This window comes from Vidua chalybeata, chromosome 2 (assembly GCF_026979565.1).
Source record: "Vidua chalybeata isolate OUT-0048 chromosome 2, bVidCha1 merged haplotype, whole genome shotgun sequence".
NCBI lineage: Eukaryota > Metazoa > Chordata > Aves > Passeriformes > Viduidae > Vidua > Vidua chalybeata.
Genome location: NC_071531.1, coordinates 8,356,587 through 8,485,661, shown reverse-complemented (window position 1 = coordinate 8,485,661; position 129,075 = coordinate 8,356,587). Strand labels below are relative to the sequence as shown.

At 43.7% G+C, this 129,075-nt stretch overlaps 1 protein-coding gene and 1 long non-coding RNA gene across 3 annotated transcripts; one reads left to right on the top strand and one right to left on the bottom strand.

The window, feature by feature from the left end:
• Positions 1 to 41,305: 41,305 nt before the first annotated feature.
• Positions 41,306 to 126,639, top strand: TSPAN7 (tetraspanin 7). Its single transcript, XM_053934813.1, has 8 exons — positions 41,306 to 41,476; positions 108,360 to 108,548; positions 111,064 to 111,138; positions 112,633 to 112,728; positions 114,479 to 114,634; positions 118,873 to 118,956; positions 125,091 to 125,163; positions 125,508 to 126,639. The coding sequence occupies exons 1-7, from the start codon at positions 41,396 to 41,398 to the stop codon at positions 125,157 to 125,159; spliced, it is 750 nt and encodes a 249-aa protein (XP_053790788.1). The 5' UTR covers positions 41,306 to 41,395; the 3' UTR covers positions 125,160 to 125,163; positions 125,508 to 126,639.
• LOC128783768 (uncharacterized) lies at positions 70,405 to 75,179 on the bottom strand. Of its 2 annotated transcripts, XR_008429236.1 has the most exons (3): positions 72,867 to 75,179; positions 72,276 to 72,374; positions 70,405 to 71,940 (listed from the first exon to the last, which is right to left on the bottom strand). It is a non-coding gene; the product is annotated as an uncharacterized LOC128783768 (long non-coding RNA). The 2 variants fall into 2 exon arrangements; XR_008429235.1 differs by having other exon boundaries at positions 72,276 to 75,179.
• Positions 126,640 to 129,075: the final 2,436 nt, after the last annotated feature.

Here is a 129,075-nt window from a genome sequence, read left to right as displayed (position 1 = left end):
GTGCTCAAAGTCCAGGTGCAGATCCAAAGTTAGCACTAAATCTGGCTCTGATCCTAGCTGAGGCCATGGGGACCACAGGGCCCCAGAGGTATTTAATGTCATTTTAGACAGCTGGGAGTCTTGGATCCACACAGATCCAGCAGGACCAATGGGGCACTGAGGGCAGAAACTAGTGGCCAGCAAGGACATCCTACAGCACCTCATATGGCCCCAAATCCAGTGCTTTGGCAACCATTCCCTCATTATATTCATGGCCTGTAGAGGATTACTCCTATTCTATGCCTAGGAAGAAAAGTGCAGGATTGCTTATTAGCAGTTCACAGACTCTGTAAATACTTGTAATACTTGTAAATACTCTGCAGCACATTAACAGCAGTGGAGGGATTCTCTGATTATCTGTGTGTGATCTTCCAAAAGTGAGCTAACATTAACTAGAGATTTAGTAGACAAAGAGGGGCAGAAATCTTCTTTATAATTTTCTCAAGGAGGAAGAACAGCATTTCTTCCTGTGTACTACAAGGAAGAGAGCACAGTAACCACAGCAGGTATGAGGCCCACAGAAAGAATTTGCAAATGATTAGTGTAACTTAGGAAAGACTGAGTGGGGAGCCTGGACAACCAGGAGAGAGCAAAGCAAAAATTCTCAAACATAATTAAATATTTTATTTGAGCCAGCTTACATCAGGAATGACACCACGTACAGCAGATTTACTCATTGTCTGGTAGCGGAAGCAGTCGCCTGTGAAAGTCTGAGCTGCTAAAAGGGAAATACAAGAATAACTAAATAGCAAGGAAGCACCAAGGTTTGGTTGCCTGAAGTCCTCTAGAACTCCTGAATTAATGTTTGCCTCTCATAAGAAAGGGCTGTAAGTAATCCATAATTCTCTTGCTGCCTTTCAAATTTTGTGAGAGAAGGAACAAGAGCTGCACAAAGGTCTGAGCAGTGCAGTGAACTGATCATTCAGTCTGGGGAAAGATTTCATGGCTGAGCTGAGATATACTGAGCTTAGTTTTGTTTTCCAGGAATGTGTAATACTGGTAGAAAGTCTGAAAAACAGATTTCACAAAAAGAGAAAGGTTTCTTCTTTCTTCTGTGTCTCCCATTTCTCAGTTAATCACTTGGTTAATCGAGAAAATAAACTCTGCTTTTTTGATTATTTTGCCATGGCTATTTAGCCAGCTGCCTTTCAAATACAGAGCCCAGAATTTTTGGGTCTTGCCCAAGGTTATGTGTACAGAGACACTTCATAAGCCACAATCAACATTTAATTCAGCCCAGCATTTGTTCTCATGACTAATGGGATACAGCTATTTGCAAGGTTATTTGATTCTTGCTCAATCTTGTTACCAGCTTTTTGAAGAAATCCCAAACCTTTGTGGCCTCTGTAAAGGCTGATGATCTTTTCCATGTGTATGTGTGTAGAGGATTTTTCTCTAGGGGCAGGAAATCTGGGGTGCCTCCATTCAGACAACAAATCCTTCACAATCACAGTCAAAGCATTGCCTGCCCTTGCCAAATCCCTTGGAAAGTTCCTTGTGGTCTGCATTATATGCTAGAGGATTAATGAACGCTGTTGCTCTTTAATGGGCCTATTTTCAGGGGATTGGCACTCATGCAAAGTAGGCTCCAACACAAGCATATTATATCTAGAAAGAAGGATGAGCACCAAGATCCTCAATCTTTGCTGATCAAAGTTTACTTAGTTGAGCCAAAACTCAATTCCAGCTCTAAGGAACAGCAGTGATAGCTGGAGAAGTGTACTGAAGAGTTGGCAGGGCAAATGCAGGTCATGCCTAGTGACTTAAGTGCAAAATAATATTAATTGAAGGGAGAAAGACAAATCACACAGGTTATAGAATCACAGAGTCACAGAATGGTTTGGGTTGGAAGGGACCTTAAAAGTCCTCTTGTTCCAACCATCCTGCCTCAGGCAGGGACACCTTCCACTAGGCCAGGCTGTTCAAGGCCTGATCCAACCTGGCCATGAACTCTCCCAGGGATGGGGCACCCACAAGTCCCCTGGACAACCTTTTCCAGTGCCCCAGGACCCCTGAAGTCATGAGACTTCACCGGTCCCTCTCCATCTCACAGGCAGCAGGTTCAATGCACCTGACTGACTTCTGTCTGTCCAGCAGCCTCACCTGATCTGCCCACCCACCATCTGTAGGTGAGGTGAATGCTCTCCCTGCTCCCACTCCTGGCCAGTTTGGACTCATGGAGGAGGAGCACTCCATGGCTCCCCGCTGCTCACGTGGCCAATTCCCTGCTGGTGGCAGCAGGGTGTGGGGTGGCTGCGTCCCAGCCCCGAGAGGTGGGAACCCCACCATGCCCCCAGGCTTGGCCCATATGATCCACAGCCCCTCTGCAGTGTAGGACACCTGTTTCAGAAGGTGAAGATGAGACTCAGCACAGCAATGCCAACTCAGTGGTGTTAAAACACCTGTTTTGGGTGATGCAAACCGAATTCTGTTTGCGGCCCAAAATTGGGGCCAACTTTCCCATCCTGTTCCCAATTCTGTGCCCAGGTGAACTTGGCCTGGGTGTCACTGTGCCAAAGGCTTGTGTTTGACACACTGCCAGCCACTGCTGCCTGGGTTCTCTGCCACACACAGTGCTTGTGGCTGGTTGCTCTTGTTTGGGTAACAAAGAAAGAAAACCTTGAGCACCTGAAATAAGAAACGCTGTAGTGCACACACTGAACTGAGTACAAGAACAGGCAGCTGCACAGAATCCTTGGCTTAGGATAGAAATGAGGGTGTGAGAGTGCTCTCCTGACATGTCCCTACTATCAGGGCAGCCTGCTGTGCTCTCTGGTGGTGTAAGGATGGGATCTGCACTGCTCTGGTTGCCCTGGAGGCTCTCCTGCATGTCCTGGGGTGTGCTCTCCCCATGGATGGGCTCCAGCCACAGCAGAGCCCTTGGGTTTTCTGCAAGACACTGTCCCACTGATGGTTGATCACATCCTGTGACCTCCTGCCCTGCTGGGCTGCCCCAGGAGCCCCTGCCCTGTGCCATGGGGCTGAACTGCCACCCCAGGGCAGCCTCAGTGGGGCAGGTTCTTCCCTGCAAACCCCAAGAATAGAGCCCCACAGATGGTGCACTGTTCTTGTCCTGAGGCAGACTGAAATGTTTGTAATTGGTATCACTTGAAATATATCTGCTTACTTTGGGAATTGAACTAATTGAAAAGAAATGTCTGCCAGCACCACAGGATCCCTGCATGATTCACCAGCAGGCTTATGAGACCCACTCCACAGCTCAGATTTCTGACTTCAGTCCCAGAGCAGGTTTGGGGGATTCCTGAGGACAGGGTGCTAGAGGGGAAATGGCACAAGCACCTCTCCAGGGCATTTCCCTTGTGCAGAGCAGCCCTGTGGTCTCCTCTGGGGCACTGCCACCTGTGACAGGACACAGCCACCTCTGAAGGGAGCAGAGGCAGGATGTCTAAAACATTTCAAACTCAGACTGACTTCAAGCAATAAAATGGCTTAATCCCCATCCAACAATTACAGAACATACCTCATGCGGTGATCTATGCATATGCCTTATAGGCATATAATCCTATAATGGAGAGCTATTGATAACATGGTCTACAGAGAAAGAAGAGAGAGCTTTCAGATCCCCCTGTCTTAATCCTCTGTGCTGTGACACAGCGGGTCTTTCTTAAGTCCATTTGTAACCCTGAATTTCCTGTATTTTGTGTAATTTCAATGCCCCATCTTTTCCTTTAAATTTCTCACACATTCTTGCAATGGGAAGAACTTTTAAAAGTGTAGCTAAATAACTTGATTTTGAGAAGCACTGCAGAGGAGATAGGGGAAGATGTATATAATTTGTCTCCTACCAGCTTTATGAATGTATCTCTCTCAGGAAAGGTAACAATTCCATCCAGAAATAATTCCATTAGACGTGAAATATCAGAGCTGTGAATCACTGGGCATTACAGAGCATCTTCCCAGCAGGAGAGAATCTGAAAACTGCACCAGAGAGAGAAGTTTAATTCTTATTGTAACACTAGGGAGGACAGTGCAATCAAAAACAGCTATAGGAAGTTGCACTACAGCTGAACTATCTATTTCACTAGTTGTCTTCCTGGGAAAAGGAAACCAGGGGATTATAGTTATTCTCCCAGTAATACAGTTGTTTTGCTCAGGGTAGTAACTAGAATTCACAAGACTGCAATTAAGGACTCAGGAAAGCATGTTAAATAAATTCCTCTGAAAGACTATTGTAGTGACTATGCACAAATTGCTTCTAGGTGTCCATGCAGCAGGAATAACTGGGTCTGCCAAGGAAAAGCTTTTCTGATGTTCTGAGAGGGCAGTATGTCCAACCTGTATCAGAGGTTTTTAAAGGCAGGATGGATCCTGAATTGTGGGGGCAGTCAGTTATTGCCACTTGGAGGGGTTTAGCTCTGACTGTATGAAAAAGGCACCAGTTCCTTGTTCTTGTCCCTGCAGCTCCACAGAACTCCACTGTTGCACTGTGGATGACTATGGGAGCATCCCTCCCACAGAGGTGGCCCTCTGAGATCATCATAAGTAGGCAGAACATTTGTTTCACCTGTAACTTTTAGGACTTGCCCCATTCTGCAAAGGGACAAAGCTGTTTCCCAGGGCTCGCTGCTGATGCTCAGGACCACAGTGCGTTTTCCTACTCTTCCCCGTTGCTGACGTGGGCAGAAGAAGGATCACAAACATGTTTATTCTGAACATTGTGTATTGCAAGTAACAATAATCGGGGTCCTGCTGACTTGCAAGGTTAATTTATAGACATGGGACCTAAGCTTTGGGAGAAATAAATTCACAGAAATTGCATGGACCTTAAGCACTCAGCATCTCTGAATGCAAGCCCATACTGCCTGTCTCAAGATTACTGCTGCCTGTGAGAAACAGGTGTCAAAGACACAAAAAAAAAAAAAAAAAAAAGGAAGTCCTTGTAGGTTGTTCGCTAGGCAGCTAAAAAGGTAATCTGCAGAGTGTTTGCCTTACATGGCTTAACTGGATTAGCCTCTACATATTAAATGTCTGGACTGTCTCCAAAAGAGGTAGCAAGTGCCTTTCCTTGCAGCAGTCCTCTTTTTCAACCAGTTATTGGAGAGCCATTGCTCACAGATTGCCTGGTTGTCTGATAGCAGGATGAAGATAAAGAACTTGTATTACAAGGGCTGCTTGCAGAAGCAAACACAGGACATGCTTAAGCAAATGCTTGAGCAGGAGAACACTCTTTGCAGCAAAACCTCTGCAAAAACTGGGGGCAGTATTTCCAGCTGCAGTATCAGTATCAGCTTCCAGTGACAGTATCAAAACACTTTGTCATGCCAGTTTTTCACAGTAGAGCTCAGGTTTTTTCAGGAAATTTTACTCTGACTTTTTCCAGCAGGCTACTGAAGAGAATATGTATCTTTTAACCCAAGTGTTTACCTGGTGAGAGGCCCAAGTGCCTACCAGCTTTGGGGACCCTCCTATCCCAAACCTCTGAGTCCATGGCTGCCTGAAAACCTGGGCTCATGATCTGAATACCCTGGAGCCACTTCCAGTGTTTGGCACTCAGGTGCTTGGCAGGTGACTGCCCTGTAGCCAGGATCTTCATTCTGTTTTTCAGAGACTTTCAGCACAGTCAGAATTATCCAATTCATTTGCCCATTCCCTTCTGTCAGTCCTAGAACCCCCAATGCATCTCCCAGCTTACCAGGATGCAGGAACGTAAGACAGTGAGGAGCAAAGGCCTGAAATGAGATTTTTTTTTACAAAGAAACACCCCAACTCCTAAATAACGAATGCAATGTGATGCTCCATTTATGTCATATATTGTCTGTAACCACAAAAATAAGAGTAAAGCAATCCTACATTTGTCTGAGAGGAAAAATTCTGGGACAGGATGAGAGCTGCCAGAGAAGTCTGGATCTGTAGAGAAATGCCTGCACAGCAAAGGGGTAGATGTCCAGTGTGGCAGAAGACCTTGCTGAAATAATTTATGATGTATTTCCTGCATCTGCCTTGAACTGTCAGGAGGCCTTCAATGTGTCCTTCGTAATTTCCCAGCCTTTTTCTTCTTAAACTTCAGTCTCTGCATCCCCAATGGCATTGTGATCTCATGTGAAATACAAGGGTAATACCCTTCTGGGCTCTGAATGCCATTTTGCATTAAACTGGGTGCTGGCCATCAGCAAGTGAGATGAGCCACTCCACACATTGATTTAAACATTCTTGTGCACTAATCCACACAAAGTCATCAGCAGAGTGATTTATCATGTGTGTGCATAAGTGTAGGAAAAAAAAAAAAAAAAAAGGGGGACAGTCTTGAAAACTGTGCTGAGATGATCTATGTCCTAGCTAGAAATATGTTAAGTTGGTAAGGGCTGGGCAAAAATAAATAGGAGGGGGATGATTCACTGGTTCTCACCTGCCTTCTACCAAATAAATCACAAAGGCTGGCTATGCCTCCCTTGAGATTATTTTTTTTCCTTCTCTTCCCCCAGCCACAATGAAAGGGGCTTTTCTTCCACTTGAACTGACCTTTGGCAAATATTTCTCTTCAAATTAATATCTGAAATGTCCTTGTGGACTGCTGTTTCTGGAGACAGCAGGGAGGTGGCTCTGAAGCCACTCATGCAAGAGTCAGGGCAGAGAATAATTACCTGAATTCATAAGGTTAATTCCAGTCTAAATGAAGGCAGAGAGAAGTTAACTAGAGGTCTTCTTTGGAGAACAATATGTTTGTTTTTCTGGACTCTCTGGTCTCCCTGTGCTGGCTGCTATCTATACGCTGTGATTATTTCTCTTATGGACTGCTGAGCAATTACTGAGCACTGGGCTCACTGTCCTCATGTCATTATCAGTTTTATAGCCCAGTGTGAGCCTCCCAGGAATGAGGCTTTGACTGGGGCTTGACCTGGTTCACTGGACTAAATGGAAAGACAGCAGACTGGGCGGAGGTGTTTGGCAGCTGCTGCCTGACTAAACCAAAGAAATTTTATTAAAAACATTCATCAAAATCTTGCTGCATGCAAGTTTACAGGTAAAGCCTAGAATGACTTGATATATAGTCTCATTAAAAAGGACCAGGATAACTAGAAGAGGTAAAAGAAAAACATCAGATTAATGACTGCAGGAAATTCAAGGGTTGCACTGAACATTTTCTTGTCCAGACCAAGTTCTCTGGATTTTGTATTTATTGCAGGCAAATTACTGGCTAGAGACTATGTGATGTGCTGTGAAACACTTGGGTTTTCATGGTACAATTATCCGGGTTTCATGGCACTGCCATGTCAAGCCACTGGTGTTAACACTGTCAGGATGGATGAAGGACATGATGTAAGGTTGGTCAGTGAAAAGAGGTAAGATCCTTCAAGACAAAGTTTTTGCCACACAACTAAAGTTCTCTCATGTGCTCTCAGGCAAGGGTAAGTGAAATGGGATGAACAGTGGTCCACTGCTTGTGCAGTTTTTGGTGGGTGGCACATACACCGTTGTTGATCCCTTCTTTCCCAGCTAGTCCATATCGTTAGGTCATAAGCCTCCTTACTGGCTTAGGTGACATCAGTTTTATCCCCTTGCTGAAACCTTTTCTTTCTGTGGCTTTGGCAGTCCTGTGCCTCCTAAGACCTCTTTTTACTTCTCTGTTTATTCCTTTAATGCTTCTCATCAATGGCTTCCTCTATTCTCCTTGCTTCCTTTGAAACGAGAACCTCACAATACATTGCTCATCCTCTCTGTATTCCACCCACATACCCTGATAAGTTTATAAGAGCCATTCATTAACCTGGAAGTAATCTTTCTAGGCTAAAACATCAACATCCTTTGCATCTTCCTTCCCTTCCCTTCATCATCACCATTCTTCTTGACCTTGGAAGTCTCTCATTGACCATTCTCCCTGTCTTTCAGGTCCACTAGAAGATGAATTTTCACAGCCTGAGTTACTTGCTGTGCCCAACATGGTATTTGTAATAGTCCACTATGAGGGGAATATATGAATCCTTTCACTCTTGGCTTTCCTAGTATGAAATCCATTAAATCTAATGCACGTGCATTGATAAAGCAATTTCTTTCCCTACTCTATCCCTTTCTGCTTCTGTCTTCCCTATAAATATATCAAACACAAATATTCTCTTTTCCCGTTCCTAACTTCTGTCCATTTATTTGCTTTGATGCCCTGTTGATTTCCATCCTCTGCAATGCCAGAAATCCCAGCCCCATTTGCCTGGATATCCAGTTTCCCACTGAGTGCACACATGCTTTCCTCCTCGGGGAAGGGGGGTCCTTCTCATACCAGTCTTTAAAATCTGCATTTTGAGGGCGTTTTCACCGTGCTGCCTACGCAGCAGTGCCAATTAAGCATGATGGCACAGGCGGGCAAGGAGATGAAAAGGCCTATTCTGTGTGGTGTTTTGCCCCCACATTTACATGTGTGTGGCTGAGCTGTTCATAGGCATGACGTGATCTCCTTAAATGGGACCGAGTATGTGAGGAGGAGGCAGTGTGAAAGTGCGTGAAGGGCTGGCCTGTCACTGGGGTTTTGATGCCAGCTCTGTCCCCGCTTTGGCATGCGCTGACAAGTCACCTGCTCATGCCTCTTTTCGCCACCTTTGAAACAGGGATAATTTTGCTTACCATGTTTTCCAAGCTTTGAGACCGAGGGATAAAATATGCTATGCAATAACCACACACTGTTGTTTTTCCCTTCCCATTCTTTCTCATTATGTGTCACTCCAACTGGTTTCATCTGTGGCTAAATTAGTCCGTGGGCATCTGAAGGAATCCCACATTTTTCATTTTTCACAGCATGATGGCAGAGGCATTGCAGTGCTCTCTAACTTGCAGGTACTAATGCAGCACAAATAAAAATTATAATAACAGCACCTCTCCTGGATCTGTGGACAGTGCTACAAAAGGGAATGCTAAGTCTCTGCACTCAATAAAGGGGATCTAAAGTGACTTCTTGTGACATTTTCTAGTCGGACGGTTGCCTGACAAAGATCCCATCTGGCATGTAAATTGCATGTGTTGCTACCATATGCTTGGGGAAGAGAGATCCGTTTGTTCTGTTAGAAGAGAGGAGCCTGCTGAATCCAAAGCAGAAGTCAGGTACACATCGTCTTCATCCCAGCTTGTGTTAGAGCTGTAGCAGTTTTTTATTCTTTTTCTTTTGAGTGCTGCACAGAGCTCAGTTTGGTGAGGCTGAGCTTCTGTCACAGGGAATTGGTTTATTACTTCTGAAGGGATGTATCATATCCTGGTTGTAAACTGTATTTTCACTCCTAGGGAAAAAAAAAAAAAAAAACAAATGAGCTCCCCCATTTAACACAGGAAGCCAAATTCAGGCATAAGCCTGACTCCATGAATTTCCTGACTTTATGAGTGTTCCAGTCATTTAAATGAGGGCTGATTTTGGCCTGAGATGCACATTAGGACACTGGATTGCTATTTAAAAACTAAGAAGTTTCTCTTTAATCTTTTCAAGATTCTTATATGCCAGGAAAGATAAGTAGAATGGGTAAGGAGTGTTGTCTGAATTTTCTCTATCCTCTATTTCTCTGTCCTGACACCTTATAATGTTTTAGGGATTCTTGTTTCTTATTTAAGACCTGTAACAGTTTTATGGCTATATATGAATACAGGAAACAATAACTTGGAAGACACAGAAACTGCCAGACTGAACACCTCCATTAGGTGCTGATCTTACCTATCCCTTTCTGTAATTCTAAAAACAAGGCAATTTTTGATTAAGGAATTATGTTTTGAAAGGAACAGCACCATGGTTGAGGCTCTTAACAGTATCTGTGATTTTCTAATAGCACATTTCTCACTTGCTTTTTTTTTTTTTTTTAATTTGACTCTGATATTCAAGAATCTTGAAGCAGCATGATCCTGAGTCGATATTTTCCCTTAGGAAAAAAAAATCCAGGCTGTTAGATCTAATTTTTTTTACGAGATCCGTGCACAAGATCACAAGAAAATGGTTTTGCTTCCAATACACCCGTTGTACAGGTGTCCCCTGAGGTTAGGGGGTTTGCAACCACTCAGCAGCTGCATCAAACAAGATGCTGCAGGGCAGGTGCTGCAGCTTCTCACCTAACTCCAGGCCCTGCACTGCTGATAGCTGGGCATGGGTGAGCCACGTTGGCTCCCCATGTAGGCTGGGGGTAGAAATGGCATTTCTGAGAGCTGCATTTTGAACATTCAAAGCAGTCCAAGAGGTAAATATCTTTAGCCCAGCCACTGCTTTCTCCTGGCTGTAAATAGGGGATTTGTGACCAGCCCACATACGGACATCTCCAGTGAGAGAAATTCCTCTCACACTGTTTCAATTTGGTCTCCTGAAGTTAATGGCTGCTTTGAAAACGTGTAAATTGCTTTCCTTGGGTCACAAAGTAAAATCTGCACCACATCCCTCGGTGAGGCTTCAGATGACTCATTCCTACACCGGTCACATCCCAGTCTCTGCCTCTCTCTGCCGTGTTCCCATCTCTTTCTCATTGCTTATTTTTTGATAATATGTCCAAATGAACACTTTCACTGTGGACATTTGAAAGAGACACTCACTGTCTTTCATTTACATGCTCATAAAAGTCATATGCCATGAAATAGCTTAGTCATATATCATCCATGTTTCCACCTTCCTGCAGGGATTCAAGAAAGTTTCCCAGGAAGAAATTGTAGGCAGTTTAGCCATCCCTAGGCAAGGGCAAAGCATCTCTGCTCATTCTTTAACCTACATATGGGCTGCCAACAGAGAGCATCACACTCACCAAACCATTTAAGAGAGACAAAAAGAAAAATCAAGACGAGACTGTGAAAAAAGGCCCTGGAAGAGAAAAAGAGAGAAAAATACAAGGGAAAAAGCCCCACCAACAGTAAATAAAAAAAGAAAAAAACAACTAAAATGAGTTAAAAAGAAGTTTTCCAAGGATGCTGCTGAATGAAGCTTTTGTGGCACTTGGATGCTGTGGTACAGAGCAGAAAGCTCAGGCCATGTCATGTGCTGCACCCCTTCAGTCCCATTTCTGTGCCATGATCAGACCAGAACTAGGGGTAGCCAGAAATCAGAAATCCCATCCTAGAGGAAAGCTGCAGGATTTCAAAATTTGGTTTCATTCTGAATCATAAATTAAAGTGATTTGCACTGATTTTTTTTTTTTTTTTCATGAGGGCACATTCAAGCACTAAAGTCAAAGAGTTTCCTTTGGGCTCATTAAATTATACTTAATTTTGCATTTATGTAAAATAACAGCATAATAGAAAAGCTGTAGCAAAAAGGTAGAATGGAATATTTCAACATATTTTGTAAATATTTTAATGAAAGCCATACGTACCAGTAAAAAAATTCAGTTTTGTCAAACCAGAATTTCCCACCTGAAGAAAAAGAATCCCTCTAATATATCTCTGCTTTGTCTTTCCAGTGCATTCACCTGTTGCTTAAAACTAAGTGTTAAACAATCAAAAATATGTATCTGTGGCGTTCCTCTTTCGATTTCCTTTCTGGAAGGAAGAAGGCTGTCCAGTGATTTATGGAGGCCTATGAACACCAGTAGAATTTTTTTTATGGAGACCAGCCTGAAGATTTTTCATCTCTGTGTCATGCCAGGATTTAGGCTTCAGAGGCAAAAAAAGAAAGTTGGTGGGAGAGGAAGAAGGGAGGTACCATAAACCAGCTGTGCTGGATGGTTGTAGATGAGTAAAGGTTGACTCCACTATTTAAAACCAGGCCAAGATAAATGTCAGGAATTTATAACATCATTGCTTGTCATCATTCTCTTATCAATATGTTGTGGGACTTAGGGCCCAGGCATCCTTTGCATTCACACATGAGAGAAGCAGCACCACAGGCAGTAAGCAAGTGAAACACCAGATCATTCAGGAATGTAAATATTTTTCTGTCCCTCTATGGGTCGTTTACCTTCTCCTTGGTGGTCTTTTCAGGTCAGTATAGTAGAATAATGCATGTGACTGAACATTTATGAAACTCCAATAACTTGCTTAGGCCAGAAAATGAGGTTGTGCATTGTTTGATACTCCAGCAATTACTATTGATCCTGCTAGTTTCCTTTGGGAAGAAACAATGCATTTCAGAGAGTCACTGCATGAACAAAGCAGTCAAAATGCATTTATGAAGTGGATAACATTTTATAAGTAGTTCTGTAAAGATATCCCTGGGCAAGGAGATTCAAATCAAGACTTAAACTAGGGAACACATCCTTTTATGAAAAAAATATGCTCCTAAGAAGAGTTGAGCCATTTGCTGAGATAAATCAGATGCTATGCTCCACTTTTATGGGTTGCTAAACCCCAGAAATATATGGTATGTCTAGGATCTGTTGGCTGCATTCTTGTGCTGTGAACACAGATATTATAGTCCACTAACAAAGAAAAATGATGGACCCAGCAGGCAACTGCAAATATCTTCTTTTCTCATTCTTACTGATTAGAGCTGAGAGGAAATGCTCTGGTGCAACCTCTGGAGATCTCTGACTTTTCCTATATTAGGCATGAGCTGAAAGCAGCCTGGGTCTCCTATTGCCACTTTTACCTCTAGGAAGGGAAGTAAAGAAAATATCACAAACCTTTTTTTTTAAGGTAGAGCATTTTAACGCTCACTAGCTGTTACAAATACCTGGAAAGAATAATGGATTGTTAGGAATGCTGTCTCAAGAGACAGTCTTAGAGACCACTAAGTCCCTCATGTCTCCAGCATCTCCAAGTTTATGATAAACACACCTTCTATTCTGGACACTGTCAATTTATTTAAAGGGAAACTAAATTACTTATATTAACAATGATCAATGGGTTGCAAAAGCAACAACAGAGGAAATATATTACATGGTCTTTCCTCCTCCCCTCCCATGCAGGATGGGTTTTCTCCACAAAAGCATTTCTTACAAACAATTGCAGCTGAAGACTTTTAGCCAGGTAAGCCAGGGAGCCATGGGGACACAACCTGTTTGTAGGTAGAAATGATCAAGGATGAGGATGATGTGAGCAAAAAACCACAGGTATAAATTAATAAATACAGAAAGCAGATCTCAAAATACATGTGAGGCATTTCAAGTCTGTAATGAGGAGGCATCACAAAAGGGTAACAACAGCACGATAACAACAGCTTTGCTGCTTTGCAACATCAGTTCAGGAGGCAGAGAAAGGTCCACTTCCAAGCAACCCCAAAAAAGATGGGATGTGAATGATTTGCCCAGTTACATCTTGTCTCATTTTCCTGAAGCTTGTGTTTGTATTTCTTGGGTGTGGTGGCTGCAAAAGTAAGGGACAGACTGTTGTACTCCAGACACTTAATTGGCTGCCAGTGAGATGCACAGAGTTTTCTTATGGAGATGTTGTGTTTTCTCCCTCTATTGTTCTGCTTAGTCTGTGTTGCTATTTATGTTACAGTTGTTCTTCTGCTAATCAGTAAATGTCTTTGAAAATCTCCCAGTTGAATTATCAGCCAAAACTCAAAGTGTTGCCTTTGTTGGCATCTAAGAGAGACATCACAACATTGCATCACTCAGAAGTGTTTAGCCTTCTATTCCCACTCTTTTTTTTCCCCTTCACTTTTCTTTGGCCTGGATAGAAAGCAATGGTAAATATGTTATTAGCACTTATTGGAAAATATTTCAATTGTGAAGTCTCCAGGACATATTCTATTAAATTTGTAATTTCACTTCTGAATTTTCAGGCTAATTCTCTTAGCAATTCCTCTGGCTCAGCCTCATAAGGAAGGGAATTTGTCTGCATTTTTTTCTAAAGCCATTTTAGCCAGTTAACTATACACATATTTAAAAAGAAATTTGTTTCTTCCTTCCCTTCCCATTCTGCTTCAGCACTGACACTGCTGTAGCCTTTTGCTGTGGAAATGTGCACTTTCCTGGGAAGTGATTTAATGGAAGGTACCACAGGGAAGCTCCAACACACCTGCAGTGAGAAAACGCCTTCCTCCATTTTTTGCCAAACACAGAAAAATCACATTTTTAACTAATGACATTTTGGGGTGGCTTAGGGGTGCTTTTAAAAGTAGTGCCAATTAAGTTAGATAAAAATCCTGCAGTTATAGAACTCTCTGTCTGGAAGCTTGTGTTGGAGTCATTAGGGTAATTAAAGTTTTCAGAGAATATCCCGGTGCTTATGGCACCACGTAAGGTAAGTGTGGACCTGCCTGTTCCTGTGCAGGCCAAGAGACAAGGTGGAATGCATACAACAAACAGCATAAGGAAGATAAATTCACACCTCTCTATTCATATAATTTCTTTCCTCCACCCACTTGACCCCACTCTTACAAACCAGCACAGATATATCTTCTTCCACCCCTTTTTGCATCTTGCACATTGAGTTATGCTGATAGCTAAGAAAAGCATTTCTAAAGGCCAGAGAAGTGGTGTTTTTTTTTCCACTTACTGGAAAAAGGAAACTTGAAAAACACCATAGTGATCAATATTAACAGCAGCAAAGAGTAATAGGAACAAACTGTGTGCTCCAAAGAAAGATCAGGGCAAGGGGTGTGCTTTGAAGTGTGTATAAAAGAGAAGAAAAGGAGCATTTTGTTGTGGTCATTACAGAAAAGATATTTTTTCAAAAGTCTCTGAAACCAGGGAAGGGAAGATCCCCACACCCTTCCCACAGTTCCTCCTTCTAGACTGGAAAGAAAGCAGCATTTGACACAACTCTGAGGATGCAATGTGTGCAGTTGTTCTCACATGGGTACAGCAACACCACCAAAAAGCCTGTAGCAGATGACAGCACGTGGGATTGCAGAGTTTCCAGGAGTAACAAGGGAGAGCACTGGTTATTAGAATCATAAATGTGCAGGGACATGGCTTGACCCCTGTTTAGCCCCCTTTGCTGCACAAGCCTATGAGACACAAACACTCTGGAGGGGTGTCAGCCAGTGGGAGGAGTGTGCTGGGACAGCAATACTCTGAGATGATTAATAGCAGCATGGTGAGAGTTGCCATTTATATTTATTCTTCTCCTCTGTGTTATGAATCATCTGACACACCAGAAATTGGGAACAGATTGTGCAGAGTTTGAAGTGCTCATGACAGGGTGCTGCTCAGGTAGCACAGGCCATGCTGGCCCTGGTGCTGAGCCCTGCAGGCCTGCTCTCTCCCCTCTTTTTTCAAAAAGAAGGACAGGGAGAGTGTGTCACTGCTCCTTCTCTGGACAGCTCATGCAAGCTTTTGGAAGGTGGAGACAGGGGGCTGACAAATATCCAAGTCGTGATTCAGCCTCAGGTCTGGAAGTGGGAAGAAGGCACACACACACACATCTAGAAGCTGGGGAATACCCCTGGATCCCACAGAAGAGGCATGAATCTGAATCTGAAATTAGCAAACAGATTGGTGAACCAGTCCAGACAGTTTTTGAAAAGCCAGTGTTCTTCAGGAGCCTACTTTCCCACCAGTACCTTCATCAGAAACCTGTAGCACAGAGCAGCTTGGGATGCTCTGCAGAGCCTGCTGGAGAAAGATGCATTTGGGGCAAAAGAGTGGCCTGCAGCCAGTCTAGCAAAAGGGGCATGGAACCACATTACTGCCTCTTTCTGCATTCACATTGTTGAGATATTTTTGCATGAGCATAAAAACAGAGGCATCACACAGAGACCAGGAGTTGTATCAGAGGTAATTATCTGGTGGAACAACTGGCAAGGAGATCATGTTGAGAACCTAATTCCATTTTATCCTCGTTTTTCTTTCCTCAATGTCTAAAGTATCTCATATGGGGACAGTAGGCAGTGTCAGTGTCATTCTGTCACTAGAGCCAGCGGGAGGTAGTCAGAGACAAAGACCCAAAGAATGGGATCACAGCTCTGCATACAACATTCAGTGTTGTTGCACACACCCATGTTCAGATATCCACCCCTGAAAATAACACTGAACATGAAGAGGAAGGTTAATCCAAGTATGTGCCAGCTCCCAGTGATGTGAGGCCACTCAGGACAGGATCTGCACTGCAAGGCCCTGGCTTTTCAGGACATGGGGCTCAGGGTAGGCTACCCTTATCCTGGAGCACAGAGTCATGTTCTGTAACATGAAATATACTTTTTTTTTTTTTACTTGCAGCACTTTTGCTAGATGAACTCCCACTTAGTACTGCAAATTCCTAACACCAGGAATTTGTCTGTTAACAAGTATTGGAGAAAGGCAGCTCTGAGCCCCCACAGGCACACTGCTTCTGATGATGCCATTTCAGAAGATCCAGGGATATGTGCAGTATGCAGAACATTATTCCAGGAATGTCGACAGCATCAGGGCCAAGAGGTCTCCTGAAACCACTTAGAAGAAAACAAAGGCAATCATTCATTTCCTCTCAGTGCTCATACCTAGGTTATATAACACGTCTTGGTCACTATTATTTTTGTCTTCCCATCCTATCCCCGTGGCAGATGGTTCACCTTGTGTTAATTTGATTCATAAGATTTCTGGGATAGAGAATGTATCTCACTGTGCTTGCAGTGCGTACATCTGGCATTTCCTGGCTTTCAGGTGCTTGACTATGCAGCCTAAATGAATACAATGTTTGTACAGAGATATTTGTAATACATTTGAATTGCTATGTTTATATTAATAATGTATCATTAAACATAGGAGGAAAGTAATTTGAAATGCAAAATGAAGAGAGAGGTGGATACGAAAAAATTATAGTGCTGTAAAATGTGGAAAAATGCAATATATTCACAAGGTAACTGAATTAGGCTTTGCAGAATGACTTCTGCATACAGAACTTTTAATTTTCAAGTATCTGACTTTGCAACTTGTTTCCTAACATAATTTTTTGCATACTTCTGTTTTTAAATGTAATTCTCATTTTTTTCCTCTGCAGTAGAAAATGATGAAGAACAAATTATATGTAACTGTAGCAACGTGCTGTCGTCATGAGAAGGACCTGAACTCCAGACACAGAGGATGGGACTTGCCTCCAGACCCAGACACCAAAATTTGGGTGTTGCTGGAATAGCTGTCTACACGTGAAACTCTTACCTATCCTGCCACTATAGTCATTGGGGTCTACAGGACTCCCCTATAATGGGATGTCTGGTGAATTCACAGCTCTCTAGGTCCCACTAAAGGCTCTCCAGCGACAGTAACAGGAGCTGAGACATTCACTCCACCTGCAGGTACCTGTAGTGGGGATAGGTGTGTTTAAGTGTCTAAAAGTGGAGATAAAGAGGAGCTTTATCTGAATCTGTTCCCTAATCAGTATTAGGGAACACTGTATTACACACTCTAGGGAACCCCATTTACTCTCCAGCCACCTCTCCAGAAGATTGTGGGTCTCCTGCTTTTCCTTCAGCCTCAAAGAAATCTGCAGGAGAGAAGAGGGTGACTGAAATAGCACAGGCTGTCTTTGGACAGCAGAACTGAGTCCTGAGTGTCCCCTCCAGGCTGGGGAATGGGTACACCCAGCACTCCTTGGTCACCTTCTGGAGACAGGAGGGCCCTGCAGTGTGGGGAGGGAGGAGCTGGAGGGAGGAGAGGGAATTCTGCTGTTTAACGTGGTGCCCCAGAAAAGAAGGTATTCTGCTGCTGTGTACAGGGTTCAGAATATTGTGTGATTGTACAGGGAGAGGGAAGGCCCCTGGCTTGTCTCTCTTCTCATCACTGACTGCTTCAGCAGAGATACTGAGGCCTCCCAAGAGGAGTAAGATCAGTGGTTTTGCTACAGCCACAGCCTATCCTCAGAAAGCTGATGGCTGGCAAGGAAGCAAGTCTTTCCCAAAGATTAAAATTAAGGGTGATATTTTGGGGACAATATACTTCTTCACAAAAACCTAGCAAGAATTTCACTCTTTCAGCTAAAAGGCTTTGCTGCTGATGAAAATCCAGCTCCCCTCATCCCGTGGCAAAACACTGAATATGTGAAAGTTTCTGGTGAAACGTCATGATGGTCTTTTGTAATGGAAAGCATTCAGCAATGTAAAATGACAGGGCCCTTATCCATTCCTCCTGAATTAATCAGAAAGTGGTTTAGGCTTTTAAGAGAGGATAATGAGGATAGAGTTGCTTATCACAGACACAATGCCATTTTCATGGGTGCCTGAAAGGCAAATCATCTTGGAAGTGGTGAGTATTGCTGTGCCAAGCCCCTGCGCTGGTTTGTGTGATCCCCACCGAGCCTGGAATGCACAATCAGCTGCTCTGATGGAAACCACAACTCTGTGAACTATTTTCAGAAGACACTAATGAGATTTTCCTTTGTGTTTATCAGTACAAAATGGAAAGCCCAAAGAAGATAGAAGAGACAATTGCTGTCTTGCAAAAATATAGCTACATCCACATAAACCAGAAGTGCGGGTTTACCAAGAACTAAAAAATTGGTTAAAAAATATTTTAAATGGGGCATCACATGATTTGATACAAGTCTGGCCCTGTCCTGAATTAGAATGTGCCAAGTTTGTCTATGGACATCCCTTCTTAGTCATGCTACAGGCATGTCTACAGCATCACATGTTGATGTTCTGTCACGTGCCCTCTTGGCTGACAAAGACCTGCTGCCACACTCCCAAAATGTGCACAGCTGACAGGTGGTCACTTCCATGACTGTGCCATCCAGGAACATATTCTGACACAGAGTCTTGCTTGTGTCCTGTTTAACTGCAGATGACATGCTCACCTAGTTATGTTCAGCCTGGAGATGAGACTGCAGTGAGATGTCACACCCTCTCTATTAATGGCATCCTCAGCCACATGTCACCCCAGCAGCTGAAAGCCTGACTTGTTCTGAAAGGGGATATTAGAACACAGGCTTTGCTTTCTCCCAGGGTGCTAGGACTTGATCCCAGCTTCCTGCAATCAGAGGTTTTGTGTTTCCCTATGCTGCTTCCCAACTGCTGTGTTTAAGTGCTGCTAATGATAGCTTTTGGTAGCCTTGTTGCTGGGCATTTGCACCAGCAGCTGTGCAGGAGCTGGAACAGGCTCGTGGCTCTGCCATGGCAGGGGCAGAGCAGCCAGAGTCAGAGGGCTTGTCTTCCAAGCTTCCTCAGCGTGCCAGCTATGAATGGCTTTATTTTTCTTCATGTGTAGCCTCTACATGCTCAGGGCTAGAAAGCAGTTCAGAGGTGTCTGCAAAGTGGGCTGGACAGTGTGCTCCAGCTGGAGTGACCCATGAATCCATCTCTGTGTGGTGCTGAACTCAGCTGGGGCTGAGGCCAAACAGTGACCGAGTCCACTCAGGCACCAGCATGAAGCTGAAGCAATAACCACTGCACGTTTCTGCCTGTGTTACAAATAATTAATGTATGACCCCTCAAAAAGTCTCTGGGAAAGTCCCTGTTGTTGTCTACCTTTCTATTTCTCAGCTGCCATATTTCAGGCTTTGGAAGATGAGGCCATATTATAATGGACCAACTTGTTATACTGCCTATTAGCAAAAGGACACTGTGACCTCTGCAGAAAACTATTGGAATGCTATAAAAATTCAATAAACTTAGCCATAAAATATGAATGGGTTAAAAATTCACAGTTCTTTGTTTAAATATTTTGTTTTCAGCAGAGTACAGAGTTGTCCATAGTGTGCTATTAAAATACAGTTAGGCAGAATATTATATACTGATGGAAAACCATAACAGCAAGAGAAGAGGAGCTGTGGTATGGAACCAAATCAAACCATGTATTTTGTAACAGCTCAAATGCACCCTGACTCTAACTGATTACTACATTACTGCTGTAGCTGCTGTGTGGACATGCTGGGAATGTATAAAGAGTCGCTCTCACTGTTACTCAAACCCTTTTCTCTGTGGAATGACAATTTCCCATTTTTCAATCTCCAGCACTCCTTCCTTTCTGTTCAGATGTGCTTAATTATTCAGACCCATTTAACTATTTGTCCTACTGCAGTGTGATTCATACCTCAAGACTCAACATAGTAACTGTCATACCGAGAAAAAAATACTATGCCATCCAAGACACCCTCTTCTCAACTGGTCATCCCTTCATTTTCTAGTGGAAAACCCTTTTGCTTGGTTTTATCTTACCAGCAAGACAGAAGCTTTACTGTTTCAAAGTATTGTTTTTTTTTTTCTGTAGCTACTGGGTACAGTATACAGCTATTTTTGTCTCCTATTTTGTTCTTGTCTTTGCCATGCATTTCTCCTAACAAGCTTAGAGCCATACTGGCTGCCATCAGTTCTTTTCATTTTTGCTCCCATATAGCTGAAGGCTTTTCCTCTCCCCAGTCTTACCATTCTCAGCCTGCTCAGAACCACCCCTCTAGTGGAGAAAAGAAAGCCCTTTCCAGGTAATTTGGCTTTTCTAGAATGAAAAATATTGTACAGAATTTATTTTTTTTCCACATAAAAATAACTGACTTTTTGCTCTGTGCATAAACCAAGACAAGGGTGGAGCAATAGTCATTTGTCTGGGGCTGCCTCTCCAGCCTCTTCCTCGGGGACTAGGCCAGAGGAACTGGTCTTGGTTTCTGGTTTGATGGCTCTGTGCTGCTCCCTAACTTTCTACATTTATATTTTCTTCCTGCAGCTCCCCTGGAAAAACATACTGCCTGAGGCCATGGCTTTTTAGCATCCTGAATCGTGCCTCCCCTGAGGCAGGGGGATCTCAGGGGCAACAGCTGGGTTAGGAGAGAATCTGAGGAGACTCTTGGTCCTCCCTCAACTCTGGTACAAACACACTGGCCTCCTTTTCCTCAGATTCATTTGCAGCAGCTGTGCTATTTGGCTGGCAGAGGGTGGTCACTGAGCCTTTCAGATATTATCCAGTACTCCCTGAACAGAGTTAATGGCAGTGCACAGATTGCAGAATTTGAGAAATTATGGGCATTTCTTGAGTTAGCCTCTGTAGACACACCAAAATTGTCTGGAGAAGAGAAATATCCAGTACAGAAATTTATTACAATCTTTTGCTGTCTGAACATTGATCCTATCAGGTTTTAAAGACGAGCAGCTGAGCATGCAACTCTCATCTATTCCCCTAAATCCTCCCTATGACTTTTGGAGTATGAGGGATTTTTTTTTTTTTCTTTTAACTGGCTACAAATATTAGGAACCTGTTGTCCCTGTCTGCTGGATACATGGGAATGAGGTCCTTCTGAATCCTTCACAGATAAAGTGCTGCTCTTCTCTAGACCATGGAAACAACCAGCACACATCAGGCAGAGGATGTATGAGAATGACAATGGGGAATACAGCAAATACAGATCCCCATGGTCCCTGCAGCACAGGCACTGCTTTTTCTCCATGTTCCTGAGAGAGCAGGACAAAACTGGGAGAAGTGCAGCTTTCTGCCTCTTTCCATGAGCACACACACACACAAAATCCATGTCATAGGTGGGTGAAGACAGACACAGACCAAGCAACATCAATTCAGTGCAACCATGACTGACATATCTGACAATATACAAACCCTCTATTTGAGCCCTCCACACAGAGTTCAGCCAAATCCCCAAAGATTTTCAGTCATAAATCATTAAAAAAAAAAAAAAAAAAAAAAAAAGGATTTGTTTTTCTTAGCTTGGAAAGAAATTAAGAAATTGTCAAGAGTTTATGAAGGTAAGATTGGGGTCAGATTCATCTTAAGACCAAGCTGTTTGTAGACAGGCAGAACCTCCAGGTAGGTTTAATGTAGCAATGTGGGAAAACCACACCATTCAGTGCAAAGAAAGGAAGGGAGGAGACAGGAAGAAAGAAGGTGCAGCAGTGGGTATAGAGGATGGTGCAAACATTACTCTGTTTTCTAGGCATCCAGAAAGTCTCATATTTCTGTAACATCCAGCTTCAAGTAATAGATAACTTTTGCCATTAACACAGACTTTTGCAGACTGAAAGAAATAGATATGTTTTCTATATAGACTAAGAAACGAGTTTAAAAAAAACCCATAGTCAAATAATTCTGAAATTCAATAATTAAATGACACTTAGTACTTGCACCATACATTAATTTCAGAACCTGAACAGTAATTAATAGCCATCACAACAGCTGAAAGGCTGTATAAATATTATCTTTTGTTTATAATTTTGAGAAAAAGGGGAGGGACAAGAAGTGAAATGCCCAAGGCTACTGAGGACTTATAGGAGAAGCAAGATGAGAAAGTGGCTATCTTTGAACATCATCTCCAGTGGTGAGCAAAATGGGCTGTTCTTCCCTCCTTTGGAAGGTGAGCACAGACTACCACCAGTGGGGAATGGGGGAATATTCCACTACTGCTGGCTGCTTTAAACAGCTGCAGGAATGGTGGGCAATGACACAGCGAATTTTTTGCCCCCCAGTCCCAGGGTCAGATAATAATATCCCCATGCATCACCCCTCTGCAAAGGAAGTATGGTTCAGTTACCAGCAACTGAGGGCAGAGCTGGAATCAATTAGCTCTACATTAACAACTACTTTTGTTAGGAAAAAAATCTATGTTAAACATTAATACTGGGAAGTAAGTTAACTATTACTCAAGAGCAGAGCATAGTACAAAAGGACTTTATACACACGGGCAAGTTTGTGAACATAAAGTAAATCCAGGTCCCACTGAAGTCAGTGGGATCAAGACTTTATCTACTTGGCTTTAATGAATTTAGTAATTTGTCCACAGATTCTTAGCCTGTAGAGGACACCATATGGCTCACCACTCTCGTTATTAAAGCACAGGGACAAGGAAAATGATGGAGGGCTTCCATTTCCTAGGATAGGTTAGTAATAACACAATACTTCCATCACCCTGCAAGGAGGTGACATAAGTGCTTCACTAGCCATCCCTACTAAACCACATATTTCTCCTTCAGCACTGCTCTCAGAACTGTTATGGCAGTATTTATACTGTGTCAGAATCACTTCTCTGTGAGTAAAATATGGTTATAGAAACAGACAGCACAGCAGCTACATGTAGCTGTGTGCTCCTCTTCACGTGCACACCCAATATTTGGTTTTCAAAGGCTGGCCATGGGGCATCTCTGGCAGGTTTCTGCCCTCACATGAACAGGCTGGTAGCCCCAACCACCAAAGCAGAAGCTGTGCAGACAGAGCCTAGCTGTAATTGGGTTTTCTAATTTTAAAGCCATGCTACATTACCACTGGTCAAATTCTTCAGGGCACTGAAATCAATCTCTGCAGTAAAGCTGCACCCACGGATGCTGCCCACGTGGCCCTGTTTAAATTGGAGCACCACAGAAAAGACAAACTATTGTGATTTCTTTTATTCTGCTCTCTACAACAGAGATTTTCCAGCCTGGTGGGTTGATAGGTGAGAAAAGCAGAATAATCCTTGACTCTCCTAACTGTGTCAGCAGAAGCCTCTGGTGCAGATCCAGCTACACTGGCAAGGGTTCGTGTTTTCTGGGATAGTGTGGCTTGCTCATAAAATATAGCTTTGCTTTCTTTAGGAACACAAAGAGCAGAAAGGGTGCTACAGCTACACACCCAACAAACTGTGTTGTTCAAATCACTGTACCTGCACTACTGTGCAAGAAAAGTCCTTCTAGGGCCAGCACAGCTTCCGACTGCCTCGCATGAACTTTGAGAAACTTGAGCAACTGCTTTAATGTGTGACCAGATCCAGCTGTCACTCACTCCCAGCTGCAAAGGTTATCGCCCCCTTAGCAATGTGAGGTGAAGGAAATGTCACCTCTTCTTTGGTGGCTCCAAATTTTGATCCACAGCCTTAGTTGAAGGCCTTAATGTGCAGGATTGGGAATGGGAGCAGATGTAGGTGGGCGCACATCTCCTTCTGCTGGCTCTTAAAAGGTTGTGACTTTGAACAGAGGGACAGAGCACACAGCTGGAGGCAATAACATCTTAAACTGCTACAGCAAGGGTTCTACCATCTGACAAAATCCTTTGTCATGAAAATGTATACATTGACTTGAGAAATACAGATGTTAATATCATCTGCTGAAGCGCAAAAAAATAGGGAGAATATGTGGTAAATTTCCTCTGTGGGCCAGCATTGCCCCAGGACTTCTGTGGCTAAAACCAGGAGTCAACCCTGGTGTTTTCCCTTTTCAGTCAGTCTCTAGCAAGGGAAGGGTGATGTTTTTTCAAGCTTTCCTGTGCTTGCTGTTAAAGGGATCTGCAGACCTGGGGCTTTTCTGGTGCTCACCTGTGTGAGTAGGAGCAGTACAACCCTGGGACCTGTTCTGATAGACACCTGAACAGAAAAAGAATGTCTCTGATTACCCTGACCAGTCTCTGGTTAGAAGGTGAGAGTGATGGAGCGAGAAGCAGAAGGGACAAGAGCAAAATTGCTCCAGTTAAGGGCAGACAGTGCCTTGTCCCAAAACAGCCTGAGTCCTTCTCAGTGACTACTTTTGTTATTACTGACATATTGCAGGGAACAGAGCCTCCTGCTGCTTCCCAGATGAGACTCAGACTCCCTCTTGCTAACTTTCCTGCTGAGCCCCATGAGCTTTGGGAGCTAGACCCCTTTAAGGATTGCAGAGAGATCCCGTGCCAACAGGAGGGACAGAGGATTCCTCTCACTCCCTCCCTGGCTCCCCTCCATGCTGAGGTTGGCATGCTCTCATATCAGACAAAACCAGATCTTCTTAGGCTGAGGAAAGCACAGAGCCAAAGCTGTTTTCATTCAAGGCACATTTTCCACCCCCTGGACTTATTATATGGTGAGATGGAAGATGAAGAAAAAGATGAGCTCAAAAGATGATGCCACTGCCTTTTCTTTAAAAAGCTGCTGATCCTCCTCAGAAAAGCAGTACCTCTGGTGGAATGAGTCATCCAGCATTTCCTACTCATTTCTTAAATTTTCAATGGAGAGAAAGGGAGATGCTCAATCAAAGATGCTGAATTAATATCTAGAAGCTTCTAGGGATGCCTTCTGCCCTCTCTAAATGGTAGAGAGAATTTTCTTTAGGAAGGCTGGAATAAATGTTTCTATACCATGGGCTAGAGAACTGAGAAGCAGGCTGCTGCTGACCTAAATTAGATAATAAAATCATAGAATATTTTGAGTTGGAAGAGACCTACAAGGATCATCCAAATCCAGCTCCTGACCCCACACAGGACAGCTCCAAGAATCCCACCATGTGCCTGACAGCACTGTCCAAACACTTCTTGAGCTCTGTCAGGCTCGGAGCTTTGACCACTACCCTGGGGAGCCTGTGCCAGTGCCCAGCCAGGCTCTGGATGAAGAACCTGATATCTGGGTGCTCGTTTATGCTTGGACCATGCCCACTCTGGAAGTCCCAGTGTAGGAGTACATCCATGGTGCTCCAGCCACTGACTGAGCCCCAGCTCATGGGACCAGCCCAGGGCAGACTCAATGTCCTGTAGTAAGGGTGAGGAATTCTGGCTGCCAGAAGACCACCCCTCTGTTTCCAGGTTCTGCCTCTGCTACTCCTCCTCACAGGCTGATGTGAACAAAGCCTAAATGAGGTGGCAATTATCAGGCAGTTTGCTGCCTTCCCTTGTGGCTCATCCTCCCTTTCTCCCTTCTCTCTTACCACTGTTTTCCTTCTTGCTCTTCCACTCAGCAAGCTGCTTGCTTTCCAAGGATAGCTTTGCCCCAAGGTCAGAGCTGCTGCTAGCAGCTGTTTTATTTCTTATTAGTATTTGAGGAGTTCCCTCCCTGCCTCCCAGGTCTGCCTGCAATCCCTGCAATGACATATTTATAAAATATCTGCACCTCCAGTCTAACGACACAAACTAGATTTCAAGGCTAGTGAAATAACAGGGTATCTTAGCAACAAATATTTATTTTAATAACAGTATTCCCAGCCATGTTAAACAAGCACCTACTTCAATAGTCAGAACACCCTAGAACATTTTATTTTGTACCACAACCCACCTTCCTTGGCTCATCTTCACTTTAAAGAGTTACTAAAGTCAATGCCATTGTCCCAGAGAGGTTGTCCTCAGTGACTTCCCAACATTTTAGAACAATATCCAAAAGAGGCAGGTCACTGCACTCCTGCTAACCACCCACACAGATCTGATCTGGGGGCTTTCCTCTCACTGTCTGCTTGTTTCTGGTGTTGATCTGCTCAGAGGAGTTGTTGAACTGATTTTTTGCATTGTTTGTTTACTGCACATCTGAAGACTGCAACACTCCAGCAAGGACCACCAGGCTGATGCCTGCTCTGGTCACAGTCAATCCTTGACTCACATCCTCTCCTTGAAGCTGTCAGGAAGCAACAAGTGACATCCCAGAAAAGTTCCCTGCTACTGCTTGTTCATGCTGCTCACCCAACTTGCCATGAGAGGCTTCACCATCCATTTCCTCTGGCCCTTATTAGGATTCCAGGAAAGATTTTTCTTTAAAAGAAATTTCCAATTTCCTCTCGAAAATTAGCTGTAGTGGAAACATTCACACATCAGAAATAATGGCTAACATAACCACCTAGCTTTACTGTTTTATTGTCATTGTACATTTTGCAATTACCTTTTCCTCTCCCCTGGTAGCTAAGCCAAGAGACTGACTGTGACATCAAACCATAATTTGTATGGTCATCGTTATAAATTTATGAAAGCAAGTAATAGTTTGTCTTATGGAATAAAATAACACAGCATGAAATTAGAGTAGCTTATCTTCATGTTCCTTGGACAGCACGTTGTTGCTCCCTGATGGGTTGAAAGCTCTTTCTTTTGATAAACTCACTAGTATCTGCCTTTGTACTCTCCTAGTGAGATATTTTACTGACAGAAACATCCAGAAACGTTTTCTCAGCATCGCCCTATGGAGAATAAATCCAGTCCTTCTTGTTCCCAGAACTCACTGGGGTTCAGTTTTGTTTCAGGAAGGGAATACCATGGTCATCAGAAAACACAGCCTCTCCTAGTGCACATTTACCTGGGGATTGTTGAGCAATATGCTCTCCAGTTCTCTCTGTTTTTCCATATTGCCTCCTGTTAATTTGTGTGTCAGCAGCAGTGAATCAAGTGGCATCTGAGCAGTTCTAGTCCAGGGATTCAGCACGATCCAGCCTGGGCCAGTGGGCACTTTCCTGGCTCCTGGGGATCGTCCAGCACAGGCCAGAGTGCACTTGCTCAGCTCCCAGACACAGCTGCAGGCTCCTCACTGAATTGCTCCACTTCCAGGTTGACTTTAGTCCATGTATTTTCTCTCTTCCACTTGCCACCTTCCTCCACCAGTTACAAATGAATGTTTGTGTACAGCTCAAGGAGAAACACCTTTCACAGCTTCATAAAAATAAATGATGTCAGCCTGCTGCTGAGTTATTCAGGAAGTTCTGCTGAGGACAAAAGCTGTTCTGAAACTGCCATCATGCAGCATTTAGCAATCCCACCTGTGCTAGAGGGTGGACCTACTATCCCACAAACTGTGTGCAAGGACAGGGGAACTGGTAATGACACCCATCTCCCTGAAACAGCCACAGGGCTTTAAAAAAATGTTATGGCAATAATCAGTGTTTACTCCTGGACAGCTGAGCACTACTTACGTTGAAAGAGGAATATTGCTCACCTCTCTCATTCTTGCTTGGTAAGGGTTGAAGTCAAGACCAAAGAGGTGGTGTGACCTGAGCTGCTCCCCAGACAAGTGAAAGGAGTGTTCTGGGTTGGATGCCAGACACTTGTGGTCTGAAAACAACTCTTCTTCTGATTCTCTTAGCATAACTTCATTAGTGACAAGGGCTGAGAGTGAAAGTGACAGCCTCATCATTTGATTTGATTGCTTATTGTGTTAATTTGGTATGGAAGCACTTTGAAGCTATTAATCTATTGATTCATTTTTACGTAAGAACATAATTTGATTACTGTATTTTTTGCATTTCTATTAGCTTTGTAAATAAACCAAGTGGCATGCTTGCTTTCAATTTATGTTTGCTCTATTATTCAGTTTGATAAATTATATGAAAAAGGCCACTGAGCTGGTTAGGTTAGACCATTCCAAAGACAAGCCTGCCTAACTTGGCAAAGGCAAGTCTATCCATGTAGCTCTTCTTCCACATTATCCATATACAACATTTACAGCTTTACTCTGTCTAGCAGCACAACCCACTCCCCTATTCATAAAGCACAGCTGGCTCCTCCAAATGCACCACAGTTCTATTTTCTGATGTGTGAGCCACATTTTTTGCAGCTGCATTAATCAACCTTTGCCAATGTCCCTCTAAGCCAGTACCAGCCCAAAAACACACTCCAGTGTTTCTAGGTGGAGTTCTCCCCATTCACCCACTGTAGCTGCTCATATATATGCACATACAGCCTTATAAATTAGGGCAACCTGAATGCATAAAAGCAGGGAAGCTGTTAGTGTTTTGGGCTGTCTTTAGCATTGCTGCTCAGCTGAAGCAGGAAAAATGGATGTAGGCTAGGCATTTAACTTGTTGCTCTCCAAAAAAAAAAGCACTTTTCACCATTGCCAAGGTGTTCACTTCCAATCTCAGATTCTAACAGAATCTGACACCTGTTGTAAGGCAACACCTTGTGCAATAAATTTGCTTTTTATGGGTCTCAAAAGAGGAGATGCAATGAAAGCTATGGTGTTGAGTGCTGCTTCATGAAATGGCCTAAATCTTGGTTTTGTTATTTACAGCTAGAGCAGCAATGCATTTCAAAGCACTGGTTGGATTGTAGCTAGGAAATTGATAAGAGATCTGACCTTTAAAAATGTGTCTTCTTTGTCTAATGAAAGATAGCCACCTATTCTTCCTTCCTCCTGTGAAGGCCAACCTTCACCTTCTGGGCTTTGCAACATCATCACCCTCAGTGTGGCCTGTGAGAATGAAATAAACTTCCCTTTAGAGACTGTCAGTGTTTCTTGATCATGGCCACTGCCAGTGAGTCATCAATTAGATAATCAGTTAAGTATAAAGCTGGAAATTAGCTGGGAAAATTATGGAGAAAGATCCCATCAAATATTTGTGTCTAAGCAGACAGAGATCCTGCTCAGCCAGGCTTAAATCCATTTGTGTTCAAGTAAACATTTAAAAGGCCACTGTTTGTTCACAGGGAAATGTGGAGAGGGGATGTTCATCAGTGCTTGTACACGGACAAATCCACACTGCAGGAATTGGTACCAACATGGTTTAACCCTCACTGTGTGGGCAGGGAGTGCTTAGGAGAGTGTGAGGAAGCACAGAGAGATCAGAGAACAAAGCAGGCAACACTTTCAGTCCAGACCCACGTGATGGATGCCTGGTGGTGATGAGGAAGAGGAGGAATCCTTGAGAACTGGTGAAGTCCTTGACCAGAATCAAGGTGCTTGTGGTCCTGAGCGGGAGCACAAGATGAGATGCCTGAGCAGGAGCTGGGAGGGTGCAGCTAAGTAAAACTCTTTATGTGCACTACTCCACTCCAGCTTTGACCTTAAAGATCACTGAGATGGAGTTGTTTGGTTGGGAGAGGGAGACACTGATAACTATTTAGTACATGGTTCAAAGCCTGACTCCTGTCTGGATGAAATGGACAGCTACCAGCCCTGCTGTCCAGAGATAAGTGTGGAAAGAGAATTGGGTATCTTGGCAAGATTTCTGCTGGAGCTGAATTCAAACTGCAAAGTAATTCATCACTTGCAACTCTTCAATCCTTATTACCCTCTTTGCTATCTTGAATCAAAGTCCTCTGTCTTTTGGAGTTCAGTTCTTATTTTAACTGTGATATTTTTCCTGAAGAGCAACTCCCCAATTTAAGGGCAGGCAATAAATTAATAAAAAGATAGGTATAAATCATCACTCGTGACTTGGAATAGCTCTGCAATTATTCGGGTCTATAAGGCTTAGCTAATGTTTCTAATGTAATATTCTGCCATGAGATTTAATTTGCCTCATACGAGTCATTTAGTAACCTAAGCATAGATGTAGAACTGACAAATATCTATTAAACCACCATGTCCAGATACAATGGGGTGGATTTGTCCATCACTAGGTATTATGGCAACACTAAGCAGATGATTTTGGATAGATAGCCTCAGCTGTAAACTCTATTTAATTGCATGTTTGTTATTCTCTTATTGTTATCTGTCTTCCATTGAGCCATGTGCACCAAGAACTCTCTCACATGAGATTTCTGGGCACAAACAACTAATTTACATTAAGTGGTTTTTCTTAGTCATCTGCCTGTTATGTTCCCATCTGGATATAATTCCACACCATGGACTGGGCCTTTTTCTCTGCATTGGAAGTGGCTTGTCGTCACTCTGGGAGCTCATGACTGAGGTATAAGATACCACTGAGGTCACAAAAACCACAGAAGGTTATAGCAACAATTACCACACCTCCAGTTATTTTAATTGAATTGTTTGTGACAGTCCCAACACACCTCCATGTCCTGTTGTTTGAGTGTGCTAGAAATGATACTGCACTTTTCATAAGATAATAGCAATGAGCAGAACTGTGGTTGGTGGTTATTTCAGGCAGCATTGTCTCTGATGCTAGCCCTCAGTTTCCTTCACAGCAGTTGCCATGGTGGACCTGAACATGATATTCTTCTTGGTCACAAGGTCCTTGACTATAAAACTGGTTAAAACTGGCTTCAGTCCAAAGTAACTTGTCATTAAAAAAAAAGATCTTTCAAGCAAAATCAGTGGGAAAGCACCTACTGGTTAAAGAGAAAAATGTAAACAGAATTGAAAAGCAAAAGCTAAGAGGGGAGGGTATTCAGTCAAGACCTGACACTCTCTGTGCCTGATCTGTGCTTTTCTTCACGACATTTCTCTAGATAGGAAAAAGTGATGCACTTGCTGCACAACTTGCATGTTACCCAGGCAGATAAAATTCCTCAATAAAAAATGAAATGTGAGGCTTTCAGAGCTTTCAGAGCTAAGCCTCATTTTTAAAATTCAAACACCTCACATCTTCAGGCAAAATAGCATGCAGCATTTAATCTACAGACTTATTATTCTTATTATTCTTATTCCTGTGTGTTGAATTAATATTAACCATGAACAATTCTACTGGAAGAAAACACTGAACACCAGTGTTGCAGAATACACTCCTTGATGTTTACAGGTTTCTGAAGAGACTATCAGCATTTCCTGGTCTTGTTTTATTGTGCCTAACTAGAGGAAACTCCCAAAAAATCAGATAAGCCTGGCACCATTCAGCCCTAAAGTCCCCTTGTAATCTACCTTCCAGACTTAATTTCTCTCTGCCCTCTTTCTACTGCACTTTGGAATAAAACAGGGCTTTAATAAGTGTTGATTACAAAATGCCCTGATCCCATCCTGCTTAGATTGCATGAATGGCCTATTGCTAGACTGTTCCAAACTTGACGCTCACTCTGCATCCAAATTCAATGATACAGCCATTCATCAGCTTGATTTTGGCAGTGTTATACATGCCCTCTGAAACATTATTTTTGGCAGGCTCTCAAAGCACGAGTGACTTTCAGCATACAAATCTCATTTGCTGCATCATCTCCTTCGTGATCCTTGATCAGCAGGAGCTCAGGACCTCGGCTGACTACACAAAGCCAAAAATAGTGTGTTTGTCAGGGCAAGTCTGAATAACCATTAGTATGTAACCTCAGTGACAACAGTTGGTGTGTGCATCTGTGCTGCTGGTTGTTGGTATGTGCTCTGGGACTGCTCTTCTCCACCTGTGTCCATGTGAGCTGGTCAGCAGAAGGAAGGTGCCCTAAAAGCACTTGCATCTGGTCCCTAAATTAAGCAAATGTTACAGTGAGTTGATTTGTCCCACCAAGAACTGTCTGGAGATGGTAACTACAGAGAGCAGACCCCTCAATCAGGGACTTTTTTTTTTTTCTTTTTTTCTTTTTTCTTTTTTTGTGGCTAGAGAAGCAGTAGTAATGACTGCGTGTATTTTTAAGCTTTGGAAAATTTTAGAAGCATTTCTATTATTTTTCATGGCCTGGAGTTCAACATTAATTACCCCCATGCTACCAATGGGGAAATGGCAGCACAGGACATCCCTGGGAATCCTGGGGATCTCCCTGCCACTCAGATTTTCTTCTTGGAGGACCAGTTCTCAGGCTTTTTCTAGGATTTCTAGATCTCACCTCTTTAAGTTCTCAAAGACTCCAGCAGAAAGCACAAGGTGCCCTGGGATCCCTGTGTGAGAGGTGTGAGTGTCCCTGCAGCAGCTCTTTGGGAAAGCAGTAGGAAGTGTTTGATTGCTGCAGTGCCTTATGTAACCCAGCAATACCACACATCTGATCCCCCTGTACCTGAAGAAATGTTTTGGGGATCTGCTCAAGTCCACTAAGGCACAAGAGACACCACTGCACCCCAAACACCCCTCTTGAGACCCTCCTGCAGGGAAACAGCTGGAGGAGCTGCCTGGACACTGGCACTGTCCTTTACTCCCTCAGAAGGAAACCTCAGGACAAGAAGTGATTCAGCAGATGATGATGCAGTGCAGGAGTGATTTGCTTGGCAGAAACCCCACTGCAGGTCTAAAGCTGCTGCTCTACAGCACCTCTTTCACTGGAAGTGAGTAAAACCAAAACCTTGGCCTCTCACAGAAGGCAGATACTAAACATGAAGCCACCTTAGGTGATATCCCAACCTAGCAAGTAGGAGTCAGCCTCCATAGCAGTAGCCCACAGCTTTGTTCTTTCAGCCAGGCTGACTGGAGTGCTTGTGCTCCTCAGTGCTCTGAGAGCTGAGCCCAGCCCTTGCCAGAGGAGGTCTTTGTGCCCTTTTAATGACAGAAAAAACAAGCACTCAGACTGCAAGTGTGATTCTTCACTCAGTTGTGCATATTTCATGCCAGTAAATAACTGTAGTAAAATCTATGTTCTAAGCCAGTAAAATCTATTTTGTGATGATGAGGGATCAGGCTCAGTAAAACATATCCAGAAATTAAACAAGTAAAACAGAGCAAACAGCTCTGTCCTATCAAGGTAATTTATATCCTGTTAACCACAAGGAAAAAAAAACAACCCAACATGCACAAGAGACATCTGGAAATGAAAATTAACTAAAACCAGACTAACGACATAAACAAGGGAGAAATACAGCCTCCAGATCTGTGTAGCTGAGCCTGATGTATATCACAAACTAGATTGCTTGGGATTTTTGTTTTTAAAAGAACACAACAAATCAGGGAGGAAATTTTCAATTTAAAGCCATAACTTCTCAATTCAGACATTTGTGAGGGCATAAAAGACAGAAGCACGAGGGAAAAAACTCATCTGCCAAGAGCTCTACATGTATGTTGGTCCCAGAACTAACTGAATAACAATAACCATTATTTGAGAATCATTTTGGTTGCCAAAATTCACAAATAATATTATTTACAATCTGGCGTACGACCACCTTCAGAATCAACTGAATTTTAAAAATACATACTAGCACATACACACAAAAATTTGGAAAAAATAGTTTTAATTTTAACTTAAGAAATGACTGTTGAGCAAGCACATTGTTTCCCTGTTGCAATATCGTGTTACACTAAGGGCATTTGCTCCTCATTGTGAAAAAATTTCTGGGTTTGGTGCATTTCCTCTAAAGGTATGAGAAGGCTGTACATGCTACACAGCTGAAGAAAATCTGGGCATGGTTTTCACCTCATCACTGACCTTGACTATTCTCTTGCCTATTTAGCTATGAAATATTCATCCAAATTGCAGTAGGATCTGCCATCTGTTTGATTCCCCTGCAGATCTGGGCAGAGCAGTTTTATTACCTGTCTCCGTGTCTATAATAGAACTTTTATAAAGGTGGTGAATGCTACTACTTAAAACACTGGGGGGATATTGGCTTATTTTTTATTTTCAGTATTGGAAAAAGTATTATTATGGAGCTTTCATTTGCTCATATTGCCCCTAAGATCCCACCAAAACAAACATGTGCTAAAATAATGGTAATCTCAGCAAAGCAGAAAGGTTCAGGTTTTGAATTATACACCATTAGATCTTAAACAATACTGCTTGCCAAATCCAGACTCCACATAATTTTCAAGCATACAAGTAATTTTCAAATACCAGGCTAGTTTTGCAGTGCTGACAGACTAAAATGATCTCCTGCTTTACTTAGAAGTTGACCCAATTTGACATAAAAATCTTCAGGAGAAAGCAAATGTAGAATTTTGTATTTTACTTGATACTACTTTACCAACTACAGCAAAGCTCTGAAGGTCAGTAATGTTATCCAGGCACTAAATGCCAAATCCTGCATCAAAACACATCCCAGAAAGGTGTGCCTGGTTCTTTTACTCCTGCATGGAAGTGGGGAAGTCTTTCCTTATGGTAGCCCTTCCATGGGAGAGGAGAGGAGAGGAGAGGAGAGGAGAGGAGAGGAGAGGAGAGGAGAGGAGAGGAGAGGAGAGGAGAGGAGAGGAGAGGAGAGGAGAGGAGAGGAGAGGAGAGGAGAGGAGAGGAGAGGAGAGGAGAGGAGAGGAGAGGAGAGGAGAGGAGAGGAGAGGAGAGGAGAGGAGAGGAGAGGAGAGGAGAGGAGAGGAGAGGAGAGGAGAGGAGAGGAGAGGAGAGGAGAGGAGAGGAGAGGAGAGGAGAGGAGAGGAGAGGAGAGGAGAGGAGAGGAGAGGAGGTGCCTCTGAGTTATCCACCAGTGTCCATAAGGAGGATGGGGTAGCATGAAGCAAGATGTCCTGGTGCTTCCCTGTGCATTCCCTCACCCTGCTGCTCTTGACTCCCTTTGCCTTGGGCTCCTCCTTTCGCTCCAGCTGCTCGAGCGTGCGGTGCTTTGTTCCTAGTGCCGGGGAGGCTTTGTGAACAAGCTGCCTGTGCTCCTTGCATTCCTGGACCTGAGTCCATCTCGGGTGGGTGGCCAGCTGGAGCACAGGCATGGCCACAGGCACGGCTGCAATGTAGCTGTACATTATGAGGAGAGTGCCCAGCCTAAAAGCTCCTCCAGAGAGAAGGGCAGCCCTTCCATCTCCACCAAGGCTTCTCAAGCGTTTTCCCAAGGGTTTGATTCAAGATGGGACACCTGCACCCCTCACCTAAGCTGGCCCCAAGCCCAAGCAGTCCAGACCCCAGGAGGAGCAGGAGGGTGTGCTCAGGGTCAGACAGGCTGTGCTTGGCAGACTGACACAAATTGAGACACAACTGTGTCTTAGAGGAGCAGAGCTCCTCACCCAATGGCTTAGGGAATTGCTGGATGGCTGTGGAGGAAGCAAGGCTGCTCACTGAGGGAGTCTGACAGGGACAAGCAGTGGGTGTCTCCAGGGAACAGATTGCTCCTCCAGAAGGAAGGGATGTGGGCACAAAGCAAGAAAATCCTCCACAAGGGAAGAAGAGCTGCTCTTGTCCACCTCCCAGCTCATCCAAGAAACAAGCAGGGTCTGAGTGAGCAGTTCATGTCTGCTCCATTCCCCAGCATCACAGGGAAGGAATCTGCTCCACAATGAGCAGCTGGGCCTCTAAGCTGGAGCCAGAGCTTTTGTGTGCTCGTGTAAGAGATACTTGTATGCTACATGCTACAGGCTGTCCTTGAAAAACAAAAACTTTGCCTACAGTGGCACTGATGTAGGCACAAGATGTGCTTTAAGTATCAGTCTTGTTTCTTTGGTTGTTTTATGATGTCCTACACTTTACCTGTAATGAATTGTTTTTTAAATGTTATTGCTTGATACAGCATAATTCTATTTACTAAAACATGCTAATATTTTGTTGTCATTTTTTCTCTTTTCATCACTAGCAAATTCTTGTTAGATACATGTCAGCTTTAAAAATCAACCATCTCATTTTTTTGAAGAAGAGAAGCCATTGTTTAGAGTAGGAGAAGGAAAACTAGACACTTTATAGAGAGAAAACACATTGGATCAACATCCATGCAGTGTACCTCAAATTCCTTTCATTATGTACATGGTCTAATTTTGCCTTGAGCATGGCCATTTACTAAAGAGCTCTTGGTGTTCCCATAGCCTCTGTGGTGCTCTTCACATTGTCCTTGGAATATCCCATTCCACACCTTGACCTCCCTCAGCAGCACCCATGTTGCCCATGGTCCATCAGCTGTCTCACACCTCAGCTTTCCCCATCCCACTGTCCATAAGCTGAGGACATCCAGAATTCCCTTTCTGCTCAAATAGCTGCACAAGAATTAGGTTATGGTTTCCTTTCCTCTGGAACTAGACCTGAGATGCATAAAAGGAAAAGCAAGCCTCAGGGGAAAATGAAGTTTTCTCAAACCTGTTTCCAAACTGTAACTGGAGTAACTGGTCTCTGCTGAAAGGATGTGAACACTCTTGCTGCAGGGCTCTTATGGCTGACACCAAAAATCCAGAGTCTGCAGCTGGGGCAACAGGAGTAGGAGCACCCCAGGGAAGAGGTCAGGGTCCTCCCCCATGTGCCACCTGTGATTGCTGTCAGAGGCAAGGTCCAGGGCCTGCCAGGTCCTTGCAGGTGCCAGGCTGACCAGTGTCTTACCCAGCCCAGACAATACCACACAATATACAGACAGACATTTCCGTGTCAGCCAGGAGCCTGCATCTGTCCTGTTGGGGGATTGCTGCGGAACAGAAAATCTGGGATTTGCTCTCCTGCCCCTGTTTCTTATGCAAACTCTCACAGACCAGTGATGACAATGGGTAACTTCTGCCAGCGCTGGAGAAGAGGCCGAGTTCTGCCTGCTTTTGCTTCAGGGCAGACAAAAGAGAAATTTAGTGGAAACAAATCATGGCACAGTCAAGAAAGGAGAAGGAGAAAAATACAAACAGTCCTGAATACTTTGGTGTTCACAGTTTAACGTGCAGCCCAACCACACTCTTTGACAGAAGCTAAATAACAGAAAACCATGGTGGACGGGGACCTCAGATATTTCTTGGCCCCTCACATTGATCTTTCCAGAAGAAGAAATTATCTGATTCCTCCCAAGATTATTGCAAATTATCTACTGACCTTAAGAAAATGTTCAGGTATTCCAGGGACACACAGGAGAGAATCTGGTGTTGTTATTCATAACTACAAAGAAAAGAAAAAAAAAGAGAAAATACAGTGTGACAAACCAATTTGAGTGACTTGGCAAATGTGCAGGGTTAATTGTCACTTTATTCCTAAAGATGAAGAAAATAAAATTGTATGGCTCCATTCTTATTGCTGTGTATCAAAACTCCCATCATTTGGAGATGTAATAATGCTTCTCCTGAAATAACATAGATATTCTCTTTATGTATTTATATGCCCTTTGTGTGTTTTTCTGCTTTCTGACCTCTTATCTTTTTCAAGTCCTCCACCCTGCCTCTGTAAATGCTGATGATCTTAATTTATCCTGTTATGGTAGTTATGCCTAGTCACAAATGTATTTCTGTTCCATTCCCTTCAAGAGGACACTTCTCAAGGCTTTGGAATAATCAGGAAAGTCATCGCAGGCCATGAGAAGTACCTGCCTACAAACCAGCTATAAACTTTCCTTTTAAATCAAGGCATTTTCTGAGAAATAATGAAGAGTTATGAAAAGCTTATTGGTATCAAAGTTATTGATAAAAGACAGATATTTCATGCCCACTCTGAAGGGAAAGGGGATAAAGGACATCTCTTTTTGGCCTAACATAAGAGTATAATTCATTAAGCATGAGGTACTTCCTACAAAGCATCCTAAAGGCCTTCTCAAAAGGTTTAAAAAAGTTTCCTAACATTACTACTTCCTCAGCAAACAGGTACTGCTGCCCATCAGGGTCAGCACCACAATCTCAATACTGCAGAGCCATCCCATGAGCCCTTTATGTTGAATCTGGCTGAATATGAATTTCATCCTAACTTGTACCTGTTGCCAAACCGCTGAAGCTGATGTCTGTATGTGCTCCCTTATGCCCGTGCTGCAGGAGACTGGGCCTTTCTTTCCAAGTTGTGGTAAATGGAAATACCTTGGTTGACTTTGTCAACACTACATTCATCTCCTTATAGGCTCTTTTCTGGCAAATCATTCTCTGGCACTGGTTTTGAAACCCCACATCTCTTCCTTGGGGACCTATAAAGCCTGAGGCATCTCTAAAAGACACATTTTGGGGTCTGGGCCTGGCAGCTTGGTCCCACTGATGCATCTGCCAAAAGCATGAAGACATCAGCCATGTGACAAACTGGCTGCTGTGCGAGAGCTTTTTGCTTTTTTGAGCTGAATTTTGCATGATGCAGAGGTGTCAGTGGGCCTGAACTCACCTGTGACCCGTGAGTGCAGCAGAACTATCAGTATATATTACTGATAATCAGTATATATTACTGATATCAGTATATATTACTTTTCCTCCTGCTTCCTGCATTTTGCCACAAAGCTTGTGGTTACTCTGCAATGGAGTGATGCAGGCTGTGGGCTCTGCCAGCTGAGGACAGCCACTGGCAGGCCACATGGAGACAGGGGGAGTGGAAAAAGGACAAAAAACCCCTCAAACCTCTGCTCTCCAGGGAGGATGAAGTGAGTGTGGATTATAAGCCTGAATGCCCAATAAAGGATAGCAGAGGTTGCTGCCTTTACATTCAGCAGCACCATAGCAAACCTGTGAAAGGCCAGAATGGACATGAAGAGAACAAAGTACCACATTTCTCACCTGCTATAACTGCAGAAGGGTGTAAGACCTTTACATTTTTTCACCACTTCCCCCAGAGAGTTGCTATTTACCCGTCAAATAGCCAAGGTCAGCTTCAGATAAGGATGGAAGTCCTCATTTTCACTTTCAATGCTCTGCCAAGGGATGAAGGAGCTCCTTCTACACTGATGCTTTGCAAACAGACTTATTAAGACAGGATATTCCCTGTGCATTATGAAGAAATATGAGCTTACAGATTGTAGAAGAAACCCCTGCAAACTGCCAGTGTTTTAAAGAAATATTTTTCAAATGACACAGTTAGGCAAAAATGTCCTGTTTTGAATAACTACAAGAATGTTCTCTCTGTGGGGAGATGTGAAGAGCAATTATGTTCCCAACTTTGCAAATGTGGATTACAGAACTGAAAATGTATTTTGCTTTAGAAAGGCTCGCTTTGATTTTGTTCAAGTAATACTTGAGAATCTGCCCTCCCAAATCTGCAAAACTATGATAAAAATATTTTTAAAAGGTAGATGCGTTTCCAAGCCACACATAAAGACTAGCAATTTTTTGGTAATTCCATTTAAGCCTAAAATGTTTGATGGCTTGGTGCTCTTGTCATATTTTAATGGTATTTGCTGTAATCAGGCAGATTTTTGTTCAGCTCTGTTCAGACATTCTCATTTTTAATCCAAAATTTGCATCTATATCCAATAAAGTATATCCTCTTTGACTGTGTGCCAAAAAGCAACTCAGAGTTCCTCCAAAGACAGCCTGGTGAGAAGACTGTAGGTTCAGGTGGAGTCATCATGGAGCCTCTGTTTCTCAGTTCTCAGGACATCATCCCCTCCAGGGCCTGACGTTTGTGAAGAAAGGAGCTGTATTTCCTGATGTGGACTTCTCTTGCACCTCTGTTTTCTCTCTGGTTCCCTGGTGCAAAATCTTATGAGTTTTAACAGCGCTGTCAAGGGAGGCTTTGTAGGCACTCATTCAGTTTAGATCCCCAACACATCCTTCTGAGAAGACTCAGGGGATGTATCTCAAATTAGGCACTATGGGACAGAATGACCTAAAATCACATGCTACTGGCAGAAAATGTGAGTCATTGTCAAAATCAGCATCTACCAAAATATCCATTCTGATTGATATTATAGTTTGTTTCATGCTTTCTTGAAAACACCTGAAGGGGAGGGGAAGTATAACCATAGCCACTGAAATAAATGGCTGCTGTCCCCTGGGCTGTGACAGCAGCATTTATCTTTCTACAGCCCATGTGTGAGAGGAAGGAAGAGAATTCTCCAGCTTGGAGCTATTTTCTGTCAAAAATCTTAATGTAATTTTTGTACAGTGAATATTTATAACTGCTGTTAGTGTCAATACAATTTTTTGCAGTTAGTGCACTTATTTACATTTTAATGGCCAAGCCAATAAAGATTTATGCACCTGTCATCTGAATTTTCCACAAAAGTGGTGATTGCTTAAAAAAAAAAACAGTATCTCCTGCAGAATACTCCCTCTCCAAGCATCTTTTAGATGCCTTCATTGTTTTGGGAAACAGTAGACTAACAGCTCTAAAAGTCATATGTTAAACCCAGCAAAATCCTGCATCAGTCTTCATGGCAAAACTTCTGCATATTACAAAAGCACTTGCTCAGGAACCATTTTTTTCTCACTCTGTTTTTCAAACACTGTCTCTTGAATGGCAAGGCTGTTTCATCACTTTGAAATGTCTCAGCTGCACAAACTACATTATTTTTGTAGCTTGAGGAGATCCGCTGTTTAGTATTGACCTTGTTTTGATTTTAATGCAGTTAAAGTTATAGTTCAGATCCCTGCTTTGTGTGCAGGCACACCACTGAGGAGGGACATGCAGTGCTCCAGCATCCACTCCCCTGCACACATAACCTCCTCCAAAATGTGAACAGAAAAAACCCTGAAGGCATCCCCTCTGTGCCTGCCCACGGTCTTGGCGGAGCAGCCTGGGCTGCCAAGGCACACGTGTGCCCTCATTCTGGCCATGCTTTTCCTGGAGGCAGCCAGCCCACAAACCTTTTTTATTCCCACCCAGAGGAGGCTGGTGAGACCCACACAGCTGCCAGGGCTCTGCAGGATCAGCTCTCTTTCCATCTCCAGACTAGCTCGGTTACATATTTCCCTGCTGTCCATCCCTTGCTGGATTCCCCAGTGGGTTGGTGGCTGCAAGGAGGAGAGGCAGGCTCTCTCTGGAGCTCTGTGCCCTCTCCAGTTGTCACTCCAGGCAGAGCTGAGCCAGCTCTGTTCCAGCTGAAGCTGAGGGTCTCAAAGACATAGAAGTATGAGGTTTCCGATCAGTTTAGCTGGGGTTCGATGTACTGAGTAGGTTTAGCATAGAGTTCAGATTCGAGGCTGACATGAAGCCAAGGCCAGGGGCCAGGCTCCAGCAGCACCCCAGCTTCACGACCTGCTCTTGTAAGGCACCGTTCATAGGTCACAGCTCTCAGTCTCCGCACAGTCACCTGCACTAGAGCTGCAGAAGAGGCACGGCACAGGCAGAGCTGGAGGAACCCCGGTCCCTCAAATGGCTTCGGTGCAGAGCTCTTGCTGTAACCAGAGCACCGTCAAACCTGCGCTACTTGCCCTTGCTGTGGTCTCCAGACCTTTGCAGCTTGCGCAGGAACACACATTTTAATCGTGACACTGAAAGACGTTTTCTCCCGTACGAGCAATTCCCTCTGCAGCTCCGACCATGCAGCGCCTCCATTCCCAAGCCCCTGAGCAGCCCAAGCAACGCCTCCGAGCATCTTCCCGAGAAAAGGGGTGGCCGGGGGGTGTCTTTCACCTCATCTTTCAAAACCTCAAGCCTCCCCCCCTCCCCGAGATCTTCCAGTAAATGTCACCCCTGCGGCCGCCCCCCTGCAGATGATGTTCGAGCCCCCTGTGCCCTGCCCTCGGCGGCCCGGGGCGGGGGTCCCCGGGCGGCAGCAGCGGCAGCAGGAGGCGCGGTGAGCCCGGCCGCGGCAGCCGGGCGCTGAGCTCACCTCCCTCCGCCCCCCCGCTCCCTTCTCCCTCCCCCTTCCCTCCCTCCTCCTCCGCCTCCTCCCGCGCCCAGCCTGCAGCCGGGATCTCAGTATTATGGCATCGAGGAGAATGGAGACCAAACCCGTGATAACGTGTCTGAAAACCCTCCTCATCATCTACTCCTTCGTGTTCTGGGTGAGTGCGGCGCGGGCACACAGGGACCGCTGGGCACGGCCCGGCACCCCCCGGCCCCCACCTGCCCGGGGCGGGGGGCATCGGGGGCTCCGCAGCGCGGCTCCGCCGGGGTGGCACCGCTGGGCGAGCGGGGACGGGGCATGTCCGCCGGAATACAGATCTGCATGCACACACACAGATATATATATATATGAGCTCGCACATATATACACACACATTTCTGTGTATAAAAAATGATGGGTTTTGCCTCCTCTCGCGGCGAGCGCGTCCCCGCGAGCCCCCACGGGGGAAAGTTGCAGGGGTCTCCCCGAAAGCATCCATAGCCAGCCCTCTCCCCGCCGCCCCTCTGGCCGGCCGGACCGTGTCCCCACCGCCGGACCGTGTCCCCACCGCCGGACCGTGTCCCCGCTGCCCGCCGCATCCACGTCCCTCCGCGGGGCGCGGGGGATGCCGCCCCAGCCCCCCCGGTACCTGCGCGCAGCAGGGGCTGCCCTCGCCCCGGCCGCGGTACCCGCGTTTCGTAACCGGGCTCAGGCTCCCGCAAACCATTTTCCTGACCCAGATGCATTAATTGAGTTGCCGCGATTGCCTGACGGGCAGCCCGGCCGTGTTTTTCAGGCGACCCCGGGGGGCTGGAGGTTTTCGCAGCGCCCCGGCCTGTTAGTCAGCAGATCCCCGGCAGGAGCCGCGTATCGCGGCGGCGATCGGCAGGTTAAAGACCTTTTAATGGCACACGGTGACAACACACGATAATGGCCCCGCTGTGTGCAGTTAGAGACCTGCTCCGCACATCATCGATACGGCGCTCTGAGGCGCATTTGTCACTTCCTAGCCGGGGGAGCTGGTTGCGCTCTGTCGGTTTGGTAGCTCTGTGCTGTGGAAAGTGTCTGTGAAACACACTGACTCAAATCTTCATCTTTCTGCTTAAAAAGGCATTCTAAACAAAGAATTGCTTATTCATGGCAATAACGGTTGACATCCTTACAGTGAACATCGGACTTCAGCTGTTTCAACTTTAACTTCATAGGCTTTCATATTTTTTTTTTTTTAAGCATAACCAAAAGACATTTTGCTTATCTATACTTATGGCAGTACCTCGGTGTTATTGGCTCCCTTGTACCCCCCCCCCCGATATTTAACATATTCCCCCCCCCATTTTTTTTTTAATAATTTTGGTGGCAGCAGAGGTGTCTGATGGCTGAAATGGATAGGAAACCAGAATAATCTGTTCGGTTTTTTGTTGGCAAGTAGATTCTTCACATTAGTCTCAAGGAGTTAGGTGGCTAAGTTTATAGACTTACCACACTTTCAAGATTTATCCTTTCCAGTCCTTAGTTCCCAGCAGATCTGTAAGAAATCCCTCTTCATTCTGTGATGAGTGAACAACTGCAGGAGCTCAGGCGAATTCATGGCATCTTTTAAAATTGTGTGGTTTTTTTTTTAAAGTGATCATTGTATCTGTTGTAGCCCGAATAAACAGAGGACTCAGATGAACATGCCCGTTGAGCTAGCACATTTCACCAGCACTAATCTCATTTAAAAAGAGAGAATTGTACACTGAGCCAAGCAGCTGGCTGAGGGCATTTGTGCCGTAGGCTGTCAGGATGCCAGGCCAGGTTGACAGCTGGGACCTCGTGGGGTAAATAACACAGCTGAGCTCGGGTTTGGGCTCCAGAAACATGTCTGTCCCAGTGGGATGCTCTGCTGTGAATTCTCTTCCTCTGAACATGGGTCAGGCTCCCGTGTCTCCTGATCTTCTCCAAGGGCATGGCCCACTCTTCCATTTACTTGACATTCAACAGCCAACAGAGTCTCTGCTTGTCCTCTTCCTTGAGCCTGGAAAAGGAGGAGGAAATCGATGATTGGAGACAAATCCTGCAGCCATGATCAAAGGAGAATGAAGAATTGTGCTTGCTGTTGCATCTGGTTTCTCAAGGCTCCAGCCTAGGGACATAGGCAGGTCTCAGTGGGAGAAGACAGCAAAGGATTCAGTAAAGGTCCAGAGCATTTTACAGCAGATTCTAAGTCTTTATTAGTTCTGTGCTAAAAGGAAGAACAAAAACAAACTCATATTTTTGTCCTCTTTCTGGGCTCTGAATCCATTTAGAATAAATTGGACTAGGATGCCATGAGGAGAGCAAAAACAGGATGTACTCTGGCTGTATGCTCATTTTCTTTTTTTCAGTCAAGTTTGAGAGGTGAGGGATGTATGGACTCCCCTCAAACCCCCCTCCATTATTTTCTGATTTTTGTATTCTTAGAATCTGCTGGCTCCAGAGTCAGTGTAACTCAACTTGAGTCCTTGTGAATTCTCAGAGCTGAAAATATGGGAAGGATTCTATTGGAGGAACTATTTAATTTTTTTTTCTTGGACTGAGCTAAATACCAGAAGGAAACCATGCCAGCACCACAAATGGCTGGTTTGTAAATTTTTATTCTGACGGCTTTCCCACATTTTTTGGAGAGGTTGTAAGCTGATTTCTGAAGGAGAAAGCTCTGTGTTGCTTAGCTGCAGTTTGCATGGGTTTTTTTTCTAGCTGTGGGAATGGAGCTGTGATACAACACAGGGCAGAAACTTGTCCTGTGACAGGGTGGTGTATGGTGGCAGCCCTTTGCCTGTTGGGTCAGGCGGTTACAGATGTGAGGGAATGGGGAGAAGATGCTTTTTTGCATCCAGTGAGCTGTCTGAACCATCATGAAGGACTTCTGTGTGTTTCACATCGTTTATAAAATAAGAAAGTCTGTGTACGCAGCATATTCCCCCAACAAGTGATTTTTTGTCAGGCTTAAATATGAATTGCATTTGTATCTGTGGGACAGATGTGTATAGGTGAAGGCTTTTAGTATAAGCATTAAATGAGGCTGCACAGATTTCATGGGAGCTATAGGACTGTAATGGGGAGACACAGTTCATTCAAATTTCATACTGCATAGCTTGTTCCTTTCCAAATAGGTTTTGTTTAATGTAACTTGTTATTTTGATAGCTTCCTCTCCTCCCCCTCACCATACTTCCCAACTTCTCTCTGTAAATGCATCAACATGGTAAAAAAAATTCCATAAACAGAGATAACAAGCTTTTTGTGTGCTCATATGTATTGTTATTCATAGAACACATTAAATGCTTAAGGTTACCACTTTTGGTCCTTAAGGGATGTAGTAATAAAAATTCAACAGCTATTTTTTTCCTAATCAGAATTCTATACTGAATGCATCTGGTTTGGAACTAGCAGATTAAAAAAAGGTGATAAAAGCTCTGCTTGGCTGTTAGCTATTTTTATTTTTTCCTTTTGGGTATCATAAATTGCTTGCATAGAAATCCGAGTTAGAGCCGGTCTTGTTTTTAAGAGAAGATGAATTTTGGATTAGAATTCTAAGTGAATTTTTTATAGGAGAGAGAAACCTTGAAGCACCGCTCAGTACCTTGTATTTGTCTAGTACTTAAGTAACCTTTGGTCTTAAAACATGTGTATAATTAATATTTCACCATAGCCTTCTAAATATATTTTGTTACCAAATTAACTGCCTGCTCCAATGTGTTTTGGGAGGGAGCTTTAAGGGGCATGCATTGTCCTTAAAGTTATATGGCTGAGGAAAATGGGTTTGTCTTCCATGCAAAGCTTGTTGTTGCCCCAAATAGGCACTGTAGCAAAGTGATTACTTTCTGATCCTAGGTCCTGTGAGACACTTGGCACTCAAATGAGTGCTTTGTGTGTGCTGTCCTGCTGGAACTGGGTTTTCTTACTGTCAGTTAAGGTAATAAAAGCATGTAAGTAGAGTTTCCATTTGGATAATGTTCCAAGGTGGGTCACTGATCTGAAGAGCATCTTCCAAAGTTTTTGGGGACTACGTTAGGCTCTTAGAACTTGGCGTGTCTTTGGCTATGTGACAAAATCAGAGCTAAGGTACCTACTCATAGTTAGTGGTAGTTTGGTTTTCCAAGTTTGTATTGCTTTGAAAATAGACCTGTGCATCCTGGTGTGACCCCTTGGAAGTTAGCAGGTGGCAGGAGAGAGGTGGGGCAGGTGAGTGTCACTAGGCTGTGAGGCCACAGCAGGGCTGTGATTTTAAAAAAGGTTGAAATTGCATGTTTTCATACAGTTCCTCTTCTTTTAGCCAGTTCCTCTGGCAATGTGGTGTCACTAGCGGAGGTCAGGGGGTCTGGAGATGACCCCATGGAGGGTGATGGGCTCAGTGCCCCTCTGGCATGGGAGGTGTGGGAAGTCCTGGTGAGTGCTTTAAAGTGCCCCTCCCATTTTCATCATCCCAGAATTCCCCCAAAAGGGGGTCGCATGTGGGTGCTGGGAGGTGTCTCTGCTGTTAGGACTGGCAGCTCCTGCTGTGGCAGGAGGGTGGAGGGGGCATTTCCCTGCCATTCCAGGGGCTCACAGAGCTTTTTCCAGGAAATGACTGAGACAAGGAGCAAGTCTGGCAGCCTGCTCAGGAACACAGATTTATGGCTCAACTCCTGACCCATCCTCAAATGCAGCCATCTGAGCTCTGCATTATAATGTGGGATTAAATTTGCGTGTCCCTTTGAGTTACTAGTGGCATTAGTCATCTCCCCTATAAGTGTCCAGCTGGGTTGCTGAAATAACTGGTTTTCTCCCCAAATCTTCTTTCCAGTGCTTCTGCATTGGTTCCTGCACGTTTCTGGTCTTTTTAATACCTCTTACCATGCCTGTATTTCTTTTCTTTTATTTTTTTTAAAATATATGTTAGCAGATGGTTTTAGAGGAAATATTTTGGGAAACTTTTAGCTTTCCCATGTGGCTTAGATTGCTCAATCTCTTGGTGGTTCCATTTGATTGCAAAGTCAACATTGTTATACTTTTAGAAAGAAGTGTTATTACTCATATGTAGTTACCTGAAATCCCCCAAAAAACAAGCTCTCAAAAATGCACAGTATCCCCCCATCATGACAGAATTGAAGTGCTCTATTGTTCAGGCACAAACCTCACGCAGTTGCCTCTTTAAGTCAGTTGTTTCCTGCTCTGTTCTTATAATGATATACATGAAAGATTAAAGATAATGGTGTTCTCTAGTAAGCATAGCCCAAGGTGAATTCTGTTGGCTAAATAAATAACTGGAATTTTAAAAACAACAACAAAAGAAAAGGCTAGATGGTGTTTGAAACCATAACTTCAGAGTCAGCTTTCTAAATTCCTTTTTTGGGACGTGTACCCAGCTTGGCTTGGTTTAGTGGGGTTTTGATTGGGATTTTTCATGTTCTGAAAATGGTGTGGTTTTGGTACAAATTAGCATTTTGCACCTCATTTAATGGAATAATTAACTTTGCTGTCGGCTAAATGCTCCTTCTTTTCTGTTTGTGGAGCTGTGTTTGCATCTCAGCAAGTGCAACTCCTTGACCTTGCAGTTTGCATCAGGACAGTTCTGTAGTTTGAGGATGGTGACATTTTCACATTAATGGGTGAGTTTGGACTGGTGAAGGGGGATAATGGGTGACTTGAAAGTTGTTTCAGTTCTGTTTGGGAAGGCACAGGATGCATTCATAACCAAGCAGTGGCAGGAGCCCTTGTTTTTCACAGGGAAGGGCATGAGGCTGTGGGGGAGTGCCACTATATGTGTAGTAAACATTTGGCTGTTTAGTGTTCCCTTGTGCTCTGAGCAACCTGTTGTGTGGTCTAAACATGGTAAATATAAATTCTAGGGAAAGGTGCTGGGGAGGCCTCGTTGATACTTTTCCATGAAAACAGCAGTAGAGTCCTTGGATGCTGGTTCATTCCATCCTTGCTTGTCAAGGAAATGGAGGCAATTATTGTAGGTAAACCAAGGGAATTTAAAATGGATCCAATAATCTGATTTTATCTCTGTTTCTGTGACTATTTATCAATTCCCTGTGCTGTTAGGGAGGGAAATTAGGTTACCTGGTACCGTTAGTTGTCTCCATCTCTGGATCTTTATCATCATTTCTTCTGTTGTTGCAACTGTCCTACAAATTTACGTGCCAGTGAGTTAATAGATGAATATCTAGAAAGGCTCTTTGTGCATGTGAGCTCGCAGAAATCTTTCACATGTTATTTAAGCCCAGTGATGCTTGTTACAGAGATGCTGGCTTTGCTGTACTGCTGAGTCCCTTCTGCAGACACCAAAGTTGCACTTTTCAGCCCCGTTGTTCTCAGTGCCTTGCAAATCTCAGCGACTGAATCTAGAATAAAATGCAGGACTCCAGAAGTGACTGTGGGGAGCAGATGACAGATATTGTGTGGCCATTTATATTTGCATGATGTTACTTCTTTAGGCTCATTTCTATTAATTAGCTTTTAATCATCTCTCAGAGCAGAGATCCTTCACATGGGTAGAACAGGCTTCTTTCCATCCTGGCTCTCTCTCATGGTGGTGGGCAGATGGTTGAAATGTTCTGTCTCTATAACACTTCTGGGTTAGGAGAGGGAAGCATTTGAATTTCCCTTGCACTAAAGGGACTCTGAAGCATGGCACACTTGTGTCTTACTGGATTATCATTACTTCATAGCTGAGCTGGTTCTTTGAGCCCTGGGAGGAGGATGCAGGATTTATAGGAGCTACTGTAATGAAAGAGTGGAAGTTAATGTTGTTAATACTAATTTTGCTGTAATTTCCATACAATAGTGTTTTGCAAGATGTTTTCCAGATATGCTTTTTTTCATCTTTATGTTTGTGGGGACCGTACTAAAATCTTTACAAGAAGAAAACAGCCCCCCTTCCCTCTCTGTTTCTTGCTCTCTGTTTCTGGCTGGTCACTGTGTGATGCTGGCAGTGACCCTCTCCCAAAAGCCAGGCAGCATTCACCACACTCACCAACAGCCTGGGCTATGCAGAAGGTTGAAATTTTGTCTTGCCATCATTTATTATTGGGAGATATTTGCTGAGAGCTTTGAGAAAAGGTTGGGTTTGGTTTGGGCTGAATGTGGATTTGGATGGATCAAACTGAATTGTTTTTTTTTTGTTGTTGTTGTTGTTGTAATATTCAGAAAGGGTCTTTTTTAAGAGTTTAATTGCTAGGAGAATGTGATGGGGTGAATAATGACGTGATGGACTTAATCTGCAGAAGCCTCTGGATCTTGGGAGCAGACCTAAGGAAAAGGTTGGCATGCTTGTAAGGCTCTGAAGAGAAGTCAGAGAGGAGAAAAGAGAATGAAACCCTGTAAATATCATAGGAAGAGGAGCACTTACATTTCCCTTAAACAGGGAAGAGAAGGAAGCCCCTGCTGTCTGACCCACATAACCACTCAGTGCATTAATGCTTTTGAAGAGAAATGATCAGCTCAGACCTGCTGCTGCCACAGGATTGAAGCCACCAGGGAAGCTGACAAGTTCCTCAGGATCTCGTTCCTGACCGGATTGTGGGCACGGCTGCAGAGAATGCAGTACACAGGAACAGCAAATTGCACTGAATGCCACCAGCAAAGCACATCTGCAACTCAGCACACAGGAAACTCTTACTGTAAGGACCTGAGTACATCTCCTGCAACTGAAGATGCAGCTAGGCCATGCTGATTTAGTAATTTGATTTGTCATTTGGACAGAGTTTCTCATGGGCTGGCCTCCATCTGGAAGCAACTTTGAAGTGTTTGGAGAACTCCTTTTAGCAATTTTTGGCAAAAGAATATGAAAAATTGCTCATTTTGTATGTTTCTGAAAGTAAATGGGAGCTATATCAAAACCTGACATTTTTGATGTAGTCTTCTCAATGATAAAAACTTAATGATTTGGGAAATTCTAAAAAAAAAGAGAAGTTTTCAAAGAAATGAGAATTTCCTGAATATGCCAGGTAGCACTGATTTTTTTTTTGTTTGTTTGTTTGTTCTTGTTTTGTTTTGTTTTGTTTTTTTGTATCTGGACTTGAAACTGAGGCCAGTTTATGGCATCACAGGTTGTGACATGGCATGTGATGTGTTGCATCAATCCAGTTGGGCAGCACCAAGGCTTCAAAGTTGTGTCTGGTGCTTGGAGTCCAGCCACAGGTGAAAGACTGTGGCAGAGTCTGTGGCAGAGATGGGGACCTGGGGTCTGCAGGCCACGTAGCCTGCAAGGAGATACACCTGGACTGAGATTTTTGTCCATGCTTGAAGATAATACAAAGGTGCAGCTTGCTTGGACTGTTGAGATACTCTGCTGTGACCTCAGACAAAGAGAAGGTGAAGGACATTGTAAACAGATTATGGAAACACATCCAAGTCAATTCCAAAAGCTATTTGAGATGGAGGATTACTGCAGATTTCTTGCCGTGTAGAATCCATGATTTTTGTCTTCCCTAATAGTCTCCTGCCCAAAGCATTTTTATTACAACTTACTGTGGCCTCCCCTGACTCAAAAGACAGTCAACACACCAGAAATGTGTCACATAGGTTGTGCCTTTCATTCTTGGGAGAATAGGTTAAAACAGAACAGGAGACACTTTCCAGGTATGCATTAACAGAAGAACAGATAGAAATTCAATCCTCCTGTTTCACTTCAATAGTACTTAACATCTAACTGGCTCTAATTAGGCTTGGAATGGGAACATAATTAAATGCATGTCTGTTTTCCTTTGAAAATAAAGAAGGGAAACAAATACAGATAGGTTACCCTCAGTACCTTGATGCTCTCCCTGATGGCTGCATCTTATGGCTGGGTTCATTTTCACTGGTGCAGCTGCCCTGTGCTGGATGTAGCATTTATTGCTCTGTGGCATGCACTGATTGCAGATAGAGCATGATTCAATTTACCTGCAAAATAATGTCTTAGAGGAAACCAGCAGCTGATATTATTGCATGTTTTTGAGATTTTTTTTTCAAATTTCCTCTGTTTTCAGGTCATTGATGCTATACTACAGCTCTTTTTTATATAGCTGAATCTTTGAGTCAGTTAAAGCTGATCCAGTGTGCAGTTGCTTATAAATGTTGAGGTCAGCTTGAGTGTTACCAGGAACTGAGTTCCTCTTTCCAGTATACTTCAGGAAAAGTGCTGAGTTAAATTGTGTGGGTTCAAATAATCTAGAGTCTTAAATTGATCTCTTTTGTCCCTGAGAAACCTATAGGCCATCTGTGCATCACCTGCAGTCTTCAGGGGTTTGGGTTTTTTTTCTATGCAAGTGTGGTCTAAAACCTCCCGAAGAAAGAACCAGGACCTCAAGATGTTGGAGAGCTGACGTGCAGGAATGTTTCCCTATTATTTCCTGGAACATACAAGCCAACCCTGGGTATATTCCTTGCTTCCCATTCTCACAAAACAGGAGCTGATGCAAAGGGATTGAATCTGGATTTTCCAACAGAAGGTCACACCACTTAAAAAGAAAAAAAATGTAGTGCACAGAGACAACCTTACAGGTTTATTTCTGTCATGGCAAGTAGGACTGGGGACACATAACAGCCTTTCTAGGAGGCAGTGTGACCTTGCTGCAGTTACTGAATATGTGCAGGATGTCTGTGCAGCTTTCAGAGCACTCGTGCAAAGCTCTCACTGGCAGGATGGGGCAACTGCTGGTTTTGCCCATGGCCTTGTAGATAAATAGTTCCTTATGGGAAAAAAACCCACTCCTTTTTAAACCTTTCCCTATTGGTCTCCAACTTCAAAGTGATGTTTTCACTGGGCATCCTCCCAGCATGGAAAGGGCAGCTCAGTGCCCTCTGTGCCCTGCCCAGCACTGACTTCACCCACCCTCAGCTGTGTTTACTGGCATTCTCACCAGAGAGACGTGCAAGGCAGGGCCACTGGTCCTTGTCTCATCCAAGGTGGTCCCTGCCACAGCCAGGGGACAGCCAGCAGCATCCTGGCCAGCACAAGAGCACTGCAGGCAGGTGTGGGGTGGGCTCTTCCTCTATACTCACCAGTGAAATGACAAATTGCAGGAGATGTGCTGGACCAGTCAGTTGGTAATAAACAGTATTTCATCCAGCACTTGTGTAATTTTCAACTGAAACCTGCAACAAAAATAAAACCTCCCACTCCCAGGACTTTTGTGTTTTGTAAGCAACAGCTAGTTGCTTTGTGACAAGATGGTTATACTCAAAATAGGTATGTCTGTGGTAGAGAGAATTTTCAGCTCATGGAATTGATCAGAATGATATGGAAGAGTTGCCTCAGTTTCTGTGAGCTGGTATGATATGCATGTAATACTCTTTAACACAAAACAAACTTGGTCCCTGTTGTACAGAAAGCTGAGCATGCTGCACCATAGCTATTTTTTAACAGAAGTATCAGATTTAATGTGTTCCCTTCCCTCCTGCTTACTGACCTCAAATTGCTGGGGGACCAGGCAGGATTAATCCCTGTGCCATAAAGAATATCCAGTATTAAAGCAAGGAGCTTGGTTGTTTCTTAGAGCAATGCAATCCTCAAATGATAAAGAATATAACTGAACCACAACCACTTAGTTGATTTCTTCTCTTAATTTCACTTAATTTCCAGTGTCATAATAGGTGTCAGACCAAAACTAATTCTTATTTTTTCCAGCACTATTGAATATGAAAAATATTTAAGATTGCAGACCTCTAAATCTGAAGGATATAGAGAAGAATCTCATGCTAAGTCTTAGCTCTGAGGCAATCAGTCAAGTTATTAATGATATAAGAATAAGAGCCACCTCATCAGTGAGGAGCAGACAATAACCCAGTTTTTCTTCTAGTACCATTAACCAGCTTATCAGTTGTTAACCAAGCCCAAGTGTGTGGCACTAAAATTTTCCCTTTGGAAACATATTTGCTCTACATCATATGTTAGTGCAATACTGGTAAGCAAAAGAATATGAACTAGAAAGACATTTCAAGAAGAATTACATCATCTCTGGTTGATGAGCACATGTGGGTGGACTCAGCTTGGTGCATATGAAAGGTGTAAAATGTCTTACAGTATCATCTTGCTCTGTTTAAATTCAGTGGGAAGCAAAAATGACCAAACTTTCTTATGCAGTCAGGCAATGGTTTTTGAAACTCACCTGTGCTTAATATTCATGTTCGGTGAAACAGTTACTCTGGCTTGGATTCTTCAGAATTCCCATAGACATGTGGCTGGGAGGGTTTATCATTTCATTTGTGTGCTGGATATCTCAACAGGATAAACTTTCTTCCCCTTCCTCTGTTTAGTAAAATTCTGCCTCTGGTCTCTAGACTTGCTTTGGTTACCCTGTGATTTTGCAGCCCAGCATCATTTTACAGAAGATGTGTGATCCTCTGGCCTGGTGGTCCCACTGAAGTTTAGATGGACCCTAAAAAGGTGAAATGGTGTATAAAATTTTGCAGCTTCTATGAAAACCAAGCCTAAACTAAAAGAATACAAAAGCAAAAGACTTATCTCTGTGTTGGTGAGATGGAGTAGAGTGAGACCACATGAGTCAGCTGGTGGATGAATAAATGCTGAGTATTGTGGCTGGCATCAGAGGCCATGGCAGAGTGCATGTTACTTGGATTAAATTCAGAAAAAACTGGACCCTGGCTGCACCCTGTATGTTGATAAAATGGGATTTTTACAACATTGATAGCTGTATGTTATATTTTCTCTATTCTTAAGAAGCATTGTGTAATTACTTATAGCAGCACTAAACCTTTGGATTTATTTACCAGTGGTAATACTTGAAAAATAGTAGTTGGCATGTCCGTTTGATAAGACAGAGCCACTGGTGCAAGTCAGGCAATATGTCTAGGATGTGGCACAGCTGTGAGTTAGTTATTTTAAATCCCTAACTGTAATAATTATTATGTTGCAGCACTTACTTTGACATCTTACTTCAGTTGCAGGTGTAGAAAGCTGAAATAATAATTAGGGTTACCTGATGTTGTTTGTGGAGTATGGGAATGCTTCTGAGAAGTCTAATGAATAGTGCTTGTGAAGACAGATTATGATGGAGCAGCTGGCTGTGTCTGAGCTATGGAATTGATACACTTTATTCTGATAGCTTCTTTATTCTGAAGCTGCATAGACAATGCTCTGAAAAAACCTTTCAGGCTGCCCAGTTTCTTGGGAGAGGGAGTGGAGCTGCTGGTGCATGAGAGCAAGCCCCAAGGTGAGTGGGCTTCCACAGCTGGGAATGATCCACACAGCTTTCCTGACTTCACAGATCAGACAAGCCCTTTCATGGGGGAAAAAAATTCCTGTCATGCAGGGCATAGGGGGGATAGTTTTTCTTCAGGGAAAGAGCTGCACATTTCTGTAGATGGATGGATATCCAGCTTTGTTTTGGAAGATTATTCGACTGGGGCACAAGCATGTTGACACACTCTCCCATGGAGAGGAGACTTGGTGTACCTGCTTAAGAATGTCCTCATCCTCTTTGTGCTGAGTGCCAGCGATCTGTCATCTCCATGGCATGTTCCAAGTGTGGCAAGCAGGATCAGGTTTAAGTGGTGACCTCCAGAACAAGGTGGTTTGTTTGCTTTTACCCTGCTGTGGACATGGAGACACAGAGGAAGATTTTGCTAACGTGGAGTTCTGGTTAAAGACCAGTATGCAGAATTTTGTCATTTATGGATTCTGCCAGGTCTTGTGAGTGGGATTGTCAAGTGCTTCTAAGAACTGGGCTGACTTCTTAGCTCAAGAAGGGTTTCTCTCTAGTTTACTCATGCAGTGGATATTATGGCCACTGCAAAGAGTTATGAGCAGTTTAGTTTGATAATTTGTAATCAGGCAGCTGAAAAGAACATTCTGTGTGGGCATGCAGCTCTCAGGACTCTGCTTTAGCACAAGGGAGAGAGCACCAGCACCTACAAGAGCAGAGGCTGTGCTGGGAAGGACAGTGGGGCTTCCCAAGCTGTCATTTAAGGCTAGAACATGTTATAAGGAGAAGGATATCAGATAATTTACTGCTTGAAGGAAACTTTTAATATGGGGATTTCTTCAAGAAAAGGGGAGTTTGTTCATGCTGAGAGCCTATTCGGTAGCTTGTGCTTTCTCCCACACCCCAGTGAGACCTTTCTGGAAGAAATTAATGCTGGCTGCTCTTGGTTTTGTGTCAGAGTTAAATTAAGGCTTTTCACTAGCCTGGATTAAGGTGTATTTTGGTGTTTGGTGGGTGTAGGCGGTGACAACTCATGGAAAGATGTGATCATTCATCCTAGTGTGCATCTTGAATCTGAGTGGGTGAATAACAGGCTGGTTTTCTTCTGATGGCCCTGTGGAGTTCTACCTAAAATCCCTTGTAATGGCTACTGCCCAGCTGGTCAGGCTGAGAGCAGAGCAGAATGGCTTAAAGCAGTCACTGTTTGGTTCTTACCCTCTCCTATGGCTTGGTGAACAAGAGGGCAAAGGGCTCAGCAGGGACTCAGCAGAAGGTAATTAATTTCTCTGGCATTCCTGGACCATGCTGCTTTTAGGCAGAGAGAATTTTCAGGTTAGCCACAGCATGAGTTCTGTTTCCCACTTCTCCTTCCCTCTGAGTATCATGTAGGGACAGAGATTGCTCTGTGGCTTAGTTCATGCTTTGTTTTCCTTTAACACCTTATGTGGTGCAGTTTAAATTACACTTTTCAAATGGTAAATTGCTTGGGAAAGACTTCTTAATGCCATTTCTCCTGGCAGTTTATTTCATACTTTTCATGCAAGTCGTACCAATCAAGTGTCTGGTGGGGCTGCCTGCTAAGCAGTAACAGATGGCCCATGCTAGCAAGGACAGGAAGGATCACAGGGGTAGGAGCCAGTGTTATCTACATATGTGTTTTGGATTGCATCATGAATGCTTCCCAGGAGGAAGCACAGCTGGCACTGGAATTGCAGAGATCTGATTTTCGGTATTCTCTATTTGAAGTCTTGTCATATGTGAAAATCAAGTTCATGTTGGGCTAGATCAATAATATTGAAATTCTGCTTGGTTAAAATCACTGTGCTTGCTAGTTTTCTGGTTTGTTTTTTTTCTTTGTTTGTTTGGGGTTTTTTTCCTTTTTTTTTTCTTTTTGCTTATCATGTAATCCAATGTACTGTGTGAGAGAAAATACACAGCAGAGAGCAGCCAGGTCTATGATGTAATCTTGCTTCCATGTGTGCTCTACCACAGGACGGCCTGAAAATGAGGTAACCAATGCAAAACTGCAGGAAGAAAACCAGAATTTATCACAAGTGGTTTGACCAGTATTTCCCCCTCTAGCTTGCTCTGGCACTAAAATACTTGAGTACCATGCTAGGCAAAGGGCCAAAGAGGAGAGGGGGATGTGCAGAGCTCATGTTCTGGGAAAGTGTCTTCCTAATGCTGGGCTGGCAGCATCCCCTATGCTTCGACCTGGTTTTCATCTGTAGCAGTGGGCACATCTCCAAGGGGGCAGGGAAAAAGCATGAATGAAGAAAGCTGTGATCTTAAACACAGTCTGTGGAGGCCAAACTTTGATTCTGCTGAGGTAGCCAAGGCTTAGCTGCAGCCACCTTTGCTTTTTGTGCTGTATTATATGGGATGTTTGTCCAGGTGCCAGCAGGAAAAGGCCAAGAGATCCTAGGCACGGCCACATGATTAAGATTTGGCACACCAGGCCTTTCAGATGGCTCTTAGAGTATATATTGGTACCTGTCTTCTCTTGACATTAAGAGACAACATGAATAAAATTGTGAGAAACTTCTTACTGCAAAATTCACTATCAGACAGTCATGGGAAATTCATTACTTCATGGGGTTTTTGGGGTTTTTTTGCTTTTTGTTGTTGTTGCTGTCCTATAAGCTTTCAGTTTAGAAGATAATGTTTCATTTGGTTCTGACATTTAAATCCTTTTCCTTTCCCTGCACGGACAGAGGCTAAGCAGTCCTTGCTTTGTACAAGGCAACCAGAGCTTGTGTCAGTCCTGGGATGATGCAATCAGAACCACAGAATGGTTTGGGTTGGAAGGAACCTGAAAGATCCTCTGCTTCCAATTCCCTGCCAAGGGCAGGGATGCCACCTGCTAGACCAGGCTGATCAAAACTCCACCCAGCCTGGCCTTGAACTCTTCCAGACTGGGGCAGCCATAGTTTCTCTGGGCAAACTCTCTCCACCCTCTGCCTTCTATTTTCACCAGCAGAGTAATAACCTGTAGTAGATAAAACACATTATAACTGCCCTGAGAATGATGTGGAAGGTAACCTAAGGCAATCCTGTCAGGATATGCCCTTATCCTTGGGCTGCTGAGCAAGGGGAAGACCCTTCTTGTCAGCCTGGCCTGGAAGGATTTGTCTCACAACTTGCCTTATGAACTTTGCACTTTCCTAGTGCTACATCACTGTGTTGACCATGGTTCCTGATGTCTTGATGTGTGTCTTTTGAGCATAAGCAGAAAATGTTGGCAATGTGTCAGGAAAAAAATCCATGAGGAATGCCTCTAAAACACCCTGGGAGAGAAGAGGAAACCAAGTAAGGTGGTGACAATTCCTCCTCTCCCCCTGGCCCGTGTACACAAACTTACTTGGGTTTAGGGTAAAGCCAGATTCTGCATTCACTTAAAAGCTTTTTCACCAACAACCTTGTGTGTGGAGAAAGGACTAGAAACACATTGCTGGTCATTCAAAGGAAGGAAAGATAAGTTTATCCTCACTTTCTCCAGGAGACATGGAATATATGGCTGTGCTGAATGGTCAAATGCATTTATCCTTGATGGAGGTGGCAGCTGGGTATTCCCTGGTTCTCCTGTTCCCTGTTAGCTCTGGAGTGGAGTCCCAGAGCATTCCTTCTGGAGAACAGCAAAGGAGGGAGCACCTGCTTTTGTACATAAGCTGCTGAAGATATCAAAGTATTTAATGATAACTCTCTCTTGCATTTCCCTCCCTTAAGCTCTGCTCTTGAGAAATAGCTCATTAATTTGTTAGTGGCTTGATGAGAAAGGAGGGGGTGGAAAGCCATTAACAAATGGCTTTGGTCCAGGTCAGGTCTCTCTAGAGCAGGAGGAAGCTGCTCTTTCCAGTGGGGAGATCAGGAGCTGGATGGTGAGGAAGTTGCTTCCCCTGTTATTCCATAGACTAGTTTGGCTGCCGCTCATACACAGGCTGCTATATATAAAATTTCTTCTTGATGGACATGACAAGTTACCAAAGAAATGATGTAAGGGCTATAGGACTTACACAGATTCCAAAGTTAACTGCCACATTCCTCCCAAAACTTCACACCAGAGTTTAAATGTGGAACCCTTCTCTCCTTTTCAAAGATCTGTGTGTATATCACAAATCAACAGGCAAAAAGATCTTTTTCATAATACTTTGACCTGATAAATCAGTCTTGCAGACAGATAGAAATTGGCAGGTTCCTTTTGTATGGGTTTGGCAGGCACTGCTAGAGGAAAAGGCAGTTCATTACCTCCTTAGCAAGGAGAATACACTATCCATTGCCATCCTGGTCTCTGACTCACTGTTACAATGAACCATCAGTCTTTCACATGACTTTGAAACTGGAAAGAAAACCACAAAAGGACTGTAAAATGTAAGTGTTTGTACTTGGTTCCTGTTGTAGGAAGATGTGGATTTTTGCATTACATATTTCAAATTGGTCAGAGAAGCTGAGGAGGCCTGTAGAGACAGAAGATTTTACTATGCTTTCTGTTACAGCAAACAATATGTGAAACATGATTCATATAGAAAAGTTGGAAGAATTTAGGTAACTTAATCTGATGATGTTGGTATTTGAACAAAGAAAAACTAGCATTGTTTGTCTCTTTATGAAGGGATATAGTTGCTCAGAAATACCACACTACTGAGGTTTTATAAGTCTTTACTCCTGACATACCTGCCAGCGTTTCAACAGCACACCTGGGTTGCACTTTTAAGGCTCCCAGCTTTAGGAGTAGAAGACAAATGGTGGATAGTTTGTCTTGAAACAATGATAAAATGGTATTTGTGTGCATATACCTAACCTAAATACTAACATCAGGAATAATGTTGAACCTCCTGGATGTAATCCCAAAGTTCAGAGTTCACTCTGCTTCTGATGCTTCTAGCAGAAACAGTTATCCCATTTTTAATACTTCTCTCTAGCTAACCAGCAGGTTTCCTCTGATTTTATGACCTGCTCCACTGGGAATGCCTCATCCTAAACACCATGAGCTCTTGCACTTCCCCTTTTCATTTTTTTAAAAACTGATGAAATAATCTCTCTCTCTCTCTTTTTGTTATCCCCCCCCTTCTCCCCCCAGTTTAAAGGTTTACCACATATTTTTGGGTTAGTTCAGAAAAACTTGCCTTTCCCTTTGAGGGCTCCCTCTATTTGAAGCTCTGTCCAGCTTGTCAGAAGTCCAGATGCTGGGACGTGTAGGCTGTGGTACAGTCTGGGGATCCAAGCCCTCACTTGCAGGCTGTTTTCCCTGTGCTTTTGTCCTTGTTCAGCGTTTTGGGAGGGATCTGCCTCTTGGGAACTGCTAAAACAAGAGAGGGGACAGCTGCACTGCAGTGGCATGGAGGGTTTACTCTAGTGCTGAGTAGCACAACCACGCTAAATCCATCCTGTGCCAGCTGTATCTGGGATTTGTAATGCTCTCCCAATGAGGCTGCAGTTATTTACTGTGAGTGCTCAGTGTGGCAGACTGCTCTGCCCTCATCAGCACCTGTGCCCTGAGCAGCATTGCACACCCTGCACACCCTCCTGCTGTGCCCTTCAGGTGTGATGGTTTGATTTTTTCCTACACTCAGCAGTGTGCAGGGGAAAAAAAGGGGGGAAAAAGTCGGGGGGGAAAGGCTGCATTGCATTTCAAAAAGGGAGGGGAAGGAGTGAGGAGAGATGAAAGGTGAAAAAAATGAAAATAAAAGTGTGAAGTGCAGAAGCATCCACCTTGGTGCATTGTGTACTGATGCATGGGGGGAATGGCATCAGCTGAGGCACCAGCACACACAGAAATGTCAGGAGTGCAAACTGGGCTGCACCCCTGACATCTCTGTGCTTGCTGGTGCCTCTCCTATCATCTCATTCACAACTAACCCCCCCGGACAGCATGGTCTCCTGTGCAGAGATGAACTCTCACTCGCTGTGTGATTGTTGACAGAACCACCCAGGTATTCCCAGGGGTGCTGGTGTGGGCAGGCTGCCTGTGGTGTAGCTCACACTGTGCTATTAGTGGTGTCCAAGTGCCTCCCCCTGTGCCCAGGGAAGGCAAAGCTCCTTTTGAAAACAAGTCGAGCCCAGGGCTGCCTGGTGTGCTCCTGTGTTATCCTCCAGCAGCAGGCAGTGGGGTGCCAGGTGGCTCTGCTGGGGCAGCAGTCCCTTGCTTACCCCCAGAGCAGGGTGGGAGCAAGGCTACACCAGGGATCCCTGCCCCTCAACCCTTAATGCCATTTTCAGAGTTTCTCTAAGGCCATAATAGCATGTAATGCCTTTGGGGTAGGAATTCCTCCTGTCTTTCCTTTGGGCTCTTCTTCCTTCAGGAGCTTCACCTGCCAGGAGTGACTGTGGGTATTGGCTTCCTGTTTCTAGCTGTGTGAAATGTGTGCAAAGATGCCAAAGCAGAAAGGGTGGGCTCACAGAAAGAGAGAAGGGGAATGTTTGGAGAAGGAAGGCAAAAGCTAATGGAGAAGGTCAAAGGGAAATAGGTAATTGAGGCAACCAACCAGTCAATTGTTGGCCAGTACAATAAGTGGCTAGGCAGAATAAATCAGGAAGGTGAAAGAGGAGATAAGGCTGGCAGAGCATTCTGTTTTATGGCCCTGTTCTCTGCTTTCTGGGACATTTCACTTCTGTATTACTGGGTTTGGTGCTTCACTGTGGAGCCTATTCATGCCCCTCTCTGCTCCCTGTGCCTCAGGGTGAGGAGCTGCTGCCCCACTGAGCCCCCTCTTCCGTGGTGGGAGGCAAAGGGGGAAATGGTGTGGGAGCAGGATAGTGCATCTCAGGGTTGTGTTGGGATAGAAGAACTTCAGGAAATGGGAAGGGGAAGACATCCATGTGCTTCTTTTCTACTTGCCATCGTGGCATAAAACCCCTTTATCTGTGGATTCATCTCTGCAGCAGAACCAGAGGGGCTGGTGGGAGGGGAGGCAGTGTGGCACAGAGGGCAGGGAGGGAAATTTCCAGTTGTTTAGATGCAAAACTCCTATCAGTCCCTTTCCCAAACAACTTTGTCATGTTGTCCCACTTGGTGGCATCAAGATTCACAGAGTTTTCACCAACAAATCAACGGTGCCAATGGCATTGGCCATGAACATTGTCACTACAAGTGCCACTACACTGTCACTACCTGTGCCTTGAATCCAGCCCCACACCTTTGGCTATACCTGTGTGGCTGTATTTTAAAGCTTTTTGTGCAGGAAAAAGGAGTGCATATCAAGGGTACTTAGGCTGGAAGAACTTACGTCACCTTCTGGGGGACTTGTCACAAAGCCAGCTACAGCAACGTCCTTGTCATGAGTCACGTTGTTGTTAATGAGTGTGAACACTGAACCCCCCAACGAGCCAAGCACTTCACTGGCTGCACCCCACGTGTCTGTTCCATGTGCCGAAGGAGTTTGTGCAGTGGGACTCGGGCCTTCAGTGCAATCCTAAAGCCAAGGGGTTCCACATGTCCAGTCAGATGTGCAGGAGAACAAGTTTCAAGGGTCTTACTTTCCATTCCTATCAAAATTCCATTTTCTCCCACTTCCTTTTCCTCTATTGAATTAAAAAGCCAGTATCACTAATGATCCTATTTTTAAATGTAAGTTTCAGAAATTCATGAGCTGCCTGGGTGGGACAGAGCATCTCTTTTGTTTGCAAGTGCAAATCATTAGATCTTTGCCAGACCATGCATGTTGTGGAGTAGCTTAAGGAGACTTTTCTGGTGACATTAAGGGACAGAATATGTTGAGACACCCAACAATAGTGAAATTGAGCTTATGGTGGGCAAGTCTGTTCTGAGAGAAAAGGACCGCTTCAGAGTATTTGTACTAATGAACTTTCTTTGTGCTCTGCTTGTTTGTCTGATTTGTTCTCTTAAACGATGGTGCATTTTTGGATAATTTCCTCTGTTGGTGAGCTACCCCCATCAAGTTGAAAGTTGTCTATTTTTAAAATGCCAGCTGCCTCTCGGATAAAAAAGCCAGTGCTGATGTACCGTTGCTTGCAATGCATTATTCAAAGTCCTTTTTAGACTCTCTCAAATAAAGAGCTTCATTAATATTTCAGCAGTCGCTGTGATTCTCTCCAAGGGGGCTCCATTCCTTTTTCTCACTTGACACCCCTGTACTTCTCTGTGTAGTGAAGATGATTGGATTTCAAGTTACCTTTGGTAGAGTGAACTAATCATTTCCTGCAGGAAGTGGATCTTAAAAGAAAATTTGACCTTGAGATTGGTGCTAAGCAGATACCTGGCATGCCCAGGATCTTATCACAGCCCTCAGCAATGGGAGTGCTTTGGGAGTGGAGGGGTTGTTTTGTGCACCAAACACCAACTGTTGTGCACCATCATTCTGATCATTCTAGCTGGCTTTGCTAGCTTAGATGGGAGATAGGGAGGGGGATTGGAAAAGGAGAATCACAACAGGTTGGATTTCTAGACATAAATATTTACCTAATGATGTTTTCTTATGAAAATATTAACTGCATTTGCACCGATTTCAAAATTACACTAAGGGCTATTTTCTTTTTTTCTTGCTGTTAAGTACAGAACCTGTGATAAAGCTGGGGTTTTGAGAAAGAACAGAGTGATTTCCTCACTTGAGGTACTGGTGGAAAATTGGTAGCAGGCAGGCCTGGAAAAAGTGGGTTTAGCTCTAAAGAAGAAAGGATGAGACAAAAAGTATTAACTATTCTGAACTCACTGCAATATGAGTAGTTCTCCTAATTTATAGGGTTCTTATATCTTTCCTTGTGATGCCACAAATAAAGATTCCTTTGGCTTGATTGTATTTGACAGGTTTTGGTGCTGGGAGACAGAGATCTAGTGATACAGAGCTGCGTAATAATTTTTAAGAGGTAGTTTCTCAATACATCAAGCAATTAAGTGTCTGAAGGGAAGACAGGCATTCAAAGCTGCTGCTCACCCATGAAACAAGAGGAGGAGAGAGAGAATGGTTGCTAAAAATCATTGTTGCATCCCCTGAGTGCACAAGAGCTGCAGGCTAGGGTCTCCCCTGTGACTGGAGGCAGTGGAGGGAGGGATGATGAAGAGGTAGATCTAAGTAGGGTGGGGACCATCAGTTATCAAAGAAATAAAACAACCACAAGCATAGAGGGGATTCACACTGTGGATACCTGGAAACTCTATTGGCTGCCTACAACATACCTGGTTTGCATGTCAGGCAGCTCTTGCACTGCCTGAGTTCTTGCACTGTCAGGTCTCTTGTCAGGACACTGTAAGGGGAATCCTGTGGCTTTGCTTGCAAAATACTAAAAATGCTGTGAGCTGCAGTTGCTGGGCATCCAGAAACTTAAATTCTGCTTTGCTGTTGAAGAAAATTACTACGACCAGGCTGGTTAAGAATAGCTTGATGTTTCTGCCCTGAGTCAGCAGTAAACTGATATTCTGGACAAGAAATAAGTCTTCAATTTGGGGGGGTTTGTACCTGGGTTTTTTTTCTGTGGGTGCTGCTATGCTTCAAAATATAGTCTGTGTTTAGCTACCTTATTCAGCATGAAATTAAATTTCCTTTAGTTTCATGAGGTAAATGGTAGTATCTAAAAGTCACGATTCTGCTTTCCCAAAATGTGCAGAAGGGTTGCTTGTTCCTTTAGGACCCAAATAACAGCTGCTGGTCTCTCCCCTCTGCCCCAGGCACACTTCACGGGAATCATTAATGACTTTTCCGATGTAATTCCTTTAACATTTTTAAAAGGATCTTGGCTCACAAGCTGTTCAGAAGGTACAGGAGGGCATATTGCAGGGTGCCGGGGGGACAGAGGGGATGCCGGAAGAACGCTGGAATATTTTGACTGAAATATTGTGTCTTGCTGGGAAAGGGCTGAGGACGGGCCGTACTGGCAGCGATTCTCCATCGGTGGGCTGTTCATAGCATGGGGCTGTCGGGTCCGCCCTGGCAGCAGCCCCCGGGGTGGCCGGGCCGTGCGGAGCCGCTGCGCTGCGGGGTTGGACCGGGATTTGGGACACGGGTGCCGTGTCCCTGTCGCCGCGCCCGCAGCAGATGATCCTGTCACGCGCTCCCAGGCTGACCTTAATCTCCCTAATACGGGATCGCCCTCCCCGAGAGGGACAATAAACAGCCCAGGTTTCCCTGCTGATGATAACGCGGTAAGCAAGCCCGTAGCTCCGGGGAGGAAGCGTTCACAGGGCGCCGAGACACGGAGGATGGAAAGAGTGCCCTAGGGAAAATGGTGGAGAGACGGGATTGCTTCCTATATTCCCTACTGCTGTGTTGTAATATAGCAATGCTTAATGCGAGCAAAAAAGATGCTTTAAGCAAGTAATGAACAAATATATTCTATTAAAACTATAAAATGCAAAGTAGTTAATAAACGACATGGTTACAAAGGTTTCTTTTTAGTTGAAGCAAGAGGGGGAATTGTGGGAATCCTTAAAATCAGAGGGTTTTGGGAAAGCTGCAAAAAGCAAGCCTCAGAGACAGCAGAACTATGATTAGAGCTAAGCAGTAGCCATAAGATTTGTCAACAGAAAAGTTATAAAAGAAGTAGAAAATAAAGACAAATAGAGCAATGGTCAGTGTATTAACACTTAGATAGAATAACTCCCTAAGCTAAAGAAAAATATATCTAGCAAGATATAAGTTCTTATCTTAATAATAGAGCTCTGTGCATTGTATCTTAAGGCTTACAAGCAGGTATTGTATTCTAAATAAGCAAACATTGTTTTAACAAAAGGTACATGTGCTTATAGTGGTTGGATAGAACTAGTGTCAGTATGCTTTTGCTTTGTGTGATTGGTCAAAAAGCTTTTAAAGTAAGTTGTAAAGTTAAGTTCTTGGTCTGCTGCTGGGGCTGCAAGCTGCTGGCATCTTCCCATTGTCACAACCATGTAATGAGACTGATGGTGGAAAATAAACAGCTCGAGATGCGTTCCTCAGCAGCCCCATCCCGATCATGACTTGTACACAGACCCCCAGGCAGCAATACCACTGTCTGGCCATCAGGGCTTCTGGAATTAGCACTGCCTGCTGGGAAGTCACTCCTTCTAAGGTTGCTTTTCCTGGCCATGACACCTTTTCCCCATTACAACAGGGCTCCCTGAGGTACTTGGACTGGCTGCTGTTTGCTCTTTTAAATCTCTGGAGTTCTCTGCTTCTTGTTCCCTGTCCCAGGAAGGAGGGAAAGCATCTCTTCCCTTGGTGTCCTGGCCCTGCTACCGCTGCCTTTCCTTCAGCAAACTGTTAATTACAATTAAATGCCTATGAGAGTCCCTGTGTAAGTAATAGGTGACTTGCTTCTGCAAGGGTTGCAGAAGGGTCCCAACCCAGGGGACCTGTCTGAATGGTGTCTGGAGCTGATGCTCCCATTTGGTTGTTAAACACTGACACTCATTATTTTACCCAAATAGTGGCTGCTGGAGAAATTTGGGCCATTGTGTTTCAGGACTAACTTATGTGAGAGCAGATGCTCAAAGAGAAAAATGAGTGCTTGGGCCTGCCTGTCTTTGCAAATGGCTTATCTTGGGAAACAGGAGCCAAATCTCTTCCAAAAGCCCTTAACATTTGCTAATGGTAAATCTTTTTTCCAGCAGGGGAAGCAAGGGCTGTGTGCAGGAGTGGGGAAAAGAGAGTGACCAAAAAGGAGAACAGAAGTCCAAATTGTCTGGGCAGATTTTTAATCAAGTGTCTTAGGGGATCAGGTTAGCACAGAAAAGTGCCTTTTTGTAGCTTTACCCACTTCTTTTAGTTGTGTGTTTTCTGGAAGTGTGCTACAACAATCAGTATCAGCTCTGGTTAACTCCACACACCACCCAAATTTGGAAGGTTGAGATTTTCATAAAGGGACAAAGGTTTTAAGACTCTTACGGTGACATACATGGTTCTGTCTTTTTCCTGTCCATTTTCCTCTTCCAAGTCAGTTCAGAAAAAGGTCTCCAGGATTTTTTTTGCTGAGTCCCCCTCCCAATAGGAAGAAGACTTTCTGCAAGCCTCCTGACTCCTATTTGCTCAGAGAGAGACCAGGGGATTTAGTCAGAAAAGCTGGTGTGGTTGGAGGGCAGCCAAGCAAACACACACTCACACAATTGGTGCTGCTGATAGAGTGAGACTCTGCTAGAAGTGACTCAGAGGAATTGGCTAATACGTCCTGCAGCTACAAAGAAGTGCTCAGAGCAGAATGTTGCTGTCAGCAGAATGTCTGGTGATGCAGTAGGTAAACTTGTTTTTAATAGAAACTGGGAAGTAAGGCTGAGAAAAATGTCAGGGGCAGCCTTGTAGGTAGAAATTGAATGCTGTATTCTTGGGTGTTTGCAAGACTGTAATGATTATTTAAGAGAGTAGAAAGTTAATTTGTTAATTAAATGTTCTGTCATCTTGCTCCTCAGTGCCAGCTTGTCTGAGTCACCACTTATCAGTCCAGCTTTCCTTCCTACAAGTGTCACAAGCTTAAATTTTTACCACAGCTTGATCTGCAAGTACTGAAAACTGCACCCTGCTCATTTAAACCTGTGCAAATATAAATGCTGCCTGTAGTGTACCCAGTGTGGTTAAAATTACCTCTTTTGTGGGAGACATGTCAAAATTGGCTTGGATTTTCTTCTGGGAACAACTGCTGTTGGCACTGCAGAAACACTGTTGGGTTGTACCAATGGACAAGCAGAAAAGGAGAGCGTTGGCAGGGTTTGGTGGGTCTTTGGGAGCACCAGAGAGCCCAACTGCTGCAGTGTGAAGCAGAGAAATGGCACATCACAAGTGCCTGTAGTGCAGTGTCTACATTTCCTTCTGGTTTTTGCATCCTTGCCCTGGAGTCGGGGGTTTTGCCAGGCATCAGTGCAGTCCCACGCAGCTGCAGCCTCTTCACAGCCAAGTTTTCAGTGGAGATCCCAGCAGGGAAAGCTTATGTGAGGCTCAAAAATGTAACTCGGAGCAATGAGAAAATCCATGAAGCATCTGTCGTGCTGCCTCTTGCCTGGACAAATGTCTGGTTTTAAATCTCTTTAGGGGGATGTCTGGAGCTGAGCTCTCCCAGCTCTGGGGTGCTTTCGGGAGGGATCTCTGGCTCAGAGTTGCTCCTTGCTGGTGCAGCAGACCAGAAAGGAGGCTTTTTGCTTCTGAAGCTGCAAGAGCCAAGAGGCTTTTGCAGAAGGATGCTGAGGAGAGCCTCCCCTTCCAGTGGCCATCACACTGGGAGCTGGGCACCTCGCTGCCCTCCAGAGATGCCATCCTCACTGCTAGAATGCTCTTGCTTTGCTGCTCTCAGCAGCTCGTGGCCTCTTGCAAAAGCAAAATCCTGCTTGTTTGCCTCTCTGGCATTAGGTGAGGTGTTGGTTAAGTGTGTGCACTGCTGATTTACAGCCCCTGCAAGAGCACCAGCAAAAGAGGGCACATCATTTTGCTATGTTTGTGCTACTTCAGTCAAAGGCTCACAGGGTGGAATTTTCTTCCAGACAAGAAAGTGAGCCTCTTGTCCTGCAGGCTTTTCAGCAATGCCTCCAAGGGCACATTTCACTGGGACAAAATGGCTCTTTGTGATAAGTACAGTGACAGTGCTATTACCACACAGTAAATTAGGTCTTGGGTCTGAAATGAAGCTATTTGGACTTTTTAACATTATTAATAGGAGAGATTCAAAGACTTTTTCCCTCTTTTCTTTTTCTGCTATTTTCCCCCTTACTTTCCCATCTTTGCTTTTACATCTGAAATGATTTAAAATTGCCACAGATGGACCTTCTGGGCAGAATTTTCCAGATCTGGGCAGCATAAAGAATACTTCCTTGTTCTTGTGCCCATTAGTCTAATGGGAGTGAGGAGTGAAACTCTTTGCCAGGCATTGCAAATGTACCTCTGTGCCTATTTATTTTGTGTCCTGGGGAGTCTTTATCTTCCATGGGTGTCCTCTGCTTATGCAGGAGCAGCTCTCTGGCCAGCTGAGGTCTTGTGTCTTCAGACCTGGACTGGGGAAGCCACTCTGCCTTGCAGAGTCACTAATCCAAGTGTGCAGCAAAGACCTCCTGAAGGAGCTGTGTTGCAATTTCTTCTCTGCCCACGATGCCCAGAGTGAGGCAGCTGGGATGCTGTGCAGGGGAAGGCTGGTTTTCTGTGGATGAATCATGGGTTTTGTGGTCATTTCTTTGCTCCCACCCTTCTCTGGATGCGTGACTGCTGCTGATTCCCAGTGTGCACAGGCCATTCTCTAGAGCTTTATTGCCCTCAGTTTATGGAAATGCTTGCTGAAATGTGGATCTTGACAAGATTTGCTTAAGCACTAGTACCTGAAGCACTAAAATATTAAATTATTCTTAAAATAATGTTTGAATCATTAAAAGCAGAAAATAACTTCTCTAGAGGACCTATAGGTTAAAAAGGTGAGAAATCCAATAGCACAGCTAAGGAGAAGGAAAAAATTAGTTGTTCTGATTTTTCTTTATTTTATAAGAAATGGCTATATTTTGCAAAAGATGAATTGCTTACTAGAAATTCCTGGTGAACTAGAGAGCTTCAGACAGTGATTGTGCAACTGCTGGTGTCTCTGTGTTTTGCTGGTTTTCAGGAGAACCCCTGAGTGCATCAGATGATTGTCTCAAGGCATTGAGCTCCTCTGTGGAGAGGACACAGCAGTGCCCCTGCACAGGCTCTTGCACCCAGTATTCAGTGGTTTTTTTTTGAAAATGTAGCTCCTTGATTGTGGTGAGAGGAGGACTAACTGCCTTAGGAAGCTGCACAAATGTCTAGCTGGAAAGTACAATTTACTGTCAGTGTACTTCTCTGCAAAACCATAGTCCTGGCATAATTTGTTCTTAAATGACTAGTGCCATTAACTTTAATGGCTTGCATAATCAAGTTCTCACATTATCCTACCCCACACTGTGTTTTAGTTTGCTTCTCATCCTTCTGCAAGCCTGTGAAGAATGGTGTGTGCTGGATGACACAGGTACAAGTGCACAGGCTCCACTTCTCTTGGCCGTTTGAACACCTAAGAAGTAAGGATGGCAGGCTTATTAATGTACTTTAGACAGCCTCTGGAAGCATGTTTGACACTAGAAATAATGTCAGGCTTCATATTTCTGTTCTCAGGCACTGTCAGCATCAGTAAGAAACAAGGGTTGAGACCAGTAAAGGATTTGTGCAATGTGCACCCAGCACTGGGGAATAATGGGAGCATTGGCCTTGGTCCAGGAGAAATGTGACCCAGTAAACTTCTTAAAAGACCGTTCAATCACCCTCTTTATTATGCTAGAGCATACAGGCTGTGCACAGGATGAATGGCATTTTCATAACTGCTGCCAAAGGAAATATTTTCTGTGTTCTGTATAGTAATTTTCTCTACTTTGGAGTCTGGGCTGGCAGCAAAAGAGGGCTGCTCCTCAGCTCCTCACAGAGGGGGTGGTAATGGTGCACCTTGAACTGAACCCTTCACCAGTGATCTAATTCCATCAAGCCTAAGCACAGCTTCATTACTCCGTATCTTTGCAGAGCAATCCACTGCCTTTCTGTAGTCATAGAGATCAGGAGCGAAATAATAGAGGAAAAAAAAGTTCTATTTGAAGAAAAACAGTACAGACCATGGATACCTGGATGGGAACAGCAGTGTGGTTGCTTGGCTGGAGGTACAGTGAGATGCTCAGGCACCTGAGAACTGTGGCCTGATCTTGTAGGAGAGCTGGAGCATATAGCTCCTGCAGGCTCCTTCCCAAAAAAAATCCTCAATAAAATCAGAAATAGCACCGTATCTCCAGGTGGGTTTTTTTTTATGCCTCTAGCCTTTTCTCTAACCTTTGCCCTTCCCTGTGGTTTATTGCTTTCCCAAAATAGGTTTCCTGGGAAAAAAAAATTTCCGCTAGATTCACTCTGAAGTCAGAGTGACAAGCTGTTTATTTATTTAATTGGTTTTATGTTCCAACCAGTAAATTAATCTTCTCTGTGTTTGATTTTTGAGCAAGCAAAGCTAAAAGAAGGGGCAATGCATACCAGAGATGCGGGGTTCTCTTTTTCATGTTTTATCCGCTCTTTTCTTTAAATAAAAAGTTTAATTAAGCCTGTGTTTCTCATTACAGTCTGTGTAAGTGTAGCACTTAGAGAATATGAACTGGGCTTGAGAACTGTTTGCTGTTCCTGTGTAGCTCATAATTTTCTTTAAAAGAACAATTCCTGCCTATAATAATTTTGTTATCCCAGTGTATTTACCTTTTGCATCTTCATACATGGCTCTTGGAGGTTTTCCTGGTGTTCTGACAGCCTGAGCTTCCCCAGCACTCAGACTGTTTATTTCTCACAAGCTTCTGAAACTGCATTAGAGTTTTTTTTCTTACTTTTTGAATCTACATTTGTTTTTTTATGCATCATAAGCCACAGTGCTCACAGTTGTGTGTACAGCCCATCTGCACACAAAACAAGAATGAAATATGTAGGGTTCATTAGTCATACGTGGTGAATGGCTTGAAATGTTTAATTAAAGAAAAAATACAAAAGGCCCAGTGAATCAGATGTTCACAGACTAATGTAGGTGGGGGAAAAAACTTTGTGACTTATCTCCTATTTAAATGTAGGCTCCTTCATTTGCCTACAGTTAGTTCCCACCCATGTTTTTTTTGCAACAATGATCAGTCAGTAAAATATATTACATCCTCAACTTTTTATTTCTTATGGAAATTCTGCTATGCTAATTATTTTGCTTTGATGTTAGGTCTTTTGTCCTAAATCTATTTTAAAGCTAAGCATTGCTGGATTCTACAATGTACCTTTGTTTAAGAATGTAACACCCATATATTTTCTAGCAGTGCCATGGTTGTTTTGTCTTAGAACTGAAGCTTTGGAAAAGTCTCTTGCCACTTAGGATGAGTCCATTCCCACTTAATTCTTATGAACTAACTTACAAATACAAACTGGTGACATCCTTGCTAATCAGCCCTTGCAAGATTAAAAAAAAAAAAAAAAACAAACCAACCAAACAAAACCAAAAAACAACAACAAAAAAACCCACAAAGAAAAAGCAAGTGCTTTATGTCTCTTGTCATTGCTGTTAAATTTGCATGTATTTTTAAACCTTTCCTGACGATTCATGCTTCTTGTGAGCTTCTCATCAGTGGCAAAGCTGAGCAGAATAAAGGTTATTTCAGCTAATTACAGGGTGACATTATAGCTTGAAATGGAGGATGAGGAATGAACAAGCACTTTGAGTGCTCTGCCCATATTCTGTTCTGTGCAGGCATGTTAATAGCTGTATCTGTTAGTATATTTTTAAGGCTGTGTTCAGTCTCAATAGGGTGATGTTTGTCTGTGGGCCTCCCTCTCAGTCTGTTTGTGCCCAGTGTATTTGTGACAATGCCTGCACTGTGTCTGTGCCCTGAGCCAAATGGATGGCTTGTGAAGGGGACTGAGATGTTAGGCTGGGCTGTCAGTGATGCTCTTCATTTGTATTCTGCTCAGGGGGCCAAGCCACTGAGGAGGAGACGTGCCAGAGTGCTTTCCTTAGGAGAGCCCCTGCCCTCTTTAATTGTCCTTTGCACTTCTTTACCCCAGTGAACCTTTCTCTTTTGAGGTATAACCATTTCTGCAGCATGGAACTCGGCTTTAGATGATGAAACAGATAGGATGTGCAGCACCTACAAACCAGTGAGTTGTTTGGGGCTGGTTTATTTTTGGCTGTGAAATGTTGCATTAGGAAACAGAGAGCTGCATTGAGAGCATCTGGTGCCTGCCCTCTTCCAGGCTGAGAGGGGGGTTTTGTGTGGGCAGGGAAATGTGAAGTACATTGTGGGACCATGGCCTGTGCAGAGCTGCCTCTGAAGCAATAGCCAGCTCAGCTTTTTAGGGAATGGCACATGCTTTTGGAAACCCCTGAATGAGAAGTTCCCAAAGTACTGTTGTTTTAAACCAAAAGTGTTGGGTTTGCCCTAAGTCTAAAAGGCTGCTCGTTTGAGACCTGACATGCCAGTGCAGTGTGTTTCTCCTAAAATGGTGCAGTGATGCATCCTCAGTGCTGAGAGGATGTGCAGACGAGTGCAGTGTCCTCACCTGCTCTGCTGGCCTTTGGGGAGAAGGAAGGATGTTTTAACAATATGAGGTAATTTTGTTACTGAATTAATGAGCACCTTCCTGTTCAAGGTCTTCTGAGTTTGCTCTGTGGTTTTCTGGAAGAGGAGGGTGCTGGTTTTACATCCTGTCATTTTCCATCCTTCCTTGTTTTAACTGCAGCAGTTTCCAAGTCTCTTGTGCCGTGGTCCTGCTGCTGATGCAGCACATCCCCATGGCAGGAGAAACCAGCACCCCTGAGCGATTCCTTGTGCTCCACACTGGCAGAGCCAGGCTGCTCCAGCTCCTCTCCTGGCAGACAGTGATTAATGTAAAGTTCAACAGCACCAACTTTCATCTTCTGCCACGTGAGTTGTCCCCACCAGCAAGAGAAAGGTCTGACTGTTCTGCTGTGGGCTGCAGTCTGTGTTGCTGTCCACATGCTGGTGTGACTTTTCTCTCCTCTATCCTTCCTGCAGTTCCCTTTTGCCCTCTGCCCTTGGAGACTTCTGTGTAAAGGTGAGATCAAACAGTCACCCTGAAAGGAAAACACAGAACAGAGAAAAGGCAGTTTTGGTGAGGATTGCAGGTCATGTGTCAGGTCGAATCAGTCCCTGATGGAGACAGCAAAGAAAATGTAACATTGCAAGAGCAAACGTGGTTTTGCTGAGGAAAGGTTCGTGGCTGGTTTTGATTGCTTCAGGGCCATCTGCATGGATGCCTACAAACCCTCTCTGCACTTAAACTCATGTGGTGCCAAACTCTTTCAAGGGAGGAAAATGAAGATCAGGAGGAGGTTGCTGGACACTGGCCAGGGTGAGTGCCTGACCATTTGTGTGAGCCAAGTCAGGAACAGGACAAAGCAGCTCCTACCTTGGTATCCCAGGGAATGCCATGACGTGAATGAAGATGCCCATTTCTTGTACTGTGCTATTTTTTTCCTCTGAGCCTCCTATTGTCTGTCCCCTTGTCCTGGAAGACAAAGATCTAATTCTAAATTTTGACAGTCACAGGTAGAATCACAGTCAGTTGCATACCAGGGGTATATTCCTAAAGGAAACTGTTTTGTCCATCCCACTTCCCTGGTATTTTTTGTATGTGCTGGAAGCAAAGTCTTGGTTTCTTCTAGAGTTTCACCAGCTTTGGTTTGGTGGGCACTGCAGGAGACTGGCTATGATGCTGCCAGTACTAGCAAAAGAGGAAATTCTTCTACTTGTGAAGGCCTGATAACCAAAAGAAAGTTCAAACAAACCTAGCAAACACTGTACCCTGAAACCATGCTAAACCAGCACACGTTATGGCAGAGCAAGCCCTTATCTTCCTGACCTATGAATGAATAAAACTGCCTCCTAATTTCAAAACAAAGAGAAAAGTAACAGAAAACCAGTTATTTATTGTATTTTAGTGGGATTTTAGTGGATTCTGTACAAAGAGCTAGAACAACCATGCAGTAAATCCTGTTACCTCTTTTCCTTCATTGTTGATGGATGCAGGGAAGCAAACTGAAAAGCAAGTGAAGCAAGGTAGAAATAGCAGCTGGGACTGTTTGGTGCCTAATATATATTTGGAACTGAGTATCAGAAAGAGAGGTCCCAGCATTCTCTGAACAGAGTGGGGTGATCTGCTGAAGTCCCAAAGCACTGTTGTTCCCAAGCATTTCACTTTTGTTCTTGTTGCAGCAATCACCACGACAGTGGAATTTTCTTATGTAATTAGAAGGAATGTGATCACCTTCAACCCTGGGAGCAAATGAGCTTCTGCAGCAGCAGCTCCCATTCATGTGTGCACTGCATACCAAGGGGAAGAGGAATACAATGGATTTTATGTGTCTAAGCAGAACACAGTCTGCAACTGGAAATGCCACTTCTAGAGAAGCAATTTTATGTGCTGGTGACTGGACATTTTTCATGTGAAATTAAATTCCTCTTGGCCCTGCTGCATATTGGGGTTTGGATTGATGAGTAATTTCTCACAAATCTGTGCATCATCTCTGTTTTGCATCTTCCCTTTCTGCTGCTCCCAGCACTGCAAATTGATGGCAAGAAGAGAGCATGACTCAATTTGTTACTTGTTAAGCCTTCTGGTTTTGTCTCATATAGAAATTTTGCTATTTGAAAGTTAATCTTTCAACCATAACTAGACCTGTGCAAAATTGATAAACAGGTGAAGGAATCACCCTGTCCCAGCAACAGGCCAACAAATATAGTCTATGGTACTGCCTGTGAATTAATATTTTAATCAAGTGAAGTGGGTTTGCTGAGGATTAAAGGAGTAAAGGATCAGCTTTCTGTTTCCCATTATTTTCAGCAAGCTTAGGAAGACAATCTGGAGTTAAACAGGCAATCTTCCCCAAAATGCTGTCCTGACTGCAAGCTTTCCAGATCCTTAAGCTTGATCTCACTCCCTCTTTCTCATACTTTAACTTCTGACTAGACTGAGCCTCTGATGCAGATGTCAGCATGTTCCCAATTATTATGGCAATGTCCTTGAGTGGAGCCATCTCCAGTCAGAAAAATCTGTAGAGTTGAATATAGCAAAGTGCTATTTCAACTCAAGTTTGGCTTTCTTCCAGCTGACATAGCATTTATTCCCAAAGTCAATTCCAGGACAATTTTTTTTTTTTTTTTCAGTTTTCTCTTTTTTCTCCTTTCTTTGTTCCTTCCCCCCACAGCCATTTCAGGGAAGAGAAGTCTCATAAGAGAAGTCAGGGAAGAGAAGTCACAGATGTATTGGCATCTGAAAGACACAGCTGAATATGAATTCATATTTTTCAGTTGATGTTTTGTGCCATTTTTATCAGAAATATTTTTCACAGGCTCATCTAGGAGAGGAGGGGGGATATCTGAATGCAATTCATTTGGAATTTTCATATTTAGAAGTTTGCCCTTCTTCCCTCTTAGAGATAGCTGAGTCGTCTGACTGGCCGTAATGTATCTTTTGGCATTACTGCACTGAAAAACAGAAAAATGTCTCTGTTCTTGCCTGATAATGCTCTTTTGCTATGAAGAATTTTTGCCAGAATCAACCCATCTTGTATTGTTGTGTGAAGTTTCCAGAATAATAATGGACGCTGACTTCCAAATATTTAGAGTTCTCTAATTAGAAGAAATTATCTCTATGCTCCACAGTAGGGGAATTGTGTATGCCTTCCTTGCCCTCCCAGCCCCAAGGGGGCTGGAATGAACGCTGGGGTGTAAGAAAGCAACTCCTGTAACCCTGCAAAAGGCCCATGAGCTGTGGGACAGCACTGCCCTGGCTTTGTAATGTTTTCCAGAGAGGCCATGCCCCACCAGGAGAGAGCCCGGTGCAAACGGGCAGATCCCAAACCTGAAATGTAATCTGAAGGGTTCTGCTTTTCTTACTTGCAAGAAGCTAAGCCTGATATTCCAGTGAGGATATTACATGAGCTGTTCCTGTCTGGAAGTTTCCCAAGTTGTGTCTTGAAAAAAAAAAAAAAAAAAAAGGCTCTGAATCCAGAGCTAATGGCACATCTTTCAAAGAAGTGTTTCTCTAAAAATATGCTGACGTCCCATATGGAATAACATCAATGAGAACCCTGAAGCATTTTGGGATGCTCTGCTCCCTTGTGTAGTAAAGGTTATAGCCAAAATCTTTTTAGAAGAGAAATGTAAAATCTGTCTGAGACCTGCCAGTGCTGTGCAGCATCTTCTCTGGCTGCACTGATCAGGAGGTTTCTGCAAGTGTCAGCATGGGTTTCTGGCTGAGGGGCTGGGTACACAGGTGACTGTTTCAGTGCACACAGACAAATCATCTTGTATTGATTACCTGCACAAGAAATGTCACAATTGCAGCCCTGAGCTAGCCCAGAGGGTGCCTGCCCAGCCAGCACAGAACACAGCCTTTATCCCAAAACAGGTGTTGACCATGGGCCATTGTCTCTGTTGACTCTGCTGGGGGCTGAAAGTGATATGTGGCTGAAATTTCTCTTCTTCTGCTAATCCTATGTCAGCTGAATCATGCCCTTAGTAGAAGGCACTTCCATGCCATCACATTGACCAGACAGCACAAATCATTTGTGATTTAATGGTTGGTATTGATGAGGTACTCAATGCATGTAAACTTCACTGAGGTTTGTGGTAGCTCTTATGGTTATAATATTGTTGTAGCTCTTAGTGCTTACAGTTGTACAGCTTGAGGTTCATGGAAAACTGGGAAAAAATGGGATGGGGGGAGAATGCTACGAGATTGCCAAATTTCCTCTTCCTGCTCCTGGGTATGATCAACAGTGCTTCAGTGATGCCCCACTGCTGTTAATTTACCCTGTGTTTGGAGAACTCTGAATAAAATCTATTCCTGTGCTTTGTTATCATTATATGTAGTTTTTATAATGTTTGATCCGAATTATTCTTGCTCCAATTTCAGCCCATTACTCCTTATCTGCTGTGGTTATGAAGAACAGATCGTTCTATTGACTTTTGTAGCACGTTTCTATGTACATAGCAGTCCATTATCACCCTGCTCATAACATTCTTCTCACTAGATAAAAACAATGCCATTTGCTGTAATGCCTCCTGACAAGTCCTATTTTCTAGATGTTTTTCCTGGGTTTTGTACTCTCTTCCTTTGGTCCCCTTTTATTTACTTAAAGTACTCAGTGTGGGAGACAATTCTTCATCCAAGGGCTTAGAAAGCTGAGCAGAGAAGAAGAATTACTTATATTGTCAGTGATGTGGGCTCCTGTATTTAGTAATCCCAGCTTGTTCAGCTTTCATAACAGTATGACTTCACCAAGGCATGTTCCCCTTATAGCCTGCTACACTCCAAATCTTCCTCTGAAGAGCTGTTGTCTGAACAGTCAGAACAGTTTTCCCCAACCTCTCTTTGTTGGTTGCTCCTGAGTGCCTGTAGTAACTATACTTCTGGTCGTGTTGAATTTCAAAGCATGTCTTCAAATGATGAAATAATCTCATTTAATCTTGTCCTCTGGTGTAATTGCGTTCCCTTCAGACTTGTGTGCTGCAAATTTTAATAAGCATGCCCTCTACTTCCTCCTCTCCTTCACTAATGTTAGCAGGGCATAGAATCAAGAAAAAAAAATAGAAACCTACTTGAGATCTCTTTTTGCTTCTACAGTGTCCCATCAATGACACCCATGTGGGTCCTCCATTTGTTGCTGGTTTCATCAAGACTGTGCTTCCTTGGTTGCTTATTGGAACATGTGTGAGTGCAGCATCCAAGGAAGTGTGGCTATACATGAAGTAAAAACTATAACAATATTTTTGTACAGAGGTGTCTGGAGCCTTCCTGCAGAAGTGAAAACTCATGGGCTACTGATATACTCTCTTCCTCTTCAGTTTGGTTATAGTCAAGTTGAAACAGCGAGTGATTGTCCAAAACAATAGGGGTGTAAGTGCAGGTTCCTCACATGAAAATCTTCATATAAGATAAAAATCATGCAAACAAGTGTAAATCAGTCATAAACATAAGGATTTTGGAAGCTGGGAAGTAGCAGACATTGGAATGGCCATACTCCTGGCTTTAAATGTTCAAAACCAGGTAACTAGGTGCTGACATTCAGGAAGATTGGCACTGAAAACTCCCATGTTAAAAGGCCTCATGGACTTGAAAGATAAATTATTTCACAGACTGAAGGCAAATGTAGGTTCAAGTGCTATGTAGGTCCCCAAATCCCTTGCCAGTGTGTGGGTTTTACAGTAGGTTCTTTTCATAGTACTTTTGCACTTCTCCATGTGTGACAGCTGGGGAGAATGGAGATGGGGTGTGTGGCACCGACAAGTGCTCACACTGAAATAATCCTGAGAAGAGTCTTCGTGCCACTTTCTCTTCGGGTTTCTGATGAGCACAGCAGATGTCTGCAGGGATGGGAGATGCAGGCTCCTGCTGTGAAAGACTGTAATAATGAGAAGCATTTGATGAGCTGACTGTGTTTCATTCTTACTGATGAGTTGATACTTTAAGTATACAAATTATTACAGCAACTTTGATCAGATTTAGTTTAGGTGCAACTAGAATTGATTCCAAGAGAGGCAGCTTGCGTGAATAGAAAAGTAACAAAGATGTGCTATCTCATTGGCTTTATTTTTCATTCCTTCCTCATCCCTGTTTCCCCATCTACTTAGCACTGATTTTATGTTAAGTATCTCTTCAGAATTGTCTTGTTCTGCAGTCTTTAATGTTTAAGGTTGTATGGCATCATTTTGGTTGCCTGGTTATCACAAGTATAGGGAAAACAGTCTTCTTGTTAAATGTGAGTCTTACAGAGATACTCTGGCAGAGCCAAATTGCAAATCCATGTGTGCCTCGTTGCCTGGCTCTGTATGGAAAGGAACCTGGGAGACCTGTACAGGGTGAGAAATGCAGAGGCTGGGGCTAGTGCTGCCCTTCAGAGCAGTCATTGGGGCTGGTGGGCTGGAACACTTCCAGGAAAAGGGCACAGATACCAAAGTATCTTCACACATCGCTGCTAATACTGGGAAGGAAAGTGCCTGAGGGAAGGACAAAACTCTGTAAACAACTCTGAGATGGAAATACGTGCAGCAGCAGCCCTTTGGGTTGCTTTGATCCAGGGCAGGCCAGCAGGAAGTCTGTAGCAAGCTGTTGCTTTCTCCAGGTCAAGGAAAACATTTGAGGAATAACCTCTCCATTTTATTTTGCTTCTCATTCTTGGGAAAAGTGGGGGGTGGAGAGTAAATGTGCAGCAGTTACCGTTTCGTGGCCTGTGCCCCAGGGAAGGGCGTGCGGCCTGGTAGCTGTGCTGCTCTCTGGTCACCTGCCTTCCTGTGGAAACTGCAGCAGGCAGCAGGTGCCTGCCAGCTCCGACAGCTCTGGCTCCTCTTCCCCCGAAAGATTCCCCAGATCTGGAGTGACTTGGAAACACATCCCTTTCTCCGTGCCATCACTTGCCCTGAGCTTGCTTACATCAAGAAGGGCCAGGTGCTCCCTGTCACGGCTGGAGGAGCTGCCGTGGGCCAGCACCCCCAGAGCCGGCGATGGCTCCTGCGCCGCTCCCAGCGCGGTCGGCCGGCAGTGAAACGGTGGCCGTGAGGTGGAGGGGGCGGGAGCGGGTCATTTTTGGAGAGCTGCTGGTGAATGTGTCACGGAGCTGCTGCCTTCACACGGCCCCAGCAGGCAGCAGCGGCCGCCCTGCCGTGAGCCCAGCGCTATAATTAGCTGGTGGCAATCAGCAGCCGCTTGCTGCTGTCACAGGGGCTCAGGCTGACTGGAGCAGTGAATGCGCAGAGCTGCGGCGCTCGTGCTTTAATGCCTGTGTGTTCCCCGTGCCAAAGCCAGCTGACTTTTCAGCCTGGATTTCGGCCTGATTTGCAGCTTTATTTTTGTAATTCAGGAGTGGATTGGTCTTTGCTTTCCCCAAGTAAATTCTGGGAGATATGCTGAAGCATTAACAGGCCTGACAGATATTTCTGTGCAGCCCCTTGAATTTACAGGAAGCTTTCATCAATGTAAAGACCTTGTTGATTGGAATATGTGCAGATACATCTGTGGAAACAGTCTCAGTACATCCCTTTAACCCATGTCCTTGCCATGTTAGCTCACTCTGCTTGAATCACTTGGGAATACAGGAGCCCTTACAGGGTTTGAAGTTCTGTTTTCTGAAGGCATTTCTTTATGTCGGAAGATCCTGGGTGTTTTTTAGCTAAGATTGCTCTCAGCACTGATTGATTGGCAAAATTATGTATCCCCCTGACCTCCTGACTTGCATAATCTACCTGAGGAGGATAGAGATGGTGCACACCACCAAATGTTTCTGTGGGAGCCAAAGCTAGGAAAGGAGGATACCACATTCTGTTCACTCTATTTTTATTTACAACATGACAAGCCAGGACATCAAGGTTTGTACTGGCTTTTAATAGATTTTGGGAATGCAGTTAACTTCAGTTGCTCTCAGTTAAGGTACCTGCCTGCTCTGGCACACTATCCATTTCCATTATTTTGTTCAGTGGTGGTAGGAAATGTGCTTCCCCCTCTGGAAACTATCTCTGTACATAAAGTTTGGGGTTTTTTGCCGGTATGTCAATCTACAGTATAAGCACTTCTCTGGCAGTTTTTAAGAGCTTGACTGTGGGAAGGGAGAATGAGGTCTCACATCTTGGTGAGCGGGGTAGGATCCAGAAGTCTGCATTACGTCAGACTGAGCAAGACTGATTTTGACCTGATTCTATCAAACTCAAGTGCTGGCAGTCGGAGCTGGATACATGAACTCCTTTTGGTGCCTGCAGTTGCAGGGTACGATCAGCCTGCCCTGCATTTGGCTAGAGAGCTGGACAAACAGTGTCTGGAAGTAAACTGGGCAGTAACAAACTTGGGGACTTCTTTTTTAAGTGTGGGTTTTTCCTCAATCTATCAAATAAGTTCAAGATTGCTTATTGAAAGATTTGGGGTGTGCCCTGACAACCCTCCTCTGCAGCTGTTTTCAGCCCTTGGAGCACAGCTCTCCAGGCTTCGCCTTTAATTCAAATTACTGGTTTGCATGGAGTCTCCTCTAATGCCTTCCTGCAGCCTCCTGCTCTCCCATGCAAGGATAAAGCCATTTCTGTGAAAAGCCCACAGCAAACTCAGCAGGTCTGTGCCTGGATCTCTGTGGTGAGGCTCTGAACCACTAATCTCTCCTGTGGTTGCTGATGTGCATTTGGAAGAGTGAAATTACATCATAAGGCTTTCAAACGACTGTGCAGTCTTACCTTTCACAGTCAAAAGTTTTTTCTTCAAATCCATACATATATTAGAATCCTGGGCATCTTGTTTGTACCCATCTCTTCCCCTTTGTCTGCCCCCTTTCATGAGTTACTCACTGATTTATAAATAAGTAAGGATGCAAGTACATTTTGGGAGATTTTTTATATGTTGTTTATAGAATAAATTTGTTTGGTACAAAAGATAGCTCTAGAAAGCATTTGGCATCAGATAACAAGACTGCAATCCTAAGGACCTGCTTCACACCCAAGCTGCCATAACCTGAAGGAATTTTTAGGAGGCAGTACTGCTTGCAGTGTGTGATACTAGAAGTGTCTGCTGCCTGATATACTGTGGAACTAATGCACAGCCTCAGTGGCTGTATTTATAGCATGCAACAGCCAAATCCACAACAGCAAGCAGAACTGCTCTTCAGTGTCGCGGGATTTCCTCAGTGTTCTGGCTTAACAGAAGGATGGGGACATCTCCTCACTGAGACATTTGGAACTCAAGCCCTCCGAAGCAATTTTCATGAGGCTGTCATGTGCTGTGTGTACCGAGTGTTTTATGCCAAGGCTGGCACAAACCAATTTGTTGCTCTGTTTACCTTGTACTCCGTACTGTACTGTGTTCCAGAGAAGAAGGGAAAGCATTGAGTCTGCTGCTCTCATCACCTGGGAGAGGGATTATGACGGGAAGCAGAGCATCCACTGGAGCTGGAGCTGCTGCCCATGTATCTGCTGCTCACATAACCGATAATCCCCTACGTTCAGCGCGAAGCATCCGGAACAAAGTGCTGCCCACGCCGCTCCCCTGCTGACATCCATCGTTCCAGTTCCCATCTGCTCGCGGGTTTCCAGGGCATCAGCTGTGTTCCCAGCTGCTGGTCCTCTTCACGGACCACCCAGGTCCTGGGACAGGCTTCCTGAGGAGCTGCCCACTAATCCAAGCCCTAAGGGCTGGCAGATTGCCCCTTCAAAACACAGCTCCTTAGATTTTTGTACTTGGATGTCGATGTGTGTGTATAGTCATTGAATGCAATGTATAAAATTATGCATGCAGAGCTCCTACAAAAAGTAATTAATTTGCCATATGCTATTGGCCACTTCACCAGGCTTCCCTCTCTTCACCTGGTCTCTTTCAGCCCTGTTTCAGCCTTGAGTGTCTTTAAGCCTTAGAGGTGTTTTTCAGTCACTCAATCTGCCATAGAAACATTTTTCTCCTCTGGATCTCCAATTTTCTCTGCCTGAAGGGAGTCAAAGGTGTAATTTAAGCAGCCATAGCTTTGAGCATGTTCTTGGCCTGCTCCTCAACAAGATGTGCACTGCAAGAGAAGTGGAAATTTTCCCCTTCCCCTGGGACTTGTAGCACTTCCATCTTACTTTGGAAAGGACCCAAGATACCAATTTTTAAAATTCTTACTCTCATTACAGGAAAGTGTAAGTGTTCTACATCATGTAACAGACTTCAGCATGCTCCAAGCCTTGTATCCATCATATTGAAGGGATACAAAAAACTAGCTGTGGTAGGATTTGAAAAGCCGTCTGAAGCATTTCTGGAAAGGTGACATATGGATGATACAGGGTAGCTCTTTTTTAACATTTCTATCTCGCCATCCAAGTCCAATTGTGGCTTCACCACCTGTGAACAATCCACGGTTTCAATCTCCTGCTGCAGTCACCTTGTATGCCCTTCCTCCCCATCACATATTCCAATTCCTACTCTCAGACTCTGCTACAGAGTGACTTGAAGGGACTCTTCAATTTTGGCAGGAACAGTGTGGCTGCTATAGAGCCTCCAATGCATCCTTCTGCATTTTATTCATCACTGAAACAGGATTTGGAGAGGGTGGGGATTCTGAATAAAATTTGTAAAATTTTGCTGCCAACAGGATGATAATTAAATGGAGAATATAGCAGTACATGTAAAAATATTGTTACATGTGCACAAAGCAGGGCTGATCTTAGTGTTGGAAGCTGGGTGTTTCTGAGTCGTGTGCCTTTAAGACCTACATAATGCTGTTACATTACCTTAGGGTTTTTCTTTTGAATTTCCAGCTTCAGAAAACCAAGCTTGATTTTCCTTTTTTCCTTCCATCCCCTGACGATGCTCTCAAAACCTGGGGCTGTTTATTTGAAAGAAGACTCCCTGCATGTAAGATATTACGGTGTGATAAGGCACGTTGCAGTAAATAGGGGTAGAATCATGTGGACATCCCTGTCAGAGCTGCCATGGCCGGGTGACTGTCACCTCCCCTTTACAACGCCAGCTCCGTGATTTAGGGCAACACAACTAATTTTTCTCTATTGCTCCCTGACATCTCGTGGCAGCACCAGGTAATGCAGTTAATTGCTTAAAATTTTGCCAAGAGAGTCGCTCCGACATGAGATTTTTAATCTTCAGTAGCTCTGCTGGAAAAGAAACTAACTTAGCTGTTGGTGTTGTGTTTTGGAGTGATTTCCCCCCCCTGGGGAAGAACACTTCTCTAAGGAAGGATTTTGAAGAGGCCAGACCTTCCAATAAATTGGGGGGGGTATATATATATATATGTGTGTATATATATGTATGTGTGTATATAATGTTATACATTAAATTCTTGCATTCACATGGTGCATTCTGTTTTAAAATGTTTCCAGTGAAATTTCACTGGGAACTGCTTTGATGCTTGGAGAGGAAGAGGTTGATGATAGCAAATGCTGCAGAAGAGCTGAATGCCGTTGGCTGGCTCTTTGATATTTTCTTGCTCTAACACTTAATTCCCCAAAAGAGTTAGAGTTCGCTGGTTACCTTTGAGAAAACGGCCAAGTCTGGGAACAAAATTATGCTGCATTCTGAGCTAGAAAGAAACATACTTTTGCTAGAAACAACTGAGTATTTTCTATTTCTTTCCTTTCCTCCCTTTCTTGAGTGCTGAGTAAGGACAAAAATGAAGCTAAAACAAGCAGAATGGGCAGTAAATGCACATGTTTGTGTGTCAGGTGCAACAAAACTTAAGAGTAAGACTTGATGATCCTTCTGAGTCCCTTCCAACTCAGACTATTCTGTGATTTCTGTGATTTCAATACAGGAGCTCACTGCAATTCCAGCTTAGGGGCTTGGAGTTTGTGTGTGGCTGCTAAGAAGGTGTCAGTGAACCTCTCCCTGGTGCTCAAGTTCCGTGTCACTTAGAAATAACAAGGTTTCTCTGTGAAGACCTGTAGCAGGAATGGGTGGATAAAACATTGCAAATAGGAAGGGTGGTTTGCTCTGTAATTGTTTGTTTTCTGTTCACAAGTTCCCTTTGTAATACCTGTTATTGCCTCCTCTCTGGGTAGGACCAGTGAGACCTTTGTGGAATGTGAACTGATAGTGATTAATTTTGTGTGGCACACTGCAGATTGGACTCCTGTTCCAAGTTTAGGTAGAGTGCCTGAAAATCCATCTTTCTTTTCCTCTCTAATCTCCAGTCCCAAGGTAAGAAGCCAGCCAGCTAATACTGGGAAGTGCAATCCCCACAGCTTCCTACCTGTGCAGTGAGTAGTGCTGTATTCCAGAATGGGCTTTTCCACCATCTCTCCTGGTTTTGCACTCTGTGCCATCTTGGCACTTCTTTTATGTGGATGGAATTATCAGCAGCTTGTCCCATCTTTCTCTGGCAATTTGATGAGATAAAAGCTACAAGTGTCTTCTTTTTATTCTCTTCCTTGTTTTTTGGGGTTTATTCTTTGCTTGTTCCAAAGCTCCTCCATCCTGGATTTTGCCTGAGAGGTTTGCCACCTCAGGCACAGTTGCCATTTGTTTATCTCCATGACTCCATGAGTAGATGGCTGCACATCTCAGCTTTCAGTGTTTGAAAGGAGGGCAGAGCAGGAGCAGCAGCTGCTGCTTGCCCCCCAAAGAAGACCTGAGGCAAGTGCCAAGGTTTATGTCCATTGGCATTGCAGGGCTGAATTCTGCACAGAACTGACTTCAGAAATCACTGGCTTTGTTCAGCATGTGGGACAGGTCTGTGGCAGCCTGAATTTCACCAGAGACCCAGTGTGTGTCTGTGTCCCACTTGAAATACCTGTGAAGTCCCAACCTGCCAATGTCACAGAGGATTGGAGAGAGCAGAAATGCTCCAGCACAGTAGGAGATACAGTGCCTCTGAACCAAGCATCTTATCTTGAAGGGCAGCCCTTGGAGGGCTCTGGCTGATGGAGCCAGGCTGTGACCAAAAGGAGTGAGAGCTCCAGAGAAAGGTATCAGGGCAAAAAAAGAGAGCAACATGAGGGTACCTTGAGCTTATTATCCTCATCCTTTGCTTTGTAAAGTTTTAACAGAAATCATGCCATAGGAAGGTGCTCAAATTAGTGTTTCCTTCCTCCTTTGTCCTGTCATTGGTAGGACCATGAGTTTAGTCCATTATTTTGGAATTATTTTCCACAGGGACTTTGGTGATAATACCAAAACCTTGTTCTAGCTAGACTGTTACAGAGTCATTTCATCCTTGTTCATGGTGTCAGTGTGCCATCCCATGCAGAAAACAAACCCCCTAAAAATTAAAACATGCACTTTACAGGGATGTTCATGGTCTGAATTATACCAAAGTCCATTATAGATTATCGGGTAAAATATTTACCATAGGTGTTTTCCCACTGGGAAGGACAGCTAGACTTGACTAGATGCTTAAATGCTCAGATGTTCTGAATGAGGAATCAAGGGTTGGTGGCAGAGGTTGGTGCCAGAGGCAGCATTAAGGGGCAATAGCCTGTGAACTGCCACAGCATCTCCCAAGCAATAAAACTGCACTCTGCAATCTTTTGTGTTGAAGATGACTGAATCTTAACCTACATAGCAATAGTTTCCTGCTCACCAGAGAATGAGTGATCACATGAAAGTCTGCTCAATCCTTTCATGGGGAAGGGTGAGTGCAAAGATCTTGGGTTTGCAGTGAACCCAGGGGGACTCTACCTCCTGCCTTGGAGAATGGTGACTCCTTACCAGCTACTCTCCTCTGTGTGGCAAAGAGTAGTTTCTCCTCTCCTTCCTGACAACTGGCTTTTGTGTGAAAGTGAAATAAACTTGTTGTGCTGAAGGTTTCATGCAGTGCAGTGGCTCCAAATCCTGCAGTGCAGCCCACGCCTCAGCAGAGGGGTTGTTTCATGGCACTTCAGTATTGTGTAGCGCCCCTGGGTTGGTTACACCAGGCACTTCTGCACAAAAGTACTAATTTTGTGTATTTTAGCTGCATTTGCTGCAATTTAGCAATTGGTTCTAAATAGCAGCCGGATAGGTCTTGCTTGCTGTCGCTCACGAGGTATGACTTGGGAGCCAGTAGCTCAGCTTGTTTGTGAAAACATCCCAGCACTTCTGCCTTTCAGCATCACTCTGGGGTAAATGAGCTCAGGATCTTGCCACCATGGAGCCAGGAGGGGTTTGCTGCTTCCTTCTGTACAGAAAATGCCTCTGCATTGGAATAGATTATTTTGATTTAAAACCTTCATTTAGCATTTGAGAGAGAGATTTTTTTCCCTGTCTGGTTATAATTGTTAAAGTAGGTCAAGGTTGTGATCCAGATCACTGTAAATCACTTCCCTTTAAAGGCAAATGTTTTGCTCTGTAGCCCAAGGGACTGAAATCAAGCCTGACAGGGCACACAGACCTGCATTTTATTCTTGGCTTTTCTGTTCTGCCTCTGTCATTTTTTTCTCCATTTGGAGAGCAGTGCTTACCTTGCTCTGCTGTTGTGGGGATTAATTAATCCCTCTATTTGCACAGAGCTTTGAACATGCCCAAACGAAAGGCTGTTATTTTAATTGCCTCGTGGCTCTGTGCAGCATCCTGTGACAGCAGAGGCTGAGGGACGAATGGATGGGCAGAGCGAGGCCCCTGAGCCACCCCACGTGCTGATTTCTGAGCTCTGCCTGCCACCTCCCAGCCAGCCCAGATGGAGGGGACACCAGGTGTGACAGACCTCTAGGATGGGCAGAGGTTTGTGCAGATTCCTGTTTTCTGTGCCCTGTGGCTGGACCAGCTGGTGAGGAGCATTCAGCAAGACTGACCTGCAGGTTACAGGTTGCTGTGCATCTAGCACTGTCTGCCAGGAATTTGGACATAAATTTAAGAGCCAAGTGGCTATCTAAGTTATCTGTTGGTGTTTGGAATACATGAGGGGACTTGACCTCTGCTTAGAAGACGTCAAACACCACAGGATGAACAGTGTAAGCATCATGTGCAAGTGTCTAAGGATGAAATGGTCATTTAGCCATCGTAAATGTACATTATCTATTGTATGTGTAATCTACTAGGCATATAAAGCCATAAATCAGATTACTGTTTTTAGAGGGCCATAGGCTTTGTGTATTTTTTTTATACACTTGTGATCTCACCTCCTAGAATTTTCTTTGTTTTACTGGTTCACAGTAAAACAGGGGCAGGTTAAAGGTGTAACAAAGATTTTACTCAGTTGTAGTTACAGCAGCAAGCATTTGCATACCAGAGATTGATTTTTTCCTAACATCTCCTTCTACAAAAGAGATGCACTAGCAAAGCATATAGGGCTTCACAGATGGGCTGTAAAAGGACAATAGGAACATTTAGCTGTGTTTGCTGTGTCATTTCCTTCCATCTTTTCATTTGCTGTCTTACTCCATCACTCTTCCTTTTTTTTTTTTCCTTCTGTCTTGTCATTCTCTATTTACTTTGCTCCTTGCTGGCAGAGTTATTTTGAGGTGAAGTGGATGGTTCACATCACATGGTGATGCTCATGCAGTAGTGCCCTCACCAGCCCAGCCAGCCTGGCTGTTTGAGAGCTACAGAAAATGCAGTCCACAACAAGGGATGGGAACCCAGAATTTACTTTGCTGTCATCATGACAGCGGATCCTTTTCCAGTGATGTATTTGGGACACTGGGATGCCAGTGGAAGGGAAGAGAATAAAAGAAAACACAGAAGGAAAGAAAAACTCCAGAAAAACATTTGAGTTACCAATTATATTCTTGGAAACAAATTTGGGATGACAATGCTGCATGGACAGGGTTGTCTCTGGTCATCCAGTGGTGACCTGCTGGAGTAGTGGTGTGGGTTTTTCCTTACAAGGAAGAGGAGTATGGAAAGGACACTTTTCTTAAGGATGCTTTTCTTAAGTTTCCTAAGCAGAAGAGATACTGCATAGGTGTAGCTTTCAGAAAATTCAGTTCAAGCATGAAAGAGGAGCTTGTGGAGAAAGGTTGAATTACTCCCCTCCACTGAAGAAGAAAAACAAAACTTGATCATAGTTACAAAGCTCCATACAGGAAAGCCACATTGTGTCACCATGTTTCTGCGACAAAATGCAAACGCCATTCTGGCCATGAACATGCTTACTGCTTTGTCTGAAAAGATGCATTTTGATCCAGTAACAACTGGATTTCACCCACCTTTGTTTTGTCAAGTTATGCTGCATTACTCATTCCTGCTAACTGGAAGTTTTGGTGGCCAGGGGAACTGTGGTGTGAGACCTGGATGTTTGCTGGGAAATCAGAGCTTGGAGCTGACAGGCTCAGCCCGTGCCCCACTTTGGAGTGATAACAGTGTGTTGTGAGTATGCTTTGCTGTCATTTCCATCTTTCTTCATGTGCTTTGCCAGAGTTTAAGGGACTTAACGATGGTATTTGATATAAAGCAAGAGAAATAATTGATTATCAGCACATATGATTGTCCATGTATGTGTCACTGCAACATGTACTGACCTGCCTTCTTCATTTAAAGCCCTCTAAAGTTCCCTCTGCTTTCTTCCTGCCATGGACTGCATTCCACAGAATAACCCAAAGCCTTCTTGAGGGGACTCTCTTAGTCATCAGTTTCCTCTTGGCCATCCCTGGAGCTGCTTTATACCTTCTTGCCAGCATCCCTCATGCTAGCTGCTGTGATGTGAGCTCCTCCTCCTGTAAAAAAAAAATAAAAACTAACCCAGTTGCCTTGGGTAATGTTCATTCTACTAATGCACATTGCTACGATAAGAGGAATGACTGTCACTTGAGATAGCTGGAAAAGGAAATGAGGAATTTATTCAGCAGAGTGTAAATTATATTGCTTTCTCTTCCAGGGAGGCAGCAGGTACCAGTGGTTGGTGTGAGGTGGAGAATTGCTTGGTATTGGATACATGACTGTGCTCCTCACCATACACATGCTATGCCTTCGTCATTCATTGCTTGCTTCTGCTCCTTCTTTCCCCAAAAAGTGGAATGATAGAGGCTGTTGTCTTTTATTCCCTGGCTGATGGAAGAGCAGCCTTTACACTTCTCCTCCTATGCATTTTGTCCTTGCTGTTAAAACCTCACGTGAGGGCCTTTCTGCTGCCCTTCCTGCTCAGCCCAGCATGGAACCAGCGCTCCTCTCCATCATCCCTGTCTGGGCTGGCAGTCATGTCCTCACCACACCAGACCTTGTGCTCTGGGTGGTGGGAGGCTGAGCCAGGTTCTGCCACCTCCATCTGGAAAAAACCAGTATTCCTGTGCAGCTGGGGCCCCTGGGGTGGGGAGGCAAAGTTTACAGCTTGGATTTCAGCAGAAATGGTCAGGCACTCACACACAGCTTTGGCTGCTGGCTCAGTTCTCACTGCCCTGGGTTTGGTTTGGTTTGGTTTGGTTTGGTTTGGTTTGGTTTGGTTTGGTTTGGATGAGAGGGAGGAGGTTGGATGGAGTAATCCCTATGTTACCCTTCTTCAGGCTTTACTCTTCCACATGATGCTTTTCCTTGGCTTTTTCAGCCTCACCTGCCCATGCAGCTGGTGGTGTGGGAGCTGTGAGCAATGCTTGGCCAGTGGAAGTGTCACTGAAGCCTTGCCACATTCTTCAGTTCCATCTGGGACTCAAGCAAGGCTGCACCATCAATTTCTTACCTTCAGTCACCTCGTGCAGCTCTATCCCTGCCGGGTCTACCATGTGCTCACTCGACCCACCAAAGTCTGATTTTAGTCTTCATTTTCCAGGATGAGAGGCCTTGGTCAGATGTGTTTGGACCAGGGACCATGCATGACCTGAAGAAGGTAATTCCTTCCAGCAGGGTCTGGCTTGGTGTCCCTGCTTGTTCTGGCCCTCATCTGGATCTCATCTCTCTGCTGCCCTGGGCAGCTCTGGGCTGTGAGATGGGAAACACCCTCTTGATTTTCAGCCTGAGGTCCAGAACCAAGACAGGACCTCAAGCCTTGAATATACTGAAGTGGGGTTTTGTAGGAAAAAGCCATTTGAACAAAGCACACCAAGTTTATTTGTGAGTTTGTATGGGTTAAAGGGAGTGGCTTCGTGTTTAGTTTCAATCAAAATATTTTTAGAAGCAGGTCAATTACACACAGCATTCCTCAGCTTTCATTTCCCTGTCAGTCATTAGAAATGTTGCATTTTTGTTGTCTTTCACCTCTAAATTGAAATAAAGGAAATAAATTTTATTAGAGTGTCTCTCTAACTACCTCTTAAATGCTTAAATTTGGTTCAGAACTGAGTATTAATAATTGCATCGTATTAATTTATTTTTAACTTGACTCTAAGCCTGAAAGCAACCAAGCAGAAAAAGTATTTAATAACCAACAAACTTAAAGGAGCAGAACACATAGCCCAGTGCTGTTAACATCCTTCAGCAAAAAAGATTAAGTACTGCTGTCGTCATTTAAGCTTTGGGGGGTGGGAGGGAGCGGGAGAAGGGAGAGAGGAGATGTCTGATCCACTTAATGCAAAGTATAAATTGATGTCATTTTAATTTTCTTCTTATAAGATTTACCACTTTACATGTAAATACCAGGCAGCACTGTGGCTATGCTGGATTTCTGATTCATATGGAGAATGTGTTCATCTGCTGGAACTTAACTGATCACACTGAGTTAAGGAGAGGATAATAAAAAGCTATGGAGTGAATAATGGAAGGATTTAAAAATGAGGCATGGGGGGCAGAAGATAGGACACAGAGTAATTTTGGAGGTAAAACTACAGTTGAGATTAACAATATATTTCTGGACATCTGGCTGATCTAAAGTCTGTCTGATGATTGTCTTGTAATTGTTAAACCTGCTGCCTTTATGTGTGGGATTAGGCCTTTTTAAATATGCATGCAAAAGGCAGAATGGTTATTGATTCTGTGCAGCATCATTTGTGTGAATCTTAGTTTGGAGTCAAATGGAGTTTATTTCTACTTTAGTTCACACATACTCAAATCTTGTTTGGCTTTTTTTCTCAAATGCAATGTCAAAACAAGCATCTGTGAGAAGCTTAGTGATAGGGAAAGAGTTTAAAATAAAAGTTACCATTTTTAGAGGGATTGATTTATAAAGGAAAAATGAGCATCTTATTAGTTACTAAAAGTATATCTTCTGAACAATTGTATGAAATTTAGCATTTAAGAATCCTGCATCTGTATTTAATCCCTTTCACTGACACAGATCTTTAATTAAAGACTCTTCTATCTTTATGCCAATTAGTTTGAGATCCTAACCTTTGTGCTTAACAGAAATGGTTGCAGGAGCTCTGCTGACATCCTCAGTGCTGTTTGTAAAGAAAGAAAACTCCAGGAAAAACACATCAATATCAGCCCCCATGGAAACACCTGAGCATTTCATTAGCAGCTGTAAGCTGGAGCGACAATAAGCTGGAGGGAAGGCTTTATTAGGCCAGAGGTGGTAAACGGAAAATTGGCAGCAGAAAATCAAACTTTGATCATGAACAGCCCCTCACGACTGCAAACAGCATCTTATTGTTCATGTGTTTGCATTTCCACCATGCCCTGATCACAACTGTGTCAGGCCACGTAATAAATAAATAACCCAACCTTCACGAGCAAGGAAAAAACAATATGATGGCTCAGAGCCAGCAAAAGCTGCTCTGCAGCCATCTGCTCAGCATCAGCCCAGCACCAGCCTGCACGCTGTGAGCAGGGAGTACAGATCATTCCCCAAGGCCTGATGGTCAAAATGTCACTGATTTTATGTTCTTTGCAGAGGATATTTAATGTGATCTTTTCCTTACAGCGACCATCTCCACTGGTGTTTTAGTTACATGTCTATATTAGAAATCCACTGTAAATATTTTGTGTCTATATTAACAGGCTGACGGTAGGGAGAATACTTTGATTTGCTGTTCTAAGATGGTTTAAATGGAAAAAATGAGCACAATTCAAGGGCTGTAAGAGAAGGGACAGATTGATGCCTCAGGTTTTAGCTTTTATATTTTTCAGATTCTGTTCTGCTTTAGTGTGTAAGTCTAAGTTTCATATTAGGGGATGGTGAGTCCTTTTCACAGAGTAAGGAGACAAAGCAATTCCTTCTCTAGCTGGGGACCAAGAACAGCTGATCCAGATCTCAGGCCCAAGAGTATAAACAATGGTGGACTGAAGAGAGAAAACCAAGGATGGGACTTCATGGGCTAAAGCTGTAATTGGACAATTAGCTCCAATGTGATAATGGACCAAAACTTGTAAAAGTGAGAGATGCCGTGACCAGTCGTCCATTTTGTGACCATTTTGGGTTGTGCTGCCCAACGTGGATCTATTGAGACCTTTTTAATAAATCCCTACTTTATTCTTTAGCTCTGTCTAGTCTCTGTTCTAGGTCAGCCTTCACAAGGCATCAAGATTAATGCTGGCATGAGAGTGGTCAGAAAAGGTGATGTTTATGTAGAGTCACATTTCCATTTAGGTACCTAAAAGTGCTGATAGGCCCTGCGGTTTTCAGGTGGTCAGGCTGCAGTGAAAGACAGCCTGTGGAAATTGGGTGCCTGTTTTCTACTGCATTATCTCTTCTGAGTATCTTGGTGCTTTTGAAATGTCCTTATTTACATGCCAGGCTTTTTACATCTCTGGCAGTCTGGTTTAAGTAGATATGGAAGCTGCAGCCTCTGTATTTTATCCTCTGCCCTGTGATGCCCATTCTTGGGTGCAGTCTTCATGTTTTAGTAGTGGTGACAACCAAAGTCAACACTGGGTTTTTGGACAAGAGATGGAAGAAGGAAATAGAGGACATGGGAGCTCACAACTCTGGTTAAGGGTTAAGATACCTAAAATCTGTTAAAATAAGTGACCTGTAGTCTACAATGTGTTTTCATGGAAGGAGAATTCGAAGCCTTTATTTCAGTGTTTCTGCTGTCAGTTCAGGCAATATTTTGTGGGTGTGAGTTCTCTTGGCCCTTGGGGGAGTGAAACATTTTGAGGTGTTAAAAAAGTAAAAGTGACACCTGAGAACTCTGTTCAAGTAATGCTGGGTGGATTTAGAGACAGCCGTGTGCTTGATGCTTCAGAGATGGGGATTGAAAGTTAGCAAAAATTGTCAAGTGTAGCAGGAGTTGTCAAGTTGGAACATAAAAGCAGTAGATGAGAGCTACCTTTATTCTTTTCTTCCCAGCCAGCTCTAATTTAAACTGGCTGTGTAACCAATTTTACATGTGATCCACAGAGTCACGTAGGCCATGCGTGCTTGCAAAAAGAGTTAAGAGCATGACTGAAAACTGCCAATAAAACTGCTCTTAGACCTTGCACTGTCATGGGCTGGTGCTGCTGCTGAAGGAAGGCAAGGAACCCCCTGAGCAGCCCAGAAAACTCTGGTTTCTGCAGCAGTCATGGTGCCTTCCACACTCATGGTGTAATAGTCTGAACGTGGACAGCTCGAATCATACTCTGCTCCAGAGGAGATTTCATCAGGGCTTTGTTCTGTAGTATCCACATTTCCATCTGCTGGAAGTACACAGTTTGCACAAGCATTTTTCATGCCTGCTTTGCCCTAGTAGCTAATACTGGCCTTTTGAGCAGCTGGTGCAGACCTTTCATCTGGAATTCCTGAGCACAGAGACCAGGCTATGCCAGAGGTCTGTATACATATTAGGACATTAACACATTGGACATTACAGTGTTTCAAATTCCTTCTGTTTTGGTGTGAAATGCCTCCATTTCCTCCAGTGTCCTCTTTGTGACAATGCTGGCCATTTTCATCCTCAATAAACTTTCCTTAGGATGTCCCTTATTTTTTGTGACACTCATAAAAGCAAGTCAGCTCCAATGCTTGCAGAATTTCTCTAATAACTCCTGCTGGCACAGGTGATTGCAGCTTCCCCTGTGTTGCCAGCTCCTTTGTCATCAGGCTGTTTCAGTACAGCTTTTTTGTGTTTTCCACGTGGTGCTCTGTCAGCAGGTTTCCTGCAGGGAGTTCAGATGGTTCCTGTGGTATTTTTGTTGTATAAAAAGTGAGTCAGCTTTTCAGAAAGCCTTATTTGGGTTAATTTGCAATAACCAAGCTTCAGTGAGCCTTGCTTTCTGCATGGCTTTATCCCATTTCCTACTTACCTCTGTGCCTTCATTTAATAAAGCAAGTAAGACAAAGTAGAAAAAAATACTTTTATGTTAATTTTTTTGTGGTCAAAGTAGGACATCTGTTTAAACTAATAAAACATTGGGGTTTTGCTTCATTTAGCTGCAGTAATGTAGGCAATGATGCTAAAGATGTACAATGATCATCTGGATATGAAAATTAATGCTGGATTTAAGTTTTAAAAGGAATATTTTCATAATATTGTTGCATTTTGATGGGACTTTGAGAGTTTAAGAAAAAGTGAAGATAATACCTTACGGATGGTTTGCTTCCAGGTGCCACCCATTCCAAGAAGTGGAGGCAACGGCTCATACCCAGTGGTATGACCATGCCTGATGGTAGATGTTGCAAGAATATTATTTTATTTTCAATAGGTGGTCCCTAGTTTCCCATTTATATTGACACTTTATCAGCTTGTACAATTAAAACTATATCTACATTTACTTAACTTTTCCCCTAACATTTCTAATATATTTTTTTACTTCTTGTATTTGCATTCCTAAACAGTGCAGTTGCTGTAATGATGCATCAGGGGTGTATTTACTTATGCTGACATTAAAATATCCATTTGAATGAGAAAATATTTTCCTCAACAGAAGTGTAAATGTGTTTTAGAAGCCCTTATATTTCTGTATTGATCAGCAAATATGACTAAAGTAAGTTCAGCTCACTTTGTCATGTTGGCATAAAGCATTTGGCTCTGTTTGAGCAATTCCACTGGGGAAGAGGTCAAAGTATGTAGAAAGAACATATTTTCATTTTAGTTTAAGCATTGCTTTGCTTTGAGGCATCTCCTGGGGTGCACTTACCTAAGCTTTGTTTTGTAAGGCAGCTTGATCTCACAGAGGCATCATTTATCCCATGTGGAGTATTCCTAGGATGTGTTCTCATCTGGATACCCATTTATGCATTTGTGCCTTAGCATCCAGCAATAGCTTTTTGCCTCTATGAATAACATGCATCTAAATCTTTAAGTCCAGGTTGCTCTGCTGACCAAAGTGTTCAGCCCCACTCCCTGACCCAGAGAGACCATCCAGACCTCCCAGTCATCCCTCTCCTGTCTCTGGCAACACCGCACTGCTCTTGGAAGAGATGCATCAGAAGTCCCTTTTCCATGTCTAGGACATGGATGTGGTTGGTTGGATGTTTCTCCTATAATTTCTCCAGAAAGAGACAAAGTAGGAACCTGGAAGATGGATAGTAAGAACTTGGTGGCCTGAGAGACAAAGGTTTTTGCCTGATCTCTTGCAATGGTGTAATGGTAGAAGGGGTTAGTTCTAAGCCACTTGCATTTTGCAAAGAACTTTGTAAGTCAGATTGTTTGTCCTTCTTGCTGTATTACAGAATGGTACTTTTTCTCTAATTGACAAGGCATTCATCTGGTGTTTCATTCATGGAGTTTGGGTGTCTTACAGGTCAGGAAGCTTCAGCCCTGCTGTGCTTAATTCACAGTGTATCTGGAATATCTTTTGAAAATACACCCCTATTGGCACAAACAGAAAATGATTAATTTTTGTTAATATTAGATATTCACATTTCTTGATGTGGCATGTTTTGGGATGATTTCTACTGATCTTTATTCTGGGTTTCTACAGCTGCAGTGCAGCAAAATGCACTGCAAAATGCATTAATATTTGCAGTTAGAAACTTGCAACTGAAGTACCAAGATGAGTGTAAATGAAGTGTGAATGGAAATGCCCATGTGGGAAATTGCCATAAGAAACAGCAGGATAAGGGTTAAAGGAACAGCATGCTTTGTTATAGAGGATCCTTTATGTGAAGTTCAATCAAGGAACCAAACACCAAGAAAATAAAGAATGATATTAGACTCTCTCAGATAAGTTCCTGTTACTTGTTGGATTGTGTCTTCTCTGGATGTTGATTTTGGAGCATTCCCTGTCAGTAACACTTAGATGGGAATAGCTTGTTTTGGATTTGGAGAAGCAGAACTTGCTGGGACTGTTTGACAGGGCTGTTACAGCTGGAAGCAGCCTTTGTTTTCTCCCTGTGAATCCTAGGAAAGTGCACAATTCCCAAGCTTTGACCTCCACAAGATTCAGGCAGGAGAGCTCCGCAACAGCCTGGCACACTTGGAAACCATAGAGTCCCCCTTTTAATATAATCCATATCAAAATGCAGGTCTAAATAATTTTGTATGTTAATTAAGTAGTCAGATGTGGTCCTCTTGTATGTGCCTGGAGTTTGGAAGAGAACACTCTGCTGTGTGTTAACACTGTGCTTGGCAATATGAGGTGGAAAAGGTGTGTCTGGTCTTTTCCCGTACTGTTTGGTGCCAAGGTTTTTAATTTTTTCTTTAATTATTGTTGTTATATATGGATGAGTGCAGCAGTTCGATTTTTGTTTCCTTCCTTGCTGGTACTGCTGCTCTGTCATTCCTCCCAGGCTCTGATATCCTAAGCTGAGAGAAGCCTGTTTGGTAAACCACTGTTGTGCTGCTGTGTCATCCTGGATGAACAGTGTGCAGCAGCTACAGCCAGCTAGGATGGCAAATTTGGGAGCCAAATCCCTGCCTGGAGCCACTCAGTACAGTCCTAGTGACAGCTGCTGGCAGGGTGTAGTAAGAGGTGGTAGAGTAAAAGAGGAAAGCTTGGTAGAGTAATCAACTGGGAATTTTTATGGCTCGTGCTCAGCCTGTTAAAGTTTTCTATTTTCTGTTGTTAGTAGGTGGTTCCCCAAATTGGAACCTATAAGGAGCGTAGATGAGGCTTGAATAAGATTGACTGGCACCAGTGCAAGCATGAATTTTACAACAACCAGTCAAATGAAATAAAACAGAATGATGTGTACAATGATGGTAACATTAGCTTGCCTTACTGCTCATATGAATGCTAGTAAGATAAATATTGAATATCTGTAAATAAACTAGCATTATACCAGCATGAAATCCCCCTTCAAACTGTAATTCTTCTTGAGAAAGATGCAGTGGTTTTCTTTAATCTTTTCAACAGGGGCTCTGCAGTGAATCATTTCCTTTAATTGCTGTTCTGAAACACATAACAGGCTTTTTAATGCCTACTTTTTATATTTGTCTTTTTTCTTTCCGTTAATTGCAGTACTTCCATCCAAGCTTGAAAATGAAATTGCTTCCTCAACATATTTCTTCTCTGCTTTATGTAAACATAAGGGGGTTTATTAGCCCAATTTCCAGGGAAGATGGAAGTGCACTAACGCCGAGCACACAGAGAGGCTTTCTCCAGTTGTTGTAGCTACAGGCACTTTAAAGGAAACTCAGAAGAGGTGCCAGGCAGAACAAACCTCACTTTCTCTCACTCTGTGGAATTTATCTCATGCCTGGGGGACTGAAGAGCAGCACCAAAATCCAGTGGGATGTCTGCTCACCTCTACCTTTCCAGTGCCTGCTCCATGAGGCTCAGAAAGGTTTTGCAAGTTGCACTCGGGAACTGTGTGCCCCAGGCTAAAGATCAGATAAAGTCCTCCTCTTCCTTTCCTTTAAACAACCTACTTGTTTAATTTATTTGCATTGATTGCAGATTTGGTTAGCAAGGATGTTAACTGAATATCAAAACCTCATTACAGCTGATGAGATGAACAGGAATAAAGTCTGAAAGTGTTTAAAAATTAATCATCTTTCATAGCAATAAGATATGCAAAATACCATAGTTTGGTCCATCTGTCATTTAGGACATCATTGCAGCTGTTTCAGGAAAAGAAAACTTGAAGGATTAAGCACCAAGTGAGCCCCAAGTACTAGATGTAGCAATATAAGAGTTTGATTTAAAACCCATGAGTAATCCATCCCTTCTGCAAATCTTACACTGCATCTCAAATAGCAGGAGCATTCCTGCTCAGTTTTGGGGTACTTTGGTGGTTTTGCCAAAGGACATTTCCCAGGCCAGGAGGAGGTTCACGGCAGGGATGAGGGGTCAGCAGATGGAAGCAGCAGCGTTGCCTCCCAAGGCTCTTCTCAAGGAGACTGGCAGCAGCTCAGCCACAAATGACACAGACATTTGGCCCTGTGCTCCCACAGGAGCTGTGGCAAAGCTTCAGGGTGGGGTGAGGGAATCCTGCATGATGGAATCCCACAGCTGCTGGACCCATGCCAGGGAATGAGTTTAAGTTAGTGGGAGACCTGTGGTTAAAAGGCATTCCTGGTGGCATCACTGTCCTGATAGGGAATAGAGTTGCAGGTTATTTGTGTCTTTGGGGTAATTATCTGGTAATTTTTTACTGGTTTTGCTGTTGTGGTGGTGGTGGTGGATTTTGGGGCTTTCTTGTTGTCCTTTTTGTTGCTCGGGTTCTTTTGTGTTGCTTTGGTTTGATTTGATTTTTTGGTTTAGTTTGCTTTTGCTTAGGTTTTTTGGTTTGTTTGTTTGTTTGTTTGTTTTCCCATGTAGCGTCGTTTTGGGTTTTTTTTACTAATAAAACATCTGGGTTGAAATTGTTTAAGTTTTGTTTCTGTTCTGGCTGACATTTTTTGGTTTTGTTTCAGCTGGAATTTAGCAGTTTGAGTGCAGGCTACATAGAAACTTTTTTTTCCCATGCAAGCGCATATAGTCATACACACTCAAAGGTGTCAGTATTTGAATTAGGCAACACTGACATGTAGCAAAACCCAGCTAATATGTGAGGAATATGCCTTTATTTTCAAACACATACTCAAGTGAATACCCACAAACAGTATCTCAACCATTTAAGCACCAGTATATGTGTATGTATAGGAATATAAAACACAATTCATTTGTTTCTTTTAATTTCATCCAGAGAGATTTGGTGAATGGTTACACGTCCTAAACTATTTTGAAATCATATTTATAAGCCATGGTGTGAAATTTTGATTCTGCAATCCTGTCGGGATTTGGGGCAGATATTTCCTTCCTCTCTCTAAAAAAGCATTGAAGTATTAAAAGCAACTTCTGGCTTTGGCTTTGGCTCCTGTAGCAGGAGCAGCGCATGAAAACCAGAGCTGTACACAAATGAACAACAGAGCAGTATGAAAACTGTTGTGTAGATGCAGAACCAGAGTGCTGGACTTTGGCTGGGCAAAACTGGGTTTTTTTAGAGTAGAACAAACCTTACTTTTGCCATCCTTAGCCTTGTTTAGTTACCTTTTTCCCTTCCTTGACTGTGTTGCTGCTTGTGTTTGGGAGGATGGGCAGTAGCTGAGGTGTGGGTGAGAGCAAATGCAGATGGTTATGGAGAACATGGTTGGTTTTGAAGGACTGACTTGGGTATTCTGAGCTGAGAACATTTTATTTCTCATGTGAGCTGCACAACAGCATAGTGGGGATCCATCCTGTGTGCTCTGCCTCCAAAAGCAGACCACCAGAAAACACTGGAGCATGGTGCCTGAAGAACACGAGAGGAAAACATGGCTTGCGTGAAAGGAGAAAGGGAAAGAACCAGAAGTGTTAATGATGGAATAAATGTGTCCTTTCTGGGGGAAAAAATAAAACAGCCCCTCAGTAGGAATGGCATTCCTCAGCTCATTCTGAGTATGATTAGGAGAATGTAAATAACCAGTGATTTTCCATAAAATGGGATCAGGACATGAGAGGCTTGGTTGCAATAATAAAATCCTTTTTCAACTTTAAACAAAACCTTATCATTATGTGTACCCTCAAGCTGATTTTTGGATGGACTGAACTGAAATTAAAGCTGCAGCTGATGACCAGAGGCAGCCTGCCTCTTCTGCAGAGATGGAGGCTGGGACCCTGCTGTGTCCCCTTCCTCTTCACAGCTCCAGCCTTTTAGGCATTCAGTGGGACCCACCAGCTCTCCATTTGTGCAGCCCCCATCCCATGGTGAAGGGATGAAGGCTGCCCAGCTGACACCCTTTGCAGGCTCTCGTTGTGTTGCTGTTTTCCCCCCTTCCCTCTTCAGAGGAGGAGGCTGCTCCTGCCCTCATCTCCCTGATTTGCACCCTCCATGCGTTCATGGCCAGCAAGTGCTTGCTTTGTTCCCAGCTGGGCTCCCCTGGGGCTTAACCAGCTCCCTCTTGTCCTTGGAGTGCAATCCCCTCACTGCAGGTTTATATCCCTTCATCCCCACACATCTCAACTGCTGCTCAAGGGACTCTCCAGCACCTCCTCCCTGCCAGGGACCTGCTGCAGCATCGCCTCAGCTTCCTGGAACAGCCTCCTCTGGGGATTCCTTGCCTTTGGAGATGCACCACTGGGCTGTGTGTGCCTTCTTCTGTTTGTGTGTGTGCCGTGAGTGGTTCCTCACAAACACCGTGGTCAGCTGGCATTCAGAAATCCTTTTCCTCCCCTATTATTTGCAAATTCGGGGGCTTGAAACTGCTGGAATTGGTCCCAGCACCATGACCTTGCATTTGTTGCTACTGAATTTATCATCTCATGCCTCAATGCCATATTCTGCTTTTTCTGAAGGTTGTTAGGACTGTAGTTGCTTGAATAAAATATGGTTCTGAAAGAGTTTCACGCCACTGCTGTTGTGCGCAGTGACTAATGAGTTTGTACATCTCTTTTTAATTCTTTTCAAGTTTTCTTACTTCTAAATCCAAACTTTATAAGGTTGTTACATGTGCAGGGAAGAATTTAAGTGCTGATTAATCCACTGAAATTACCAAAATCCTTGACTGGGGTCTCTCTTAAAATCTTCTCTGCCCTGGTCAGTCCTGAGGAGCAAGGGAGTCTTTGCCCTGAAGTCTGACTCAGCCTGGGCTTTGAACACAGTGATAGTCTCATGGGCATGGATAGCACTAGAGGCTATTTTTCAGAGTGTTTAATTCATTATTATACTATTATTTTATTTTTTTACTCTTTTCACATAGAGATTATAGAAGTTTTGATTTTGCCTTGATTTATTAAGAGGCAAGCAAACAACAAGAGCATTTAAGAAACAAAGTATTTAAGTAGGGGATAGTGTTGTTTCAAAACATTTTATTGTCTTGTATTTTTTATCATTTGAAGTCTTATACCTCAGTAAAGTAGGTGAACTGTTTCAAAAACTGAGGCAGAGCTATGTCATGCTATGTAAACAATATTTCTGTCACCTCTGTGTATTGCTACTGAAGGGATTTGAAAGTGTGAGTATGAGGGACAGCTGCTGCTTTTAAGCTTCCAAAAACTTTCAAGCCCCACAGGTAAATATTCTCTGGCTGTATCACTTTGCTGATGATCAGTTAATTCCTTCTGTTCTGTGTACTACCAGACCTTCAAAACAACCCCAATTCCTCTGGCTAGGAGTGTGCCTTAGCCTTGCAGAGTGGGATGCTGCTTTTGAAGTCTCCACTCTCTAAGTTCTTTTCCCTGAGATGTTCAGTCATGCATATTTAAAGCTACATTTCAAGAAATTAGGTCTGAAAATTCCCAGCAGAAATGTAATTTTGCATTTTATTTTTATCCAGAGATGACCACATTTTTGTCTGCAAGCTGGCTTAAAAGATACATCAATTAATAGAGCCATTGGTGATTAAACTGTAAAGCAGAATATCTTCTCTCATTTAATGAAGTGCCTTACATAAAAATAAGTTTAATTCTCATTATAAAGAACTTAATTTTACTGAGATTTCCAACTTCTTTTCTGAAAGTGCAAGCTGTTATAAACTGACATCTTCAGTATAAGAATATGGCTGTTTATTATAACTATTTATCATGGCCATGATGTCAGTATAGAGATCAGGTCCCAAATGCCCTTATTCTTCCTGAATCTTCCTACAAGTAGCATGTAATCAATTGTTTCCTTATAGAAAAATTCTCTAAAAATAGGTATTTGCACTGTATTAGCAAGAAATCCTTAGTTTTGAGCAATGCTGTGAGGTTGTTTTCAAGTTCTTGCCTCCCCACTGCAGTCCTTGTTAGTGCTCCTAGGACTTCTTGGGCCATGTCCAATTTTTTTATCCTGCAGCAAACAAAATTACTGTGATTTTTTTTTCTCCTGCTGTTCATTAAATGATCATTGGCCTCTTCTGGTTGCAAGGAGAAGGTTACACTCACCTCTACATGGTTTTTAATCTGTCTTCCATACAGAGTAAGTGATACAGTCATTTCTGCCCCAGCCTGCAAGGAAAGCACTATTAGACCTTGGTGTGTGGTTGGTGTATGGATGGGTGGGGGTGCTGGGACACACCTGGGTTGTTTATAAAATGTTCACTTCCTTTCAAAGGTCATTTAACTCTGTAGTTGGTAGAGGCACTATTGAAGGTAGGGATTAGTACATGCTCTGTTGTCTGCAGAGTTGGTGGTGAGTAGTCAGATCAGCTCCATGATAATTTGCTATTCACTTTGTCATCTGTGTAAGAATCAATATTTTAATTTTTTTTTTTTTTTTTTTTTTTTTTTTTTTACTAGCACTACAGTTTGACCTCTGAGGACCTTAAGCTGATGTCAGCTCAGTTGGGACAACTAGTCATGTACTTGTCATAGTGTCCCAGCTAGGACAAACACTGAGAATTAAAAATATTATTGAAAAGGAAATAGGATAGTAGTCAGCTCACAGAAAGGAGCTGTGCCAGAACAGGTTGTTAAGTTTGATATCTGTGCCTAATCAAAATCTCCTCCAGTGTATTTCAGGGCAGATTCAGTGATTGTCCCCTGACTTGAGTGCACTGGGTGCTCAGCTCTGACCCAGTGGTGACATGAGGGCAGAGGCAGCATCCCCATTGCTGTGGTTGGCATGTGCTGGTATCCCTGAGGATGCTTTCCACAGGGAGGACGTGCACCAGTAGTTTTAATACACAGGAATCTCAGTTCTGCACAGAAACAAGGACTGTGGTGGATAATCAGTGTTGTGACAGCAGCTAGCTCTAGATGGATGCTGAGCAGCAGAGATCATAACTCAAACAGATTCCTGAGGTGAAGGGATGAATGTCCACTCATGCTGGACATTCCACACATGCAAACAGGGAGAGAAAACCCTGAGCCCAAAGCATGGCAGCCTGCACAGGTGAGATCTCAGAGAGGAATGTGAATTAATCTTAGGGCATTTTTCCTTTAAATCCTTTTGGCTGTGTCTTTTTAGGAAGGAATTATTTACATGGAAAACTCTAGGGAGCAAAGAAGAAGAGGGACAGGCCTGAGTTTCAAGAGCAGAGGGACAAAGTAATTATGTTAGGTACTGGGGAAATGTGTTAAGAAATGAAGTCGGGAACTAGAAGACACTAGAACAGTTACATACAAGAATGGCCACTGCAGGTGTTTTCCTCTAACACAGTGACCTTTACAGGCTGTCTCTCAGATTGCAAAGGAGCCAGAGATCATGATTTATTCGCTTGCAACTTGTTGCCCTCTTCCAAAGGTACAGTTGGTGGCGTCTTCATTTCCTGTTCACTCCAGTCCTGTGCAAAGGTACCCAAGTTGGGTTTGCAGGTGTAGTCAAGATCAGCAGGTGTGAGGACAGAGAATTCAGGTGTGTTGCTGGCTTACAGGCATTCCCATGTTCTGTTGTATCATGGCTTAATGCTTTGCCCCTGCCTGTGAAGAGCTGACATTGAAGCTCAAAGGAAGATTTGTATTCGTTTTCGTCACCTGCCTGCCTGAAGAGGGCCCAGGGGCTGAGGCAGGAGAAGACTCAAAGCCAGCCACTCCCAGTGCTTGACAAGCTGTAAAGCAAGAACATTTTGAATGTGATCCGTTGCCTATTTTGGGAAAGTTATAAAATTTTCAGAGGTAGGCCAGTTATTTTTAAGTCTCTCTGGACATGCTTTTAACGCAGGATTTGTTCTGGATGTTGTCAAGGTCGGACGTTTTCTTCATGAAAAAGTTTCCCTCCTTTGGGGAGATGTCTGGAAGAGCTAATTAGCTGTGTGCCTTGGTCCTCTCTCATTTCCTCACAGCCTGCTAAACCTATTGCTAGACCTTTCAGCTTCAGCCAAGATGGATTGAGATAGTTCTTGTCTGCCTTCCCCAGCTTCATCCATTTTATGCACATTATCCATTTTCTCTAGCCTGTTTGAGGAGAAGGTTGCAGGACAGCTGTGCAGAGACAGCATGCCTCTACCAAAATGCAGGGAGGCTGGTGTTTGGAAAAGGAAGTATTTGGAATTGAGAAACTGAAAATACCAACAACATGGTTATTTTCCTTGTATCTGATTCTTTGCTGCTGCTTTGAATTTCTTTTTAAGTTGCCCACATTTTACATTCATTTAGCAAGGCTGAAAATATGAAATGAAATAGAAGAATTATACCTACAGTGAGATCCTCATTAATGAACTTGCCCTCCTGCATCTCAGTTCTGTAAAGAGCTGGTCCAGAGAAATGCTGAGATCTTCCTGCTGCTTTTGGGAGTAGTAGGGATTGCTGTGTGCTCTGCAGCAGTCAGGATTGGCTTCCAAGTTTTGTTTTGACAGACCTTAGGAATCAAAATTGCTCACATCAGTAATGAACAGGAGGACATGAATTATGTGGACCAATAAAGCAGCAATTCCTGCTGCACATTTATCTTCACCTCTGTCATTGACAAATTTTAAATATTCCATATGGCAGTCCTGAGTATAAATAAGGGGTTGAATTAGGTTCTTGAATCTCTGGATGTGAGGTGTAGAACCTTCTATGCCTCCTGTATCAGCAGCAGCAACCTTCATGTCGTGCCACCAATGCTCTGTGGATTTTGGGGTATGAAGACAACAGACTCTTTTAGGAGTGGTGTGCATCCAGTTGAAAGGAGTCCATAGTGTTTTCCTGCCTAATTCTGACAGAACTAAAGACAGACAGTGCACTTTCAGAAGTTATTTTCTGCATACTCCTCTCTGCACACATTGCTGTTGTTACCTGGAAGAAGGGGATTGACAGTTTGATCTTTGTTTTGGCACTATTAAAAGAAGTAATTCTCAGACATTTTTCTGTTGCTTTTTATTGAGAAACTGCATGTGTTTAGTATTAGTTCTGATTTTAGGAATGCCCAGCATTACCAGGGCATCACTCTCCCTGTGTCCTGTAAAGCTGTGGCACATACCCTTGTGTCGGTGCTGTTGGCCACATCTTTGTGTGTCTCCAAAAAGCAGTTGGTTTATTGGACAAGTGAAGTTAGAGCTGACAGTCAGTTCTGCTGTATTTCTGCCTGCCTGCTGCATGGTACTTTCCCACCACATCCAGAACTGGGAGCAGTACTGCAGGTAACACTGGAAATATCTGTATTAATGCTGAAGGAAGGTAAAAGGATTGGTAGAGTTGGGGGGGGTTGGTTTCACAGAATTTTTTTTTTTTTTTTTTTTTTTTTTTAAGCCAGAACAATCCAACTCATCTAGATCAAAACATTCTGTGGGAACATCTTGATTTCAGTGGTGTTTTTGTTAGAAAATGTCCAGGTGGCCCACCTGCTTCATTTCCTGCCATCTCATCAGTCAAGGGATTCTGGGGTGTGTTTGCTGAGCCTGAGCTCAGAGGCACTGAAATGTGAGACCTGCTAGGGCTAAACAATGTGATTTCTACTTGTGTGTAGCCTTTGCAATCCTTGTCCAACTTGGATATCTCCTGTGGTTTATTTTTTTTTTTTTTCCTTTAACCTTTAAAATTTTGACCTAAATGAAGGGCAGGACTAATAATGTTTTATGGAATGCTACATCTCTGGTTTCCTGGCTGAGGAAACATGAGTGCAGGGGCTTCCACTGCAGTGAACTTTTGTAAGGAAGATATCATCTACCTTTGATGAAATCCAGGATGAAATAGCTTTCTAATAATGTTTCAAACTAGAGAAAGAACACAGAAAAGAAACAGAAGATGCAGGGAAAATCCATCAAAACAGTGTGGGGGGCAGGACAGGGTGAAAGCATGAAAAAGAGACTACCAAAACAAGCTCAAGCCACTTGCAAGCCCATTTGTGGACACAAAACCTGCCTGAGTTTTTGGGGTTTTTTATGATCATAGGAACTGGTCCTAAGCATGGATAAATCAGGCCAGCCCTGGCTGCTGGCAGGAATCTCTCTGCTGATGTTGTCTGGTTGGGTGTGGATATGAGCTTTGCCTGTGTTATCCAGGGTGGACTATTACTGCTTAAACCAAGGCTTGTATAAAGTCCAAGGAAAACTCTGGAGTTCTTTTCTGAATCTGAAGCATTCGGTAAGTTTGTGACAGACCTTGAAGTTTGGGATTTTGGGTAGTTGTTCTCTTTTGCTTTTCCCTTTAAAACACCAAAGGACAGGATCCCACATCTTTACATTTAGGTGGGATGTCTCTGGCAGTTTCTTTTTAGAAGGAAACTTCTTCCTTGTTTTTTTTTTTTTGTTTTTTTTTTTTTTTTTTTTGGTTTTTTTTTTTTTTTTGTGGGGGGGGGCAGTTCCTTTGCAAATGCTTGTTTTTCTGTACCACTCCAGATGTCTCATTTGGGGCATCGTGGGCTGTGCAGCTGCCAGTTCATTTCTTCTGTGTCTGCTGAGGATCTGGAGTGGGGTTATGACACTCTTTCCTCAGAGGCTGTAGCTCTCATAGCATCTCCAGGACAAATCTTCAGATTCTTGCTGGCCCATATGAAGACCAGGTTTTGCTGTAGAAGTCCACTGGTGGAATTTTACTGCAGCTCCTGTGCTCCATGTGTGCTGGCTCTTCCAGGTGTTTGTAAATAAAGTTCCTTTTATTTACAAACTTCATTCAGCATGCTGAATGCTGAATGCTCAGAGGGTCTCAAAACATCAAAGGGCTGGCAATCACTCTCCTCTGGCTGCCAGGATATCTGAAATACTTTGTACAGCTCCTGTATGATCATTGTCTGAACTGAAACTTTACAGTGGAAAGGGAGTAGGGAAGCCTGGGGTGAGACTGCATTGGAGAAGGTGTTCTGAGTTTCCTTTTAGACCTTTCAGGTGTAAAGGGACACACAACACCTTGCTTTTGCAACTACTGAGGCTGGTCACAGGTCACAGAATTAGGCTGCTGGAGAGATTTTGGGTCAAAGGAAGGAGATAAAGGGAAGATGTGTGTACTGATGGTGAGTGTCCAGAGCAGTGTCTGTTCCTGCTGCCTTGTTCTCAGGCCAGCACTGTCCTGGTCTTCTGTCTGCCCATGTCTCTCCTGCTTTTAAAGAAAAATCTAAAAACCAAACCAGAAACCAGTACATTCATTGTTCCCTAGACTGTGTGGTGGCACAGAGAGATAGTGATAAAAAGTGTGTCTTGGAAATAAGGAAATGAGGCTTGCCTTGGGGTGGAGGTAGGCATTAGTCATACCAGTGCTTGTGCTCTGCTGAAAAAAGGTCATGAAAAGGTTTGTAGGGAAGTCTTATGGGTTTTTTGTCTTCATAACCAAAATTCCAGCCAGCACTGCTGCAACCTGAGGTGCATCTTCAGCATGTCTTTGTGGAAACATCCCATCCCCTCTGCACCGTGCCAAGCTTGCTAGGGGCTTAGACCTCCCAAAAAACTCAGGGATTTCCTTAAATCCCTGTAAACCAGAGCTCTATTAAGAAGCAGAAGGGGAATAAACCACCAAGAGGCTTTCGTCCTTTTTTCCAAAGTCTGTGTGTGCCATAAATTGAATAGGCCTCCCCTGAGACCTGGGGAAACCAAACTCTTAAAAAGCATAGTAAAGGGTTAGTAATTGTTTCAAACAGCCAACTAAAAATGCTTTTTATTACGAGGCTTGAGGTCTCTTTCATATGTGAAGCTGCTTGTTCATTTTGGCAGTGAAGGCTGCTTTTATGCCTCCCTGGGGACGGTGGTAAAACTTTCAGCAGCTTAGGCACAGAAACCAGCCCTTTGTGGAACTGGAGGTGAGAAACCAGAAGTTGTTCTGCAGATTTCCCAGTCCCGTGCAGCTTGCTTTCAGATTTTGCTGATTAATCCACTTTTGTTCAGGACAGGGAGAGGTGAAGACAGTGCTGTGCAGGGATGGGACAGGCTTGGCAAGGGCGTTTGCTGTCTGTGGGTCGATAGGCTCCTCGGTGATTATTTCTGACACTCAGCTGTTGGGTGCAATAGCAAGGAATCAGCACTTTTTACACAGTTGCACTGAAAGATGGACAAGAGCTGGATTTATTCTTACTGCCACTGTGAGCAGGAGAGCAGAAGTCTCTGCTAATCCTGTCCCAGGGTGGCAGCAGAAATGCCAATGCCTGCCGAGGCTGGCCAAGGGGAGCAGGGGACACTCAGACACAGGCACACGTGGAGCTGGCCGTGTCTCCCAGTGCACTGCAGGAGCAGAGAGCTGTTCCTGCAGGTGGTACACTGCATCCTCCCTTGGCAGTGATTGGTCTGAGATGTTTGTCCTTCAGTGGCAGCCTTAATGCAACAGATGCTGGAGTTTAATTTCATCTATCTGTCTCTCTGGAGTTTGCAGAAGTTGTGGGGCTCCCTTCTGCCAGCAGCACGGCACCAGCACATCCCTGCAGGATCACTGTGTGCTTTGGAAGGCTTTGGATGCCCTCCCCAGTGGCTCCTGGTTGGAACCCTGGTTGCTGAGAATTTTAGGCTTTCTGTGCTGACAAGAACTGACCCCCAGGAGAACACTGCATTGGACCTGAGGCTGTGGAGAAGGCTTCCAAAATAGAATGATAAAACTGAGATTATAAGTGTGTAGTTTAAATAGAAATGTATAATATCAAATGGTAGAAAACTTAAGTTTTAGAATATAGTGACATATATTAAACAAAATAATTTTTTTAAAACAAAAGCTAGTCCTTCTTCTTCACAAGTTTAAGTAGTATTATATAATTAAATTTAAAAATCCACATTATGAACCAAAAGTAATTAGTTATTAAGTTAAAAGTAAAAACAATGTAAATATCATTTCTTAATTAGACAGTTTATCCTTAAAAAAACTTATAAAGAAAAAAATACAACTCCACTTTTAGTATATAAAACTACTATAAACCTCACAATTAAAAAGTCTATAATATAAATAAAAACTAATAAACATCTAAATCCAAACAAAAAATACAATCTCGGGCATTTAACCCCAACCTTAACAAAAAAAAAAAAAAAAAAAAAAAAAACAAAACAAAAAAAAAAAAAAAAAAAAAAAAAAAAAAAAACAAAAAAAAACAAAAAAAAAAAAAAAAAAAAAAAAAACAAAAAAAAACAAAAACAAACTGCAGAGCTCCTGACAGGTTTGTCCCCTTGCTTTCAGATCACCGGCGTTATCCTCCTCGCAGTCGGCGTCTGGGGCAAGCTCACCCTCGGCACCTACATCTCCCTCATTGCTGAGAACTCCACCAATGCCCCCTACGTGCTCATCGGGACGGGCACCACCATCATCGTCTTCGGCCTCTTCGGCTGCTTTGCCACTTGTCGTGGCAGCCCATGGATGCTGAAGCTGGTGAGCAAACCCAAGTGCCTTGGAGGGGAGGAGGGGTTTTGGATCAGTTGGGATTTCCGCCACTGTCACCGCAACGGGCCCACGGCCGGGTGGTAATTAGCATTGACTCCATGACTCACAGAGGGTTGATCAATCTCTTTATTTTATATATTTAATTATTAAGAAACCCATTGCTTTTATAGACAGTTATGATACAGCTGGACCTAATTGGTCCTTTAATTAAAACACCATCACCATTGGCCAATTAAGAAGCCACCCTTTGGTAAACAAACCTCCGTAACACATTCCACATGTTCACAATAGCAGGTGCAGCAGGTTAAGATAAGAATTGTTTCTCATTCTTTTCTGAGATCTTCTCACAGCCTTTCCCTGGGAAAGTTGTCTGTTGCTCTCTGTGGCCAGAGAGCTGCTGCCACACCTCTACCCCCGACAGATGTTGGTGAAACTTTTTAGGCACATAAGCTAGATTTTATTAATTGTTATTTTCAACATGTGTGCCTTTTGGACAAAGGGGGAAAAAAACCCTTTGCCAAAACCAGTTTTTGATTGACTATGACTGAATTTTGCTACACATGGCACATAGGCCCAAGTGTTTGGAGCAGGGTGGTGCTGCTGAATTGCTCTGTGAGTCATTCTACAATCATTCTGGCTTTCTGTGAGCCAGATAGATAAATATATTTACAATCTTCAAGATGCCCAAAACATCATAAATGTGAAATTCTTTTGAACTGTATTTTAAGGGGTCAGTTTAATACCCTGATTTGAAATTATGGAAAGAATAGTTAGTACCTCATAAAAGCACGCCAGCCCTTTTTTTTTTTCTCCTAACATTCACTAGGTAGAACAATTCAACCCAAAAAGCAGAGCACTGTATGGTGTGTTTGGTCTCACCTGAAAAGGAGCAGGGGCTCTGCACTGAGCAGAGGGGAAGCTGCTGTCCCTCAGTCCACTTTAACCTCTCTCCATATGAGTTTCTCTGTTCTGAATTTTCCAGCCCACCATAAAATTCAAAATAACTACAGGCTAAACAAACTTATATGATAAACTGTGTTTCTAGGCATATTTAGGAGCAAAATCCTGCGTGTGCCATGATTTTTAGGGTGGAAATAGCACTTGTGAAGCACTGAACTAGTGAGAAAGGGCTTGACAGTACAATGCATCTCCTGCTACAGTATTTTGAGACTGGTTTTCTAAGGAGATGGGATATTTTTTCTCCAGTTTTAACTGCATTTTTAAAAATAAAGGATGTGTTAAAAGGAGTTAATTTCCTCAAATGGTGGCAGGGAGGAGAAGGGGAGAGGTAGCAGCTGCAATTCCATCAGCTGGTTGCCAGCTGGCAAGACCCTCACTGCTGTCTCTTGCTGGTGATGGGCTCTCAGGGATGTGCAGAGGCTTGCTGGAGTCACTGCAGTCCAGATGGGAAAGGGATAAAGGTGAATGATGATATAAATCCATAGGAAATCAGGCTCTGCTAGCTGCTCCACAACTCATGTAACTTCCTTAAAGATATGCCACTAATACTAGCACGTGCTGTTTCAAGCACATGGGTTGATTTTCATTGTATGTATAAGAAAGATTTCTAAACTTCTTTTCTTTCCTGAACAGTGTTTTGACAGCTGCATTAATTGGACACATTTTTTTCCTAGCTCTGCCTTCACCATTGTGCTCCTTTCCCCAATAACCTTTCATGAAAGCAAGTTTCCCTTTCTCCACTAAATCCTGCTAGGACTGAATTTAATTTAAAATATTTCCTTTCTTAATTAACTGTTACTTAGCAGGTGGAGTAAAAAGGTAATTTTTCCTCCAGAAGATTAAGCCCCAAGTTCAAATTTTACTATCCCACTTTGCATTTTTTCTTTACCTTCTTTATTTTTGCTTAAACATATTTTTAGTACTTGGTGAGTGTCTACACTGAAAGCACTGTTTTCAAGGTTTATTTAGCTCCTGATCCAAATGCTGCACCTAAAGCCAAATATGGACCTTGGCTCAGCAAAGTATTTGGAGCATATGTCTAGTGTTACTGTGAGAATATTTCCAGTGAAGGCGATGTTTCAGTTCATTCATTGGAGAAACTTCAGGGACCAGGCAGCAAATCCCAATCTGGCAGTGAGGTAGATAAACACAAACCAAAACACCTGGAGAAGCCTACTGACCTTAGCAGAGCGCTGAGCAAACAGGAAGGGTCTGTTTGTATTCCTTAGTGCAAGAGCAAAACCTGAGTGACTTGGATTCACCTCTGGCATGTGAGTGTGTTTTAATTTATATAAGAATGCTGAGAAATGTGGGAACAGAAATGTCAGAAAAGCCAGTAATTAAGCAATATATATCAGTTATGAGTTGTATAAACACATGTATTACATTCAGGTCATAACCTGTGTACCTCCTCCAAAAGACCTTTGGTTTCTTAACATCTTTGAAGGGTGCCTAGAGGGGAAAGTTACATTTCATGTGATAATATCTGTGCTGAGACAAAAGCCTATCATGCTCTGACTTCTCTTGCCTCCTGCCTTTTCAGTATGCCATGTTCTTGTCCCTGGTGTTCCTGGCTGAGCTAGTGGCTGGCATTTCAGGGTTTGTCTTTCGCCACGAGGTAGGTGGAAATGTGCTGAGTTTGCAGCTGGCAGCTCCTCCCTGGGCAGGAGCTGCTGAGAAGTTCCCTGGAGCGTGGAGAACGCGCGGGGCGCTGAGCTCGGCGGCTCCAGCACATCCCCAGGGATGGGGATGGGGTGCAACAATAGCTTGTACATCTCTTAAAAACCAGTGCCATTACAAATGCAGGGATTTAGCCAAAGCTCTTGCCCTCAGCTGCCTGGTGATTTACTCTGGAGCGATCAGGTTTTGTGTGTCCACCACTTAAGATCTTTATTCTTTTACATATGCTGAGGGCTGCAAAATAGATTAAATCTTTTCTCAAACACAGCTTTTTCAGCCAGGCAAATGCTGGTTTATGTAAGGCAGAGACAACTTCTGCATCACACCAGACTTGTTGTTTTGTAAATCTTCTTTTTCTTGGGTGGGGGAGAGAGGGGGTGGAGAGGGAGTGGGATGGGATTTCATTTCTATCTTGAGTATAAGGAGAGATTAGAAGTAGAGTGAGGGAGGAAACTGGGACAGGAAGAAGCTTTAAAAAAGTGTGATGGTCTAGATTTGTAGTAACACTCCTTCTTTATCCACTGTAATCAGCTCTATCTCTGGCTGTAAGTCCATGGACCTACATGCCACTGGTGCTGATCCAGAGCAGCCCCAGAGACCCTCCTTGTCTCTTCTTTTTGTATGAGCTGATTTTCCAGTCTCCTCTTTTGACATGACATTTCCATTGCTATAGAGTTTTCTGCTGTTCGCCCTTGCAAGCAGTGGATTGTTTTTAATGAGGTCCTGAGGTGCCTGTCCACCTGCTGAGGATTTCCATTTCATCCCACCTAACCTGCAGCAGCCCCAGTGTCAGACTGCTCCCTTTTGGGAGAGGCAGTCTCTTGTGAAGGCTGCAACCATGTGGGTTGCTCACATCATCTGCTTCCCAGCCCCTTTCCCACCCGAAGTGCCATTCCTGATGATGTGCCTGACATTTTCCAGCTGAGTGACCTCTTGTTCCTTACCCAAATCCCTTTGGTGCTGGGGCTGCCTGGTCAGGAGATTTATGTCTTATGTCTTATTTTGGTGCCACTGGCTTCTGTCCCCAGGGTGTTTGCACAAGCTTTGGCTCCCACCTGGCATCCATGAGCAGGGAGAAGCATGCAGTCTCCTTCAGACTTAGTGCTGGAACAAAGTATTTGGGGGAAAAAAAACATAAAACAATACCTTTTTGATAGGCTAAGTCATTTTACAGTATTTTTTTTTAAACATCTCAGTTTGCTGGGGTAGTCTTCTTTCTGTGTCTGATACCACTGGAAAAATGGCATAAATTATTCCTGACAGTTAAGAGGGAGCTCTGCCAGCTCTAAAAACACCCTTAAAAACAACTGGGAAGGGCTAGTTTGGTTGTCTTGTTAGGAAATTTGGCAATGCATTTGCTTCCTGCAAAAACTGCTTCAGATGTTGTGCTTCTTGTTGCTCACGGGCTGTTTCTTTTTCCTCACCTTCATAGATCAAGGATACTTTCCTTAGGACATACACTGAAGCAATCCAGAATTACAACAAGAACGATGAGCGGAGCCATGCAGTGGATAACGTACAGGAAAGTGTAAGTCTAAAACTGGGTACCAAAAAATCAGTCAGTAGAGAAAGCATGGATTTAATCCCAGAATGTGAGGTTTTGATGGCTCAATCTGCAAGCTGTAATTTGCAAGCAAAATAGAGGCTGGCAAAACTGATCTAAAGGGAAAGTATTTCAACTGAAATGCCTGCCCAGGATTCCTAAATTTTAGTGAAAAAGCTGTCTGATAAAGGCAAGGGCTGTCCCACTGGCTTGTTGTTGGTCCCAGATCTTGAATTAGGTTTATGGGGCAGGTCTATTCCTAAAGAACACACCTTGTTCCTAAGGGAATTTGCCAATAAGATCATAAAATGTTTTAAATTTGAGCTGGATGAGACAGGGTTTTATAATCTTGTGCCCTGTATCACTGATAAACTGCAGTAATTCTCTTCCCAAGTACAGTGAGAGGCTGGCAAACTCCTAGTGAGTTAAGGAGAAAAAATGGGTATATTTTCCCCAGAGGAAAATGGAGGGGAAAACTGCTGAGGTTGGCAGTGAAAGCTGTGCTGGAGGGATGGAGTAGGAGCTTGGTGGAGAAGAGCCTCTCTGACCCTCAGGGGTGGTAGCAGGGCAGGGGGGAATTGCCTTGCCTTCCAGGGAAGGAGCAAATGCCACAGCACAGCCAAACCAGTTGGGGATGCCACCCACAGGAGACCAAGTCCACCAACTACAACACAGAGTGATAAAATTCACATTTAAATTCCCACTGGAAGCTCTGCCATAGCAAGAAGCTATTCCTTCAGTTTGCAAAACATTCTATGAGCCTTTCCATATGATTGTAACTTGATGAATGGCTGAAATGTCAGTGTAATTGTATCGATGACTTCTAGACCTTTAGAAATTACAGCTGTTATGTTGGACCCTTCAGCATGGTTGAAACTGTACTCTAACCTGGCTTCTCCTGGTTAGCAGATTACTGCAGTGCTCCAAACAATATATTCTGCTGTCAAATTGTCTCTTTGCATAATGTTAACCTGTATTTTAAATTTTTGATTCCTTGGAGTTGACCAAACAAAGTAGTTGACCAAACTGAGTAGTTTTTCAGTGTTTCTGTTGTAGCAAAATGTTCATTTCATTCATAGTTCTCTTTTTACCAGAACTGCATTTATAAGCCCTTTCCTTGCAGAAAATTCAGCACATATTCCGTACTTTTGAGTCTCTGACTTCTAGCTTAGGATCTAAATCAGAACATCCTTCCCAATTTAGGGTTTTTTAGCTGACTTCCTAGATACACCCTGTGAACATATGGTCTCTTTCTATTCACAGCTCAGTGAATTGTCCTAGAAATTATTTTGGTGAGTTAGAGAGGTTTCACCTTACTGATTTGTACTAGTTTGAACCTGTATGTGTTACATGTAATTCTGTGTAATGCTTTGAGGTCTTGAATTTACAGGGTCATCTTTAAACAAATAAAAAAGTAAAGAAAACAAACAAACAAAAAAAAAACCCAACAGACTGTCAACTAAAAAAGATGGGTTTATGGTTGGACCTTTGTCAAATGTTACAAATAATAGTCCTGCTCATAAAATACCTTCTTTTAGTAGGTCATCTGCTCCCATGTTCTGTAAGTTACATCCCTGGTACTTTTGTAATTAATGGGGCAGGGGTGGTACCTGCTTTTCAAAACTTGCGGTGCCCTGTCATTATTTTGTTTATGAGCTTATGAAGTGGGCCGAGATGATTCTGTTCTAATTTTAAGTCTGTTTTTTTTTTAAAACCTGCCTCTTGTCCCTCCTAGCTGAGCTGCTGTGGCATTCAGAGCTACACCAACTGGAGCACCAGCCCTTACTTCTTCAAGCACGGCATCCCTGCGAGCTGTTGCATGAACTCCAGTGACTGCAACACTCAGGATCTGCGCAACATGACCGTGGCTGCCACTAAAGTAAACCAGAAGGTACCAGTAACCTTGTGCCAGAGGCAGTTGTGACACCATCCAGCACCCCAGTGGAGTGTGTGCCTGCTGGCAGTTGCATTTCATTTCAAATGGTTGGTTGATAATGTGCAAATAAGGCTGGAGTGATGATAAGGATGGCCTTGGTCCTGTGCTTGCTTCATATGCTTTGAGCTGGCCTTTCTGAAATCCAATGCCAGACACAGCAGTTCTGAGGAAACACAGGTGATTGACAGTGAATGTTGTGGTTGGTGGGTACATTTATTGTGAGTTAAAACCTTTGAACTTGTCCAGCCAAAGTGACCCTTTCCCTGGGGTCACCTGAAGGAGAGGGTTGGGAAGACAGAAATAGGGTTGAGAAGGCAAGTGGGGAGAACAGGAAGAAAATTAATAATTAGAGAATAAAAATATAGAAAATGCTAAGAAAGGGAAGAATAAAGAGAAAATAATGCAGCATCTATGCATTAGACCTTGTGCTGAAGAAGTGCTACTCAAGTTATTGTTTCAAGTGCTAGTGTTTCATCAATTCTTTCTCACTTGAGATTTGCAAGAGAGGGAAGAGTTTATTGGTAAGAGGAATGATATTGTGGCTAAATCACCATTCTAAGTAGCAGCGCAGCTTAGTCAGACTTAAGGGTTATTTTCTTTTCTGTTTTTATTTTCAGAGATCTATTTAAAAAATAAATAGAAGTCCTGAGGACAACAGGGGGAATATGGAAATGCCTCTGTCTCTTCTGTTTCTCTCTTTTTCACCTCAGTCACCTGTGACTCAGAAGGTTGGACTGGTGGCTGAGCACAGCCTGAAACATCTTTGAAAACCAGTCAAGTAGACAACATTTTCTGGCATGTATTGTAAAAGGGATACCAGAGGATTATTTTCCACTAAGCCTTTCTTTTTTTATTTTTTTTTTCTTTTTTGGCAATGGTTTAATGAGAGCCACTTGTTGCAGATGTGTGGAATGTTGATGGTGTCCATTGGTTGAGTAACTCACAGTCACCAGCAGCAGAGTAATCTTGCATGAGCATGGAGGGTGAGCCACTCTGTTCAGTGAATTTGTACTAACTTGATGTTTTTGTAGAAGTGGAAGGAAGGTGAGAGGCAGGGCAGGTGGATGTAGGGCACGTGCAGTACAGCCAGCACCCACAGCAGGCATGGTGCCTCCTGGGCAGCCCACCCTGAGCCTCTGCTTCTGCTCCTCTTCCCAGCAGGAGAGCTTTCTGCTGTGCCTGGTGTTCCACCAGCAGGGCCCAGCTTTGCAGTTCAGGACAGCCATGCACTCCAAACCTTTCCTGGCTGCAAAACCATTTAGGTACCATTTTCACTCCCAGCACTGATCTGTGGTTTCCCCCAGGTGCCAGGCTTGCTCTGCCTGCACAGGAAAATCCCTGTTCACTTCCGAGTTCCTCGTGGCACAGGATGCCTGCTGAATTGTAGGAAGTGACTGAGGGATCAGTGAGTGCTAGTCCAGGGCTAGTAACACATTTCCAGCCATTCTTGCTCCTTGCTCTCCTGTCAAATGCACAAGTCACCTGACAGAAAAGGACTGCTGATTCCTCAGGAAATAGTTGAAGTAATTACTTGATTTAATTACCTAGAAGAAATTTGGATGTTTTGGAAGTTCATGTGGTTTTGTCTCATTTTCTGACATAGCCATTGAAAATCAAAAGTTACAGATTTCTGTTCAGCAGTTGTGAGACCTTGCAGTTGTCCCAGACATTTGAGCAAAGTGGGATGCTTCTGAAATGTGCATGGGAGTAAAAAGCAAGAAGGAGAAAATGTCGTTTGGCCCTATCCTTTCACTTCAGATAGGTACCAAACATCATTGCCTCTGACCCAAGCCCCTTGCTCGTCTTGGAAACATGGGGCCCTTTGCTCTCTGAGTCTTGGAGAAAAAGGAAAATATTTATTGCCTGTGTTGTGGAAGACCCTTCTCACATACCTATGGACAAGTATATTTGGATTACATCTTTTGGTGGATCTTGCAAAACTATCAGTAAGATGAGTTCTCTATGAGCTAATCAAATTACTAGCAGTTTCTGAGGACTGATAATGAATTTACCAAAGAGGATTAAACTAATAATGTAATTACAGGACTAAAAGACAGCAGTCCTGGATTTTCTTTGCCAATTCTGACCCTAACTTGCTTAGTGACCTTGGGTTAATTATTTAGGCTCTCTGTTTCTTCATCTCAGACAGCACTAATACCTAACTTTAAGAGCTGTCATTAGGATTAGCTAATTAATGTTCATCTAGTGCTTTTAATCACAGTTCTTTACCAAGAAACCTCAAGAACTATTTCTCTCTAAAATCTTAAGAAAGGAGCAGATGCACAGAGTCAAGACAGATCAGATCCTTTGTAAACTGTCCCTTCTGTGCTCTGGATCAGCACCCAGAGGTGCTCACACAGCTCTTCACACACTTGTGTCCTGTAATGCAGCTCGTGGGTGCTGCTTGCACTCAGCCCATGCACAGTAAGGACTGAGCAACTGAGCCATATGTAAACAATATACTTCAGAAAACAGATCATTGTGGCTTGGGGAAACAGAGCCTTCAAGTGAGGAGGGTGATCAAAACTCTGCCATTGCATGTTTTGTTGACAAGATCTTCTGTCTCCTTCAAATTACCACTGTGCTTCAGTGTTGCATCTCTTGAAGGCTCTTCAACAGAATTGGTTTCAGAAGAGCTGGGAGAGCATTAAGCCATGTCAGAAAGAATGAAAATACTGCTTGAGAAATCTAATCTCATTGCACAACATGTAAGACACGCAAACTATAGCTGCTTGATGGGTTAAATAAGCAAGCTTGAATCAGAGTTACTGTACACTGTGGTAAAACATAGTTGATATGTGCACATAAACATTTCAGAAATTAATCAGGACCAGCTGTGCTGGTCCTCAGCTACTATTAAGTTCAGCACTTCATTACTCTTGGGATTAAATGTCTTGTGACGTTATAAAAGAAGTTAAAGAAATGGTACAATTTATTTAATGAATAGCCTGTCTGAAATAAAGAACATTGTTTGTCCTTTTCACTGTCATTTTTTACAAGCACCTGATGCTCTGAGGCCATCAAGAGTTCCTACACTGCTTGCAGAATGAGGGGTTTGTGCATGTAGGTGAAATGTGGAGACACTTCTCTCTTATGGGACAGGTGTCCAAGCTGGGAAAGGCAACTCACTGTTATTTCTGAGTTTTCCAATTTCTGATAAAGTGGATAAAGTTATAATGTATAAAACTCCTCAGGACTGGCCTTGAGCCAGAGTGTTGGTCATTTGAGGAAGGTGGCAAAAGGGGCTGAGCAGTGACTTTGGATTGTGGGGACAGATAATGGGGGTTAATAATGAAAGAAAAGGGGCTTAATGAAAGAATGGGGGTTAATAATGACAGGGTTAACATGGAAAGAAAATGTGTTGTGATTTTGGTGCCCTCTTTCTTTTTTTCTTCATGTATCAAGTCACATGTTTAGATTAATTTAGGCACCACAAACTAGGAGATGACTTTAAATGCTTTTTTGAGGGGTCAAATAGGTGAGGGGAGAAACTTGGCAAACATTATTATACTGAGGGGGAACATCTCAAAAAAGTCTATCCAAGAAAAGGGCAGATATTGTACATGAATCCTCTGGCCCCAGTCTGAGCTGTGCATTGAGGCCTGGGAAAGAAAGTCAGCCGAGAGAAAATTTGGTTTGGGGAGCAGGACAGGGAATTTTATGTCCAAGGGCAAATGAGCCAAGAAAATTCATACAAAACCCTTGATAACTTTGTTACATGGTTTAAAGTTACATGATGTTCAGTGCCTTGCCGGGTGTCCTTTGATGGGTATAGGCAAGCAGAATGCCTCAAGGGACACTTTATTAAATATCTAGAATATTAGGAAATCAGCATCATTTATTCATTTTTGACATCTGTATTGTATTATAACATTGGTGTATTGTTACTGGTTTGGTTTCAGGTCAAAGCTATATTGTTTTTTAACTGACTTTCTTTTAAAAGACCCATAAAAATGAGTGCAACATCACATTTCGATTTTAAAAGTATTGAAATGCATTCGTTTCTAAAAGTAATTGCTTTTGCCACAACTCCACATCATTCACTCAGAATTGCTGTTTTAAAAAAAAGTGACACTGTTGGAAATTACAGCAGAAATATTGTCTAGCCAGAGTTCATTCTAAATGAGAAATTTGTATGTATGCATTCATGGCAGGGAAGGTCAGTACAAAGAATGATGATGTTTGTTTTCCAGGGCTGTTATGACTTGGTGACCAGTTTTATGGAGACAAATATGGGAATCATAGCTGGAGTGGCTTTTGGGATTGCATTCTCACAGGTAAGTGCATAAACACTCCCCTTCTCCCCTTTTCTTTTCCCCTCTTTTTCTTTACCTGGACTTCAGGGAAGGAAGGTTTATGGAAAGGGACTGAACTCAGCATGCTCATTAGTCCTGAGGTCATCTGTTCATTGATTTTCTTTTTTTCAACTTAAATGAAGTTTCTCCTTGGGAATATCAGTTACGGTTGAGCTAATGACTAGCTCAAGGAAAACAACTTGTCCCTGCACTGGGTCAAATAGAGGTTAACCCAATAAAACATTGGCTTAAACGGAGCATAAAGGCTAAGAAGACAAATAGCTTATCCATTGTTTGGGTAGGCTTCTATCTTCTAAGCACTCTTATTTGTTCTTAAAGGACTCAGGAATTCTAATGAGTGCCCCCTCAGGCCTCCCCATTCTGGACCTGGAGCCTGGAGAGGGCACTTTGTGACCAATTTTATTTGTCTTCCCTTTAACACTGAACAGTGAGAAATGTTCAGTCTACCAAAATCAGAGTGTTAAACCAATTCCTGTCTGCACCAAAAGGAGTGTGGCACGAGAGTGACAAGAGGAGAGCTAAGCAGGGGGTTTCTGCTCCAGGATATCCAAACTGCATTTGTGTAGACAGGAACTGGGGAAAAGTATAGGTCTGGTCAGACTGCTCTGATCAAGAAGGGGCAGGAAAACACCTGCATCTTTCAACAAGATGCTTCTTTACACCAGTCACTTCATGTGTCACAGCAAGGACTCTACTGGTAACACGCAAAAATGAGAGAGAGGGAAATATGCACAATTCAAAACTGTCCCCAAGCCATGTGGAAAATGGCCCCCACATCCTCTCCATCAGCCTGAGGGAGCCCTAAAATTGTCTGGGCTCAGACTGGCTGAGTGCCCTGCCTTGGGCATTTCTGGAAGCCTGATGCCCTGTAGCCAAGGTGTTGGGTGTGAGCAGCCCGTGGTTTGGTGTGGGTGGAAATGCTGGTTCATCACAACAGCAGCTGCCCAGAGCATGTGCCTGCATGTCAGGGATCCAGAAAAGGTGAACAATCTGAAGCTGTTTGTGCATGGACAAGGGGAGGTCAGGTTTTTTTTAATATTCTAATTCTTGTTGAATGGTGACAGCATTGATATTCTTCTCCAGCCTTGATTATGGCTTGATTGCTGCTATAGGACGCCAGGCTTGGGTTTCAGTTTGGGTTCTAGATAGCCAGAAGGCTGTAAAGCATCTTTTTAAATGCCTCCTGTAAAGCTATCCAAAAGAAAAATGAGACGAGTAGAATTGTAAAATATGCTGCTGGGGGAAAAAGTCAGGACCAATACTGCCTGAAAGCATTTAATGGGTGTTTCATGGCAGGCTGCAGGCAGCACGGGCTGCAAGGCACTTTGTCCCTGTGACTGAGGGGAAAAATGAGGTGTGTTTTGGTGTGGTGTTGGCATCTCAAGCTGCTGGTGTCACCAGGAGCCCTGCTGCCAGGTGGGGATGTCACTCCCCAGTGCAGGCACTGGGCTCTGGCACTGTGAGGACATACTCAGCTGCTTGGGGTGTTAGCAGACTTCTGAAAAAGAGAAGAGAGAGGCTGCAGAGGGGAAAAACACAGCTCTCCCAGGCTGTGAAGAATAGAAGGTGGCCAGTTGTAATTTACTGAGTAATCTGTTTTGTTGGGCCCAATTAGGGGCAGTGTTTACAAATTGATTTCAGGTTAATGTGGCTGGCAGTAATGCCAGGCAGGGCTCCCGCTGTAGGCGAGGTTTTGCTCTTCCTATTGAGAATAGGTTTAATCTAAATAAAAGACAAATTAAATCATGTTGCTCTTCTACAGTAAAGCATGCTCAAGGGCCTTTCCTTCACGGGATTTGTTAGGTGTTGACTAGCATGGGGAATGTGCTGATGCCCAGAAATAGGGATAGTTGATGTAATGGCACTGCAAATTTTACAAGCCTGGCACAGACCTCCCCATCAGAGTCAAGAGTTCTTACAAAAAACACTGTGTTGCTGACCTTGTCTGATCTGCTCCTCAGGTTTGAAATAATAACAATAAAATAAAATTTGATTGTGTTTGGACTTGGATACCAGTGTTCACTTCCAGCTGGAATAATTTCCATTTAGCAGGTGCTTTTCAGAGCAGAAAAATTATTGCTGTGTTGTGCCCAACAGAGAATAAAATTAAGCAAACTGCATAGGTGATGGAGAGCTGTGCCTAGATAAAACTACTGTGCAGGCATTGGTTTAAGGAATGCAAGAGACACTGTCTGCAGGGCTGTACAGATTCTGAGTAGGGGAGACTCAGTGCAATGTTCAGGCCACATTATTCCCTTTGTGCTGAAGGACTGAAAATCAGGTGCTCTCCATATGCTCCAAACCAGTTGCTGGGCACATACAGGTCCCATCAGTCTAAGATAAACTCCCATGCAGCCATGGACCCTCTCTACTGTGCAGCATCCACCTGCCCTCTTTGCTGTCAGCACCAGCGTGGGCAGCTCTGCCTGGATGCAGTTCTGGTGCAGACATCATCCACCCTGTCTCCTGCAGCTCCTCCCTGAGCACAGGGAGGCTGGGGCTTGCTCAGGGGTTAGGGAGTGGGATCCACATCAGCATCCAATATGTGACTTCAAATCTGGTCCAAGACTGGGCTGTTTCTAAAGGCTAATCACAGTGGATTCAGTGTGGAGGTAGGGCCTGTGACAGAGGCACACCACAGCACAGGAGGCTGACTCAAATAAGTGACATGTGACACAGAAAATTATCTCTTTTAAAATAGAGCCAGAGAACCTGCATGTTTGGAGATTTGCATTTTGAGAATATGACACGGTATTGAGCTAAAAAATTATTCCTGATGGATTAAACCCCCCTCCCCCTCCCAGTTTTGGCTTACCTGATGTGCTGATGGATTCCAAGTTAGTTCAACACATTTCTATTTATAGAAATTCTCCCAAAGAATGAAAAATTGTGACAATACCAAGACCCAAAATAAAATGGAAATTCAAATTGCAATTCAGTTTCTTCAGTATAATAAGGTATAATAAATATGTCATGCAGAACAGCTTCCAGTCAGTGTTAACTCCTACAGAATAAGTGTGTTTAAAAGCCAGTTATTATGTGTACAGGGGGGATAAGGCTGCTACAAAATATGCTTTGGATGGCTTTCAATGGCCAGAACTAAGATGTGCCTGAGATTGCTCCTAGAAACCATGAGAAATTCTCTGCATTCTGCTTGCTGGAATGACCTGTGGCCAGGAGGATGGTAGTACAGGAGACACACCTGAGGAGTGTGGGTTTCCCAGTTGTCTAAACCAAAGAATTTTGTCAGCATTTTCAAGTTTCCTGTGGCAAGACCACGGTATAAAAAACCTCTCTGCTTTCTGTGTAATATCTCAGAAGACCAAGATAATCTTAGAGAAAAAAGGGAAGAAAAGAAAAAAGTAAGAGAGAAGACAAATGCAGAACCAAGTCTGACAACTTAGCACTCAAAAATCCAGAGACTAAAATCAAATAAATGAATAAGTGGATAAAAGTTGAGATGGGGCATTTGAGAGGCAGTGGGAGTGCAGGGAAATGAATGCAGCTCCCAGCAGCAGTTTCTTTGTGGGAATCCTTTAGAGCCAATTCTTTTTTCAAAGGAGCTGCGGGGACCTGGTGCACAATAGGATAAGGAGCTTCCTCCTGCCTGAAGAGCAGAGGAGGCAACTGATGGAACAAATGCAGAGAGCAGGGCAGGGTGGAGAGTGGTGATTTGTGCTGCAGTCTGGGAGCCTCTAGCCTGACTTAAATGCAGAGGAGTCTAGTTCTGCCTGTAATGAAAGAGCACCGTGAAGAAAATTCAGCAGCTCAGTACAATATTGCCTCTTCTTGGCTACAGGAGGAACAGTGCTCTTATGGTTAAATGTGGAAGTCAACACATTGAAAAGCACATGTTTTTATATACATTCAAAGTATTTCTAGACTATTTATTATAGCTCTATGTCCTGGTAATGCTTAGAAATGCTGAATAAAAAGTGTGTGCAATAGCTTGACATGCATTCCATTATTTTTGAAATACAAAGTTAAACATTATGTCACTATAACCACTTAAATGCCTAAGCCAGCCTAAGGTCAGAGCCAAGAATCAATAAGTGGGCCAAAGATCGTGGAGATAGATTCATGAGGAACCTGCCATTTGTCTTAGGAGTGAGCTGAGTAAAACAAATCACCATTACATGCCTGTAGACACTACAAAGTTTAGACACACTGATTATTAGAGTTACAGCCTGCACAGAAGAGGAGAATCCCTAATTAGAAGTATCTGGGGAAGTCTGCTCCAGTTAAAGGGGGAAAGAAAAGCCTGTGGTTTCCTATATGTAGAGGCTACAGCATCTTTCCCCTTGTAAACCTGATACAAGCAGCAGATTGTGGCTGAGAAGAACAGTAGCTGTAATCTGGGTGCTCATGATGGGGAAAAATGAACAAACAACTTCAATGCACATACATTCTTGCCCATTGCAGAGAGGAATTGATTCAGGTCTGGACCAGAATTTGCTCAGGGAAAATAATTTGGATTAAATACACTGCGAAGTTTATCTAACTTAAAAATGCAGTAAGGCAGAAAAGTAACTTCTGAGTTACTTCCAGCCAAGGAAGGTGAAGACTGAAAGTCACCACAAACACAGAAAAGCAACAGTGAAAGAGGTGGGACAGGGCCACCCAGAGGCACTCACTCTGTTCAGGCTGTCAGAGCACGAAGTACAGAGCACTGTCCAAAACAGAAATCTCACTCTCCAAAATTCAGCTGAGCTAAAGAAACAGTGCGTGAGACAGCTGCAGGAGTGTCATGTAAGCTGTAGAATGTGAATGTTTTCAGCAACACCTTCAGTAATTGATTAAATCATCCTCCCAGTGATGAGTAGAAAAGGCAACAAAATGGTTAAAATGTCTTCTTGGTATCAAGTGAGATTTTCAGAGCTGAGGGGGGCTTTCACGATGCACATATTGTTTTGGCAACTAAAAACACAGCCCCTGGACCCTGGTAGCTTTGGTTTTTGTTGGAGGTTGGTCAGGAATTGGTACCAGGGCCCCACATCTCGTTATAGGCAAGGCAGTCTCATCCTTGGTGCCAAAATCAGGGGGTGCATGCGGGGAACAGGAGGGTTCAACCTGCTTTTCAATGTGACTCAGTGCCCTTTTGAAATTCCCAGAAGAGCTCTGGTGGACACTGAAACAGGAAACTGAACAAATTTCTGGCAAAGAAGCATGGCCTGTCAAGGACTGTGACGTCTTAGAGAAAGGAAACAGTTTATCCAGATTTGACTTACCCTGGCTTGGCCTTGCTCTGGGCTGGTGCCAGCCCAAATCAAGCAATTGCTGGTACAGATGTGTATTTTGATGATGATTGTGTTAACAGTGAGCACTGCCTGGTCTAAGGGAAGGGACACACAATGCTGGGGAGTGAAATAGGAGGATCCAGTCTGGGTGAGCAGCCAGCCAGTCATACCTGGGCATGCTCTGGATATGCTCAGCAGTTAATTAATTGACCAACCCCAATGAGCAAAGAGGTTGAATTATTTACAGCATATTAACACTGTTGGCACATGAAGGAAGCACTAAGAAACTGCAGTAGACAAAACATTGAAAAGACTGAGTGCTTATTGATGAGTGGAAGCCTGGGATCTGTTTTCAATAATCTGAGTGACAGCCAAGGGAATAGTGAATGACTTTTTAAAAAGTTATTTCCAGATTTACAGCACTCATTTCTACCATGCTGTAAAGGAAGCATAACCACTCTGGGACATCAGGAAGCTTTCCCCTGGCACAGTGATAAAGAAGTTAAAGGCACCAGCTCTCGGGGCTCATGGGTGGTGGTGAGGGATCCAGGTGGAGCAAGTGAAACACAGCCTGTAACAAGCTGATACCCCCAGCAGTTTTTTCATCCACATCTGGCTTGGCCAGACATTGACAAGATTGAAAAATACCAAAAAGGCATGCTGTCTGTCAAATAAATGACAAAAATCAAGAGGAAGATCTGACAAAGAAAGACGACAGATTTTGATGCTGTTTTTCTAATTAGAACAGTCCATAAAATAGAGCATAAATACATTGTGCATAATAACTCCAGAACATGAACTACATGCATTGGTGTATTTAACTTTAATTGTGTTCTGTCTCTGTCTTGTCTGGCACAGTTGATTGGGATGCTGCTGGCATGCTGTCTGTCCCGGTTTATTACTGCTAACCAGTACGAGATGGTGTAACAAGGTGAGCTTTTCCCGTTTTCCAGGTGGTAAAACCATAAAAGCCTTGCTGTGTTGTTGTGGCTGTGCTGCTTCTGCTGAAGACTGCGAGCAAGTTTTACATTCTGAACGTGTTCATTGAGAATTAAGACTTCCCATGGGATTCTTTGCTTTGGGATTTTCATCCCAATTTTGGGTGTGGTGGGGAAGAAAAAAAAGGGGTGGGGAAATGCAGCGTTGAATTTCGTCATTTCCATTTTCTTGGAAAGAGAGAGCAAAACACCTGCTGTGAATACTGATACCAACCAAAGCAACCCACTTGTTGGTTTGTTGTTTTGTTTTTGTTTTTCCATCCTCCCTGCTCTCCAGTCTTTCGAGAAGTGTGAAGTCCAGAGCCTGTGTGAAGACCAGGAGCTGCAGAATTGGAGAAAGACTGCCATGAATGTTATAGCACACACTGTCTCTCGCACGCACGCACGCACACCCCCACGAGCAAGCCCGTGCGCGCGCACACTCGCACCCCACCTCCCGAACTGTCCCATGCGTAGTGTCCCATTCTGTGAAGTTCCACGGTGCCACCCAGAGTGGCCGGGTCCCCTCGGCCTCCAGAGCCAGCCCCCACCCCCGCGGCTCGGCCCAGGACGGCACCGTCTGTATGTTCTTGGTCACACAGTAGTTGCATCGTAAGTTAACAAAGGTAACTCATTAACAGCGTTGATCGGGCTGTGCATGTAGTGACTGGAGGGCATAATTAGCCTTTCACCATGGTTAATAAGTGTTGCACACATTCATATAAACCGGTATATGAAATATATATTCTTTTGGTTTTATCTTAATTTCTTGTTTTGTTTATTGCTTTACTAAGGTTTCCATCCTTTCCCCCTTCCCCTGCGCCTGTCCCCCTCTCCCCAAAAACAAAGGAATCAGTAACATAACATAAAGATACTTGAAAATGATGTTAAAATGTTGTGCTTGAAGGGAACTGTTATTCCTGATGTTCTTCTACATCTTTGATTCTTACTCAGTGTTGTATGCCTAGTGCGTATCCCGGTAGGCTTTGTCTAGTGCATTTTGCCTCGGAACCTGATCCTGTGTAATACTGTTATTAAGCTGTGTTGTTGCTTACTGTGAAGGCAGAAATTTTTGCTCCCTTTATTTTTATTACGTAGCTATGAACTAATTGAACTGTGCTGTACTGCGGCCTTCATACTTTTTTCCTGTTCTTTCTTTTTTTTCTTTCTTTTTGCATTGAGGTTGCAGCCACCAAATACATCGTTGAATCAAATCGAAATAAAAACACACACAGAGATATAAAAAAAAAAATCACAAAAAAAAAATAACAGGCATATGAAATATTTTTGGGGGAAAGCAAAAGTTTAAAACCTTTTTAAAAAAAATAGGACTTTTTTAATAATGCCTCTGTCTAGCATGCCAACGAGAATGCATTGATATTGTGAGTATTTGTGATATACGTATTAATAAATGGAACCATTACAGATTTCTAGCTGCTTCCTTCTCATTCTTTAGTTATAAGAAAACTCTTTTTTAGGGAGGGGGGAAGTGAACATGAAACACCCGGGCACAACTTGGCGTGACATGTCTTTATGTGGTTTTTAACAACTAATTTTCTTGTAAAAGAGAAATGTTACCACCCTGGGACAAGAAAAAAAAAAAAAAGGAGAAAGAGCTGGATTTGTTTCAAAACTCCTTCTACAGCTGGTTTCACCACGTGACAAATACCCTCTGCTTTGCAAGTTTTCTTCTTGTAATTGTTAAAAATCTGCAGTGTTTAATTATCCCATCCTTAGTGCTGTGAGTGATTTTGGCATTAAGCATTTCTCTCTTGATTTTGGTGAGAAAGGAGAGAGCTTTGGGGTTGAGGGATAGGCTTGTGGAAAGGCAGGCAGTTGTCTCTCACTTGAATGAGTGATATGTCACAGATGTGACAGAAAACCCATGGAAGTTTAAACCTGGGAATTGTGAGCCAAGCCTTTAGCTTGGCAGTGTGGACAGAGAGAAAGACTTGGGAAGTCCTGGAGCCTTCTGGCTGTGGGAGCTGTGCAGCTGCTGGAGTCCCAGTCCTTCCTCTGTCTGTCTGTCCATCCATCAGTGCCACTGTGACCCCCTGCCTTGGGGGGTCGCTCTGCCTGGTGCCTCCAGCACCAGGTGAACCTTGGGGTGGTGCTGGCGTGGGCAGTGCACTCCCACACACAGCTCTAGAAGGGTTCACAGCCACGCGGGCAGAAACCTGCCAGCATGTCTTAAAAACCCCAGCAGCATCCTCCTTAGCTTTATACAGAGAGCCCTTCCAGAGCAGGAAAGAGAAAAAGAGCTTTGCAAATAGAGAAGGAATCCGGTCCCCAAATTTGGATCTGCCCTCAGTAAAACATCTGCCATGGGGAAGTGAGACATCCTGAAAGGTGGAGATGCCAGTACAGGTCCTGCATCTGTGCTGGGCAGCCAAGCAGGACGGTGCTGGGGACAAAGCCACTCGGCAGGTCACATTTGCAGTCTCTTCTGAGGGCTTAAGAACAGTCACAGCCGCTTGCTGGTTGCTGGGGCTATGCTGTGCTGGAGCGATGCCTTTCTCCTGTAGGCACAGGATGTTCACAGAGCGATGTTTGTCCATACCAGAAAGAACTGGCCCACAAGCTGCCCCAGTTTCCCTCCTCTATTCACTGCCGGGCAGGTCTCCCCTTGCCCCACGGAGGGGAGGGAGGTGGGTGAGGCTGCCACCACCTCCTTCAGGAGTCACAAGTGACCTTCCGGAGTACAAAAGCACCAGCCTCTCCTTGGTTTTCTTTCCTTTTTTTTTTTTTTTTTTTTTTCTTTTCATTTTCGTGAAAGAAAGAGCTGTTTGTGCCAAGAGCTGTTCCTTTTGAAGATGCTGATGTTGGGTGACAGGTCAGCAGGCCCCCAAACGTGCCTGTCCCCATTCAGGAAAGCTGAGCTGTGCTCAGCTTTTAGGCGTAAGCGCTGAATTAAGTCCATTCAGCAAAGCCCTTCAGTGCGTGCTCGATTGTTTCCCTCAGCGCAGCACCGCTCCTGCTTTTATGAGGTAGGTGTGTTAATTGGGCTCTTGGCAGCTTCCCTGAAGAGGATCCGGCTGCTGGAGGAGCTGCCAGGGGCTTCCCTGGCGAAATCCCCCTGGCTCGGGTGGGACCACACAGTCGGCGCTGGCTGGCACCGCGGCATCCCCTGCCCTGGGCGGAGCATCCCTGCGCCCCCTTCCCTTCCTCCCTCCTGGAGGGAGAAGTGGGGTAGCTGATACAGGAAACACAGCCCGAGCTGCAGAGAACGGGCCGGTGTCAGCCGGGCACAAACGCGCAGGATTTTCCTTCCAGCGGTGAAGCTGCCGCAGGTCGCAGAGGTCTTTGCCCCGGGGGCTGCGGTCCCTCTGCTCCCTCCACTATGAACTGAGTGAGCAGCAGAGGAATTTGGCTGCCTCATCCCTGCCTGAGCAAACTGTGTTCTGTGCAATTACTGAGCCAAGTAGGCCAAAGAAGGGTGGGCAGGTGTGGGAGTGGAAGCAGATGGTGGGGGAACAAGATAAGCCCCGGGAGGGGTGGGAGGAATGGGGCATGACAGGGGTTGAGGAGAGTGGGGCATCATAGAATCATTTGGGATGAAAAACACCTCTAAGATCAGTCCAACTGTCACCCCAGCACTGCCAAATCCACCTAAAAATCATAACAGATGAAGCAGGACTCTGGGAAGAAGGAGCAGCACCTTGCTTTGGTCCAGTGGGCTGCCAGCTTGGTTTGGTAAGGTGGACCAGCAGCCTTAGATGATGTGTGTGCTGTCCTGAGCTGCCTCCCAGGGCTTCTTTCTGCTGAGGACAGCCCTGAGCCCTGCTGAGAGGACAGAATGTTGCTGTGAAGGTGATGTTTCATGGTGTCAGTGAAATGTGGCAGCTCTTGGAGGCCTTGCTGCTGTT

What these genes read in the sequence shown, in the direction of transcription:
- TSPAN7 (XM_053934813.1), top strand. Translation starts at nt 41,396, where the DNA reads ATGGCATCGAGGAGAATGGAGACCAAACCCGTGATAACGTGTCTGAAA. An exon ending in CCACTAAAGTAAACCAGAAG is followed by an intron (nt 114,635 to 118,872) that starts GTACCAGTAACC and finishes TTTGTTTTCCAG; the next exon opens with GGCTGTTATGACTTGGTGAC. An exon ending in TTGGGATTGCATTCTCACAG is followed by an intron (nt 118,957 to 125,090) that starts GTAAGTGCATAA and finishes TGTCTGGCACAG; the next exon opens with TTGATTGGGATGCTGCTGGC.